At 41.3% G+C, this 127,314-nt stretch overlaps 2 protein-coding genes across 3 annotated transcripts; one reads left to right on the forward strand and one right to left on the reverse strand.

Moving 5' to 3' along the window:
- The first annotated feature begins 4,852 nt into the window (after nucleotides 1-4,852).
- CCDC9B (coiled-coil domain containing 9B) lies at nucleotides 4,853-85,231 on the forward strand. 2 transcript variants are annotated; one of them, XM_060760313.2, is made up of 13 exons: nucleotides 4,853-5,090; nucleotides 14,094-14,207; nucleotides 18,882-18,986; nucleotides 28,171-28,326; nucleotides 32,825-32,977; nucleotides 46,614-46,688; nucleotides 55,551-55,735; nucleotides 57,182-57,237; nucleotides 58,569-58,622; nucleotides 61,831-61,936; nucleotides 66,231-66,288; nucleotides 66,598-67,358; nucleotides 83,116-85,231. In XM_060760313.2, exons 1-12 carry the CDS (start codon nucleotides 5,070-5,072, stop codon nucleotides 67,318-67,320), a joined length of 1,806 nt encoding a protein of 601 aa, XP_060616296.2. In that variant the 5' UTR covers nucleotides 4,853-5,069; the 3' UTR covers nucleotides 67,321-67,358; nucleotides 83,116-85,231. The 2 variants fall into 2 exon arrangements, with proteins under 2 accessions (XP_060616296.2, XP_060616302.2); XM_060760319.2 differs by lacking the exon at nucleotides 18,882-18,986.
- A 10,653-nt stretch (nucleotides 85,232-95,884) lies between these two features.
- INAFM2 (InaF motif containing 2) lies at nucleotides 95,885-105,523 on the reverse strand. The gene has a single exon (XM_067462853.1). The coding sequence runs from the start codon at nucleotides 105,076-105,078 to the stop codon at nucleotides 104,704-104,706; it is 375 nt and encodes a 124-aa protein (XP_067318954.1). The 5' UTR covers nucleotides 105,079-105,523; the 3' UTR covers nucleotides 95,885-104,703.
- Nucleotides 105,524-127,314: the final 21,791 nt, after the last annotated feature.

A 127,314-nucleotide genomic window follows, 5' to 3' on the forward strand; every position in this document is an offset into this window, starting at 1 on the left:
CATTTATTGAAAGGTCTAAATACCCTAATGGCACTAAATCCTGCATAATCTTGGAAGTATTTAGATGGGATACCATCAATGAATACCACCTTCAGAAGAAGGAAGTAGCAAAACTACTACTGGGTCTTCATTGCCTAAAAACCCAATGGAATTCATAAGGTGGTCATAAGTCGACAAACCACCTGAAGCTACCTACACACATATATTTGTCAGTTACTAAGCAGCAGTTTTAGAATTCTGGGTGCCTTGGCAAAGCAGGGGCATACAAGTGATATAAGTAGGCATAGCTGTGCTATATGCTATTTATGATTTCAACTTAGATTTTCTAAGTTGAATTACTCAGTATCTCTTTTGCTTTGACTTGGCTAAAGAGGGAAAGTCAGAGAAGGTATTTAGCACTAGCAACAGTACAGTATCTAGGAACAATATCAGTGGTTTAATTTATCCACATCTGACAAAGTATGTCCTCTCTAGGCTTTTTTCTAGGTCCTCCAGTGTGTCCTTATGGTATTCTTGGGTCTTTTATGCCTATAGGCTTCATAATTATCTGCAGTTTCATGAATCCTAGTGAAGTTTCAGAACATACACCCCACAAATATGGGTCATGTTCATTTGTTCAGTCATTTCCAACTCTTCGTGACCTCATGGACCAGCCCATGCCAGAGCTCCCTGTCGGTTCTTACTGGGCCATACTGTATATAAAAAGAGACAGAATAGTCTGGCTCACAACCTACAAGTGGCTCATGAATAAGGTTCTTAGATCTAAGGACCAGGCTCATCTTTTCTGATGTTCAAAGTATCACACTTGAGGACATCTCCAGGAACTGCCTTTTGCAACATCACTTTTGCAACACTATCAGAACCCAGTTCCTATGACAGAATTACAAGAGCCTTTGCTCCTAAGATCTCATGTTGGCCCAGAAATCCCAAGGCCTTGGATAGTCCCGATCTGGCAATCCGATTCAATAAGAACCTGTGGCCCTCAGTGTCCATCACTGAGGTAGACAGAATAATCCAAACTATAGACAGTTGTGCTTCCAGAAGCCTCCAGAGGGCATGAGTCGCCCATTTAATGATACTGGGAGAGGGGCATTTGTAAACTTCAGTTCCAGATAGTATTCTTTAACCAAATGTAAAGGTACAAGGGCAGTCCATATACATAGTGTAGTGTGAAATGGGGTGGGCACAACTCCTAGTTTTCCTGTAGTTTTCCACTGCTATTTTACAGTAATATAAGTACATATCAAATAATATGAGGCTGATCTGAGTGAAGTCAAGTTAGCAGAATTTGGTGGTGGTCACGGAAGGAGACAGCTGGTTAAGTACTACATGAGAACTCAAGAAGAAACAATGTGGGCCTAAAAGACTAGGGGCCCTTCTGGACAGGCTTTATATCCCAGGATTTGCTCCCAGGATTTCTGCTTTAAACTGGATTATATGAGTCCATACTGCTAGAAAATCTGGGATAAACAGAAAACTTGGGATCAGATCCTGGGATATGGGGCCTGCCTAGAAGGACCCTGAGAACAACACATCCAAAACTAATCACAAGGAGTTATTGACTTGTTTTAGCTGGAGTTTAGTAACCTAAGTCTTAGTCTTAGAAAAAGTAGTCAGTGGATCTGTAAACATATAGATTTTGGGATAGACATCCACAGCTCTCCAGATGTTGCTCGGGAATTATGGGGTTCAATACAAATGGGAAATTGTAAAGGTTTCCAATACTTGATCTAGATTAGGGTTGGGAATCATGCAGCCCTCCATAACATAAAGCTCCTTAACATAAAGAATGCTATGATTTTCAACTCAGCAACATTTGGAGGTTTACATATTTTCTACCCTTGACCCAGACTTTTTGAAGGAGGATGCAGCCAGTGGTTATGATCTATCCCACAGGATGCATTTAATTTTCAAAAGCTGGGAATATTCTTCTCTACCCAGAGTTGACATGACTTCATTTGGGACCATGTGTTCAGACTATTCAATACAACTCAATAAAGCAATTGCTGCTTCAGATAATCATTTGCAAAACAAGCATGTCCTAAGATGCTGAAAAACAATGTTTAATAACTAAAAGAACCAATATGTTTCAATCTGAAGATATATTTAAGGTCTTTAGCAGGAGCCCAAACAAAGAAATATAAAGGGAAATTCAAGTATTTGTGGGTGTTATATGACATATGATAGTTAAACCTCAGTCTACAAAGCTTGTAGGGATGGGATAGAATGCAGTAGAATTCAGAAAGAAGCAAATCAAAGCCCGTCTTAAATTTTCAAAGCACTGGACAAGATGATACAAGTCTTTCTGATCTTTCCCATGGCCAGTTACTGTTGATGCATGAAAGCAATAAATCTACTTACAAAAAGTCAGCTTCCATGAGTTCAAAACTCTCTCTTAAGATTTCTTTTATTATAAAGTATCTGCACATATGACAAGATTGTGGATTTATGGCTACAGCAGCTTATAATTGCCATTTTGAGAGGTTGGGGGAGAATTCTGACCTCTATAGAAAACTCCAAAAAGCTTACTATGGTAAACGTTAATATTCTTTATTTATTTATTTACAGTATTTATATTCCGTCCTTCACATACACGGCAAACATTCAGTGCCGCTTTTGACATACAAGACATACAGACAGACAAAGGTCATTCAGCACTTTCTTCCACTTCGGATCCTGGAGGTTGCTGGATTCAGCCACAGGAGGAGCTGTCGCTTCATCCACTATGAAACTGAGCCTTTAGAGCGTAGTATTTCCTCCTTGCTCTCCGACATTTTTATGGTGTCATAAATTAACCTCCCCACTGCTTTAAGCGGCCCCTATTTTCTCTACTCATAGCACAGCTGTTTTTGAACTCCTTAGGTAAACAATAAGCTTGTATTGTATTGTATGCATGCACACCTTTTTGTTTGTTTTTCTTTGGTGCAAATACAGCCTCATGTAGCGGAGATTTTTCAAAATCACCTTGGAAAAGTTAAATTTTTAGATCTTGGCTCAAAATCTCCCAGGGCCACTGCCACCAACTCCACTCATAGAATCATTGAGTTGGAAGACACCTTGTTGGCCACCCAGTCCAACCCCCTGCCAAGAAGCAGGAAAACTGCATTCAAAGCACCCCCCACAGATGGCCAACCAGCCTCTGTTTAAAAGCCTCCAAAGAAGGAGCCTCCACCACACTCCAGGGCAGAGGGTTCCATTGCTGAACAGCTCTCACAGTCAGGAAGTTCATACTAATGTTCAAGTGGAATCTCCTTTCCTGCAGTTTGAAGCCATTGTTCTGCATTCTAGTCTCCAGGGCAGCAGAAAACAAACTTGTTCCCTCCTTTCTATGACTTCCCCTCACATATTTATACATGGCCATCATGTTTCCTCTCAGCCTTCTCTTCTGAAGGTTAAACATGCACAGCTCTTTAAGCCGCTCCTTATAGGGCTTGTTCTCCAGACCCTTGATCATTTTAATCACCCTCCTCTGGACACATTCCAGCTTGTCAACATCTTTCTTCAATTGCGGTGCCCAGAATTGGACACAGTATTCTAGGGCACCACAATTGAAGGGAGATGTTGACAAGCAAGAATGTGTCCAGAGGAAGGTGACTAAAATGATCAAGGGACTGGAGAACAAGCCCTATGAGGAGTGGCTTAAAGAGCTGGGCACATTTAAACTGCAGGAGGGAAGGCTGAGAGGAGACATGATGGACATGTATAAATAAATAGTTTAAAGAGTACTTCTGAGCTCAGATTTTTTTTGAGAGTATGATACACATGAATGTAATAACATGATAGAAGAAAGCAGATTTAAATAGTTTTTCTTATTTACCATATAGTCAAATTCTTCGATTCGGAATTACTAATCAAATTCTAGGTTTCTCTTCTATGGGCAAAACTAAATGGAGCACAGAGCCAGGGCTTCTTTGAAGTTGTTCCATTCACTGTTTGTACTGCTGAAGAGGACAGCTTCTTTTCAGAATAATTGAAAAAATCGAGAACCTCTTCAGAATGTTGCCAAAAACAAAGCCCTCTGTTTTTCAAATGTCCTCCTTTTTATTGCCCTTTAGTTCTCATCTGAAATTTTGGCAGGACTCCCTCAATAATAAAAACACTTTATTTATATTCCGCCCTTCTCACCCCGAAGGGGACTCAGGGCGGATCACAGTACATATGCTTGGCCACTTTGTATAGACAATAGATAGACAGAACAGGAGGTGGTTTGTTTCAGCTGCTTTTGGTGCCATGGAAGGTTGGGCTCAAGTCCAGGGGGTGCTGTTGCTCTATCCTCCATGACGAAGAGCTGTCAGGACTTCCTCCTTCCTTTTGGTCTCTCAGCATTTTCAGATCTTCTTTCTTTATGGTGTTGTAAAACACCTCTCCTGCTTTTTAGCGGTACCTAATTTCTCTAATTACAGCTAAAGCTGTTTTTGAATTGCTTAGGTAAACAATGAGCTAGGGTGACAGCAGCTCATGCCAACCTGGGGTTTCGAACTTGCAACCTTTTGATTGATAGATCTTATAATTGCTGAAGATTTACCAGGTGTGCTAAACCTCCGGCCCTCAACCATGGAAGAAACACTGCATACATACAGTAGGGATGGAGTAAATTGGTGATTGATTAGCTTAATATCATCCATACCAATGGAGTGATTTGGTCTCAATTTCATCACAGTTTCTGGGCTGCTATGAATTAAAACTAAACTCCTGTGTGTATAACACATGATGCAATTAAACCATCGGAAGGGGCAAATGTGACATCTGATGCCCCCCTGGGTTCCCCTGTTCTGTCATGTAGGTTGTGGGACCACAGCGCCATCGAGTGCATGCCACACAGGGAGCAGCAAAGAGGTGCAACCCTGCAGAAAAGCGAGCGAAGAGTGGAGAGGAGGACACATTGGCGTTCGGATTGCCTGCCTCTGCTTTCGTCTATTAGGCAGCCAGTGCTTTTGGCTGGGAGCCCAGACCGGGTTTTTGTAATCAAAACATGATCTTGTATGCTGTGCAGCCAGTACTGAGAAAGGCCGACTGATGGCTCTCCTCTTTTAACTCTGCTGTGGAATCCGCCGAGCTTCACCTCTCTGATGTCCAAAATGCACCGATCTGTGAGTGCTGCCTTTGTCATAACTGGGAGGGATGTCGGGGAGTCATTCTTGCATTCAGAAAGCCAAGCAATGACTTCTTTCTCTTTCTTGCCTCTGTTAAAAAGATCGCATTGTGGATTGGGGTATCTTGCTTTTGGTCAGCGGTAAGGTATCAGAAGGATGTGGGAGGGCAAAAACAATGTTTTCCCCCACCACAGGTTATATGTTGTATCAGTCATTCAGGAGATGTACAGGTGAGGTTATCCACATGGAGGGCAAGGAGATGGGGGAAGGAAATGAAAAACAAAGCAGAAATCCCACCAAAATGCTGGATAATGTCAGATATTTCCCATCTCAAAACTGGGGAATGTGATGGTCAGTGCAAAGATGGTGAGTGTTCATGGGGGGAGTTTGTGTGGCAACCGGCACAGAGAAACCTTGGCTTTAGGCCCTTTCCTTTTCTTCACTTCCCATCCCCCAGCTTTCCTTTCTCTCATGAGCCTTGCCTTGCTTTTCTCAGAGTCTTTCATATCATAAACAGCTGACTTTGAAAGCATGCAGGGATACGCTCTCGCCAAAGCCAGGAGCGGTTAAAAATTCCCATTCACCCAGTGGGTGGGTGAACTTTAGGGGGTAGGTATATGATATAAACAGTCTCTGTAAAGCTCCTGTTGTTTTGTTCAATCCCTCTTTTTATTGTGCTTTAATAGAGAATGATATTTGTGCCTGTCAGATTCCCCTTCCCCTCCTCCTCTCCTGTTGGCCTCTCTGTTTTTCCAAGCAACCAGGAAGGCTCTCTGATTCACAGGCATGGCACGTTTGCTGGGCCAAAGCCATACCTAACTTACTTGCTCCTGTTGTTGTGTAGCACATGGGTGCTTGGCTCCCTGTGAAAGTTTTAAGTGTGATATGGCATAAAGGAGTATCACTTTCCATCCAGATCAGAAACAGAGGCAACTTTCTTTCCAGTAACTTGGCAGCAGGAATATTATCTTGTCACAGACTGACTGACTGACCAGCTGGCTAGCTGGCTGCAGCACAGCAGCTAAGGCCAGGGAGAAAAATGCTGACCGCGCTTCAATGGGATGGTCAGTGTTCACCAGGGAATCAGCACCCGGCTGCTTTGCATCTTTGGGCCAATTCAGTTGGGTGGTTGCCAGAGGCGGCCCTAGGTAATTTTCAATGGTAAGCAAACAGTATTTTGGCGCCCCCCCCCCCCAACCAATCATTGATATATATTTTCTATTTGTCGTGGGAGTTCTGTGTGCCATATTTGGTTCAATTCCATCATTGGTGGAGTTCAGAATGCTCTTTGATTGTAGGTGAACTATACATCCCAGTAACTACACTTGCCGCATTTGCTCCCTTACCTGGCCCACTTTGGGTCCGAAGGCGTGCCTGATGACCCCGGCGTGTGCACCAAAAGTCACCTTTTCTCCTGACTTTCTCCTCAGCCATTGGGACCAAGAGAGAGAGACAGAGAGACAGAGTTGGAGATGCCCACCTTTCCTGAAGTTAGGCGCAAAAACAAAGGAGGGAGCGGAGGTGGGAGATACCTCCAGCCGGAGGGGCTCTCCCTCTCCCTCTCTCTCTTGGTCCCAATGGCTGAAGAGAAAGTCAGGAGAAGAGGCGACATTTAGTGCGCATGACGGGGTCTTCAGACACGCCTCCGGACCTGAAGTGGGCCAGACGCGGCGGCTCCGCCCCTTGGCCGACCCGCGGATTGAGGAGAGGAGAGGAGGCGGGTGGAACGCTGGGGATCGGGAAAGGGAGCCGGTCATGGGGAAGGGATCGAACGCGGAGAACGATTGAGTGCCGGCTCTGCTCGCGCACCCGGTGGCCGGGTGGAGCAGGAATGAGAGGGGCTAGGCGAGGCTCAAGGGCCCAGCCCCTTTGGGAAGAGGATCTCCTGTCAGCGAGGCAAGAAAGTTGAGACTCCCCCCGGACTGCTAGGGCTGTTGTGAGCTGAGGGGGCGCTCCTCAAGTGGCGGTCGAGGGGCATTTACAGAGGCGCCTCTGCGCCCCTGGCAAAAAAAGTGTTCTGCAACCGCTTACTTCGCGTAATGGACGAGCCGCCCCTGGTGGTTGCTGCTGCTGGATGTGTAAGGGGGGGGGGTGAGTTTTGGGAATACGCCTGGTGGCAAGGCTAATGCTAGACCAAAGGCATTGTCTCTGGGTCTCTATGAAAATACAGACCTCCTATTGGCACTCACCATAACCAGACCCTGCCCTGATAGAAAAGATGACATCATACCCTCCAGCTTTCTTGACTTGGCAATGACAGTCCCAATTAATGCTCTCGTTCCTTTTTCAGCTGCTTTTGAAATGTCCTCCTCCACTTTGTCCTTAAGCCTCCGGTGGCACAGTGGGTTAAACTGCTGAGCTGCTGAACTTACTGAACAAAGGTCGGTGGTTCAAATCAAGGGAGTGGGGTGAGCTCCCAGCTTCTTCCAACCTAGCAGTTCGAAAACATGCAAATGTGAGTAGATCAATAGGTACCACTTCTGCAGGAAGGTAACAGCGCTCCATGCAGCCATGCTGGCCACACGAACTAGGAAGCGTCTGCCGACATTACTGGCTCTTCAGCTTAGAAATGGAGATGAATACCACCCCCTGGAGTTGGACACAACTAGACTTAATGGCAGGGGAAACATTTGCCTTTACCTTTGAAATGTCCTCCTCCACTTTGTCGTTAAGTGGCTATAATTGCCGAAAAATGAGTTCAAAGTGCAAAAGTAGTAATTCAGAAGGAGCAGAAAGGGTAGAATTTACCTTTTTTAGTACGCTCTGACAAAAGCAAACTGCTGGAGTAATGTTTTTTCCTTCTTGTCCACACCCTGGTATTATTTTGCCACATGTGTCCTGTCTTTCATCTGTAAAATGTCAGCAGATATATTCAGTTGAGCAGTATTTCTACTTTTTTGCCTCTAAGACCCTGAGCCATAAGTTACATTCAAAATGGTAGCTGTAGCCATAGAAAATAATAGCATCATGTGAAATCTGCAGCAAAATATTGTAGTATATCTTTTTCCCTATTAACACTGTTGCTCCCAGTGCTGCCCCAAAATATTTTCTTGCTTGAGCTGAAGGATAAGATAGCATCAATTCACCACTACTATTCAATGTAGAGAAACTTATTAGATGAGCAAAGAATCTTATTTAAAAGATTGTGAGAAAACTACCATACGTTCTCTGCCACTCTGGAAGGCAACACAGGTTGTCTTGCAGAGTGTGGGTCAGATCACATTGCATACACTGCTCTATCATCCAAAACTTGGCTCCTTTTCCCGGCTCCTTAGTATTTGCTTTCTGAGGTTTTCCCCTGATTCTGCTTAATAGTAAAGCTAGGTCCAATTGCTTCTGTTCAGGCTTCATGCTGGCAGGTTATTACTTTCTCCAGGGATACCATAAGAGGCTCAAGCAGGCCAGGTCTTGGTTTCCAGCCCCATCCTGTTTTCTGTTCCAATTGATACTTCCAATCCAGTTGAAAGGATTGCCTCCAGAAAAATGTATTTTTCATATGATTTCAACAGTAGAATACGCTGCTTCGGAATATGATAGTCTCCTTTTCTGGAGGTTTTTAAGCAAAGGCTAGATGGCCATCTGTCGGGAGTGCTATTGATTGTCTGTTCATGCATGACAGGTTGGGATGAGGCTAGATGTCTTTTTCCAACTTTATGTTTCTATGATTCTAATTACTGACAAAAGGAATAGGAAACTGCATCCGAATGTACTAAGACAAAGGCCATGAAGATAGTGCTCACAAGGAAATTGTATATATCTTAGCAAAAAGACTGCTACTTTTGGAGTTGTGAGTGTGACCACATATACCCTAGACCCTTGCCCTTATTGGCCAAGTGAATCACAAGGATTGTCAATGTCTCTCTGGGACAGGGGAAAATTTCATTTTGCCTGAAAATGATGGTCATAAGACTAATTCTGGATCCCTCTGCGTTAAACAACTATCTGCCTATTTCCAATCTCTCCTTCTTGGACAAGGTTCTAGAGAGAATGGTCATTACTCAACTCCAGAGATTCTTGGATGAAACCAATCATCTTGACCCATCACAGTCTGGGTTTATGCCTGGTCATGGGATGGAGACAGCATTGATCGCCTTGGTGGATGAACTCCACAGACAACTAGACAGGGGGAAGTGTATCCTTCTTGGTTCTTTTGGATCTCTCAGTGGCTTTCAATACCATCAACCATGGTATCCCTCTGGGCTGTATCTCCAGGATGGGACTTGGAGGCACTGTTTTGCAGTGGTTCCACGCATACCTGGAGAATTGGTCCCAGATGGTGGTGCTGAGGGATAACAATTCTGACCCCTGGCCATTGGCCTGTGGAATTCTGCAAGGTTCGATTCTATCCCCCATACTTTTCAACATCTACATGAAACCCCTGAGTTGTATGTCATCTGCGTAATAGAGTTGTGTACATAGATGACACACAACTCCATTACTCATTTTCACCTAAAGCCAAGGAAGCTGCTCGGGTCATATGCTTTATTGACATATGAACATGTATTTCCAGAAGCCACCTTCAATAGGATAGTTTTGAGATACCCAATCATTTTATATAAATGTGTTTGGTTTGAGTGGTAGATTAGGATTCTGGGAAATATGTATTCAAATACTCACTTGGCCTTGGAGACCCACTGGCTGTCTTCGGGCAAGTCACTCTCTTGGAGCAAAACCCTTCTGAGTAGATCTTGCTAAGAAACCCCAGAATAGGCAAAAATGACTTGAAGGCAAGAGCATGAAGAAGACACCTAATTATATCTAAGAACTTTATTTCCATCACCACCCAAGGTCTGATCTGATGTCAACCACCTTCCTGTGATCCTAATAGATCATGCTGTGTATGACCCCCTCTGCACAGATTTTGAGTGCTTCATGTCCTCACAAAATGTGGTTTGTCTGCTCCATGCTGTTTTTGTAACAAGGAAAATTACAGGTGTGCCTTCAAGAATGCACGTTGCTGTAATTCCAATGTTCATATGTCCATACCAAACCCTAGCTCTCCTATTTAAACATGGAATTCAGGTACATCGAGAGTACATGCAAATCTGTAGCAAGCCTTAACATTCTGGTCAGGTAGGAGCCAAATCTAATATAAACCAGTTCTACAAAATTGACAGGAAAATTCATCAAGTTGCAAAACTCTTTTGTTACGAAGACACAGCTGTGGGAGAAGGCAGACCTTATGAAAAGCTCTTATAGTTATAAACAGCACTTGATGTCACATGTAATGCCAGAAGCTTCATTATCAACCAATTCTGAGAACAGTCTTCTCTAATCTGGTGTCCTAAAGATGGGTGAGACTTTGGCCCCATATTCACTGCATTATATCGTCAATGTTAACTCTTGTCATGCAATTTGATGCAAATCAATTACATTATATGAGTCTACACCAGTGGTTCCGAACCTATGGTCTGTGGACCACCAGTGGTCCACAAGAATGAAAATATGGCCCACTGCCTCACCATTACTACATTGTTGCCTTGAAACCATGCAGCAACAGGCGTGACTGTTCTCGCAAAACCCTCTTAAAGTGCGGAGGCAACAAGGATGCCAGGAGGAGAGAGGCTGAATACCCACGAAAGATTACTACTACCACATGAGCTCTAGATGATTAAATATGGTTTTCTGTGGGAAAGCAGATGGCAACTACTGGATGGTATATGTTAGGTATCAGAAACTAGAGCTGATGTGGTCTATCCAATGCAATTTTCTGAATCAGCACCCCAAATAACCAAACCAAATTTAAAGTTGACCAAAAACTGATACATAACCTTTTTGGTACTAAAGTTGGAGAGTGGTCCCTAGTCAAGTGGCCCTTGGTCAAAAAAAGGTTGGGAACCACTGGTCTACACTATCTGTTTGAAACTGCATTATACAGCAGTGTAGAAGGGGTACACAACTCAGGCCCCTTCCATAATACAAATTGAACTGGATTATATGGTACTGTGGACTCAGATAATCAAGTTCAAAGCACATATTGAGGATTATATGCCTTGATATTCTGGGTTATATGGCTGTGGGGAAGGGCCCTCACACAATTCCTGAACCAGCAATTCATGGGGATTGTATTCAACATATCTGGAAGGCATGACGTATGGTGCATTTGTACTTTAAATACAAATGGAGTATCATTTTTAACGGAGATTTCCTTCAAAACACAATGCTGGTATCTGAATGCTTTTTGAAACTTTAATCCAATTGCTAGCCACAGTTGCTATTGTAGATACATTACTGGGTGGTTATTTAAGACTGGTGAAAATTATTTCAGTACGTCTATCAAAGTTAAAACTAAAAAATGAATGTAAGCATGAAAATTCAGCAATTTTGTGCAATACATCATTTCACAGATGCAACACTTATACATTTCTAGTGTACTTTTTCTCAGTGGGGTGAAAGACAGTCTGCACATTGTAGATAGGCAACACCCTCTGGTTTTGTGTAAATTCAGCATAATTCTTCCAATGATGGGAGATGACAATCGACCAAGTCCCCTTCCACACAGCTGAATAAAACTCCACAATATCTGCTTTGAATTGGGATATATAGTAGGCCTGGGTAACAATGGAAAAATTTGTTTCTAAACTCGTTTCGTTTTTAGGGGCCCACCGCATTTCGTTTTTTTAAAGAATTCCAAAATTTTCCTTTTAAAAATTTCGAAATTTTTGAAATTTCGTATAATTACGAATCAATTCGTTAATGGCGGACGCGATTGTGCAATATGCTAAAAAAACCTCCAAATGGGACAGGGGGAACTTCTGAAGCTTCCCTCTCCCTCTGTTGTTGACTGTTGGTGTGATAAAACAAACAACAACTATAAAACTTGCACCAGACATGCGAAAATAATTACGAAATAATTACGAAATAATTACGAAATAATTACGAAATAATTACGAAATAAATTGATAAAATTGTTTCGAATCTAATTTACTCCTCACACTATTCCTGCATGGCTCAATATTGGATCGTAAGCTAATTTAAATACGAATTAATAACGAATTATGAAATTAACGAACGAAACCGCCCAAGCCTAATATATAGCAATGTGAGCTCAGATATCCCAGTTCAAAGCAGATATTGTGGGTTATTATGCCTTGATATTCTGGGTTATATGCCTGTGTGGAAGGAACCAAAGCAGATGGAATTTGCACTGAATGTATCTGGTTCAGAAGCAGATAAACTTTGAAAAGGGCATTTTTTTGGTACCACACCTCCTAGAAGCCCTCAGTTAGCATAACCACTTACTGGTTTCATCTGATTCATATGTACCCTTGATATATGTGAACACCATGTGACCTAGAAGATAAGGAACCTATAATGGTAACACACCTTCCAATTTTGCATAAAATAAAACCAGGACATGCAAGGCCAAGCGACTTTAGAATGTGTTCAAGATGAGAAAAGTTATTAATGAAGAGAAGCACACAAACTAGGAGCAGCTGCAGTAGTTTGCTTTCCCCCAAGATTTCTGGGAAGTCAAAGATTCTCTTTGGGCAGATCCAGATAGCCTTTTATCCCAGAAGCATCCACATTAAAAAAAAAAGTAGATGTTTCCAGGAGGCTGTCTACACCCACCTCAGAAAGTGCGTGCTTTCTGGGGTGGGTGTCCAGACATTCTCTCGGGACTAGCCGGAGAGAATGTCTGGAGGCCCTACCCCCCTCTCCCCAAGCCCCCAGACCCCTTAGAAAAGTAATGAATACTTACCCTGTCTCTATTACAGTTTCGGCCAGCTATCCCAGTGCGTAGAAATGATGCGCCAGGAGAGTGGGGTGATTTTCATTCTCCCCCCCCCCCCTCACTCTCTTGGTGCATCATTTCTACACACCGGGAGAGCTGGACGAAGCTGTAATGGAGGCTGGGTAAGTATTCATTACTTTTCTAAGGGGTCTGGGGGCTTGGGGGAGGGGGGTATTCCCACAGTTAGCCTGGTAAATTGTGGGGGTACTGTCTGGACTGCAGTATTCTGCAGTCCAGAACCAGAAATAGTGGAATTATTCCCGTGCCTTCCAAGATGGCATGGAACAAATCCATTGTCAAATTAATTCACTACAAACCAGGGTTTCCAAAACGTTGTCTGGACAGTCTCTCCTTTATTGCGGGAGTTATAATAATAAAACTACTGTCTGGATGGGCCTTTCTTTCCTTTCCTCATTTCTTTATTCATATGATGAAAATGGCCATAGCACTTTGAACTCAGTTTATAAGAACTATAGTAAATTGAAGACACAGGGGGAGAGGAGGGAGAAACGGACATTTTAAGGGCAACTGAAAAAGTGGGACAACAGAGAATTAATTGGGATTGCTCATGCTAAAGTGGGATAGTTGGAGAGTATTGGAGCAAAAAATATTTTCCAAGCATGAGGATTTGCCATTCCAAATTAGGAAGTTTTGTAATCCCAGCAAGAGGTTATTTAGTCAGGTGTTCCTGTTAAAATACGGGCAGAGATTTCATGTTCCGATATTTAACACTAAGCTCAGGAAATGGTGACTTTCTCCTGAAACACTTTTCTGGCAAGACAGTTCTTAGTCAAGGGGGATGGGGTTTGATCCAATGCCTAAAAAAGGGCAGGGCAGGCTCCCTCATCCCAGATATTAGTGGGCTGGCTCACCACCAATTCAATGACAAAGAGTGCTCTGAAAGCCACATCAGCTCTTTAGCACAGATAGTTCTTTTGTTCAATAGATTCTTCTTTTGTCCAGGTTTCATTGATTCTTTCTAAAAGAGAACAAATATTTTTTGACTTCAGAAACCAGAAACACATTTTAGAGAAATTGGATTTTAGGTCTAATGTGGAGCATCATATCTTTCTTTTATGTTCGTTCAAAATAAGATGCAGAGCTCGTATCTTAAAACCACATTTCATCATTTTGTCATTGCCAGAAGTGAAAGAGTTCCACTCCCCTCACCTGCCTTTGCTTTGTTTAAATAAAATAAACAGTTTCCTGCATTATCAGCATAGGTGGAAATTCATCAAAGCTATTTTTCCTTCCCGTGATATTAGGATGCTACTGTGGATGATGCCGTGCTGCGGAAAAAAGAACAGAAAGATGTTGAGCTGGATAAGAAAATCATTGCTTTGCGGAAAAAGAATGAAGCTCTTATGAGAAGATACCAAGTAAGTTTTCTCTAGCTTTTTAAATATACACAGTATCTCCTTGGCTTATATTCAGACCCTACTTGGGGCCCTTCTACACTGCCATATAAACCAGATTATGAAAGCAGGTGATTCACATTATCTGCTTTGAACAGAATTATATGAGTCTACACTGTCCTGTAATCCCTATAATCCACTTCAAATCAGATAATCTGGATTTTATATGGCAGTGTAGATGGGGCCCTAGGGCCCTTCCACACAGCCATATAACCCAGAATATCAATGTAGATAATTCACAATATCTGCTTTTAACTGGGTTATCTGAGGGCCCTTCCAGATAGGCCCCATATCACAGGATCTGATCCCTGGTTTTCTTATCTGGCAGTGGGGACTCATATAATCTAGTTTAAAGCAGAAAACATGGGATCAGATCCTAGGATATAGGGCCTGTCTGGAAGGGCCCTAAGTCCACATTGCCACATAATCTAGTTCAATGTGGATTTTATACATCTGTGTGAAAAGGGCCTTAGGCTTTCTGATACTGCCAGTTGACTGATAATTTATAACAAATTTGTTTCCAATTGGTAGGTTTGTTTCATTAATTTGAAACATGGTTGGTTACGCATGCTGTTGTGAACATGATGCAAATATTTGGGTTTTTAAAAACAAACAAACAAACACTGATCTGTATGAAAAATACTGAGAATTAACATGTTAGCATCACATCTCCCGCAGCCTGAGTTTCCATAACACCTACTGCATCTGAGATTTCACATCCATGATCTCTCATCCTTGGGGCCTTCCACACAGTCCTATAGCCCAGAATATCAAGGTAGGAAATCCCACAATATCTGCTTTGAACTGGGTTACCTGAGTCCACACTCAGATAATGTGGGATTTTCTGCCTTGGTATTCTGAGATATAGGGCTGTATGGAAGGGCCCCTTGTTTATATTAGTACTATATTGGTATGGGAATGACATATCAAAGAATAAATTTGGAACCAATTCTGGAATTACCAAACTAAGATTAAAAGACAGGTACAAACTATTCTTCATTCAGTTCAGAACTCAAAAATGAACTGCTTTGGTCCCTTTTCTTGGTACTGGCAAATGTTTGCTAAAATCAGAACTCAGAGAAATTCTTTTGTGGATTACAGCTTCTGCCGGTAAGACACTCAAGCCAAAGGATGAGAATTAGGGAGTTCTAATTTCTTTTTAAAGGAACTTTTCCAAGCTCTGATTGAAATGTCATGAAGAACAAATTCACACCATGTATGCTATTTTAAATTGAGAACACCTAAGGTAATGGTTCCCAAATGGTGGTCCGTGGACCACCAGTCGTCCCCAAGAACTAAAATATGGTACATGGCCTCACCATTACTACACCATTGCAAGAAGAGTGACTGGTTTCAGGAAACCCTCTTATAATGCTGAGGCAATGAGGATGTTGGGAAGGGAGGGAAGAGGCTGACTACCCATGAAAGGCGCGGCAGCAAGCCTCCTGACTGCTGCTTCTCCTCCCCCTCCCTCTCCTTGAGCAGAGCTGTTCCATGTGGCACCTGGAAGTGGGGGCACCTTGGTGTCTTCATTTTTAAGCCTGTTCCTGGGGTTATTTGGGATGCTGATTCAGATAATTGCATTGGATAGACCACATCATCTCTGGATTATTAAATATGGTTTTCTGTGGGTGAGCAGATGGCAACTACTGGATAGCATATGTTCCGTATCAGAAACTAGAACTGATGTGGTCTATCGAATGAAATTTTCTGAATCAGCACCCCAAATAACCAAACTGAATCTAAAGTTGACTAAAAACTGATTCATAACCCTTTTGGTACTAATGTTGGGGAGTGGCCCCTGGTCAAAGTGTGGTTCATGTGGTCCCTGGTAAAAAAAAAAAAAAGGTTGGGAACCACTGACCTAAAGTACAGTTCTTCTAGACAAATGGTGATGAGGAGGAACAGAAAGTAATACCACTTCATCCAAGCCCAGATCTTAGGTAGCCAACATACATCTAAGGAAGTGGGGAAAATAGAATAACTTATTTTTGTATATGTTTATGCACTGAAATTTATATGATATCTACACATATCTTGTCAAAGTTGCTGAGTCCTGTAAAAAGCAGTGTTAGAGTAGAAGGAAAAAAATCAGCTTTCTACCAGCTCAGGTTTTCTTCTAGAAGAGAAAGCATAAGTAGATGTCTGAGGGCTCTTCCAGACAAGCCCTATATCCCAGGATCTTATCCCAGGTTTTCTGGCAGTGCGAACTCATATAATCCAGCAGAAAACCTGGGATCAGATCCTGGGATATAGGGGCTGTCTGAAAGGGCACTGAGATATAGGGCTCATTTACACCAGGCAGTTTAGTGTGGTGTAAATATCCTCCGAAGTAGCCCCAGATCTGGCATAATTATGCCAGTATATTCCAAAGACCTGCTCCTACTCATCTTAGGAGATCTTTTTTTTCTGGAAAATAATTGCAGTAATCACCTTGCCCCTATCTCAGCCTGTTACTGTTTTATATTTAGATTTCAGGTTGTTATACTATGTTGACATTTGAATTCTTATACACTCCATCCTGAAATGCTTTTGAGATAAAAGTGCAACATTTAGGCCAGAATCCTGTGCTGGAGTAACATATGCATAACCACCGTAATTATGTGGATTTGCAGTGGCTCCTAATTTTAATGTCACACTTTTTAGAAAGTCCCATCCACCTTGAACTCCCTTCTCTTTTAGTATTCCTGACCATGGGATAACACCTGGTATTTTGTTAAGTTTACTAAAAGTCTGGAGTGCATGACTATGCTTGGTTTCACCTTTCCACTGCATAACAAACTTCAGGAGAATATGGTCACTTCTACCTAAAGATACTGCCATCTTCATGCCATTAACTAGATCTTCCCTGTTGGTTAGGATCAGATCTATAATAGCTGATCCCTTTATTGTCTCTTCCACCCTCTGGACCAGTGGTTCCCAACCTGTGGTCTGTGGACCGTCAGTGGTCAGCAAGAATTAAAATAGTCCGCACCTTCACCATTACTATATTGTTGCCTCCAAACCACATGGCAACGAGAGCAACTCATCTCGTGAAACCCTCTGATAGTGCTGAGGCAACGGGGATGTCAGGAGGGGAGAGACTGACTACCCACAAAAGATTACTACTACCTTATCAGCTCTAGATTATTACTGTAAATATAGTTTTCTGTGGGTGAGCAGATGGTGACTACTGGATGGCATATATTCTGTAACAGAAACTAGAGTTGATGTGGTCTATTCAATGTAATTTTCTGAATCAAATAACCAAACTGAAACTAAAGTTGACAAAAAACTGATTTGTAACCTTTTGGTACTTATGTTGGAAAGTGGTCCCTGGTCAAAGTGGTCCCTGGTAAAAAAACAAAAAACAAAAAACAAAAACAACAACGTTGGGAACCACTGCTCTCGACCATAAAACTATTTGCAAGAAAAGTGAGGAATTTGTTGGACCTTATATTTTTTTGGGCAGATTTTGACTTCAAACCAATTTTAGGATAGCTGAAATCTCCCACTACTGTGATATTTCTTATTTCTGAAAGTGCTTTCCAGGAAAGGTTCATCCAAATCCTCAGTCTTTCTTGGAGTTCTGTAGTAGACCCACACAACCATCTGTCTCTCCCCGCCCCCTTAATTTTTAAATTGATGCTTTTAACCTGGCTTCCATGATTTAAGTCACAAGTATAAACATCCTTGGCTGCTACGCCTCCTTTTCCCTTTGGTCTATTTCTCTGAAACTGGTTAGAACTTCTTATTACTACAGTCCAATGATGAGACTCATCATATAAGGTTTCAGTTATACCTATTATATCATATTTGCTTTGATGCATTAAGGGTACAAGTTAATATTTCTGATAGTCTGTGTAGCAACATCAAAGACCACGGATCATTCCCTCAAGCTGCTTATTTATATATTCTCCCATATCACTTTTGAGTTCTTGTACAACTTGGCTGATTTTCTCTACACCAATTGAGTGATTGCTTCCAGCACTTGATGAACTTTCATCCTTAAGAATTCCTTCCTCACATAACTCAGTTTAAAGCTGTCCTCTTTAGGTTTGTGAGACTCTTAGCAAAACTGTTCCTGTCATCTGCTAGGAAGTACAACCCATCACTTGCCAGACATCCATCTTCATAAAACAACTGACTGTGGCCCAAGAAGCCAAACTGTTCTCAGCAGAGCTGGTTATTTACTTCTACTATTCTTCCGTCCCTTCCTGGGCTATGTCCTTCCACTGAAAGACAAAAGGATAACCTGTGCATCAAGGTCCTTCAGCTTCCTACTCAGAGCCTTGCAATGCTTCTGAATAGTCTGAAGGCTATGCCTTTGCAGCATCATTGGGTAGGGACTGTCACGACTCCTGTGTGTCCTCCAAATTAGGAAATACATTATGAATTGCATAATTCTAGGTTACTCTCTAACAAGATTCTGGCTATATTTTTTAAAGATAAAAATAAAAATAAGCAAAATATATAAAGGTCCCCTGGATATTGCTATGTTGACATCTAGTGATGGTGACAATGTTCTGCTGATGAATGTACTGTTTCTCCAAGCTTCCCTCTGTCTTTCTCTTTGTTGCAGACAATTTGTTTTGTTTCTAGCTTCTAGCTCATTTTGTTGTTGTAATGTAAGCTGATCTGATAGAGGTACTGTTTCAGGAAATAGAAGAGGACAGGAAGCGAGCAGAGCAGGAGGGAATGGCTGTCACCTCCAGGCGAGCCAGGCCAGATGGGCTCACCATCACCATCACCAAGGCCCATAATGTAAGCACTCATCTCCTTTTAATTCTGAGAAAGTTTTTTGAGGATTCTATTTTTATGAGGTGAGAGAGACTGTAGCTTAGCTAGATCATTTAGATTTTCCCCAACTCAATGCTCTCCTTGAGCCTTGGCTTCCATATATATTTAGCAACAGCTGCTATGATTCAAAGCCACACTGTCCAGTGGCAAGGCTGACTGAGGATTTGTGGTCTAATGCATCTGGATTACCCAAAAAGAGAAGATGGTATTAATAAATAAGATTTCAGGCCTAATAATAATAATAATAATAATAATAATAATAATATTATATTCTGCCCTATCTCACCAGGGAGACTCATAGTGGATTCCAACATACAAAAAGGCAAACATTCAATGCCACAGTAAAACATGCAAGTACCGACATAATCCTGAATAAACCCACATATGAAAACAACATTAGAACCTAACATCAATAAATTAAACAAAACATAATCAAACAAAAATTATATAATGACATAAAATCTGAGCATAAAACATCCTCAATTGATTTACAGGAGCCAACTAAAGTGCATAAAGTTATATGGGTTGATTGTGTGGCTAGTGATTTAATAATAACTTGTTGTTGTTGTTCATTCGTTTAGTCGTCTCCGACTCTTCGTGACCTCATGGACCAGCCCACGCCAGAGCTCCCTGTCGGCCGTTACCACCCTCAGCTCCCTCAAGGTCAGTCCAGTCACTTCAAGGATGCCATCCATCCATCTTGCCCTTGGTCGACCCCTCTTCCTTTTGCCTTCCACTTTCCCCAGCATCATTGTCTTCTCTAGGCTTTCCTGTCTCCTCATGATGTGGCCAAAGTACTTCAACTTTGTCTCTAGTATCCTTCCTTCCAGTGAGCAGCCGGGCTTTATTTCCTGGAGGATGGACTGGTTGGATCTTCTCGCAGTCCAAGGCACTCTCAGCACTTTCCTCCAACACCACAGCTCAAAAGCATCGATCTTCCTTCGCTCAGCCTTCCCTAAGGTCCAGCTCTCACATCCGTAGGTGACTACAGGGAATACCATGGCTTTGACTAGGCGGATCTTTGTTGCCAGTCTGATGTCTCTACTCTTTACTATTTTATCGAGACTGGACATTGCTCTCCTCCCAAGAAGTAAGCGTCTTCTGATTTCCTGGCCACAGTCTGCATCTGCAGTAATCTTTGCACCTAGAAATACAAAGTCTGTCACGGCCTCCACGGTTTCTCCCTCTATTTTCCAGTTGTCAATCATTCTTGTTGCCATAATCTTGGTTTTTTTGACGTTTAGCTGCAACCCGGCTTTTGCGCTTTCTTCTTTCACCTTGATTAGAAGGCTCCTCAGCTCCTCCTCGCTTTCGGCCATCAGAGTGGTGTCATCTGCATATCTGAGGTTGTTAAGGTTTCTTCCAGCAATTTTCACCCCAGCTTTGCATTCATCCAGCCCCGCACATCGCATGATGTGTTCTGCATACAAGTTGAAAAGGTTGGGTGAGAGGATGCAGCCTTGCCGTACGCCTTTCCCAATCTTGAACCAGTCTGTTGTTCCGTGGTCAGTTCTGACTGTTGCTACTTGGTCCTTATACAGATTCCTCAGGAGAGAGACAAGGTGGCTTGGGATGCCCATCCCACCAAGAACTTGCCACAATTTATTATGATCCACACAGTCAAAGGCTTTAGAATAGTCAATGAAGCAGAAGTAGATGTTTTTCTGAAACTCCCTGCCTTTCTCCATTATCCAGCGGATATTGGCAATCTGGTCTCTCGTTCCTCTGCCTTTTCTAAACCCAGCTTGAACATCTGGCAACTCTCGCTCCATGTATTGCTGGAGTCTTCCTTGCAGGATCTTGAGCATTACCTTACTGGCATGAGAAATAAGGGCCACTGTACGGAAGTTTGAGCAGTCTTTCGCATTTCCCTTTTTTGGTATGGGGATATAAGTTGATTTTTTCCAGTCTGATGGCCATTCCTGTGTTTTCCATATTTGCTGGCATATGGCATGCATCACCTTGACAGCATCATCTTTTAAGATTTTAAACAGTTCAGCTGGGATCCCGTCGTCTCCTGCTGCCTTGTTGTTAGCAATGCTTCTTAAGGCCCATTCAACCTCACTCCTCAGGATGTCTGGTTCTAATTCATTCACCACACCGTTAAAACTATCCTCAGTATTATTATCCTTTCTATACAGATCTTCTGTATAGTCTCGCCACCTTCTCTTGATCTCTTCAGCTTCTGTTAGGTCCCTGCCATCTTTGTTTCTTATCATACCAATTTTTGCCTATAATAATAACTTACAGAGGGCTAAATTAAGCAGTGATACATGCTATAGACCAGACCTTCTTAAACTTTTCCACCCACAACCCCTTTCGGCCTGAGAAATTTTTACGTTACTCTGGGTATAGATATATAAAATAGGCATAAAAACCATACATTTACATATAACAAGTCAACATTTGCAAGGCTTGCTAAACTGGCTTATTTTCCTTTTTTATGAAGTACAGCTGAAGCATTGTCTGTAGGGTCCATTGTAAACACTGCACAACAGGTTTGTGTAAATGTCAGAAACAGCCACTAGGTGATGTTCAGAAAACTTTTACTGTTAACAAATTTTTCAGGACTCTCAACATTGAGATAACTGGATCCCATTTGGGGTAGGGACTCACAGTTTAAGAAGCAGTGCTATAGGCTAGAAAGGTCTGCCTTCCTGTTCTCAATCATGTGAGTATAGGGCGGGTCCTCTGTATTCAATTTTCCAGAGTGCCTCCTCCACCCTGTATCTAGAGCTCACTGCCCTCTGTCTAGCATTTTCAAGGAGGTGGATAAAACATCAAGAAGTGTTCTACCATTTGCAAGCACCTAAAATCCGGATACAACTTTCTGGATTAGGAATAGTTTCTTGGGATGCTAGCTCCTTTATGGGAAGGATGGAAACTGGTTTGGTTTAAGAGATAAATTTCTTTAGCAGAATTTGTAGATAAATGCACTGAATCTTTAAATCTCTGCTTAAGTTCTAACTATCTAAAATAAAAGAATAGCTTAACTGAGCTGGAACTCAGCATATTGAGAGGAGAAAGTGTCAGAATAGCATTAGTAGTCCACATAATGTCTCAGCCCCTTTTACTCTCAGTGTGATAAAAACTCAAAAAATACACATGAGTCTGTTGCTTTAAGTAGAAACAAAAATATAGTTCTATTCATTGTAGGTCAAAAACACAAAGCAAAACAGAAGAATTGTTCTCACCAATATACAACAAGCAATATCTCCAGCGAGTCTTCATCTTTACGCAACGATATGCAAACACATAGCAAAATAATACAGTCTCTCTACTGAGTTATCAGCAGAAAGTCCTTATCTTGCCATAAACAAGCAGTTTCCTTGGCTTTCCAAACGGCTTCAGTCTTCAGCTCCAGGACGCTGCGTAACTGCTCCCAGCAACAGCCAAAGGCTTCTTCAGTCAAACGAGTCATCAAGCTAAGCTCAATGCAAAACTCAGAGCTTGCAAACCTAGTGCCTTGTTATATGCTGAAATTGACACACCCAATTAACGTATGGCAGCTGTAACATAAAAGGTTCTGATCCTCCCTGTTACTTAGAAAAAACCTGTTGTAAACTCCTAGTAGCAACAGGAAGACAGGAAGGAGTTTCCATGTGACAAGAGTTACTTGGGATTTCTTAGGGTCATGAAATGTGTTTGGTTGCCTGGATAAGTTGATTATTGATGACCATGCATTACAGTCTATGACTGAGCAAATGGAGAAATATTGAGAGATAAAATGAAGTACAACATGGCATGTAGGAAAAGCCCTCCATTTGTCTAATAGCATAATAACAGGAGAAGAGATGTGAAGATAATGCTTGAGTGTTCCTGCGCTTTCTAATAAGATCAACTATTTTTCATTGAAGGAAATCCACTCTTGGTTTCTGATCTAACAAGTGGGTGCAAAACAACAATCCCTCCTCCTAAGTGGAGATCAGTTGAAAGATAGATCTATTTATAGTAGAGCTTTTGTCACAAAGTAGATCCTAGGTCTAAAATCTGATATGGATGACCTTTCCATTGCTTTTTGTAAAGGAAGGAAATCTTCACTCCATAGCTGAAGGAGAAATCAGTTGTCACCAGCTATAAGGAGGGAAGAAGAAGCAATATGAATTAGTTCAGGACACTCCTCTACAGATTTTTCTACAACAGTTTCTGAGCTTTAAATAGTCTCTTATCTCTAATCAGAGATATGAGATAAAGTCAAAGATGAATATTCTTCATAAAGAAGAATTTCAGAAAACCAAAACTTGGCAGCGTACAACAGCTTCCTTGGCTTTAATTATAGAGTGTTTCAAAATGATGGACCCAATTTCAGAGCAGTATATTTCTTAATAGTAACATGTTACAATTACATAAAAAGTTTAATGAGTTATCAAGTTTTTCACCAAAGTATGTGGTCACTGTGTGCTCTTCCCCTTATATAAACAGCCTATTTTCTCATATTGTTGGCAGCAATAACAAATACTCTTTGGCATTGGCAGATCAATGACTGAGGCTAGGGGCTGCCTGTATGCTTGGAGAAGAATCTAGCAGTAATCATTTGAAACTCTATGCCTCACCCTTTCCAGTAGTAAGAGTTTCATTCATGGGCAGTTTGTGGTTGCAAAGATATAATGATTTCCATCAATTTGAAACACCTTGTAGCATTTGCATAGTAAAAAAAAATGCTACCAAGTGGGGAAGCCCTCTGGGCTGTATACAGCCCATATGGCAGAACTTTTCTATTCATTTTTTCCTTTAGTGAATTGAAGAACCCTGCTGGTTTCCTCCGCTAGATGTCTAAAGTGAAACATGCAGGGCACTAATGACATTCTCCTATGTTTGCTCCACTAGTTTGTATTGGAACACAGTTTAGTGCCTGGAAAGAAGTACAAATGGCTTCTCCCAGCAAAAATGTCAGTACTTCGTTGCAAGGAAAGGACAAGCAGGCAACAGCAGAAGTCTCCCACAATTGGTAGGGGGCACAAGTCCACTCAGTTAACGGCAGATATTCCTTTGGATTCTGTGATCTGGCATAATACTTGTGAGCTGGAACTACCAACCATGGACAGGCTTATCCTCCATGAATTTGTCTAATTTAGAGCTTGGAAAAGTTTTACTTTTGGACTAAAACTTCCCAAATACGCCAACCAGCCTGGGTAGTGGTCTAATTCATGAGTACATCTGCAGAGCAGCATGTTGCTATTCCTATTTTTTATGTAGTAAACCTGTTAAGCAGGGCTGAGAAAAACACACTAAGGACTTCATCATATGGGGAACTCTCCTCTATTTGGTTTTGCCAGCCTCTGTGGCGAAAAGGCAGGGATGGGGGGTGACTGTTACACCGCTTCATCACAGCACTGCTTCCCCCATCACATGGAGCCAACACAGCAAAGGCAGGCTCTCGTGTTTGGAGGGATGTTTCCTAGGACACTTTAACTCAGGTTGTGGGCAAGGCCTCCACTGGAAGTCCAATGGCATTGTGAAATGGGTAGTATGCCCACCCATCACTGGAGTGGTGGGGAAGTGTCCCAGGATGCTAAAAAAAGCCCCATGTGAAGTACTCACTGCAAATGATGCTTATTGCATTGCCCAGAGTGTCATGGAGAAGGTGCAATTAAAATGAGTGAATCATCATGACTGAGTTAGGTGGTAACCAGAATATGGTCATCATAAATCATTGCCCAATTGATAGTTTCTTTTCATCACTTGCAGGACTTGGGAAGAAGTAATATATTGTTTTTTCCCTTATTTTCCAGCTTTGCGACATCTATTAAGTCTTCTGCAAAATGTATGTCCTATGATGACCTAGATGGCAATATGATATAGTGATGACTAGTGACTCCCATTTCAATGGAGTGGTGAATTCCGAGTTTTAGACAGTTTCCAAGGTTCTGAACCTATTTTGGGAATGTGTTCAGCAGCTTGTATAGTTCCATTAAAGTCCAAAAACTCAGAATGGATTTGACATAAGAGACAACAGTTCTCACTGCTTTGGTGTACTGGTTAGAGCATTGGGAAATAGGAATGGTTCAAAGCCTCTCCTGGCCATGAAGTTTACTGGATTTTTGATTATGTTTTCCTCCTGAACACATGGTTTAAAAGAGCAGGGCTTTTTGCAGGTGGAGATAGTAACCACTGGCTCTATATAACTACTGCCTCTGCCTTTTCAATTCAGCCTCTAACCAATAGTGTATATCTTACTTACAGTCATGTCAGTAAGAGTTGAACAGGAGCTCTGTTAACAGGCCAGGCAACCAGGCATGATTTAGTAGGGGAATTATAAGGAGGAGGCCTGTTGTCATGTCTGCTTAAGGCTACTGAATATGGATAATGAGGGAGCTATGGCAGTTGTGCCTGCAGTAGCTATGATATGTTTGTATTCTTTCTAGTGGATGTGGGTAGCTACACCTATAGTAAGTACAAGTTGGTTACCCTGTTAAGAGAAAAGATCTAGTAGCTCGAGACCCAGGTTTCTCTTCAACATATTAGGGAGTATGAGCTTTTCTTATGACTTTATCACACAAGCAAAATCACCCATTCTATCACAGTTTCTCATCACTTCAGGAACGGATCCTGATGGATCCCATCAGACAACATAGGACTACTTCTGGAAGGGCTCTGTCCCTGAAGTGTGGTGAAACTGTCATAAGGGGCAGCAGAGAGAACATGGAACGCTTCCCGTGTTTTCATTGAGAAGAACGAGGGGAAGCTGGGTGGTAACGCCCCCCCCCCCACCCGGAGGAGGTAATGGCCGATGCGGGGCATGGGGTGATGGGTTCCCCATGCCGGATTTGCCATGATCCATGGCAAATCCCCCTGCTATCACCCACAATTTTGACCTCAATGTGACGAGGTCTTTTGACAGAATGAAGTAGGCTGCCATGAGAAGCACATATAGGATGTCTCTGAGGAGGATGCCAGTCTCCAAGCACAGCAGATTGACATTTGGAGGAATGTAACACAGAGAAGTAGGAGAACCAGGGATCATACTGTTAGTTTGATGCTACAGAAACAATTTGAAGTCCTCTTCCTTAGCAGTGATGATGAGGAATAGCAAGAAGAGCAGCAGTGGCAGTCTTCAGAGAACATGAAGGTGGCTCTAGAAGGTTCAGCACTTGGAATAGCCCCTGCCAATCCTCAGAAGAGATGTTTAGTTGTCGTGGGGGAATCCCTGCTGAGGGGAATAGAAGCAGTGGTTTGTGGCCTTCAAGATATCTCAAGAGATTATGAATCTCTGGGTAGGAAGCTGAAGAAATTTAATGCACAGGTTGCCATTTTGTTTTTTCTCCAATTTTCGGATCCAATCACTGAAGGAGAGAAAAAATAATGAAAGTAAATGCTGACAGATGTTTCAGTCGAAATGATGTGGATTCTTAGTCTATGGTCTGTTCAGCTATAGAAACCCCTGGTTGACCTTGATTGAGTCATGCACTCTTGGGCCCCTTCCACACTGCCATATAAAATCCAGATTATCTGCTTTGAGTTGGATTATATGGCAGTGTAGACTCATATAAACCAGTTCAAAGCAGATAATTTGGATTATCTGCTTTGATAATCTGGATTATATGGCAGTGTAGAAGAGGTCTCAGCCTAAGACAAATACAGAATAAGGTCACTTTAGGATCATCTTAAGTTGGGAAAGAAAGGCACAGAACAGCAATGTGCAAGAAATTAGAAAAGGGGGAAATACCACTTAGGAGTTAAAACAAATGGCTAGCACATATAGAGAGATAGTCAGAAAACTAAAGTACAAAATGAGCTCAGGCTTGCTAGAGAAATTAAAAACAACACAAAGAGCTTTTTGGTTATGTCTGCAGCAAAAGAAAGAACAAGGAAATGGAAGGGCCACTGCATGGAGAAGATGGCAAACAGCTAAAAGAGAAAAGACAGAACTCTTCCTTGGTGCTCTTCAAAAGGGAAACAGTACTAAACATGAGGAAAATGGAGTAGAAGATGGAAATGACACCACATTGGGAGCTAAAACCCCAGAGGAGAGGAACAGAATTAATACAAAACCCAGTTTTTTAATCTACAGTCTTTCTTTGGCCTCTTCTATACTGCCATATTAATCCAGTTTATCTGATTTGAACTATATTATATGGCATTGTGGATTCATACAATCCAGTTCAAAGCAAATTATATGAATTATCTGATTTGATAATCTGGATTATATGGCAGTTTAGAAGGGGCCTCAAAATGATCTATCATTTTGAATGGGACTGCAGAAGAAAACAGATATGAGGGACAAAACAGGCTCTGGATTGTTTGTGATAGGTTCATATTCTTGCATGTTTTCATGCATTTGGGGGGCCTTTGTATGGTTTTTGAGGCCTAAAATTGCCCCAAACTCGCTCTGCATTTAAAAAAATAAATTGAGAGATTGAGCTTTGGGGGGATTGATAGATATTAAAGGGCACAAATAAGTGCTATCAATGTCTGTTTAGGAATACTCCACACCTTGGTGACTCCATCCATACCCTAAACCAGTGATGGGCAACCTTTTGTGCTTGGTGTGTCAAAATTTGCCAAAAACCTGAGCATAACTTGGGTGGGGTATCAACTTCGAGGAAAAAAAACCCACATAATTTTGCAATATTTATAGTTTAAATAAGAAAAATGTATATTCCATGCTGAGTTATGGAGTGAACAATGCTCAAACTTGCAGATGTTAAATTTGTAGAGCCTTTTACAAATTTAAGGATGGAATTAGATTGGCTCTTATAAGGTGTACTTCTCTGTATGCGGCCGCATGTGGCCGCGTGTCATCAAAAATAGCCATGCGTGTCAGTTCTGACACGCGTGTCATAGGTTCACCATCACGGCCCTAAACCTTTGACATTTCAGGCAAATGTCAGATGTGGAAATGTGTGTTTCCCCTCCCACCTTCTAATCTATGAGTCGCTTTGCAGTTTAGACAAAAGAGCCAGTTGTTCCTTTGAAAGGAACTTCAGGGAATTTATGTCACTGACCAAGAAAAGTGTATTGCTGTTTGCTGGTCTAAATCCAATTGCAAGTCCCAGTTACAGTGGGTCCTATGAATCAGAGCACTTTAAATAGGAATTGACTCATTGATTCTGTTGGATTTAGGCCACAGTCTCTTCTCTCCAACTATTAAGATTAATATGGAAAATTGCTGGCCATTTTCCTTAAAAAGCTGTCTCATCTTTTACAGGAGAAAAGAGTTGTCAATGAGAAATGGGGAAACTCTCCTGCCTCAGGCTTCACAGTTGGCAGCGAGGAGGAGGAGGATGAAGAAGGTGATCACTTGTTTACATTCAGGATGGGGAAGAGGGTTCAACTGGCAGTTACCATGGATAATAAATCCAAGGTGAGTGTGTCTGTGTGTATATGCGGAGAACCATATCATATTGTAAGGAAAATGAATTAATCAGAATGCTGTCGCTCCATCTTCCATGCTGAGGAGCTTTGTGTTGTCCGTAGACGACCTCCAGATCGAATAGTTGGCATGTCCTTATGGGCGCCTTTTATTACCTTCCCGCTTAAAGTGGTACCTATTTATCTACCCACATTACGGTTTTCAATCTGCTAGGTGAGCAGAAGCTGGGCTGATGGCCAGGAGCTCACCCTGACCCAGGCTTGAACTGTCAACCCTTCAATTGGCAAGATTTTCTGCAACTGGCGGTTAACCCACTGTGCTAAAACAATAACTCGGATGATTCTATTAGATTGAGTCAGGGTAGTTAAAGTGGTGTCAATTATGTAGATGCAGCCTAAGTTTCGAAAGTTCTCCATTTAAACAATCTCCCTGTTCACACTCATCCATTTACCCACCTAGTGCCCATACTTACACACATCTCCCCTTTAGCATAGAAATTAAATCTCCTCTTTCCAGCAAAAAGGGAAAATCATTAGTGGTGCAATTTTTCTTCAGACCTCCTTTATGCGGAAAAAAGCATACTGATCTTCTCAATTTCCTAGTGTTCCTGTTACCATTGACATTTTTGTTAATAAATGAATAAAGATGTATGGGATCAGTTGGTGGGTTCAGGGATGTTGCATATGAACAGTTTTGTGTTGCTCTCTATTTTACTTAGTATTTTATTTTTTGTGCATTTCTTCCTTATTTAATTCCTATACTATACCTTACAACATTTCAAATATGAAAATGGGAAACCTGTGGCCATGCAACATCTTCTAGAAGGAACTCAGAATATGTGTGCACGTGTTTGAAATACTGAAGGTTCTGTGTCATGGAAAGTTTTAACAGATACATCAGCCTGTAAGCGAGTCTGTTTTATTTAATATCCTCTTTCATCTTAAACAAGATCAGGATGAAAATATGAACTTCTATGGAACAAATCAAAATCCAGTGCCACCTCGTTTATAGTGCAAAAAAGAGAGAGAGAGAGAGAGAGAAAGAAAGAACAATACAATACTGAAAATGAAGAACAATTTTAACCAATATAAACTTCATAGTATTTCAGTGGAAGACCCCAGGGGCCATCCAGTCTTTGCAATAATAATAATAATAATAATAATAATAATAATAATAATAATAATAATAATATTTTGTGAGATTTCTTAGACATTTGATAGCTGAACTTTGTTTTTTGTAAGATTGTTGACAGAGGGATCATGGCAATGATGAAAAGTAGTGGGGACAATGAGTCTCCCTGGAAAATTCCTCTCCTGATGTTGACACATCTGTAGTTTTCATTTCCAACATACAGTTCAGTTTTCCAGTGCTTCATCATAATTTCAATAAAAGTGCCAAGATTTTTACAAATCCTGATGGTGTCTAGGCACTTGTTGATCCAACTATAACACAATACACCAGACATCACGATTGTGGAAAAGAAAAAGGTTTGGATTATTGATGTTGCCATACCAGGTGACAATCTAATTGACAAAAAAACAACAGCCGTTATCAAGACCTCAAAATTGAACTGCAAAGGCTCTGGCATAAACCAGTACAGGTGGTCCCAGTGGTAATCAGTACACTGAGCGCTGTTCCAAAGGATTTCAGCCAGCATTAGGAAACAATAAACATTGCTATTCAGGGAATGCTTTGCTCAAAGATACCCCATAATCTCATACGCAAGTAGATATTTGAATGTGATTTACCAGTATTCCAACTCATCAAAATGAATTGAACCATGCAATAAATTTCATGTCTGGACAGGGACCAAATTTGGTCCCCCAATATCTCATCCCAGCACAGTCTACAATGCCACCCAATGAGTTCCTTGAGCAAGCAAGGCTTATTTGGTATTCACACACCATTTCTTCTAGAGTAATTGACCTCCTATTGAAATCCATATTATTATTACTGTTGAGCAAGTGAGCCCTTGGCTGGTAATCTCTGTGAGAATGTTCCTCCTACATAATGTGTAGCTTTTTAGCCAATTAGGGATTATTGTCATGAATATTAAACTCTAGAGTCACAAAGAAGCAGCAGCATGCACTCAGACTAATGTGATCCTTCAGTCTTTTACTGCCAGATTGGATTGCACATTCATTTCAGCCACTTCAGAAAGCGCTCTCCAGGCGTCTTTGGGGACAGCTTGGGGAGGACATCTGCTCAACTCATGGCGGCAATCAAAACAACACATCACATTAGGTTGTGATGGCGTATGTGCTGAGAATTATATGAACTGATTAGAATAATCTTACAAGAAGCAGCAGCAGATACCTTCGCATGTTTAGATTCTGTAATCTAAGAATCAGAAGTCAGAGACAAAGAAAGAAAATAAAACTGAGAAAAGTTGTTGATTTTTTGAGAACTCTTAGAACTTCCCAACCATTTGAGATAGTCTGGAGGTTATTATTTGAAAGATCATGTTGCAAAGCTTTATTAAGAGATCAGAACATTGTGAAAGTATGCTAGAAGGCTCTTAAAATTTACCACTGCTAATCCAAGTTTAGGATGATGTCAGAAGCAACTGGTTCAAAATAATCTGCATTTCTTATTATTTGTACTGGGCTTTTAAATGCTTCAATTTAATGCTGCCCCGAGATCTCATGATATAAGGAAAGACATACCTATTTTTACAAATAGATAAAATACTGGATTTATGAAACTGCATCCTACAATTAGCAGATACTGTAAGCAATGTACAATGCAAATATTACAACTTTAATTAAACTAACAAACAAAGGAACAAATGCTTACAATCTGTACAAATGGCAGTTAAAATGAAGGCTCAGCAAAGAAACATTTTAAAAACTGACAGAACAGGATAGTATTTAGTGCCTAAGGTAAAGGTTTTCCCCAGACATTAAGTCTAGTCATGTCCAACTCTGGGGGTTGGTGCTCATCTCCATTTCTAAGCCAAAGAACCGGTGTTGTCCAGTTCTACCCTTCTACACGGCATATAATCCAGATTATCAAAGCAGATAATCCGCATTATCTGCTTAGTACTGGATTATATGAGTCTACACTGCCATATAATGCAGCTCTAAACAGATAATCTAAATTTTATACGGCAGTATAGAAGGGCCCCAAGAATGGAGCATCATGGGGTTCCAATCCCAATAATGGTTGCTAGCTTCCTCCCACACATGAAAACTAGTTTTAGGGACTCTTGTAACCATATATAAGTCAACTTCGTTTGTTGCTCTTCTTTCCACTCTCAAGATGGATAAAGTAATAAGTGTTAAGTTGTCCTTTCAAACTTTTCAAGTGCATCCTGGATAATTATTCCCGTTTGTGCTATAAGACAATATTTCACTACACCTGCTACATTTTGCTTAATATATTTGTGTCTTCAATTCAAATTCATAGTTTTTTTAAGTCAAGGACTATCAGATTTGGTTTGTCATTGCCTTCCTCTGAAATACAGCCCGCAGCACCCAGAATTCCTTATCAATCCCTCATATAAAAGCCAGATATTTCCATAGAAGAGGAACATTGAACTTCGGGTTGGAGCAGTTGCAAAAAGGGAAGGCAGACTAAACAATGTCCTGTGAGCCACAGCCAGGATTTTAAGAAAGAGAACAAACTAACGAGATGCTCTGGCAAAAATCCCATATTCTGGGAGGTCTAAAAGAGAACTTTCAGCCAAGCCTGGAATGCTAGGCTTCAGTGATTTCATCTAAATAGGAGTTAGGCAAATCTAGCTGGTGATCCCAATAAGAGGCCTCCAAAAGCAGAAGGTAAGGACATTTCTCTCCAGGCCCTTCCACACAGCCATATAACCCAGAATATCAAGGCAGAAAATCCCACAATATCTGCTTTGAACTGGGGTCCCTTCCACACAGCCCTATATCCCAGAATATCAAAGTAGAAAATCCCACATTATCTGAGTGTGGACTCAGATATCCCAGTTCAAAGCAGATATTGTGGGATTTCCTGCCTTGATGCTCTGGGATATAGGGCTGTGTGGAAGGGCCCCAGACAGCTGAATAAAATCCCACATTTTCTGCTTTGAACTGAAATATATGGCAGCGTGGACTCCGATAACCCAGTACAAAGCAGATATTGTGGGATTTTCTGCCTTGATATTCTGGGTTATATGGCTGTGTGGAAGGGCCCTCTGTTATCTGAGTCCACACTGCCATATATTCCAGTTCAAAGCAGATAATGTGGGATTTTATTGAGCTGTGTGGAAGGTCTGTCCGTGAAGGAAGGAATAAGGAGACCCTTTCCAAAAGGTACTTCAGTTCAGGCATGTCTTTTAAAGCAAAGGAAACCCTACAAGAAAGGGTTTCCATCTACCTTTACTTATAGAAATCTTTTATGACTCAAGCCAGAGAAGATTTTCAGTTTCATCCAGAACTTCAGTGTATCAAATTCACACACAGAGAGAGATGTTCTGACAGGGCTGTTGTGCAAAGAGAGATAACTGCCATTTACCTTTTCTCAGGGAAAGCGAGTTGTCAGTGAAAAGCGGGGGCCAGAGTGTCTTGTGAGCCCAGGAGAGGGACCAGACATCAGTGAAGAAGAAATGGACCAACTGGTTTCTTTTCGAAGAGGCAGAAGAATGCAGATTGCAATTACAATGGATAACAAGGGCAGAGTGAGTGACTTCATGATCTGTACTTGCAAAACTTTTATACTGCCTACAGTTAATATTTTTGTTTTGCTTGCTTGTTACATTTGCATTCTGTCTTGTATCTGTTTAGCTCAAAATACTCAATTTTATTCTCACAACAAGCCTGTAAGGTAGGATACAGAGATGGTGCTAGTAACTTTTACACAATCGTCTTCTGTGGCTATGCCGATTAAAATTCTGTTCATCTACTTTAAGTTCTTGAAATGCTAATAGATGCATATTAGAGGATAGTATATTATGAAAATAGGTGCATACTATCTCCAAGGCTGTAACTTTTGGAAAAGCATGACCTTTTAGAGATCATAACTTTTTGGAAAACCAGGAATCTCCATAGTCTTTTAGAAGCGTGACCCTTTTGGAAATTAATTGGCATTCACCCTATTTGGAATAATCATAACCTTTTGTAAAGTATGATCTTTCTGAGAAGAGTTAAATACTTGTTTGAGTGAATCTTCTCCTTAGTGGTTAATATCCACTAGTATTCATGCAAGGCAAATTAGGCTTCTCAGGGACCTTCCACACAGCCCTATATACCAGAATATCAAGTCAGGAAATCCCACATTATCGGTGTGTGGACTCAGATAACTCAGTTCAAAGCAGATATTTTGGAATATTTTTTTTTGCTTTGATATTTTGGGACATAGCGCTGTATGGAAGGGCCCTGAAGCCACACTCAGATAATGTGGATGTTCCTGCCTTGATATTCTGGAATATAGATCTGTGTGAAAGGGCCCTCAGTTGTTAGACTGATATACCTCTCTGACTGAACTGTTAGGAACAAATATATGCCAATGTACAAAAAATATAGTAAATCTTCAGAAGTGCCCAAAAAACATCTACTTTCCCATAAAATATATTTCTTTTAAATCATGCTCTCAAGAGACCAAAAATAAGTAATCATCAAAGATAACATAGTTGATTTACTTACAAACTTAATGTATTCAGCATCCAGGCATATTTCTTATTAGTTGAGCATTCAAACAATCTGTTCTCCAAAACATTCTGTTTTAGACTTATCTTTGTTGTATTCAGACTAACACTCTCTTCAATCTAATACATTACTGAACATTGACTTAATAAAGACTGACTATACACTGCAGCATACTGACACTAACGCTGACAATTGCATACTGTACTGGCTGACTTCTAAACCGTACCGACTTCTGATGCAAAAAAACCCCACTGCCTTCTAAAATGGAGTCTCAGTCTGAATAGTCCCAAATCTGGTCATATGGTCTGCAGTCCCACCCACAACCTCAAACAACATAGAGTTAAGGGAAAACTACATATCAATATATTGCATACAACATAGTAAGCAGTCACAATTATATACATAACAAATAACTAGCATAGGAGGCTTGTAGATGGTTTCTATTTTCAACAGTAACCAATCTAATATAAATAAAGATAAGTTTGAATGCTTGAGAGAAAATGAAAGTAAACAATGAACTTGACAGTGGCAGTGTGCCAACAAAGTGCATGCTCAATTGTCACCAAGATGAGAGGATGCCCAGTAAATTTAACTAAGGTCCCTTCCACACAACTGTATGAAATTCACATTGAATTGGATTATATGGCAGTGTGGACTCAGATAATCCAATTCAAAGCAAATATTGTGGATTATCTGCCTTGATATTTTGGGTCATATGGCTGTGTGGAAGGGCCCTGAGAGAGTAACCCTTCTTACAAGTGCACTGTCTGATGTGATTGGGGTAGTGAAGCAGCCAATATAGCCCAATTATATCTGTTTTAATTTAATGAAATTACCTAGGAGAAATTGAGATCTTTTAGCTGATTACCTAAACAAGTGCTGGAAATAGTATACAACAACAACAACAACAACAATAATAATAATTTCTTATCTGCCTCTCCTTGAGGTGGGACACGACTCAGTTAAAAACACACTATTTAAAAACATTATGTAAAGGAATATGTTAAAATGTATTTCTATGAAATACACATATTAAAATACACAGAACAAAAATTAAAACACAGTAAACACAAGACGTGAGTTTAAAAATCCTAATTAAAAAGAAGCCAGTTGAGGACTGTGGCGGGCAGATGGTTACAGGGGCAACAATAGAATGGGTGCAAGTAGTATGAATCAGAAGTGTCAACCAGGTCATCAGTGCCCAATAATTTTATCCTTCTCTGCCCCCAGTATTTCCTAAAACCTTTCTGTTTCTCCTGGTGCATTTTTTGGTGCCTTGGCTGTAACTTGTCTCTCTCCACCCACCCTGAAGATGAGATAGCCAGTCGGAGATATGAATGGAGGAGGAACTGAAAACTCCTTTGTCTGTTAGTTGGCCAACCAAAGGGTACAAAAACAAGAGCAAACTTTTATGATCTCCATATTGCTTCATTGGGTGAAAGGCAAGGTGTGCTATGAGAAATGGTTGTATATTTTCTGGCAGAGTAATTTTCGGTGGATTGGTTTTTGAAAGTATCACAGTGTCCTGGCACAAGACAGACTTTGATGATGAGGTGTTCTCTTGGCAGCAAATAAACAAGTATTTTACTTGGGTATTCAAAAAATAATTGATTGTTTGCTCATCTCAAAACAAGAAGAAAGTGTTTTTAGCACTGAATCAAATTGAAAATTTGCCATTTTAAAAATTACTGATCAATATATTGAATTGGCCACTGGTGCAATTTCAAACTAAATTAAGAGCTTCACTCTTCAACATATTTTGCATCAGGGCGAACAGGAAACTATTGCTGCCATCGTAGTTTCTTGGAGAAGTTACTATGGTGTGATTTTAACCGCATAGAAAATTAACATGAAAAGTTTTTTCTAGCATGATGGGGAATGCCTCTAGAACATGGCCATATAGCCCAAAAAAACCACAAGAACTGAATGATGGGGAATGATGCCAAACACATCACCTGCTCTGATTTGTTAACTGCACTACAGTAGGTCCAGTTAAAAAAGAAAAGAAAGGAAAAGAGTTTTAGAAACTGAGCAACTAAGTATGTCGGAGGGAAAGTATTTGAAAACTTCAAAGAATGAGAAAAAACCTTAGTTTTTCTCAGTGGCTATTCCAGTTTCTAATTGGGAGACAATATTGTCTCTTTATGATTCAAATCAGTCAGGGAGTGATCTCTTATAGCAAAGTTCTTTTCAATGGCTGTGCTGACCAGGGGATAACAGAAGTTGTAGTAACATTCCTTGATATGGTTAGTATACATTTTGTTGGGGAGATTTCTAGATAGATTTAAGAGCTTGAGCTACAGTAGTGTAAGGTAAAGGTTGTCCCCTGACATTAAGTCCAGTCGTGTCCGACTCTGGGGGTGGTGCTCATCTCCATTTCTAAGCTGAAGAGCCGGCATTGTCCGTAGACACCTGGAAGGTCACGTGGCTAGCATGACTGCATGGAGTGCCATTACCTTCCTGCAGAAGTAGTACCTATTGATCTACTCACACTTGTATGTTTTTGAACTGTCAGGTTGGCAGAAGTTGGGCCTAACAGCAGGAGCTCATCCTGCTCCCCAGATTCGAACCACCAACCTTTCAGTCAGCAAGTTCAGCAGCTCAGCAGTTTAACCTGCTGCACCACCAGTGTAGTCAGATTATAACCTGGAGATGACTTCTGTACATTAAATGATTATGTCGGCAAGTGAATTTCAGAAAGGGTTGCTTGTCATGCCACTAGGCATAAACAATAAAAGTACAAAAGCTCTCTGGAGTGTTCACTGTCAACTTTATATTATCATTCTTAAATGGATAATGCTCAAGTAACAATCCTATAATGAGGATTAACAGGGAAACAACAAGCCATGCAGCATGCCATATCTCAGTGGCCGAGTCTACTCTCTGCCCTGTTAAGGAAATACAATGAAATTCTGGTGTTGGTATGGTGAGTGATGGAGCAAGTGAGACTTTGACAGTTCCAAATTTTTGCTGTCAGCCAGTCTGAGTCCCTCTACGGAGGTAGAGAAGATCGAAATATAAAAGTTTGAAATAAAACAAATAAATAAATAAAATGGGCAAGGGCTGTTTTCTTTGGTAAAATGGATGACAAACCTGCAGGGAACACATGGACAGATACACTGAAAAAGAGAGGGATAGTAAGCTGAATAAACTCATGGTTGCCTCTCGCAGCCGGCATGTTCTTAACAGTGTGCTATTGTTTTTGAGTCCAGGGCTGGCAAAGTTTCCCAATATGAAGTACATGCATATTTCAGCTTAGAGTTTGAAAAGGGTTTCAGCAAGTACGCTTGGCAGCAAAATGTCTTTTTGTGTAGACTTTGGCATGAAGTTGATGTTTATTAGAGAAACATAGACACTGCAAATACTGAAGTACTGAAGGAGATTATTTCCTATTTTGAGTCTGAGTGAGCTCCTGCTGAATATTTGGACAGTGGCTTCCACACTCCCCACCTAATACAAGTCAGCAGAAAGAGTCCCAATTAATCTTCTTTTGTCCCACTGTCCAGATGCTCTTCAAAACATTCCAGGTTTCCTGTCTCCTCTTCCCACTAACCCCTTTGTCCTTAGCTTGTCACAATTGCTGCAAGCTGAATTCAAAGTGCAAAGGCAGTTTGTAGACTGTTAACCCAGAGGCAACAGACGATAGAAGCAGGTGCAATCTTGCCCATCAGGCAAAAGCAAAGCACTGCCACCTCCCCTAGGTTGCATGTTCTTCCTCATTAGTACATTTTCCACCTGATTACACTGATGTTCTTTGGCCATTTAAAAAGCAGTTGAAAACATGGGACAATGCGGGGATTGTCTCTACCAAATTTGGATAGCATAGAAGTTGGGTATGAGTTACTTGCTCAAATTTAAATAGCATTCCTTCTTATTTTGTACACTTGGAAGAAAAGAGAAGAATAATCTCAAACATAAAAATTGGATGTGGGGATTGGGGAACTGTCATTTTCCCCAGCCAACTAATAGTTTGACCTGAACTAACTTGAGGATCCTTGGATTCTCATAACAAGTGAACTGAAGCCAAGTGATTTTCTGAAAAACGAATTCCCTGGAACAGCACAAAAAGTTCTTAGGTAGGTGATTTTGCCATGATATGCAATGTCATGCTGTAACCCCAGAGGGAGCTGAAGCCACAGAGCTGAATCACTTGCTGCAAATATTTCTTCTTTTGTGGCATCATAAAAATAACTAATGCTTAGAGGTATCTTTTAACCTAAGTATACAGTGGGGAGAAATGGGGAAAATGGAAGGACAGGGTATCAGATGATAAGTGCAAGGATATACAGTTTCAAGCGAATGATTTTAGGTAAATGTGGAGTAAGTTTTTGAGTAAAAGTTTCCACATAAACCATGATTTCTGAGAAGTAATATGAAAGAAGAGAGGAAAAGTATTGTCACCCGAAATAATATTGCAGGTAGGATGTTATATTAGATGTATACATTTAATCACTTTATTCCAATATATTGCCTATTAAAATGCTAGGATTTTTGTGTGTGTCAGGAGTGACTTGAGAAACTGCAAGTCGCTTCTGGTGTGAGAGAATTGGCTCTATGCAAGGATGTTGCCGAGGGGATGCCTAGATGTTTTTACCATCCTGTCAGAGGCTTTTCTCATGTTACCGCATGGGAAGCTGGAGCTGACAGACAGGAGCTCACCCCGCTCCCTGGATTCAAACCACCGACCTTTCAGTCAGCAGTCCTGCCATCACAAGGGTTTAACCCATTGCTCCACCAGGGGCTCCTAGGAAAAGTTAAAAGATTACATCTAAAATTATTAAGACAACCATCATACTAAAATGGCATAGAAATAAAAACTGATTTAAATAACAACAATAGAAAGCTTATTGCAGAGGCAATATTGAAACTTGCTGCTGGTACACACACTGTTTTTGCTGTACCTGATAAAGCAACCAGAAATGTTGGACAAGGACAACTTCATCATAGCCTATCATTTGTGTCTGAGTATGATTGTCTTCCCAGCGTGGAGACTTGATGGTAAGTCTACAAATGACCATGGGGCTCATGCATGGAACATAGAAACTAAACATGGAATTTCTCCGCCATACAAATGGCCTTGTCTCTGAAACCCATCTGTTATATCTCAAAGATTAAATAGGGACACCGAACCAGGCATTGGAAAGAAGTCTTGAATGACTTGGCAGATTAATATAAATAGAGGTGGGGAACATGGAATCCTCCAGTTATTAGATTGCTAGTTCCACCATCCCTACTCAGCATATCCATTGGGAACAAATAATGGGAGTTGTAACCCAATGATATCATGGGGAACCCCTTTTCCACATCATGATATACAGAAAGTCATTGGGAGGTACTATTCTATCTTAACAGCAACATTGAGAGGTGTGATAGGCATGCCCAAAGCCATCTAATGATATCAAGCATAACTGAACCAGATTTTGATCCCAGAAAAGTTTCTTAACTCAGCCTAGTTCTTCATTCCTTTATTCCAGCAAACTGTCCTGCTGTGATTTGTAATGTTTCTTTAGCCAACACACATTCCTAGCAGTTATCAGGTGATAAATGAAATCAATGTAAACCAATGAACCATAGAAATGTCCTGATATTTGGCATCATTAGCCTCTCTGTTTCTCTCTCTGCTTCAGTGGAGACCGAAGGAAATTGCTTTCTCATTTTTCTCGCCCCTGAAGGGGAATCAGGCAAATCCCCATGGTCTAAGAAGCAGAAACATTATTACAACCGTATCCTGAACTCCTTCATTGCTTGCCCAAGACTTCTCCCTGGCACCAATATCTTCCTTTGTCAGCAGAGAGTTGAGTAATTCATCTCCTTGTGAGGCTTTTAGTATCATGTTTCCTTGGAGACTTCTCTGTGTGCTGAGATTTTGTAAAAAAATAAATGTGTGCATTTAACAAGCCACAGTTTTATGCAACAGTGCCTCCGAGCTTCAAGCTCTTATATCCAGATCCAGTGAAGCATGATGGTTAATTACTATCCAGCCGAGATTGGACAATTTCTGTGGATTGTAGACTCTTGATTGGCTTTTTATGAATAATGTTTATAGATATTCCCCCGAGTTCTCTCAGGAAGATAGGGAATGCTACAGATAAAGAAGGATGATGATGATATGCAGGAAGACCCCAAGTTATGAACAAGATAGGTTCTGTAGGTTTGTTCAGAAGTTGAATTTGTATGTAAGTCAGAAGAGGGCATTTTTAAGTGTAACTTCAGCCAAATGTGTGTGTGAGTGTAATGTGTGTGTCATATGTGTATGTGTACACACAAAAGCGTTGGATAGCTTAGGTAAGGTTAAATGCCTCCATGGTGTTTGTTTTGTTCTCTATGTCCCTCTTCAGAAAATATTACCTCACTTTCTATCCCTGTGATACAGTAGAGTCTCACTTATCCAACATAAATGGGCTGGCAGAACATTGGATAAGTGAAAATGTTGGATAATAAGGAGGAATTAAGGAAAAGCCTATTAAACATAAAATTACATTATGATTTTATAAATTCAGCAGCAAAACATCATGTTTTACAAGAAATCAGCAGAAAAAGCAGTTCAATACACAGTAACACTATTTAGTAATTACTGTATTTACAAATTTCGCAACAAAACATTGCAATGTATTGAAACATCTGTGGATCCAGGCAGGAGGCAGACTGCATTGGATAATACAGAACCCTGGATGAGCGAAGGTTGGATAAGTGAGACTCTACTGTAATTTTATTTTGAAAAAATTAGCTTGTTGTGGAATGGTGAGAAAGTTTCAGTGGCGACATCTTTTCCCCATGAGAACACTTTTTGGAGCAAATTTGCCTTCTTAGGGGTAGATTTCTCTCAGTTCCTGTTGTCTCAGCCCTGTTCTTAACTATGAGTTGTTTGTAACTTGGGGACTGCCTGTACTATATCATGAGTTAATATGTTTCCTGTCTAAAGAAAGAAGTGCCATGTAATGGCAGAGACACAATGAAGAGGAAAAATAAATTCTAGAGACAAGCCCTTTTAGACCACTCACTTCCAGACACTTCTTGAAACAGAACAGAAGGAGCAATTGAGAAGAACAAATAAGATCACAACACTGTAAGGCACTCCACAGAAGAAACATCTATTTATTAAATTTATATCCCATACTCCATTGAAAATGGCACATTGAGTAACTAACAATAATAAACTCATAAAATATATGTAAAGCATAAAAACAAATTAAAGCAGGTAAACAAATTAAAAACATTGTAAAAAAGAAGTTACAATTCCCATTACCCAGAAGAACTATATAGTCAAAGACCTGACCAAATGCAAACACATTTGCCTGGTGGTGAATGGACTACACAGAGAGAGCTAACTCAGCCTGGGAGGAGTCACAGAGAGGGCTCTTTCTTGTGTCTACATTGAACTGTCTCTGTTAATGATGGAACCTAAAAACAGGCCTGTCCCAAGAGCTTAGCATCTACACAGATTCACTGTGGAGAATATGGGGAGAAGATGCCAAGAGTGGGGGGTAATGGACACCTGAAAGACCAGTGTTACAGAGTCACATCGAGTATCCTTTGTGGAGAGAAAAAGTTGGATAATAATAATAATAATAATAATAATAATAATGGAACTTTGAAAAAGGAGATGGAGGGCTTGATTCTTGCAGCCCAACAACAAGCAATTAGAACAAATGTCATCAAAACCAGAATTGAGAAGTCAATGACACATCCCAAATGTAGACTGTGTAAGGAAGCAGACGAAATGATAGATGATATCCTCAGCTGCTGCAAGAAGATCACATAGACAGGCTACAAGCAGAGGCATAATACCATTGCAGAATGACACCTTGTTAAAAATGTACTCATTGTTATCCTTACTCACTCAGCCAATCCCCATCCTTAGTCATTTTTCTAAGATATGAAGGGCAAGAATTAAGCACATGTGTGATATGTCTCATCTATCCAAAGATCCTCTCCACATCATTGGGCTGTGCAAATTGAAATGTATCCACTATAACTGGATAAGCAGAGGAGTAAATTTGCATAATTTGGATCATGATCAACAATAGCATTGAAGCTGGCACAGACATGAAGAAGTTTTTCTGTAAAATGTCCTGCCCATTGACAACAATTTGCCTAATATTAGAATCCCAGCATCCTACTGATCATAATCTGTCCCTGGGCAAGTTGCCCATTGACCAGGATAAAGCAAGTCACATCTCTTTTTGTACCTTTTATCATCTGTACAGTCAGCAGATTAATCTTTCCACAGCATGTAAATCCTGCACTGTCAGTACCTGCTAATATCTACAGATTACTCTATTATTAAAGCTACCAAAGGAAGAATGGAGAAAAAATTGGCAGCCCGAAACCCTGGACAGAAAGAAAGGTCTCCCCAGCAGATCATAGACCTAGGATATGCTCATATGTGAAGATACAGTCCTTCAGCTACCCTGGACTTGGATATATAGGATTGTATAAATCAAAGCAAGCACTTTGAATTGTGTCCAGAAACAGACTGGCAGCCAGTGGAGCTGTTGCATAAAGGGGATTGTGTGCTCTCTGTAGCCAGCACCCATTAGTAATTTGGCTTCAATTCTTTGGAATAATTGAACTTTTTGAACATTCTTCAAAGGCAGCCCCACATAGGGTACAGTTGTTGATGCTTCATATCCAACTTGAGGCAGCCCTAAGGCTATGTGATTTGCAGAAACAATTGTCCTGGTCCAATGTCATGGAAGTCTCTGGCTGTAACACAGGACTTCTCTGTTCCCTATCAGTTGCCCTGACATCAGCCAGAACGACAGGGTGCCAAGGGAGGGAGGAGGAGGAACTCTTCATCCTCTCTCCCTCCCTTCCCAGTGCTTTCCATCACCCTGCTTAGAATCAGGTGAAGCAATGGGGAAGAGGTAGAACCCTTGTTGTGGCAGATACTGCTGCAAATCGTGGGGCGGGGACTGCCATTCTGTGTTCCCAGGCTGCCTGACCACAGGGAATACAGGATGACAGAGGGACAGTTGTAGTCTGTTCCCTTTGGGAACCAGCCTAACTGACCCCACTGGCATGAAGTGAGGAAGAATTTGGGCTTTCCTCTAATGTTTGGTAACTTGGAGTAAGACCCCATTAAGGTGGCCTTGCCCTGTTTTTTCTGCAGATCAGCTCTATGTGGTATTTGGCTACTGTGGGATGGATCCTAACCTAAACTCATCTAAGTGGTCAGTACAAATGGGGCTCTAGAGATTCCTAGAGAGGTATTCTGCTCTGTTATCACTGCTATAATTGCTGTCGTTAACTGATGTTGTGTTTTTGTTGTCATGTAATGCGGGCATTGAACTGTGCCTTGCTTGTGTAAGCCGCCCTGAGTCCCCCCTGGGGTGAGAAGGGTGGGGTATAAGCAACCATAATAAATAAATAATAAATATTCTCTTGGGTTAAAAATGTGCCTTTTAATTTGCCATATTTTCACTTTCATGGGAGTCCCTAGCAAATGTAGAAGGATGATTGTACTCAATACATGAGTGGCTAGGATAGTAACACCATTGCTTTCTGATGATTCAAGGCACACAAACTTTGTTTCAAACTTTAATTTCATATGAAATATTTGCAAAATTATTACAAATGTTTCATATGAAATTACCTTCAGACTATGTGTATACAGTGTGTATCAAACAGACTTTCATCCCATCTCCAAGATATTACATTATGTACTCATATAAAAATTCACATTTTCCAAAATCCCAAACACTTCTGGTTCCAAGCCTTTTGGATAAAGGTTACTCAATCTGTTAGGAGCCCCTGGTGGTGCAATGGGTTAAACCCTTGTGCTGACAGGACTGCTGACCGACAGGTCAGCGGTTCAAATCTGGGAAGAATGGGTTGAGCTCCCTCTGTCAGCTCCAGCTCCCCATGTAGGATGAAGCATACCACAAGGATGGTAAAACATCAAAACATCTGGGCGTCCCCTAGGCATCCTTGCAGACTACCAATTATCTCACACCAGAAACAACTTGCAGTTTCTCAAGTCGCTCCTCACATAGGGAAAAAACCTCAATCTGTTTAACTCTTCAGTTCTATTTCTATCTTTGCTCTGGCCTTGATGTTCAACTGAATAGGTTCCATAAGCTATTAAAAGAAAAAAGAACATGCTCATTCAAGCTCTGACTTGCTTCCTCAACACCATCTGTTTTTTTAAACAATCCCGGGAATTTGGTTTCTTTGTACTTTAGTCTTCTATTCATGTTTAAAGTTCAAGAGAACTAGGATTTAATACCCAATGTTGTTTTCAGATGTTGTAAAATCAACTCAATAATATCTTTATTCGTGTTGCCTTGAATCAACTGACTATATTAATTCACGAACCATAGGGCAGGAAAAGTGGTGACCCTCTGCCTGCCTCCCCTTGCTGTAAAGTGTGCCATCTGCTCAGCCCAGGAGCACAGCTGTTCAAGGAATACCTCTAACAGAAAATAATCTGAGACATTTCTTTCCTGGAGAATACTGAATTACTCCTATATTGCATCCTTACAGCTTTAGAGGCAAAAATGGAAAGAGGAATAATCCCAATCAAAACTTTCTTTCATTCAGTTAAGTGGAAATAAGAAAATCTTTTTTTCTTGTGTTGAAAAGTTGTCCTGGACATAAAATATTCACCAGAGGATGATCAGGCCTCATTTCCATTTGTGTAAGCAATTTTTTGGCCCATTTGAAATGTTATCCATATTCAACCTATATGAATATTTCTAAACATATACAGGCAGTCTTTCAGTTACAAATATTTGACTTACAACCGACGCATAGTTAAGAACGGGGTGAGACAACAGGAAGATAGAAATCTACCTCTTCGAACAGAAATTTGATCCTGAAGAGTTATCATGAGAAAAATATGTGTCTACTGAAGCTTTATCACCAATCTTTGTTTCTACAACAAGCCACATCTTTCAAAATCCAATTATCACAGGAACAAAAAGTGAGGTGAAATCTTCTGAACAGGGGCACAGATAGCAAAACAAACACAAGGCTGCTATCCAAAGGTAGCTAGCTATCTAGATATGATTAGAACAACACTTAAAAATGTATCTGTTCTGACTTAGGACTCTTCCACACAGCCCTATAGCCCAGAATATAAGGCAGAAAATCCCACAATATCTGCTTTGAACTGGGTTATTTGAATCCACACTGCCATATATCCCAGTTCAAAGCAGATAATGTGGGATTTTATTCAGCTGTGTGGAAGGGGCCCAAGATACAAATTGAACTGAAGAACAAACTTACAGAACCTATCTTGTTCATATGGAGATTGCCTGTATAAATATTTCAACTGGACTTAAGCAAAGCAGTGTGTGACTTTATATGGAAGGATTCACTACTTAATCTGTATTTTGATTTTTCTTTCTCCACACTGCAATTTGGTGCATAGTTAGTGTTAGGAAATTTTCCCAAAAAAAGAAGCGCACCCATAAATACAAACAGGATACTTAATTGAGCAGTCAGCTCACAGCAAGCAGAAGGTGAAGTGTTGTGGCTGCAAAATAATTCTTGAACTTAAGAGACAAAGATCAGAGTTCAATTTTTAAAGTTTCAAAAGGTTTATTTAAAATATATAAAATATATATTTATATATAAAATATATAATAACTATATTGATAGAAAAGAATTGGGTCTAAGATTTTCTCTAACTCCATTTCTTATAAGGTTCAAAAACAAGACGAAAAAAATCTCCAAACACTCAGTTTCTTCAAATACACAGAGAAGAGAGAGGTCTGCATGTAAAGGTGGAGAAAGCAGAAAAAAGGAACACAAGGTTTCAGTTAGAAAATCACCAGTAGGTTTCCATGGCCAAACAGAGATCTGATTGCTGGTCTCCCCCAGTATCTTGATCCAACACTCAAACCACTGTACCACATTATCTTTTAATCCTATGTATACATTTGCACTGTATAATACATAAACGTGTTGTGAAATTTCATTTTTAATCATACAATATATTTATAATATCCATCATATGAAAAAGTGGTGAAAGAGCACTCTGTCATGGTACCCAAGTGGGCTGCATTTAAGGACTTGGCTGGCAGCATGCAGGTGACAGGTTATACACCTCTGCTTCAGCTTAAATAACCAAATAGCAATTCTGTGAGTTAAATATGCTTTACATTAAAGATTACTTTTGGAGTGAACCCATCTGCAATGTTTTATTTTTCAGTAGTGAAAACACTTAGCTTTGCTTGCTGTTATGCCTCTTATCCTATACCCATACTTGTTCAGTGACTACAGGCATGAGCTTAGCAGGAGTAAAATGGCTTTGTTCCCCTCCGTGCCTTGTCTCTTTCTCTCTGCTCTGTTTCTTCTCCCTTGCCTGAATCCCACCTTTGACTGAACATGCTTTTATTGATGGATAAGACACAATTTTTAACTATAGCTCTACTTTTGCTTTCTGGCATCAGGGTGGACTGGAAGGTAATTGGTAAGATGTTTGCTGTTTTCCTTTCCTTTTGCATTGTGTTTCACAACATTTTCCTTCCCTCTGTTCTATTGTAGTTAAATCTGCTTGACACCAACAATGCTCCCAGTCTCAATCCCCCCTCTCTCTTGCCTGTTCCTAAAATTTGATCCTATATTTTTCCTGGCAAGGTCATCTCTGGCCCAGCCCGCATAATTTGAACTGAAGCTGCTTTGATCCTGAATGAATCAATGTCACCTTCTGGATCCTTGCAGGTGGACGAAAAGCGACCAATGGAGAGGAGGTGGTCAGAGGGAGACAAGCATGCTGTGAGTGGAGTCATCAGAAAGGTAAGAATGGTCTTTCAGGCCATGATTTGAATCTGACCTGACGGCAAATAACAACAAGGGTGCTTACATGCACATCCTCTTGATAAAGCATATGCTGCTTCAAACAGTGGGGCATGAATGATGATGATGATGATAATAATAATAATAATAATAATAATAATAATAATAATAATAATGCAATCCTGCATTGTCACACCATAGTGTAAACATCACTGCATGTAATCTATATACTGAGTACTATCAAATGATGCAACATATGAGAATGGATACATGTGTTCTTTCTTTTAAAAATGGATTAAGAACCAAATCTCTTACAGAAAGGAGTTCTGTACAATAATATTTTTGTTTCTTGACAGGAAAGGTTATCAATCAATCAAATAGTTTATTGTACAAGCCTGAGACAAATAAGTAGAGATACAGGGTGAACTGAAAAGGAAAAGTTATCATCCAAATGCCTTTGATGGTTCCTCTTTTGCAGTTGTTTTTCCCTCCCAGCTGAATATGGATGACTTTCATTATTTTTCTGATTTGATGTTCAGGTTGAAAGTAGGCCTTTCAGGGGAAACTGTTTCTCTTTTCAAAACTGAATTGTGATAATATCTACTTTTTTCAACCTTTCTTTTTAAAGGTATCTTGGTTGCTACTTCAGCACTATTCTTTTGTGCCCATTTATTGCACTCTTTCTTCCTTTATGCATAAGAAATAATTCCTGGCCAGTTAGAGGATGAGGAAAAGAATAGGAAGATGGCACTGAGCTATATGGTCAATTAGATTGGGCAGAATGTGATGATCATGTTATGTGGCTAGTTAGACCTGGAGATTTTCTGCCTGTATTTCCAAGAGATTTGCAGGATTTTTTGGAGGCAAAGCTGATGGAATCATTACAGAGGTTGAGAGTGATGTTTTTAGACCAGTGATTCTCAACCTGTGGGTCCCAAGATGTTTTGGCCATCAACTCCCAGAAATCCTAACAGGTGCTAAACTGGCTAGGATTTCTGAGAGTTGTAGAGCCAAACACCTGGGGACCCACAAGTTGAGAACCACTGTTTTAGGTAGTCCTTGTTTTGCAGGCATACAGTAGAGTTGGAAGGACAATAGCTTTATAAACAACATCTTGCAATGCCAAAAATAAAGCTTAATGGTGTAACACTAGAAAATGTTGACCATTTCCGCTACCTGGGCAGCCACCTCTCCACAAAAATTGACATCGACACCAGCTTCTTTTCGAACAAAGCAGAGTGTTTGAGAATGGAGACATTCGTACCTTTTTCTTATCCTGTGTTCAACTCACATTGAAGAGCACTATGGACATGAGTTATACAATCATCCCAGTGCCAGGAGAAAATGGTTAGGGATTGAAGACAGGAAAAACAAGAAGCTGGTCATTGGGCAAATCAGCCCTCAGCCTGGTGCAATGAGAACTACATTCCAGCTGAAAGTTTTCAAGTGTTATTCAGCACACAGAACGCCAGAGGGTGCAGAAAGCACAGCATGACCTTGGGTATCCTTCTGCAAATGAAATGTTTTCACAGAGATAATGAACAAAGTTGATTGCCAGGTCCTATCAAGATAGACTTTTATTTCTAGTTCAGTATCAAAGCACATGATGCTTTGCTCAAGTTCAAAATGTATGGGTTATGTTAGCCACCGTGGCAAAAATCCTCAATCTGTGAAATGTCTGTTCAAGGAAGACTGTTTCCCGTACTTTCAGACCTAGTTGTTGTTGTTGTTATTCTGTGCCTTCTTGTCATTTCTAACTTTCAGGCGAAATAACCATAGAGGGAGTTTGCCTTTCCCTGAAGCTGATGGAGTGTGATTTGTCCAATGGATTTCATAGCTGAGCAAAGATTTGAACCCTTGTCTCTAGAGTTGTAGTGCAATGATCAAACGACCCCATGCTGGCTTTCTTTTAGACCTTCACTATAGTCCAAACTCTTTCACTGTTCTATTAGAACATGTGATGAAAATCGTATGTGACTCATGCTCCTTGGGAAAAACTGGGGAGGATGTGTTCATGAAGACATTCACATATGTTAATGTTAAGAAATAATTATCACAGCTTACACCAGTGACTTTTGTTGGGACTGCAGCTTCCAGAATCCCCAACCTGCTACCTAGGAATCCTGTGCATGGTCGTCTTAGTAGGTCTCTTTTCCATGTTCTCTGAAATACGCATCAGCCTTGGTATGCATTGGGGTGACTTTCCACCAGTGGCCCTGTGCAGAACAGGCTCTGGAAGAAGGAAAGACTGGCTCCCTTGAGCCAACAAACGCTCTTAATTAACAATGCACAAATTAAATCAGCTTTCCCCTCCCACTGAAGTGCTTCATTAGAGAGCTGCTCCACCTGGGTCCCAGCTGCAGCTCCGGCAATGCTGGGAGGCTGGCTCATTCTGCTCCCTTGTGGCCCAGGAGCCCAGCTGTGGGCAGCCCAGCTCAGCAGGAGACTTGGCTCTGAATGGTAAACAGGCTGCCTTCCAGATGATGAATTGCTGCTGTTTGTGGACTTGACCAAAAGCAAAGAAGCCTCCAGTAAGAGTTGGGAGGGCTCCGGACGTCTCCTAGTACACACCAGACACATGATTCAGTGGTTTGTAAGGCTGCTCTCCTCCTTCCAAGCCATGCTTTCAATTAAAATGTTATATTGCACTATGTTCTCTACAAGGGCAGCCAAAAAGGGATCTCATGTATGTGTGTGTGTGTGTGGGGGGGGGGGCACTCCTGTTGTTTATGTGGCCTGTGATCCCTCCCGACTCTTCAGATCCAAAACAACTTGAATTGCTTATTCTTGAAGTCTCCAGGAACTGCAATTCAACTTTTAAATAAGCTGGAATTCCCTCCTCCCCAGCACTGTTTGATATAAAAACTGAAATTTTGTTTAAAAGTCAGGCACTTCCAGTTTTATTTTGTTTTTTTCACTGTCTGACTGGGCCATGGGAAATTTGGGGATTTAGTGTAGTTGCTCAGACTTAGTGTAGTCGCTCATCCCCTCTTCTCCATGTAACTTTCCAGACTAGGAGGCAGAATGGGATTTTAAAAAGCCATCAACCATTTCTGAGAGTTTTCCTTTTGTCCAGCATGCTATTTTACTCAGGATAGTAAAGTGTTGATGGACATTTACAAAACCAATTTCTTTGCCTTCAATGGTTTCTATCTACCTGGACGTTACTCTGAACCGTGCTCTGACCTACAAGAAGCACTGCCTGAATATCAAGCAAAAAGTGGGCGCTAGAAACAATATCATACAAAAGCTGACTGGCACAACCTGGGGATCACAGTCAGATAAAGTGAAAACATCTGCCTTTGTGCTATGTTACTCTGCTGCTGAGTATGCATGCCCAGTGTGGACACACATCTCATCATGCTAAAACAGTGGATGTGGCTTTTAATGAGACATGCCGCATTATCACAGGGTGTCTGTGCCCTACATCACTGGAGAAATTACACTGTTTAGCTGGTATTGCACCACCTGACATCCATAGGGGAGTAGCAACCAATATTGAAACACCAAGGCAGTGACATCTCCAGCCCACCCCCTGTTTGGGTATCAGCCAGCACGCCAACGACTTAAATAAAAAAATGATTTCTAAGATCTACAGAGACACTCGCTGGAACACCTCAGCAAGTGAGAGTCCAAAAGTGGCAGGCTCAAACCCAGAACCTCAATCAATGGCTGGTACCAAATGAGAGACTCCCCCCTGGGCACACAGAAAACTGGGCAACTTGGAAGGCGCTGAACAGATTGCGCTCTGGCACCACAAGATGCAGAGCCAACCTTAAAAAATGAGGCTACAACGTGGAGTCCACGACATGCGAGTGTGGAGAAGAGCAAACCACAGGCCACCTACTGCAATGCAACCTGAGCCCTGCCACATGCACAATGGAGGATCTTCTTGCATCAACACCAGAGGCACTCCAAGCGGCCAGCTACTGGTCAAAGGACATTTAATAGAATACCAAGTCTGAAAACTTTGTGTTTTGTTTGTTTGTTTGTTTTTAATGCAATATAACTGTTTTGGTTCTCTCCTGACACGACAAATAAATAAATCTACCAGTCATGTAGAACAGTCTCCTGTAATCTGGCCCCTTTCCAATGTGTTGTACCACAACTCCTATCTTCTCCAGCAGGCAACCGAGCCAGTTTGGAGGGGATGGATGTTATAGTCCAGTACATTTGAAGGACACTACTTTCAGAAGTTGCTGTCTTTGCATGTCACATTCAAAACATCTATCTGCCCAACAAGAGGACTGGACCTCTCTCTGAAGTTCCCCAGATTTCTCCCCAGTGATTGATACATTACTTGTGCATGGTAGATGAGTTTTTTTCAAAGTTCCTCTGATATAAAAGCCTCTGATATTTCTTCCCCTACTGTCTTGAGCCCTGACCTCCCATATGTAGTATGTGATGTATGTACACCAAGCATGGGCAAACTTTCTAACTTGGGGGCCATATGGTGGAGTGGGGTGGGTGGGCCGGGAGGGAGGGGATTCTCCCCAAGTCCCCTCACTGCCCCTTCCTCCCCTTCCTCTTCTCTTTTGCAGGCAGAAAGTGAAGGAAAGATGCAAAACATTTGGATCTCGAAAGGGTTGGTCTTGGTCAGGATGAGATGGTGGACGGAGGAGAAAAAAGTGTATCCATGAGACCCTGAATTGCCTACTCCTGAGATAGAATCCTAGAAGAGACCCCCAAGGGCCATCAAGTCCAAACCCCTGCCATGCAAGAAGGCACAATTAAAGCACTCCTGATAGACAGCCTCTGTGGGAAGGCCTTCAGAGGAGGAGACTCCACCACACTCCCAAGCTGCCTATGCCACTCTCCAACAGCTTTTACTCTCAGGAAGTTCTTCCTAATCTTTTCACTCAAATCTCTTTCCCTGCCATTTGAAACCATTGCGCCCTTATCTCTAGAGCAGCAGAAAATCAGTTTTCCCCCTCCTCCTCCTCCTCCTCCTCCTCCACCTCAATGGGACACCCTTTTAAATTTTGAAACATGGTTCTCATATTCCTTCTCTATCTCCTTTTCTCTCCACTAAACATCCTTCAGGAGGAAAGGGGGAAAGAAAATGAGAAGGAAAAAATTTCGGATCAGAAGAATGGAAGGAAGGGAAGAAAGAGAGGGAGGGAGGGAATGAAAAGAGAAGGAGGGACAGACAAAAGGGAAGAAAGGAAGGAAGGAAAAAGAGGGAGAGATGGAAGGAGGGAGGAAAGAGGGAAGGAATGAAGGACAAAAGGGTGGAAGGGAAGAAGAGGGGGAGAAAGAGGGAGGGAAGGAGGAAGGAAAGAGAGAAGGAAGGAAGGAAGGATAGGATGGCGTGAGAGAGGGGGGCCTGAGAAAAGAGCCCCCAACCTGGGTTTACCCATACCTGATGTATACAGTCATGGAAAGCAATGAGAGGAGAGCGCAAGCAATGAGAGGAGAGCGCAGAAAGGAAGCTTCTAGAACAGTGGTTCCCAACCTGTGGGTCCCCAGGTGTTTTGGCCTATAACTCCCAGAAATTCCAGCCAGTTTGTCATCTGTTAAGATTTCTGGGAGTTGAAGGCCAAAAGATCTGGGCACCCACAGGCTGAGAATAACTATTCCAGAAGATTGTTTAGATTGTTTAGTCTCTGTGAGGAAGAAAGCATGGAGGCTTGCATCAATAGGAGCATAGTGTCTAGATCCAGGAGAGTCATGCTACCCCTCTATTCTGCCTTGGTTAGATCACACCTGGAATATTGTGTCCAACTCTGGGCACAACAATTGAAGAGAGAGATATTGACAAGCTGGAATGTGTCCAGAGGAGGGTGACTAAAATGATCAAGGGCCTGGAGAACAAGTCCTATGAGGAGCAGTTTAAAGAGCTGGGTATGTTTAGCCTGAAGAAGAGAAGGCTGAGAGGAGACATGATAGCCATGTATAAATACATGAGAGGAAGTCATAGGGAGGAGGGAGCAAGATTGTTTTCTGCTGCCCTGGAGACTAGGACACAGAACAGTTTCCATCTGAACATTAGGAAGAACTTCCTGACTGTGAGAGCCATTCAGCAGTGGAACTCTCTGCCCCAGAGTGTGGTGGAGGCTCCTTCTTTGGAAGTTTTTAAACAGAGGTCGGATGGCCATCTGTGGGGGGTGCTTTGAATGCAATTTTCCTGCTTCTTGGCAGGGGGTTGGACTGGATGGCCCATGAGGTCTCTTCCAACTCTATGATTCTATGATTCTTACAAAGCCCAACAAGCCTCTTCTGCTTTCCCACATTAGGCCCTTCAACCTTCCACTTCCCCATCTTTATGGGGACGGAGTTTGTGGGCCCCCTCAGCTCCCTTTGGAAGCAAAGTAGAAGTCTTGTTGTTCGGTGCCTGCTTTGCCCACCCACACAGGTGGGTCTCCTTGACAACAGGTTCCTCGGGCTCTAATTTTCCTCCAGCCTATTTTGATCGGCAACAAAATGCCAAGGAGATTAATTCTTGTTTGGAGTAAGGCTGGGGGTGGCCGTCTTTGAAGGGGAGAAAATATGGAATATCAAGTTTCCCGCAGGCAATTCACGTCATTGGGCTTGCTGTGCATTCAGCCATCCGCTGTGGGGCCTGACGGTATCAGAGAGCTGGTGGTTGGCTCCTGCTCTTTGTGGGCATGTGCTATATGTTCATTGCATGGTGGGTTTGTTTTGAGGACATCCCCTCCCCAGTTTTTGGTTGTGCGCTAAAGCTTTGAACATGGAAGGAAGGCTGGCATTCAGCTGTTAGAGCACAAAATGGAACAGTAAATCATGAAGTTGCAAGCAGTACAAGCAAACAATTTCCTCCTCAGAGAACATTGTTCTGACTTGTACACTGAATGCTCATTATGCATGCTGTGCCGTTGAGCTCACTATACTTGAGGGACTAACTAGCAACAAAGGAATATAACACACAATTAGGTAGCATAGCTCTGTAGAGTACCTGAGTGGCAAAGGGTCTGAACCAGAAAGTTCCTGACTTGTATTTCTTCTCAGCTAGCTCCTTGTGATGTTGCTTTGCCAACCAACTCTCTCACAGCCTCGGCATTCCCCTCTATTATGGTGTGAGTTTAATTGACTAGCCTTCCTCATAGGTATCCCTGTTAGGGTTCGTGTGAAGTAGCTTTGCCTGAAATCGGGTACTTCCCAGATATTTCAGACTACAACGCCCTTCAACCTTTTCCAGTTTCAGTGGGATGGATACTCAAGCCGAGGTTTCAACCTGAATTTAAAAGGAGCTGTCAAAGGTGCTGAATCCTAACTCCAAACTGGATTCTAAACCTCAGATGCTTCCTTTAAATTCCAAGCAAAAACTCGGAACAGATTGGCCACCCAATGAAATAGAAGACATTGCCTACCACTATTTATTTATTTATTTATTTGTTTGTTTATTTATTTGCCACACTTGTACCCCACTCTTCTCACCCCGAAGGAGACTTAGGATGGCCTCACAAAGGGAAAATTCAATGCTGTATAAAAATATACATATAGGTAAATAAACAAATGCATTCAAATCAACAGAGTTAAAAACATAAACATTAAAACATCAGTTAATGTCACAAAATCCAAATCATATTCCAGGTCCAATCTGAGTAATCATTCCGTTATTTGTAGTCTCTTACTGCGCTGCTTACTGACCGAAAGCTTGTTCCCACAGCCAGGGCTTTAGTTTTTTTCCTGAAGGTCAGGAGGGAGAGTGCTGATCTAATTTCACTAAAGAGGAAGTTCCATAGCCAACAGGCCACCACTGAGTAGGCCCTGTCTCTCATCCCCACCAGTCGCACTTGCGAGGGGGGTGGGACTGAGGGCAGGGCCTCCTCCAACAATCTTAGCCTCTGAGGAGGATTATAGAGGGAGATACATTTGGACAGGTAAACTTCTAACAGAGAAGTTTCTACTCCGCACTTCTGTGACTCACCAAGCCAAAAAATGATTACAGCGTAATGATATGCTGCAGGAAATTTTCATAAAGTGTATGTGAATGCAAATCCAGAAAAAGGATGTAAGGCATCTTTATAAAAGCATATTTGTTTCAGCTGACCTTTTAGAATTGACTGCTGTATTACTTTTTTGCAGTGTTGTTCTTGTTTTGTTTGTTTCCTTCTTTATTGTGTATACTTGTTTTCATGCCCTGTTTGAATTTTGATATCTGCTATTACACCTATGAAAAGTGATACCAAAATATTTTAAAAACAAAACACAATCCACAAAAGAGAGATACCTTTATTTGTCAATACATTTATGATGTGAGTTCTGAAGCTTCTACGTTTTCCAGAATCATTGACCTTCTAGTTGTTCTGGACTACAATTTCTATAATCCTTTTTCATTGACCATGCTGGCTGAGGCTTTTGGAAACTGAAGTCCAAAGCATCTGGAGATCCAAAGGTTTCCTGCCAGTATTCTGTGTGATATGATTTTTACATGATACAACTGTGCTGTGACCACACATACAACCAGCAGGTATGTTTTCTAGTCACAAATAAATAACTATGCTACCCAGGGGTGTAATAAAGAAGAGGGAGCAGACTTGTTTTCTGCTGCCCTTGAAACTAGGACTAGGAGCAATAAGTTCAAATTATAGGAAAGGAAATTCCACCTAAACATTAGGAAGAACTTCCTGACTGTAAGATCTGTTCAACAGTGGAACTCTCTGCCTCAGAGTGTGGTGGAAGCTTTTAAACAGAGGCTGGAAGGCCATCTGTCATGGATACTTTGATTGTGCTTTTCCTGCATGGCAGGGGGTTGGACTAGATAGCTCATGTGGTCTCTTCCAACTATTATTCTATGATTCTATGTGACCACAACACAAGGAAACGAAACATAGACCACTCTGTGCATGCAGTTGGGGGAGAGCTGGTTTTAATTCTCTACCCCTTTGTTTTAATTAGGAGAGAGGGAAATCACCCCAGAAGAGTCCAGGGGACAAGAGTTGCACATTGACCGGAAGGGAGCGATCAGAGTACATGCGATGGAAGAAGGAACGGGAACAAATCGACCTTGAGCGTCTGGCCCGCCACAAGAACGCAAGGGGAGAATGGCGACGGGCTTGGGATGTTGAAAAATCAGATTGCATGTAGGTCGTCTTCACACCCAACACAACACTCTACATGCAGTAGCTTCTGCAAAGAGGTCAATGGTAGAAATAATATTCTGGTGGAAACTTGAAAGTTGGCTAGGAAGTAATATCTCTAATCACACTCTCGGGTTGAGTGTTATCTGCGGCTTTTGATTGCAAGAGAAAGAGGATAGTATATCAATATGTCTCTGTCTCAGTACATGGCTCAGAGTCAGTGACCCACAGGGGATCCATTATAATGTCGGATCTATACAACTGATAAAGCAAGGAGGCATTTGAAGATGTTAAGGAAAGAGCCCCTTAGGAAAAAAGATACCATAACTTCTTTTCATTCTCACAAAAAACCACTCTGATTTGTGGGAGTCCACAACCTCCATTACCGAATAAATTTCAGACCTTCCGGAAAGCATTCTGATGAGATATATGGCTTATGATGCTCACAATAACCTAGTAGAAATACTCACAGAATATTCAGTGAGGCCTTTCCCTAGGATCAAAATGTTGAGTGAGGACTAGCTGACTTCATTTAGACTGAAAGCAATAAACTTGTGAAAGTGATTGTCCCTAGGTTCAAGACTGGCAAGATACTGTTTCCAGAAACCCATAATCTAGCTTTAGTTCAGAAATATGTAGCTTTTTCATGGCTTTTCAGTAGTTTTATTTATAGTAGCTAACTAAAAACCCCTGGTAGCACAATGGGTTAAACCCTTGTGCTGGCAGGACTGAAGACCAATAGGTCAGAGGTTAGAATCTGGGGAGAGTGTGGATGAGCTCCCTCTGTCAGCTCCAGCTCCCCATGATGACATGAGAGAAGCTTCCCACAAGGATGGTAAAACATCAAAACATCAGGGCGTTCCTGGGCAATGGTCTTGCAGATGGCCAGTTCTCTCACACCAGAAGCAACTTGCAGTTTCTCAAGTCGATCCTGACACAAAAAAGCAGCTAACTAGAATCTCTTTGTTCATTATGCCATCTTCTGAAAGAAAAATAGAGAAGCATCTTTCCTTCAGTCTTTCTTTGTTCATTTTCCAGAAGCATCTGATTTGCAACTTTGGGGAAAAAAATATTGGATTCAAATCAAGACTCTCCAACCTTAGTTTCCCTGACCTTTTGTCATGGTTAATGACTGACCATGGTAGGGGTTGTAGTTCAACAAAATCTGGGAACACAAGTTTGGGAATCACTGGATTAAACAGAGTCAAATCTGATCCAGTTTTTTAGAAGAAGAAAAAAGTTTTCCCTACATAGCTTTTTGCAAAGTGGAAGGGTCAAAGATGCAGTAGAATTTGCTATTAAAACAAACAAGATGACTTTGTAAAAATACTTTACTTGTAAAGGGCCAATTCATAGTCAATTTTCAGTGTAAATACAAACATGCACAGATTTTTCAGTATTTTCTCATTAAACTTTAAAGTTGAAATAGTCTTTTATTTTCCTCTGCAGGTTTGAGGATACAAAGGATGGGGGACCAATCCTGGAGGGTGCACACAGCAAGAAAGGTCAGGAAAGTTTTTTTTGATACTTTATTAACCCCAAATATGTTGATGCTGGTGTTAAAAAAAGTTCAGTTTTTTGATATTTCTCTCTCACACACACTTTATTTGATTTCTTAAAAAAAAAAACCTGTTCTCACACCTTTATATCTCTGGCAGTGTGGCTTTGTTTTGAAAAATATTTCTTCGAACACATTCAGATTGTCCAAAATCTCTGGGATTTTGGCTAGAGTTGTACTTGTACTTATACTTATCAGGATTTAAAAAAAATGCGTATGAGAAAGCTTCTGTCCCTGAGCTTGATTTTTGAAACATGTACTCACTTCATAGCTGCAGTCAAAGTACCTACTAGACTTTAATATGATATATCAAACTTCAATTTTTGTGGTGCAGTTTCCAAGAAAATTGAGTCTGTTGTGTTTTTCTAAAATCTAGATCAGGATAGGTTAAGGGTAATTTAAAAGGTTATAATAATTAAGAGGGTGTGGGAACCAGTTAGGAATTATTTAGAGAATGTGCCAAGATGTGTAGTGGAAAAATTAAGATTGAGATTGATATTTCAAATGTAACTTCTGTAGTTTGCTGTATAAATTGCATGTACAAGGAGGGGAGGAGGGGAGTGGGATAAAACAATAAAATAACAATTTTTAAAAAGGTGAAAAAGTGTAGAAGATGGGACAGGTTACTGGGGTAAAAAGCATTGTCATTATTTTTAAATGCCCAGTATTAGTTGCTGGGGCATATGCTTTCTGACATGACAGATCCCTTTTATTTTTTGTGAATACCACAATCCCTACTCAGAATGGGGGATGGATAGTTTACTCCTGAGTAAGTGAATAGAGGAACCATCTCCCTTTCACATTCCCTGGACCACCTCCAATCTCATTCACTGTTACCATTCCTGCTGCTTCCCCTTCGTCTCCGGGTAAGGTCCTATACCTGTCCAGCTTTGGGGACATGCAACTCTCTCCTGTTTCCTTAGCAGCAGGATGGTCACTGTCAATTTCTCATGAATTTCCAAGGCTTGATGTAACTTTTTATACCCAGGGCAGGGTTTAGAGTGTTGCTTTTTCCTGTCCCATGAGATTCCAATATAGGCAATATCCATTGCTTTGGTTCCTTCTGTACTTTTGGACAGTCGCACTCATTACGTGTTATGTGATGTTTGCCAAAAAGGTCAGACTTTCCTCATTACAGTTACCAGGTTAAACATTCCTGAATGCTGGACTATAGCAATACCTATAATTTTGAGTGTTTACATCAGGAAACTGTGCTGTGTTGGGGGATCCAATAGGGAAATTTATTGTCCTATTGTTTTTGTGCTTTGTTCATTCAAGGGGGAAGAAATGCCCGCAAGTCCCAACATCGATCCTTGCCTTCTGAAGGAAAAGGTAAGTTGAAATCAACTGGAATGTGAAACCTGTGAGCCTTTTCAGAGCAATGTCCAAAAACATTAAAGAGAGAAGGATGCTTTAGTCAAAAAACTATTTCTCCCCTAAATACTTATTTTTCCAGGCTTAGAATGTTTCCTTTGTAGTTTTTATCAAGCCTTCAGCTACTGTTTGTTATTTTTCACTTTTAGACCAGTTTTGACTTATGGAAGCTCTGTGAATGAGAAATCTCAGTGAACTCCACCCATGTACACAATAGATCAAGACTTGCAAATTCAGAGCTGTGGCTTCTTTGATTGAATCAATGCATTTGTAATACTGACTACCTCTATTTCTACTACCTTGCACTATTCCATGTTTTATTACCTTTTTCAATGAGCCATGTCATTTCATGATGTGTTTCAAATATAGTAGCATCCATTTAATTTTTTTTTTTTGCTTCTAGTCAGAGTTCAGGTTTGATTTCCTTTCGGACCCTTATATTTGTTATCTATCTATTTATTGGATTTATATCTCACCTTTCTCCTAATCTGGGATTCAAAGTATCTTGCAATAATGTGAAAAAGATCAATTTAAAACATTAATTTAAAAAAGTTAAAAATTGAAAATATTATGGCATGGATGGTTCTGGCTTTGATGTTTAATAATAGCATTACAGATAATGTTTTGGGGTTTTGGGGTTTCTTTTGGAGCTGCTTATGTTGCTTCTGCTGCTTGGGTGGTGGCCTGTGACATTCATGCTTAATGGAGTTGTTTGAGAAACTGAGAAAAGAAACTGAGAAAAGAAAAAGCGATAATTCCACCCACCCGGTATATTTATCAGTCTTATACAGCCTCGGCTCTTTCTCTGTTGGGGATGTATAGCTGGGCTGGCAGCCAAGAAGAAAGCTCATGAACATCACGGCAGAAACCATGGATGCAAGAAGGAATGCTGGGAATGGCACCATAGGAGAGGCTGTGTGGGCATATTGTGGGGATTATAGTTACAAGAACAAGTAAAATTAAGCTGTACTTCCAGGGTGGCACAAGAAGGTTGTACTGCCTGGGCTTTATGGCTAAGGAGTATGAAGGTGTTATTGAATACATTTCAGAGGAAAACTGGCAAAATTACTTCTGAGTATATATATATTTTTACTATGATCACCCTATGAAATTCATGGAGATCACCATATGTCACCATGTAAATTGAAGGCACATGTGTTCACACACACAATGTACAGAAAAATAGTTGAAGGAAAGTGCCCACAAGATATTTGGATGACTATAGACAACACCAGGACACTTGCCTGAATTATTATTATTATTATTATTATTATGTTTATTTATATCCCGCTTTTTCTCTCCATAAGGAAACTCAAAAGTGACTCAGAGGTGCAAGGGAAGTGCCCACAAAAATAATATTTGGATGACTAAAGACAACACCATTAAAAGCATTACAATACAATTTGCATTAAACATCATTAGTATTAAAAACAATTCAGGTTAAATCCATAAAATATTAAAAACCATAGCAGCCCCTGACATGAACCAGTATGAAGAGGACTGAAAAACACACTTTGACTCCTGAAGTTCACTTGTGATACATGTTATATATCCGCCAATTTCCCCATTGCCCTCTTCTCTAGGGACTGTGCAGACTGAAATCTATTCAGAAAGGTTCAGCATTCATAGATCTTGTATTTTTAGATTTCAGCTTCCATTTGTTCGAGGCAATGATCAGAACCATGGGAATTATAGTCCAAAATGCCTCAAGACTGTCAGGTTGAATGAAGCTGATGCACCATATGCCTCAAGGTTATGCAGACAGACATTCTTCATCTTCGTCCCTGGCCGTTGCTAGTAGTACTCTCTAATGAGCTGGAATTTCTAAGTCCCATTGCTATTGGGGCCCACTTCAATCAGGGAAGCCATGTTTGCATGGCAGAACAGAGCAATGTAAAAGCAGTGGGCTACTGGAACCTCAAACACATTTTTTCCCATGTGTACAGAAAGTGTGAGCCATTGTGGCAGGTCTGTGAGCCACTTTTTTCCACCTGGACCTCCAAGCTACATGGACTACTAATATTTTTTTTTTTAAAAAAAAAACAAAGCAATAAGAAAACAGAAGTGCACTTCTGCTTTTGAAATATGATTTTCAAAAGTTACAAAATGCAAGAGATCTCCTACAACATATTTAAAGAGTGAGTTGCCACTCCAGGAGAAATATACAAAGGGATCTTACAGCACCTTTGAGACTGATCCAGAGAAGGAAGTAGGCAGCACAAACGTTTGTACATTCAGGGCATGACAACACTGGCTACTGGCCACTGATGCTTGACTGGTCATGGATTGACTCATGATGGCAGCCACATGCCTGAGGCTGAATCCTGTGCAATGCCACATTGTTCTCCTCACAGAGTAGATGGGCTGGCTCCACATTGGTACCACTGGTCTGTTGGATTTTCTGCATCATTGCCACCACTTCCTCACCAACCTTAGAGCTCCATGGAAAGTCTCTCCAGTGTGATGTTACTTCTGAAAAGGTCTGAAATGGTACCTGAGCATGTGTTTTAAAAGAAAAGGTTACTCCCTCCTCCATGTTGATTGCATGGGGAAGGGAGATGACCTTGAATTCTGCCATTGGACAACTTATTGGGCCAGATGAGGCCTAGTCCAGTTGTCAGTGTGGCAAAAATAAACCTAAGTTACTCTGGAGTTTCTTGGAAACACTAGATTTTCTCAGTCTTTGCTCTGCAATGAACAAAGTCAAGCTAAGACCAAAAAAAGAAAGATGGATCATCCCCAGAAGTAGCTGTACGTCATCTGGAATGCCAGTACCTTCTTTGGGATGAGTCCACCTTTTTGTTGTTATAGATACAGCCTATATCTACTTCATCAAAAACATCTGATGACATAGAATTAGTCTAAAAAAGCTTATGGTAAAAACATTTTTCTCTCAGTCTTAAAGGTGGTATGAGATCCCTTTATATACTGATCCAGATGAACACATCTATGTCACTGAATTTTATCACTCCAGGGGAAGCAATTCATTATTTCCAGAAAGTTGTATACAATCCTTGGACTTCACTTTGCACCTTAGGCATTGATGATGATAATGCTTTATTTACAGGCCACCCTATCTCCCCAGGGGGACTCAGGGCAGCTTCCAGGCATAAAGGCAAACATTCAATGTTGAATGGATTAGCTCTGTATATGGCATCTTTTTCAGGTGGAGGACAACACAGACGGAGCACAAGCGACTCTGCATCCAGAACATTGCCAGTCATGAGCAGTAAGGCCAAGGGGAAGGATAGACTCACTGGCAGAGCCAGAAGGTAGGGAAGCAGCTTTCAGTGGAATTTTGTTGTCTGGACTTGTTCTTTGCCTCACTTTGAGAAAGAAATTGAGTTACAGGACAAAAATAATTTGTCTTTATTAAACATTTATTATTACAGCATCTGCTAATTGACCTAGATTGATATTAAAACTGCATTTCTTAATGAAAACAATATATTTTGATTACAGAGAAATCCCACACATCTTCACTTGCTTTCTCCTCTTAATATAGGAGCAGGGCAAAGGGATTTACTGCTATTATTTCCACAACTAACCTGGCCCATTTGTATTTTCATGGAGAAAATAAGCTAGAACATAAATGGGGAGGGGGGCATTTCCTGCTTTTTTTGTTCTTGTTTCAGGAGCAACTTGAGAAACTGCAAATCACTTCTGGTGTGAGAGAATTGGCCGTCTGCAAGGACGCTGCCCAGGGGACTCCCAGATGTTTTCATATGTTACCATCCTTGTGGGAGGCTTCTTTCATGTCCCCACATGAGGAGCTGGAGCTAATAGAGGGAGCTCATCCATGCTCTCCCTGGATTTGAACCTGCAACCTGTCAGTCTTCAGTCCTGCCAGCACAAGGGTTTAGCCCACTGCACCCCCGGGGCTGCTGGTTATATCAGTAACTTGGCATTACTGTATTTTCTTTTTCCCTACTCATATCTCCCATTCAGCTCTAATTAATGATAACAGATAACAGGGTTATTTTCTGTGCAAAGAGCAAGAAGGGGTGTCAGAAAAGGTGTGTGTGGAGAGGGGGTGATGATGTCAGTTGAAGAGCAACTCTTGGAGTGGAGCCATGCACCCATCACAGCATCCAGCCTATCCGCTTGATCTTTGGTGACCCATTCTGTGATTCTATAGAATTCCTATCCTTATTCCTATCCATTGCTGCCACCTCCTCCACCATATGAATGGTTTAATTCTTTGCTCTCAAAACTTTGAGTGACTGCCTGTTAGCTGGTTCCATGGTTATTCATTAGCAATCTTTAAAAAGATTTTGAGGGCAGAGGGAGTGGTTCATTGAATGCACATTTCCTGCAATCGGAGTTATACTGATGAATGTAAACTATGCATACATTGGTTTGCTCTATTTTGTACTATGTTAATGGAACTTCATTAGATACCTTTTTAAAAAGATGAAAACAATACATGTGTTGCTCCACATATGTGGGTTTGACTTGTTTCCAGATCTGATTACTAGAAAATTTGATCAAAATATTTTTCTAGGAATCTCTAGGTCCTCTAGTGCGACTCTATGGTCAGCTTAGACCAGATGTTGACCATAGAGTCACACTGGAAGATAATACAAGTAATAATAATAATAATAATAATAATAATAATTTATTTATAACCTGCCCTCTCTCCCCAAAGGGACTCAGGAACATTTCCAAAAAATAACAAAAATGGAAAACATTCAATGCCCAAAAACAGACAAACAACAATCAAGGCATAACATGAAATAAAATGAACGCAATATAACTTATAAACAACCAAAAACAGGGGCTTAAACTAAATAAACATAATAAACCTAAGGAGTCAAATCAATTAAAACACAATACGTTAAAATCTAGAGATTCTTAGAGGGATCACCTCTCTAGGTCTTCCAGTGTGATTCTATGAATCATAGAGCCATGCTGGAAGACCTAGAGAGTCATACCACTTCATCACACTGGGATTTTTTCTCCCTTTGAAGCACTTTGGTCCCTGCTGAACACTATCACTTAACACTCGGCAGACCCTGCCCCATTTAACATCAAAGTGCCAAGTAAGTGTTGAAGACGTTTTCTTGGCAACAACGGAGAAATAAATGGGTTTCAGGTAGCTCCAATGGAGCTACCCACATTTTTTAAGTTATTTCCCCTTTGTAATGGGGGAAAGGGCAATATGTGTTGCTACCCTTTCTCTCATCTGATGGGGACAGGGCGCAAACGCATCTTGTTCCATCCCTCACATGTGATGGGGGAAGGAGGGAGGGCACATGGGGCACCACAAGGTGCCCTGTGCACCTGCCATTTTGCCGTCAATTGCCAGTGAAACAGCACACCCCCTCAACATGTGAAGAGGTCTCCAGAGATGCCTTCTTTTAGGTAATAAAAATAGTATTTTTTATTTGTGGCTTTTCCACTTTTAGGGGTATCCTGTGCCCCTAACTCTAGTGAATGTGAAGAGCTGACTTCTAGCTTAGTGGCAAAAGATGTGCTTTCCCTAAAAACTTTCCAACTTCAGTCATCGGCATCTCTCAGTAAATGGTCAGTTAGCAATTGAAGGAAACTGCTACAGTTCTGATATGTGGATAGTCTCTGAGCCATAAAATTTATTTGGTAATGCTGTCAATCATTATCCTAGCCTTACAAATGTCACAGTGTTGACGTAAGAACAAAGGCAATACGGAGTGTGATGCACGACATCTTGAGCATAGATGACAAAAACGGGAACATCGCTAATGAATACATAATTAAATTAGCTGTTTTTTATAAACTTGAAAACAAATGTAGTTAAATAGCATTATTTTACAACTTTTGCCCTCTTTTGTAGTTGCTGGACCTCACTATCATACCAATACAATTGGATAGTTCAACTGTGAAGTATGGGCTAAAAAATCAGATCTGCTCTATAAGTCCCTCAGGCACGTTCCATCTCTGTACATTTAACCTTAGACATGTCCTTGGGTGCACAACAAAACAACTGCAAACTATTTTCATAGCTACAGGAGGAGGGATTTTTCTGCCATTATGACAAGTCATCATCATGCATGGGAAATGGACATTATTCCAGGAAAGAAATGTTGTTGTTACTTGTTTGTGGTCATTAAATGTACTCCATGTGCATATTTACTTATTTAAAACATTTCTGTTTCCTCAGAGGCTTTCCAAAGGAAGTATTTTAACAGTCTACACAAAACAATGAACTATAAAATGCATAACATATTTTAAAATTGAGCTTGAGAACCCTACTATTATTTTGAACTACAGTCCTATGTGTCCCCTAGCCAATGTGATCACTGGTTATGGTTGCTATGAGTTTATTGAAGATGCAGACTAAAATAAATAATTTTCCAAGTTCCAACAAAAACAACAACAGAAAACATTAGACAAAAGTAAAGGCCACATATACGAGATCAATTTGCATGCATTTTCCTGTAGAAAATAGAGGGGGGAAACACTCAGAGAGGAAGAAATGTATAGACTGCAAGATGTAGACTTCTCCATAGAAAAGCCCCCCTCTCTTGTGTCTTCCAACCCAACAGATTTCAGTAACACATATGTTAGTCAGGTCTGATTTTGATTGTATTGCTGTTTGTGCATACTGCACTGTGCTAAGTTCTGTGATATTTTAAAAGAAATACAATAAATTATTAATAATACTGTAAGCACACGAAAATCTGGAAACTGATTTTCCTCCTTTGCTTGTTGGTACATGTCAAATGCAACACATTCTAGAATACACTCTCTTTTTTAGACTTCACTCTCAAGCTTCATCAGACAGTTCCATAAATCACTGGCACATGTTCTTAGTCAAATGACAAATGCCTTGGCACAGAAATTGGGTTTTTATGATTTTATGAATCACAGTCTAAACAATCAGTTTGTTAAAGATTAATGGATTCTGCTGGGTCTCAGAGATTAAGAGAATAACAATATGTATAAGATGAAGTTTGTTCCAGGAAAGATATTGGGATGTCAGCTGGGTCACTGTGCTGAGAGGGAAGAAGGGGAAGGCATGCTGCTTCTCCTCTCTTCTCGACATAGCAACCCAGCTCGGTTCTGTGACAAGAGGAGAGGCCAGGCCAGGTTTGGTCTGGCTGGAAGGTGCGTGGCTGATGAGCCACGCAGCTTCCTCTCCTCCCCTCTCGGCACCATGACCCAGCTGGGTTGCTATGCTGAAAGGGGAAGAAGTGTACAGCTGGTAGAAGCCTGCAAAGGGCTTCTTTCAGCCCCATGCCTTCTCGCCAGGACCCTCACTTAAATATAAGTCGAGGGGGCCTTTTTCAGCATTAAAAATGTGCTGAAAAACTAGGCTTATACTTGAGTATATAAGGTACCTCTTGGTCAGAGCTATCAAAAATACATGAATGACTACAACAGGAGGTCTGCTGAGCCTTACTGATCTTGCTTTGAGCATTTCTTGAACAAAAAAAGTCTGCAAATTTGTAGCTCATGCCATCTTTTTCTGTACGCTCTGAAGTCAAATTCCAACATCTGCATCCTTGTGTTAAGTAGGATATTCCTCAAAAGAAACCAGAGAGGTTAGAATGCTTTTTGACATTGCATATGTCCTTTGTTTTACAGATGGGATGCCAAGGAGGATGAAGAAATGTCCTTTGGAAAGGATGAACTGGATAATCAGGTGAGTATATAGAATATTTGTTCAGATATGGAAAAGCAAAGTGGTATTTTTGAGTCTTGCGCTATGCTTGTACATCTCAAGAATGAATCCCGAAGATCTTCTGGCCCTGATTCTTTATTCACAGAACTAGAACAGAATCTCCTGTTAATTGAAACCAGATTGTTCCCCATTTCATTGACAGGGAAAATCCCCAGCTGTAGTTGGATTGTAGCTCCTTTCAGCAATATGTGGAAGATCTTGTGTTCCACTTATCTGCTGTGAATAAATAGCTTGATAAGCACTACATATTTTTGTCTTCTGAAATTCTAGAAGTCCGGTAGCAGTGAACAACTGAAGAACCAAGTTGAAGCCAGTGAAGGAATAAAGGAACAGCATTGCTTAGAAGCACTGCTGGACAAGAACGAGACACCACAGGAACATAGTGTTTCTGTGCCAGAAGCCAAAAGAAGTGAAGCAAGTCTATCTGGAGGCGAAGAAGGCCAGGGCAACAAGGAAAATGCCAGTAGATATCTTACCCAAGAGGTGTCTGCAGTCAGCACTGATGAGACTGAGGCAGAGCATAACCCCAGGAAGACAGTAATTGTGGCTGATATGTCTCCTGAGGACAACTGTATGCACAACAATTCTTGCCAGGAAGAATACCAACTGAATCAGGCATCTGGAAGTATCGTGGAGGAGATCGGTTCTACTGTTTATGAGGATGGTTTAGACAAAAATACACAGTCTGAAAGGAGCCTTAATGGTGAAGACTGTGCAAAAAATCTTAGTGAGTCAACAGTAAAGACAGATGATGGAGACCAAGGACCGTCAACAGACAAACAGGTGGGAGAGATCCAGATCACTGATCCCAAGAGACAAATAATCGTTGGGATAGAAAATGATGACCTCACTTGCCTTGTGGACAATGAGGAGACTGAGTCTCCAGGTAAAGAAGTGCCAGACAGAACTAATGAATCTTCACAAGAAGGGACAAATGTGAGAAGCAAGACACAAGACCAATCTCTGCCATGCAATCAGGAAGCACAGAATTAATAAAAGGCAGAACATGCTGGGATCCCAAGAGGCTGAAGGTGAGTCCATTTGACACTTAACATGGGTGTGTGTGTGTGTGTGTGTTGATTTGTAGGGTTATAGATTGCCCTATCCTAGTGGTTCTCAACCTGTGGGTCCCCAGATGTTTTGGCCTTCAAATCCCAGAAATCCTAACAGCTGGTAAACTGGCTGGGATTTCTGGGAGTTGTAGGCCAAAACACCTGGGGGCCCACAGGTTGAGAACCACTGCCCTATCCCAAGACCTCAAGGCTTATGACTCACATACACCGAAGAGACACATTTTTTAACCAACTGGGAAGTTATCCTGCCCAAGCACTGTTGAAACTAATCACAACACTGCAAGAGTATATTAGTATTGCTTCTTGCCTCTTTCTTGAGACAGACAGTTCCTGATTTGTTTTTCGTTTTGCAGTAAAAAATGTAACTTTCCCAATCTCTGCATCCCCTATTTCAGTAGGGGCAGAACAGCTATATAGGCAACCATAGCCACCTTAGTACTCTATTCTCTCTCCCAACAGCAACTCACCTCAACCTCTACATACAATCAATGCATCAAAGTATTCAAATACACTAGTTTCCCCTTATCCATAGAAGATGTATTCCAAGACTTCCCCATGGATGCCTGAAAATGCAGATAGTATTAAATCCTTTCCCAAGTTTTTTAGGACCATAACTGACCGGGGGGGGGGGGGGGGGGGGAGTAGTAACAAGCCATGAAAAGGAAAACCATGGATGATGAGGAAATTACTGTATAAATCCATGATATCACAGGTTTCCAGACAAATTCTACTCAGATGTATACCTCAGCCAGCATCTTCCTTGCTCAAGGCAAGGCCAATAGGATGTGGGTTTCCAAAGGTTATAGACTAGAGAAGCAAACAAAGAATATTAAAGTGAGTGAATGTTAGCCATCACTCTACAATAGCAGTAAGAACTGTACAAGCAAGTGAGCCAAAGAAAATAATATCATTCCCTCAGTTATTTCTTAGCTTTCATAACTTTTCCTGTATTTGAAGAAGGGGCTTAACTGTATTGTTTTTAGTTTTTAACATTTTAATTGCTTGTTTTATTTTTTAATATTGTTAATTGTTAAATTCCAGTTTTATTCTGATTTTTTAAAACTATATTATAAATTATAAGCTGACTCAAATATCAGTTTGGGGGAATATTTATTTACCATATTTATACCCCCCCCCCTTTTCAACCCCGAAGGGGACTCAAGGTGGCTTTACACATACGCAATTATTCAATGTCTTAAAATGATGATGATGATGATGATGATAATACCTTCCAAGCTCTGAATGCACTCTATTGTTTAAAACGTTTTGGTCTAAGACAGGTGTTAAACCTTGTTGACACAACAGAAAGTTTGCCATGGCAAATGACAAAGATAGTGAGGGTAGACTGATGACCAAGTCTAATGCAGAAAGGTTGGAGGAGGCATGTATATTTAGCCTGAAGAAGAGGTGGCTAAGAAACAACAAGATAGCCTTCTGTAAACATCTGATATACCTGAAGGGCTGATACAGAGATGATGAAGCATCATTCTAGAGGGCAAGACTTGAATCAGACTAGTTTAAATTACAAGAATTAGAGTTTTGATTAAATCTCAGGAGGAGTGTTCTGGGACTGGAATGGTCTGCCCCTGAAAGTGGTAGGTCTCCTTTATTAGTGATTTTAAAGCAGAGGCTATCTGACAATTTGTAAGGAATGCTGTAATGATGGCTTTACTGCATTGACAGGAGAATTGACTATTATACCTTTCAGGATCCCTCAGATTCTATGATTCTGGAAACAAATAACTTTTAGTGGAGTTCATTAAATCCTATGAGGTAGCTACCTCTACAGATTTATAGTACTACTGTTCTGCAGATGCAAGGAATTACTTCTTGGACAGAAATCCTTTACACATAATTTTAAATCATTACCACAACCTGTCCAACTTCTGCCTGGAATGAGTGTAATTTTTCTATTGCATGATAGGACGCCTTGGTTCCAGTTCCTCACCACCTTTCTTAGCCTTGGCATCCATTAATGGAATTGGTGCACCAGTGATAGGTTTCATGTGGAGAGCTATTAACTGTGAGCTATGTCTACACGAAAGATCTCAGAAACACTTGACTTTCACTCTTCGCTATTAGTATTTAATCCACTAACACATTTTCTGCCAAGGAATGATAAAATGTACTGAGCTGCCCAGCCTGGCGTTGTGAAGTGCTGCTCTTTACGCAAAATAAAAATGGCCCTAGAGGTGCTTAAGGACTTCCTCAAAAACTCAAGAACATAATCTCTGTCCCAGAGTTTGCAGAGGTTAGTGTTTTGAATGAGAATGCCCATAGTTTTACAACTACTATCTGCTCCTTCCCTTCCATTCGTGCATGTATCTGCATAGACTAGTGGGTACTAGTGAAACTGAAATGACTGGAGGAGGTAAAGAGGAGATAGCCTTTCTTTCCATTCATTTGGGCCCATCTTCTCACCACCCACCTCACATGCATCTGCTCTGATGTCCTTGCCAAAAGTGTCTCTCTGTACGGAGCTCTTCAACTCAGCAGTTACACAGACGTGAGGAAATTCCCAAATCTAGACAGGTTGTTTCAGTAGTTACTTACTTACTTAGGTGAACCCTCATAGACTGAGGATGATGATCCCCCAAGTGTAGTGTCTTAGTGGTGGGTCCGTAGGTGGCTGAGGAGCTCTATCTGCATGTTCTCCCACAGTGAGGACATTGGTTTCTAGGTGGAAGGTGGTTCCGGTCAGGGTTGGCTTGGCGCTCCTTCTTCTTGACACATTTCTCCCTTTTGCCCTCCATTCGTGCCTCTTCAAATTCCACAGCACTGCTGGTCACAGCTGACCTCCAGTTAGAGTGCTCAAGGGTCAGGGCTTCCCAGTTCTCAGTGTCAATGCCACAGTTTTAAGGTTGGCTTTAAGTCCATCTTTAAATGTCTTTTCCTATCCAACAACAGTACATTTCCCATTCTTGAGCTGGGAGTATAGTAACTGCTTTGGGAGACGGTGATTGGGCATTCATATGGCATGGCCACTCTAGCAGAGTTGATAGTGTAGGAACATAACTTCAGTACTGGTGGTCCAGCATGCTGACATTTGTCTGCCTGTCTTTCAGTAGTACTGTGTCTCAGAGAACAATGTCTCTTATAGGTAGCATTGTTAGACTAAAATTGGGCAGACCAGAATTCAGATGCTCACATAGTCATGATGCTCAGTCCAGTATCATCATCATCATCATCATCATCCCACCTTTTCACTCTAAAGTCGTTTGTAAGAAAGAGCTGCTTTGGGTCTCTTTTCACATGTAAGAAAGAGCCAAAGTTCTGTAGTACGAAAAACAAGGGTTGCATGCAGAGGGTCCCAAGTTTAACTTCTTCCTTCTTTAAGTGTGGTTGTGGGAAAATTGAATACCTGGAGAACCATCTTCAGACTAGGTAGACAATGGGCTATATTGGGCTGGACAACATGTGGCCCATAAAGACAAATGAAGGCCTCCGTCCACATGGACACTGCGCCCACATTCACACTGATGTCTCTGTTTCTGCTGCTGAATTTGATCTGGTAGCCATGGTAAGAATGCATCACATTTCATTTAAACAAAGCACATGCTTCCTGTGCATCTTATTATAAAGTGAACCATGCTTCCAGAAATAGAGAGTTTTCAAACTCCTGGAGAACCCTGGAAACCACAAGAAGAAGTCTGGGAGTTGCTTTGCTACTTCATTCCATTTGAGAAGGAGAAAACATAGAGATTTTAATTGATAAATATACTGTTTTTGTTGTTTGCTAACATAGGGTGCATCTACATTTTAGAATTAATGCAGTTTGACTGTCATAACTCAGTGATGTGGTATCAAACTGCAATAATTCTACAGTGTTGATTGTATACATTGACACACAGAGGGTACATGTAGGCCATCAATGCCAATGATAGTACATCGTGAAGATATGCTTTAATGCATATTTCATATTTTTGATAGCTGAATTGTATATTAAAGCTAATATTTTGTACTTTAAAAGTCTATATTTTGAAATCTATATTGCATTTTCTTCAGTGTAAGGTGCTTTGACTCCTGGCTCTGGGACTCAAGTAAAGTGAATGATTGATTGAAGGGGTATAATTAATGTTAATGAGCTGTAAACATAACAAGCAAAGTTGCTTGTCCTTGGGAAGATATTGGTAGAACTGTCACTGTAGCCCTTATCTGCCCTTTCAGAAGCTTTTAGTATGAGCTTCACTTAGGTGTTGTGCTTGTCTCTAACACCAAAGGAATCACAGGTATTGGCACTGAGGGATTTGGTTGACAGATCCATCTGCTAATGGACCCAAATGTTTGTGGTTTGAATACAGTGCTGAGGGAGAAACAATGCATTGAAAGCTGTCATATAGAACTGTAGGAGTAGCTGACAGAAAATGAAAGCTGTTAGAATACAGAATGAAATTAAGTGAATCTCCACGTAGCTTTGGTATAAAATCCCACTCCTCCTATAGACCACATTTCCAGCCACCTTTCTTAGTCTGTGGCTCTGTCATGCCCACTTTTTGCTATTGCCTTTGTCTTCCTTCTCCCCATTGAAGTCAGTGGCACCAGATTCTCCTGGGATCTTTTAAGGAAGATGATCTGGGAAATATTTTCCTAAAATGTATCCTAAATCAGCTTTTCAGTTGTTTTATTTCCACTGGTTTTTGTAGAAAGTTTGTCAATATTACTATTTTGGGTATCCAATTCTTGTTTTCTTCTCCCAGTAGTCTTCTTGCCCGTAAATCAAACATTTCTCCTTCTTTCATATGTTTTTTAAAGCTTTGAATCACTGTTATCATACTCCTTTCACTGAGGCATGGATTTTCATAACGTTTTGCTTTCAGGGAATTCTGTTCATATTGATCTGTATGCTGGGAATGTCCACCAATATGGCATCAAGGCCCAACACTTGGAAAAGTTATATTGGGGGCCTACAGCTTGCAAAAATTTCCAGCCAGCATAAACATTGGGGAATTTGGAAACTGGGGGGTGGGGGCGGTGGGTTGTTTTCTTTAAAAGCCTTTTTAAGTCCAAACCTGGTGCCTATTCCATTTTTGCATCCTCAGTTTGTGTGGATCTTTTGCCAGACTGTTTCAGTTTCCCCAATGCCATGCAAAATCAAAAGTGTAACATAAAATATAAGACAGGTTTTGGGATTATTAAATGTTATTTGTTGTTCAGTGTTGAGCTGGCTTCAGTTTATAGCAATCCTATGTATGGGAGACTTCCAAGAGCCTAGTCATTGGGAATGCTTCTTAGGTCATATAGGGATAAGGCATTATTGACTGGGTCAATCAGTTTGTAATGTGGTCATTTTCTTTTCCTATTGCCTTCTATTTTAAGCATTATTGTAACTCTGTTTTTGATTCTCCTTTTCCCAAGACTTTACATGCTTATATCACTGGACATGGCTAGCAGTCTAAATACTCCTTAAGCGAAAGTATAAGATCAATGAGAGGAAGTGTGGTGTAACTGTCTGAGCGTAGGGCTACAACGCTGGAGCCCAGGGTTTGCTTCCCCTTTCAGCCATAGAAACCCCCAGTTTCATCCTGGGGGAGTCACACATTTTCAGCCTCAGAAAAAACCATGATAGGGTCACCATATATCAGACATGATTTGAAGGCATACATTAACAATCAAAAGATCAATAGTCATATTCAAGCTTCATTTTAGTGATGTTTTTTGCCATTATTGCTCATGTCAATGAGAAAAAATGATCAACATTCAGGAAACCCTGATCAATGCTAATCTTGTTTTCCTGGGTTGTACCTGTCCCAATGGGCCTTCTGGTGACACAGTGTATTAAACTGCTGAGCCGCTGAACTTGCTGACTGAAAGTCAGTGGTTTGAATCCAGGGAGCAGGGTGAGCTCTCACTGTTAGCCCCAGCTTCTGCCAACCTAGCAGTTCAAAAACATGCAAATATGAGTAGATCAATAGGTACTGCTTTGGTGGGGAAAGCAACAGCACCCCATGTAGTCATGTTGGCCACATGAACTTAGAGGTGTCTACGGACAATGCTGGCTGTTCAGCTTAGAAGTGGGGATGAGCACCATTCCCCAGAGTCAGACACAACTAGACTTAATGTCAAGGGCAACCTTTACTTTACCTTACCAGTCCCATGCTCCTGCATTCAAAGTGCTAATCTGTTTGAGGAGCAGGTAATCTGTGGGCCCAACCTCCTAACTTTTTGGTAAACAAAGGGATAAGTGGCTTTTTAAATAAATTCTTCATTTTAAATGGTTTCAGACGAGTTCTGTTTCTTCCCAGCTTGATTTAAAATCAAAACAGACTTGTTTTCCAAAACCAGAAATGGACTCCCCATCACTACTGGATGTGGGGAGGGGAGATGTTTTGCCATTTTGAGCAGGAAATTGGTTCCTGGACCCAGCAAGGGTTTCCCATCCCTGCTCTGCTTTAAAATGACTAGAAACAAATATTTACCCAAAACACAAGCCTAGAATCCCCTGCAGATTTTTAGTGGATCACCAGAGAAATTAGCAAAGGAAACAAACCACAAGAAGCATTTCATCGTGTTCTCTTGAGACTATTAATTTCAACATCTCCCAGGAAAATACAGCTGGGATGAATTTACAAAGCACAGTGGGGTGCTGACGTCAACTATTCTCCTGCCATGAAAAAGAACAGTTTCTACACTCCTTGTTAGAGAAGGACGTCAGAAGAGAGGCCACTTTTATAAGGCAAGGCAATGTCAGAGGGTTTAACATGACTCAACCATGCACCAAATGCCACTCATTAACCATTGCATGAGAAATTGTTTTTAATCCCCACTAGCAAATCATCTCTCTCCCTTAGATTCAAAAGGCTTCAGCCAAGAGATTATACAGTCAGGAATACCGGCAGCTGCTTTAACAATTGTCCACTCTCTGATGTTACTTGGTTACAGGTGTCCTAATTTTCATCTGTGAAATGCTGGAGCTTCTGCTATCTATTCAGCTATCTGGGAAGAGGCACTCGCACAGAAACCTTGTGACAATTTTCTAAAGCACGACACAAATGTGGGATTCTATTTTAACAAATTTTAGCCTTTTTTTAAAACAAATGGGAACTATTTTGCTATTTTAAATATGAAACCATATATTTTTGGTAAGGTGTGTGATGCACAGCAGAACTTGGAAAAGAGGGCAAAAGAAATCCAAAGCGCTGACTGGTTTTGGCTCTGTCCATTTTTCAGCAGGGTTTTCCTTCTATTTTGAGTGTGGGTTGAGCTTAGGCATCCGAGCATTTGTTCTGCTATTAAACTACAGACACCCAAATCTGTGGTAGGGGAGAAAAATAGTAAATGTGACCCTGTAATATAAGTAAAAATGTATATTCCCAACTATCCACTTTGACAAGGATCATCCTAATTAATCCTTTGTCGTCCCACTTTTTTTCAGCTGCTTTTGAAATGCCCTAGTTTCTCTCCTCCTCCTGTCAATATTTCCATTGCTGCAAACTGAGTTCAAAATGCACAAGTAGTTTGCACTCATTTAATCTGATTGGGGGCAGGGAACTGCTGATTTTTGCTCTTTTTTGTAGGCTCCTTCCACTCAGCTGAGTAAAATCCCACATTATTGGCTTTGAACTGGATATATAGCAGCATGGACTCAGGGCAGGCATGTAGCCGGGGGGGGGGGGGGGGTCTTGAGCGGCTTCAGCCCCCCCCCCGAAATTCTCACGGTGGTTCGCGAAAAGGCCTTACTGGTGCATTATTTAAACTGTTATGTTTATTCATATCATGATCTGATCACCATACTCAATATATCTCATATGCATGGGGGTATTGGGGTAATGATACAAAAGGTTTGCTAAAGTAGACCCTCTTTCACTCAGACTCAGCCCCCCCCCCGAAACTCAGCCCCCGCCAACCCCCCCCTGAAAAAAACTCAGCCCCCCCCCCTTGAATTGAAATCCTGGCTACGGGCCTGACTCAGGGCATATTCAGACAGAGCACAAAGGGCGCGCCCTCCCGAATATTCACGGGAGACATCCAAACGATGCTTTGTGCTGCTTTGTGCTGAGATAATTTGTTAGTGGGTTTGTTCCACACCTTCTTGAAAGGTGCAGGTTAAACCCACTATGGCCGCCATCTGAACTGCCCCATCAGAAGTCCTGGGCTTCTGGGAGGGCAGTCCATACAGCCATTTCATGTTTTTCTGGGCTGAATCAGCCTGGAAAACTGCGAGGGCACTTGGCCTCTCCCCCAAACCCCTTAAAAAAACCCTTAAAAATAACTTACAGGGCTGGCAGAAAATTGCGAGGGCATTTGCCCCCCTCCCTTCTCCACGTGTGTCATTTTTAAGTGCCAGGAGAGGTCCAGCAGTAGGGAAATGCTGGCCCCATAAGTTATTTATTTTAAATGGGTTTTTAAGGGGTTTGGGGGAGGGGGTTAGGGTGTTTGCATGTTTTCCCGGAAGGTTCCAGGAGTGTATCAAGACACCCAGCGCCAAAAGTGCAGGGTTTTGGACCGGTGTGAGGACAGAAGGCTGCCCTGACATGGGTTTTTTAAACCCGAGTCGGCGTCGACTTCTTCCCTGTCTGGAAGTGCCCTCAGGTAACCCAGTTTAAAGCAGATATTGTGGGTTATTCTGCCTTGATATTCTGGGTTATATGGCTGTGTGGAATGGCCCGTAGTCTACTGCAAAAACAATGTATTTATTTATTTATTTCCTTCATTTCAACCCCGCCCTTCTCACCCCAAGGTGACTCAGGGCAGCTTCACATAAGCATCAAATGATGCTATCAACATATACACCACAGGAATTTCAATTAAAACAGTAAAACTCAATTTAAAACATTATACAAATTCATCAATAAATTCATTTAACAATAATAACAATAACCATCTATTCCTCATTAATACCGTTTGCCTTCTGTACCACATTCCAATGTTGTTTGGCCACATGTATTCTGTTTTTCATCTGTGAAATGTTGGAGAGTATGAAAACGGTTTCCTAAAATAGCTCTTCACACAACTTTGTTTACTCAAAGAATGTTGCTGGTTTTCCAACATGAACACTTGGAAGTGAGATCCATTGCACTGAGTCAGGGCAACACTATTAACATCTGATTATCCTCTTTTCTGCATCTCACTCTTTGTGTCATAGGAAGCCCTTTAAACCTTTGGATCTGCTTGCAGAAGAACATTTTGGGGTTCTTTGGCAGACTTCTTTCCTCAATAGGTCAGGCTTAATCATAGGATCCTCTTCCATACCATATTGTAGCTTTGTATTTATTTTACTTTCGATCCCATCTTCCTTCTCTTATGGGAGTTATTTCTAATGATACCGCTTCAATTGCTGCCTCTATTTCTGAAGTCATTTAATAATGCACCTTTTGAATAAAATGAGTCATATGATGCATGATTTTTTCTGTTTCATGAAAGTGTATGTTTTTACTGTAAACAATGAACAGCTTTCCACTCTCGTGGCTTTTATCAGCAAGTAACAAAGAAAGGAACATTTTATTTTAAAGCTGTTAGCTTTGGAAACATTTCAGAACAGGGTTTTCTAGGTAGACAAATTGGAAGCTGTTTCAGGACATTATCACATGAGGGTCCTACTATTGCAAACCTGTCTTTGTTGTGTGCTGGAGAAGTGCCCAATGGCTACTCTCCCCATCACACTCCCATTTTCCACTGCCCAGACCCCTCCCCCTCTCCCTTTCTTTGCTTCTAAAACCCCATTTCCTCTCGATGGACTGCCACCTTGTCGTGTTGAGGGAGCTTGCGTGTTCCAATGAACCTGCGGGCACAACAACTGGAGTCGTGCACTCCCAGGAGTGGCCGTGAGGGAGTTTCCAGACCATTTCGGCTACCTTGGCAGCCAGCTCTCCACAAAAGTCAACTGAAATACAACACCGCCTGAGCTCTGCGAGTACAGATTTTTTCCGAATGAAGCATAGAATGTTTGAGGACCAGGACATCTGTAGGGATACCAAAGTTCTTGTTTGTAAAGCTATTGCCCTCCCAACCCTGCTATACTAGCCTGTGAGATGTGGACTGTCTACAGATGTCACATGCAACTCCTGGAACAATTCCATCAGCGCTGCCTCTGAAAAATCCTGCAAACCTCTTGGGAAGACAAGCAGACAAATGTCAGCATGCTGAAAGAAGCAAAGACCACCAGCATTGAAGTGATGGTTCTCCGCCATCAACTCCGCTGGACCGGCCACGTTGTCTGGATGCCTGACCACCGTCTCCGAAAGCAGTTGCTCTACTCCGAACTCAAGAACGGAAAACGGAATGTTGGTGGGCAGGAAAAGAGATTTAAAGATGGGCTCAAAGCCAACCTTAAAAACTCTGGCATAGACACTGAGAACTGGGAAGCCCTGGCCCTTGAGCACTCCAGGTGGAGGTCAGCTGTGACCAGCAGTGCTGTAGAATTTGAAGAGGCATGAATGGAGACCGAAAGAGGGAAACGTGCCAAGAGGAACGTGTCACTCCTTCCCACCTGCTACTAAGGAGGCTGTCGAGGTCCTGAACCGGTGCCTGGCCGCTGTAATGGTCTGGATGAGGGCGAACAAACTGAAATTAAATCCAGACAAGACAGAGGTACTCCTGGTCAGTCGCAAGGTCGAGCAGGGTATAGGGTTACAGCCTGTGCTGGATGGGGTCGCACTCCCCTTGAAGGCGCAGGTTCGCAGCTTGGGTGTGATCCTGGATTCATCGTTGAGCCTGGATCCCCAGGTTTCAGCGGTGACCAGGGGAGCATTTACACAGCTTAGGCTCGTGCGCTAGCTGCGCCCGTACCTTGGGAAGTCTGACTTGGCCACGGTGGTACACGCTCTGGTCACATCCCGCCTTGACTACTGCAACGCTCTCTACGTGGGGCTGCCCTTGAAGACGGCCCGGAAGCTTCAGCTAGTCCAGCGCGCGGCAGCCATGTTACTAACAGGAGCAGGACGCAGGGAGCATACAACGCCCTTGTTGTTCCAGCTCCACTGGCTGCCGATCTGCTACCGGGCCCAATTTAAGGTGCTGGTGCTATCCTACAAAGCCCTAAACGGTTCCGGCCCAAAATACCTCTCGGACCGCATCTCGGCCTATGAGCCCACGAGGACCTTGAGATCGTCTGGGGAGGCCCTTCTCTCAATCCCGCCTGCCTCACAGGCACGCTTGGCGGGGACGAGGGATAGGGCCTTCTCAGTGGTGGCCCCCCGGCTGTGGAACACCCTCCCTGTTGACATCAGACAGGCGCCCTCCCTTATGTCCTTCCAGAAGAGCCTGAAGACATGGCTATTCGAGAAGGCATTTAACTAAATGCTACAGTAACTGGAAATGACAACTGGAACGGAATATAGACTACGAGACTGGTTATGATTCTATGATAAGACAAAGCGGATTATTTTAGTGTAATTAGATGATAGTGTATTAGTGATATGTTGTTTTTGTCATTGTAGTTTATTGTAAAATGTGTTTTTATATGTTGTACACCGCCGCGAGTCGCCCTAGGGCTGAGAGCGGCGGTTAACAAATGCAATAAATAAATAAATAAATAAATAAGGAAGGCGCATCAAGCCAATCCCGACTGGGACCGCCTTCCACCTGGAAACCAATGTCCTCACTGTGGGAGAAGATGCAGATCAAGAATAGGGCTCCACGGTCACCTATTGCCAGTACACCGATCTTGGAAGACTAGCCTACTTGGACAATGAGGGATCGCCTAAGTAAAGTAAAGTAAAGTAAAGTAAAACCCTATTTCCCTTCCATCACTCAGGGGGTGCTTTGATTGTGTGTGTCAGAAGGGGGTCGGACTGGATGACTTATGTGGTTTCTGCTATTATTATTATTATTATTATTATTATTATTATTATTATTATTTGAAACTCAACAAGATGAGTCCACAGCAAACAAGATCATTCTGTTGGCTGTTGTATTGGATCACACATCAGTCACTTCTCAAGTGTCTAGGACTGTGTGATATATCGGCAAATAATGTGTGCATATCCCAGTAGGGTGGCCTTTTGCAGCTGGCAGATGGTAATCTTGTCAGCGCCGATTGTGCAGGCCAAGGTCTTTAGGCACTGCACCCAGTGTGCCGATCATCACAGGGACTACCTTTACTGGTTTGTGCTAGAGTCTTTGCAGTTTGATCTTTAAATCCTCATATTGTCAGCTTTTCCAGTTGTTTCTCTTCAATCCTGCTGTCACCTGGGATTGCAACATCGACGATCCACACTCTGTTTTTTAACACAATTGGGAGGCCAGGAGTATTGTGCTCCAAAACTCTGTCAGTCTGAATTCAGAAGTCCCAGAGTAGTTTGACGTGTTCATTTTCTGTAACTTTTTCAGTTATCATCATCATCATCATCATCATCATCATCACTATTATTATGTTTTTCCTGCATGGCAGAAGGGAATTGGACTGGGTGACCGTGGGGGTCTTCCACTGTAATACTGTTAAGTTTAAATTGATTTAAATTGTTCTTCATTTTAAATATTGTATTAATATTTCTTTCTTTCTTTCTGGCCAGGCCCATGCCTGATATATATACATTATACATAATATAATATGTCCCCCTCCCCTGCTGGCTCAGCAGGTTAAACTGCTGAACTTGCTGATCGAAAGGTTGGCGGTTCGAATCCAGGGAGTGGGATGAGCTCCCACTGTTAGGCCCAGCTTCTACCAACCTAGCACTTCAAAAACATGGAAATGTGAGTAGATCAATAGGTACTGCTTTGGCAGGAAAGTAATGGTGCTCCTTGCAGTCATGTTCGTCATATGACCTTAGAGGTGTCTACAGACGCCGCCAGCTCTTCAGCTTAGAAATTGACATGAGCATCACTCCCAAAGTCAGACACAACTAGACTTAATGTCAGGAGAAACCTTTACCTTTACTTTTATAATATAATATATAAACATTTCTTGGGGCTCCATGAGAAACTTTTGCTTCAAAAAGGGCTATGTCACTGAAAAATTCTGAGAACCCCTGATTTATGGTACAGCAGTCAAAGCCATCTTATAATATATATTCAGATTCTAAGATAATAGAAGTTTTATATGCATGCTCCTTGTGAGTATTTCTACTTTTTCTTCATCTCTCTCTCTCTCACACACACACACACACCAACCAGTCTATCTTTGTGATTCGTGGGCACTAAAAATTTATCAGCAAGATGCAAACTCATGCATTTTAAACATAGGTTTCCAAAATGCTAATTCAGCACTTCTGAAAAGCCATTGCCGCCTCCAGAAAAGAAATTATTATTCTCTGTCTTTCTCTGGTTTCAGGCAAGGGTTTAATCAAACCACTGCCACTTTCACTGCATTTTCAAAGTAGATAATCAGATATCATTCTCTTCTATTCTTAACCCTGCTTTCTTGCCCACCCCAACACAGTTTTTTTCTATTTTCATTTATTTATTCATTTATTTTGGTTGCTGTGAAAAATCTCTTTGAGAGAAAGAGCTGGAATAGCCTTGCATCTAGCAACCTTCTGATTGCTAGATGCAAGACCCAGAGAGGATACTTTCTCCAATTTTACTTCAAGGCAAAAAGGCCTTGGGAACAAGGGATGACTTAAGCTGACTCTGCACCATATAATTATAATGCAGTTTGACACAATGTAATGATTATGGCTCAATACTATAGATTGCATCCTGGAATTTGTAGTTTGGTGAGGCACCTGCGTTCTTTGGCAGAGAAGTCTAAAGACCTTGTAAAATGACATCTCAGTGATTCCATATAATTGAGCCATGGCAGTTCAAGTAGTATTGAACTGCATTAATTCTATGGTGTAGAATTAATGCAGTTAATTCCTTTTTGAAGCACATGATATAGGGCATTGCTTAGTGTTGTTCAGTAAGCTACCTCGTGATGCCATTCATAAAATAGTGGGGTAGAAATATGTTAAATAATTAAAATAGGTAATTAGCAATATGCTCATTCTGGTTACAGAAGAGTGAGAAGCAATGCTACAGAAATAGGCTTCTTATCTATGAGTTCTGTGTTTGAGTAAAGCCAGCTCTGGGGACATTCTACACTTTATCCGAGCCTTTCTCCCTAAGATGGCTTTGATCATCCATGGGTCCCTTAAGGGACAAAACAAATATCTTTTCTGCTTCTTCTTTTGAGAGAGACAGATTGAGAGACACACGTAGCTAGAAAGAAAGGCAGATGGCATGATGACACAGATGCCCTCTTTGTAGTTTCTGTGTTGCCCTATATACAGGTGACTGCTTTGCTCATTATTTCAATCGCTGGGCATTAAACACATAGGTGGCAAGTAAATGGAAGATGCTAAGGGAGGTGGGGGGGGGGGTGGGGGGGGGAGGAGGCAAACCATCCAGTTTGAGAACCTGCGAGGATGAAGGAGATTTAACCCTTTACTTCTCATTGGGAGCCCTGTCTAGATCAGGCACTCCATGCCCCTTATTAACATTGGAACAAAATGTCCTATTCACACCATGGGGGGGCGGGGGGGGGGGCTTTTCTACAATGCAATCCAAACCTAAATCATGGGAGGGCAGGTAAAGTCCTAAATCTTCCCCCTCCTCTGTATCTTAATCTACAGTAATCTTCTACACGTTATTGACTTTTTAAAATGTCATTTATGTGAGGTTTTGTGTGTGTCAGGAGCGACTTGAGAAACTGCAAGTCACTTCTGGTGTGAGAGAATTGGCTGTCTGCAAGGATATTGCCTAGGGTATGCCCAAATGTTTTATCATTCCATGAGAGGCTCCTCCCATGTCCCCGCATGAGAAGCTGGAGCTGACATCCAGGTGCTCACCCCACTCCCCAGATTCAAATTTATGTAGTGATTAAGCTTAACTGTTTGACCCCCCAGATGCAGTCCATCACCTGCATACTTGAAATAAATGTAAAACACAAGGAAAATAATGTAGCAAGGCATAGAAAGGTGTTTTAGTCTTTTTTATTTACATGCCACTTCAGTCTGAGTAGAACTTTTGTTTCAGCCAAAGCAGCGAAGCTTGCTGCCAAAGATAAAACAGATCATTCAGGAAGGGCTGATTAGGTAACAAGGTTACTGCAAAGGCATTTGATGGTGAGTTGGCACTGAGCATTGGGAAATGACAGCAGTGGAGGAATAAGACCCAGAGTCATTTGTGGTCCTCGTCCACGAGTGAAAAAAGTGTGTTGGTCTTAAGTGAAATCATGGTGGGGGGAAATGGGGTGTGTCACAGCAGTTTGGAAGGGTTGCTTTTTTTGAACTATATCTCTCAGAATCTTCCAGCCTGCAGGGTCACAGAAAAGAACTGTATTACAAGATACCCACTTTTGACAGGTAGAGCAATGAGTATTGTTCACTCAGCATGAGCATAAAGCCCATGAGTAGAACTGCATGGAGACTACAAAAGAAGGGCCTGGGGAGTAAAGTGTCCAAGGTCACTTAGTGAGTCAGTGGCGAGATGCACTCCCAGACTCAATGTCACCATTCTGTGTGTGTGTCACTAGACTGCAGGAGCTCCCAGAGGTATTCAGTTGCTATAGATAGGATCACAGCAAGAACGTAAACCAAGCCTTTGATGACTGACTTATTTCTGTCAGCTACTGCTAAGGAAAATGATTGTTGGAGGAGGTGGGAGAGGCTTTCATTTCTGTCTGGGCATTTGCAGTGTGTTCATCGCATCTAGATGAAAAGCATCTGGGCTGAATTACTATGGACGGTATCCTGGCTGGGTAAAAAGCTCACCATTAGAACCCAGCTGCCACCTTAATTTACTGCTCAGCAGTCCTTGCAGGTGGACAGTTCTGATGTTGTTTTTGTTTGTTTTCCAGGACAACATGCTAACCAAGCAGAGCTGCTTACAAAAGAAGATGAGCACAATCTCCCCTCTGCCACTGTGTCTGCAGCCAGCTCGGCCTCTACCTTCCAGCTCTCATTTAATACACCACCCACTGCAGGCATTTGCCTGTTTCGGAGCCAGTTTTGTCTTGAAATTGCCTATTCAGTTTTGGCATCACTCCCCCCAGACACATCTTTGTGCCAAAGGACAGGAAAAATGACAGGCAAAGAGCTTCCCTGTTGAAAAAAGGAAGGAAAACACATACTCTTTTATTTCTCATACCCAACTTTGATTTCTTTCTCACCACTCTCTTTTTTTTATCATGGGCATGTGATAAGCCATGGACTATCAACTGTATGCACTTTATTTTATTTAATAGTTTTATTTAAAATGTGGATTTCCTTTGAAGATATCCCTCCTCCCCTTTTTTTCTCTTCTGGACAACAGTCAATGAATACATTTCAGAGCTTGGAAGATAGATAGATAGATAGATAGATAGATAGATAGATAGATAGATAGAGGGGGTGTGTGTGGGTTTTTCGGGGTGTATGGCCATGTTCTAGAGGCATTCTCTCCTGGTTTCACCTACATCTGTGGCAAGCATCCTCAGAGGTTGAAAAAGCTACTTTTGTGTGACAACTCCCAGAATCCCAAGTTGGCCGAGGGATTGTGTGTGAGGATGCTTGCCACAGATGCAGGTGAAACATCAGGAGAATACTTCTAGAACATGGCCATACAACCCGAAAAACCTACAACAACCCAGTGATTCTGACCATGAAAGCCTTTGACTATATTTATATAATACCACACACAATCCCTCGGCCAACTTGGGATTCTGGTTGTGTCAGCACAAAAGTAGTTTCCAAGCTCTGGAAAATTGCTGCTCCATGATAAATTTAGCAGAGCCACATTATGTTTCGGTTTAACTGATTGGCCAGTTAGAAATGCTTATGAAGATGTAGGCATTTATATTAAAGGTGGTTGAGGACATAGTAAGTAAAGGTAAAGGTTTCTCCTTGACATTAAGTCTAGTCATGTCCGACTCTGAGGGGGTGGTGCTCATCTCCATTTCAAAGCCGAAGAGCCGGCGTTGTCCGTAGACACATCCAAGGCCATGTGGCTGGCATGACTGCATGGAGCACAGTTACCTTCCCACTGTAGCGGTACCTATTGATCTACTTACATTTGAATGTTTTCAAATTGCTAGATTGGCAGCAACGGAGCCTAACAACAGGAGCTCACCCTGCTCTCTGGATTCGAACCACCAACCTTTCGGTCAGCAAGTTCAGCAGCTCAGCGGTTTAACCCACTGTGCCACCAGGGGACTAGAGGAGGATATCGTAATTCAGGGGAATTACACCATGACTTAGCATGAGTGTGACAGAATGATATTAAGGGACCAGTGATAGAGCAAATTTAGCCTATTTTCTCAGATCACACTTTTCACTGCAACAGTTTTGCACTGGTGACTATTGTTAACTACCTAGTTCATTACAAGAAACAGTACTAAATATGTATAGAGCTGCTTATTTTCCCAGGTATTTCATTAGAGCATATAGGTGGCTATGTGACTCCAAATGGGATGAATAGACAAATCATCATCCACAAGAGTAAAAGCATTCAAGCTCCTCTCCTCTGGATGTGGCTTCTCTCCTAGATTAAAGAAAACAACAGCTGGGGAACTTGGACATGCTAATATTCTTCTTTGTAGATGATTATGCTGTGCGTGACTGTGATAGCAGAGTGGCAACGTGTGTAAAAGCCAAACTGTGATTTTGGCATTTCTGGTGAAAGTACTCAAAAGTGTTTTTGTGGATTGCAAATGTTAAGTACTGGATGGACCAGACAGGGTTTTGTGTAACAGCATAATTATGATGGTGCAACTGAGTATCTTTATGAACTGCTGGTCTGCAGTGTTCTCTGTAGCTGTAGATATCACTTCCATAAAGTTGAGAAAAGCTTTTGACCAGGTGTTATTCTCTAACTTTGAAGACATTGAAAGGATCACTAACACTTAACCATAAGCAGATGCTAAGAGACAATCCAACTGTGTGTGAGAAATTGATAATATGTTCATAGCAGCAAATAAAACCCTTTATTATGGATTAGCTCATTGGTAATATAATGGGCACCAAGATCATGTTCAACAGCAGCACTTTCCCACTGAAAACAATAGGCCCTCTCCTAAGGCTCCTTTTTGATCTCAAACTCCATAATCTTTTAGCCCTTATAGAGAATTTTGGGAGTTACAATTCAAAAAGAGGACCTTTCCATGCACTACTGCTTGCTCTGTGCAGACAAGGTTGGTTGCCCTCATAAGACAGTAGCAGCATGTTAGTAAGAAAACAGTATCATGTAATTTGCATATGTTTAGCCCGAAATAATAATTTTGTGGGAACCAACATTGAATCCCATTGAAAATAAAATATTCAGGTTTGGTGATCAAAGACTTTCAGGTCTTGGCCTGAGAAATCTCAGCTTTTATATCATGTAACATTCAACACCAATTGATTAGTAAATATGTACAAACAATTGGCCAGCTTACAGACATGACATCTCATGGCCCATTTGAAGTAAGCACAATACTCGCGTTCATCTCCAATAATTTATAGAGGAGTTTAGAACATGTAAACCCTTTCAGACTATTTTCATTGGTAGTATTTTTTTTAATGGAAACGAGGTTGACTACCTTACTGAATTCTGAGCAGGATATCCATTAATTCCTCTTCCACCGTTAGGCATTAATTGCATTTGAACCTATTGAATTTATTATAGAATGGCAGATTACACATAACACTCAGGCTGCATGGAGCCTCAGGACAATTCCTCACCAACTTCTTCCTATTGACTGCAACCTGCCACACACACTCACACACGCACACACACATTCTCAAATTCCTTTATCTTAAGCTAGAAGTTACATCATATCACTTTCTTTCTCTTTTTGAGAATAACAATAAGAATTGGGGTATTTCTTACAGGGAGGGAAGGGGGCATTTATAATTTGGGAGTTTTCTGCATGATTTTGGGGGTGGAAAATACTTGAAAATTCTGCAATTTTTGTAAAAAAAAAAACACAATTGGACTTAGGGAATTGGCAGCAGGTTTCACTGGAGTTAAAAGATCCAAAGGGTGCCCTTTACCCACCCCTGACAATGTAGTTCCCACTGGTTCAGTGGATCTAAGCTTTGTTAAGATCACTAATAGGATCCAGGCCTTAGAATGAAAGTCCTACTAAGAGTGTTGTGTGGAACACTTGACTGTTCTTTCATTTGGAGAAGAGTTATCCCAGTTAGTCACATTGTTCAACATTTGCTTAAGCATAGTTAGGCAAGAGGATTGTTGATCGGCCTATTGTCCCTGAAGACCAAATTATTCTAGAACAGGCATGGGCAAACTTCAGCCCTCCAGGTGTTTTGGACTTCAACTCCTACCTCAAGGAGGGAAGTAAGAATGAAAGCGTGGAAAGGGAGGATGGAAGGAGAAAGAGGGAGGAAAGAGGGAAGAAAGGAAAGAAATGGGAAGGAAGGAAGGATGAAAGGGAAGGACGAAGGAAAAAAGAAAGAAAGGGGGAGAAGGTTGAAAGAAAGGATGGAAGGATGGAAGGAGAAAGAGGGAGAGAGGGAAGAAGGGAAGAAAGAGAGAGGAAAGGAAGGAAAGACAAAAGGAAAGGAGGGAAGGAAGGATGAAAGGGTGGAAAGGAAGGATGGAAGCAGAAAGAAGAGGAAAAGAGGGAGTAAAGCAGGAAGAAAGGAAAGAGAGAATGAAAAAATGATTAATGGGAAGGAGGAAGAAAAAAGAGGACGAAGGAAGAAAAGGATGGAAGAAAGGAGGAAGGATAAAGGAAAGAGAAGGAAGGAAAGACAAAAGGGAAGGAAGGAGAAAGAGAAAAGGAAGGAAGGATGACAGAGTGGAAGGGAAGGAAGGTGAGAGAAATAGAAAGGGAAGGAAGGGAAGAAAGAGGGAGGGAAGGAGGAAGGAAAGAGAGAAAGAAGGAAGGATAGGAGGGTGAGAGAGAGGAGGGCCTGAGAAAAGAGCCCAAGGAGCTGCATTGGCTCCCAGGTCTGGTTTTGCCCATATCTGTGGTAGTGAATAAATACTAATATTTATGTACATGCAGGTCATTACGAGAAGAACCGTTTTATTTCAAATATGTTTCATTTTGAAGTCATAATACTTACACCATATAGTTCAGTACATTTTGTTTGAACTCACGTTTTAAGTTCGATTTAGTAGAGGATTTTGATTTTTCCCACAGTGTACCAAATCTCAAATGTAATGAGCACAAACATGGCAATTGGATGCAATCAAGAGCAGAGGCCATCTGGATAAACCTGATGCCACTAACAGCATGACGCTCCTAATGCCAATGTCATGGAGGCAGCAGTGTTGCCTTAAACAGGCTGACAACTGGCTTGGAAAAACAAATCAATGGAGCAAAGTGAGGGCATAATACACTTCTTATCTGTGCATAAACCAGAGATGAAAATCATGTGGCACTCCAGATATTTTTGAACTGCAACTCCCTCCTTCTTCACCATTGGCCTACTGGAATTGACAATGTAACAACATCTGGCCGCACAATTTCCAGCCCAGACACAAACAAAAATGTTGAAACATTGCAGGAAGAGTTGACCAGAGGCAAATGGCTCATAAATGTGACACTGGACCATCAATCACCATTTTGAGTAGCACTGTTCTAGATGTTTCGAACCACAGTGACCATTAAGAGCCAGCATGCCAGTTTGAGTGTTGCCCTAGGACTCAGAAGACCAAAATTCAAATCCTCATTCACCCACTGGGTGATCTATGCCACAGTCTCCCAGCCTCAAAGCAAACTTCCTCAGAAGAAATCTCGCCAAGAAAATCCATTAATTACCATACATCAGAGTCAACTTGAAGACATATGACACCAATGAAAATTATTCCTTACCACTGGGCGGGGAAGCTGGGAACTGTGGACCAAAACATCTTCAGGGTGAAGGGTCCTCCACCCCAATGAACTGGGAATCATAGGTTTTCTACTGTCAAGCATGGGCCCATTTCATCATTTTTGTTTGGATATGATTGTGGCACATAATTTGAAAGTAACATATAGCAGCACATACGCCTAGTTCTTCAATGCGTCGAAGTAAGCTATCACGCTACAGGAAATGTGTCCCTCAGCATTTCCAGTCTTCTAGATCGTGGGCATCAGCTGACAATTATCATGATCAACAGCAAGTGTGGCCAGTGGTTGGAAAACTCTAATTGACTGGGGATTATGGGGACTTATGGGAGCATATCTAGACAGTGTCTGGTTGGAGAAGGCTGCATTTTTACACTGTAAATTGACAATCCTCAGAAAATTGGACACCTTTATTTCCATTTTTTTTAAAGTGGAGTGGGAAGTCTACAGTTAATAGGAAGGTGATCTGAATCATGGGAACTGGGGACACACAAAAAGAAAAGGCAGAACCAAAAATCTGCCTCACCAGCTACACCAACTATTTGTAAAGCATAGATCAATAAGTTTGGCCATCAAAATGGAAATCATAAGAAAAATGGAGAATAGTGAAAGTCGTTTGAGAAGTTCTTGTTTGTTGGGCCTAATAATTACTTTCTCTCCATCAGAGTTTGGGGAAGTTGTTTATGGATTACAATTCTCAGAACCCACCAGCTAGCACAGTGGTTCCCAATCTTCCTAATGCCACGACCCCTTAATATAGTTCCTCATGTTGTGGTGGCCACCAACCATAAAATTATTTCATTGCTACTTCATAACTGAAATTTATGAATCTGTTATGAATTATAATGTAAATATTTGATGTGCAGGGTGTTTTTTCATTCACTGGACCAGATTTGGCACAAATACCTGATACACCCTAATTTGAATACTGGTGGGGTTGGGGGAGGGGGTTGATTTTGTCATTTGGGAGTTGTAGTTGCTGGGATGCAACCAAAGAGCACTCTGAACTTAACCAACAATGGAACTGAACCAAATTTGGCACACAGAACTCCCACGACCAACAGAAAATACTGGAAGGGCTTGGTGTAGTTCACCTCCAAAACCAGTATTCAGATTAGGGTGTATCAGGTATTTGTGCCAAATTTGGTCCAGTGAATGAAAATACATCCAGAGTGCACTGTGGACTCAAACAATGATGGATTTAGACCAAACTTGGCACAAATACTCAATATTCCCAAATGTGAACACTGGTAGAGTTTGGGGAAAATAGACCTTAACATTTGAGAGTTGTCGTTGCTGGGATTTAGAGTTCACCTACAATCAAAGAGCATTCTGAACCCTACCAAGGATAGAATTGGGCTAAACTTCCCACACAGAACACTTATGAGCAACAGAAAATACTGAGTTTTCTAATGGTCTTTGGTGACCCCTCTGACACCCCCTCACAACCCCCCAAGTGTTGCCAGCTCCCAGGTTGAGAAATGCTGAGCTAGCATGACTACTTTGGTTAGAGATTTGGGGAGCTGTCATTCAAAACTGTATTATTCCCAGCAGAGTTAGGCACTTCACTGCTTCGCTTTTGTGGTAGCTCCTTACTCTCTCTTATATCATAAGCTTTGTTATATTTTGAGTTTTGTATTTTTTTTCAAGTATTCCTTGCATTTCAAGTACTAATTATTTTCCACATGAATTCCCCCCTGGACAAGTTGACAGTAATTGGTTTGCAAGCTTGAAGGAAGTTATAAAGCCTTTTAATTAAAGGAATGCTTCAATATTTAAATGACATAATGTAAAGCTTTAATAAAACACATGGAGAAGCTTTTTGAGGCTAATCACCCAGCATAAAGGTTGTGTAAAGGCCATCCCATACTATTTTTCCTGTTGTGCACTACGTGGTGCAAGAAAAATGCATATGTGACTTTATCAAACACAATGGATGCCTGACAAGTTAGATATATTTTTGAAAAATCTGAAACAGCACATGGGAGAGGATCAAACACCATGTCTGAGCTTTGTTACCTTTACAAATTGATGGAGAATATGTTTATATGGGAACCTGGGCAAAAATAAAGTAAATAAATAAAATAAAACCACCCATCAGATGTCCATGTTATTCAAAACACAACACAAAACATAGATGTCTGTGCTGCTATAAGATAAAATTTCAAAATCCATACTAACATGTGATACCTTTATTCCATTGAGTCAAATGAAATAATAACATGTTCATGCCTTGAAGACTCCTACCATTACGCAAGACAGTTTAAAAAAGAGATTTGGGAGTGGGAAGAGGGCAATTTTTAAAAAGCAAACTGACGTTCTGTTTCATCACAATAGCTGTCCAACTGTCAAGAGTCCAAACAGATATTTAACCATAATTAGGATTGAATAAGCATCTAATAGTTTGAAGGCTTATTTATTTCGTATCAAAAGCATTGCATACATTATTATAAAACTGATAAAAATAGAAGGTGTGCAGGTGGCTAAATATCTTTTGACCAAAAACGGGCAACAACAATGGCATTGTCTTTAGCCTCCAACAATTCCTTCTCTGTGCATGAGACAGGACACAATGGACAAGCGTACAGATGCAGATTTGTCTGTTCTGCTCCACAGTCACACAAGGTATGGGATTTGGCAAGGTCTCACCTGTTACTTTGCTGAGAACATCTATATTCAGTGTCATGTTATCTAATGGTAAGCAATCTTACTATGTATAGCAGGGATCCTCAAACTAAGGCCCGGGGGTCGGATGCGGCCCTCCAAGGTCATTTACCCAGCCCTCGCTCAGGGTCAACCTAAGTCTGAAAGGACTTGAAAGCACACAACAACAACAATCTCATCAGCCAAAAGCAGGTCCACACTTCCCATTGAAATGCTAATAAGTTTATATTTGTTAAAATTGTTCTTCATTTTAATTATTGTATTAAGTATTTTTGCACTAGAAATAAGATATGTACAGTGTGCATAGGAATTCATTCATGTTTTTAACAAATTATAATCTGGCCCTTCAACAGTTTGAGGAACTGTGACCTGGCCCTCTGTTTAAAAAGCTTGAGGATCCCTGACGTAAAGAGTATCGTCCCTGAAACTATTTACATAAGACTATTTAACACACATCAGAAAGATCATGGAAACTGTTAGCAAACAACCACATTTTATAAACTGTAGTTATGTGCCTTCAAGTCAACTTGGACATATCCCATACACAACGCAGGAGCATAGCAGTTTGACACCACTTTAACTGTCATAGCTCCATAGCTCCATCCTATGAAATCTTGGGATGTCTAGTTTGATGTATCACCAGAGCCTTCTGATAAAGAAGGGTGAATAGCTCATTAATGTTTTAAAATGTTTTTAATGTGTATTAATTTTAATTTAAATGTTTATTTTAATTGTGTGTCGTTTTAAGGCATTGAATAGTTGTCGATACGTAAAGCTGCCTTGAGTCCTCTTCAGGGTTGAGAAGGGCAGGGTATAAATATTTTAAATAAATCAATAAATCACAACTCTCAGAATTTCATAGCATGGAGCCATGGCAGGTAAAGTAGCGTCAAACCGCTATAATTCTTCATTGTAAATGTAGTCCCTATCCCAGATTTTTTTTAAAAGAAAAAAGAATATAATTTGTTTTGATGCACTACAAAATAAAAAAGAAATTCACTTGAATGTTGGGAATAAAATTGAAGCAGCCATAAAATAGTCAACAAAATAGTAAAAAAAAAAACCAAACAAACATTGTTTGGATGTTTTAAAAAACCTGAAGCTCCATCTGTACGTTAAATGCATTGAACTGCATTAGGTATGAGTCTACACTAACCATATAAACTGAAGTATATGGCAGTGTTAGGGCCCTTCCACACAGCCCTATATCCAAGAATATCAAGACAAAAAATCCCACAATATCTGCTTTGAACTGGGTTATCTGAGTCCACACTCAGATAATGTGGGACTTCCTACCTTTAAATTCTGGGATATAGGGCTGTGTGGAAGGGATTGTAGATGGGGTCTGAAAAGCTCAGCAAAGAATGACACAGATTTGCCATCTGAGGGAACCCTCTTCCAATGGTCTGTTGTGATAATTGCTGTTGACAAGCAAGTCCTCTAGGCTGGATTATATGTTCTGGTTACTTTCAGGTATTTCACATGTTAGTGGGAAATATGTGGGAATCTATTCTTTTATTGTGGTTTAACTGAGAAGACTAGTTGATTTCTCCATGCCATTCTCTTTTGGTTTTTTCTTTGAGGATTGTGACATGGGGAAAGTCACAACATCCACACAAAGATTACACAAACAGCTTAATGCACCATCTGGACTGACTTAAACTTACCTTCATATTGCAAAACTACCATGCCAGCCGGACCTCAATGATCCTTCATTGGCTCTGGAGGAATGAGGAATATTTACTCAAGGTATTGTCAAAGGAATCTCACATTTTTCCAGCACATAAACCAATTCAGGAGAAAATAGCATTCTTTCTTTGAATTGCGTTTTGCTGGTTGTGATGGCTATTGTTTTGAATTAGCTATACACATACCCACTTATTGATTTCTGTGTGTCATCTATGGATTTCTGCGTGTGTCATCAACAGAAGCAAACATTACTGTTACGTATACAGTGTCAGGACTTTTGTGCTTCTATAAATGTATCACTTGATCAGAAATGTGAACTCCAGTATTTATTGAAAAGCATCATTTTATGTGGGATGAATATCACCAAAGTTTTGCACAGTGATGCCCTACCATTTGGTAAATGTTTTAATGACTGTTTCAGTGCTATTCAGCATAGGGGTGGGCACTATACCCATTATGTCAAGCCAATGGATTAAACCCTTGTGACACCAGGACTGTGGACTGAAAGGTCGGTGGTTCGAATCCAGGGATCAGGGTGAGCTCCTGTCTGTCAGCTCCAACTTCTCATGCGCTGACCTGAGAGAAACTTCCCACATCCGGCCGTCCCCTGGGCAATGTCCTTGCAGACGGCTAATTCTCTCACACCAGAGAAAGTTTCTCAAGTTGGTCGTGACACACAAAAAAAATGTCAAGCCCATGTAACTAATTGTGAATGATAACGAGAGCAGAAGTCCATTGATCTGCGCAGAGATATACATTCTTTACCCCTGCTATTTGTCATCTTGTCTTGTAAAAAAATGGAGAAAAAATCATCTCATCACTTAAAGAGTATTCCAAATATTGGCTACCCTTCGATATTTCAATTATGAATTTGTAACCTTGTGCTACGGATGCATAATTGCTTTGTATTCACTGAGACTACATATTTGCACAGTAAAACTATATAAAAGCCACCCCAGTCCACCCTAAGAGTCAGCAGCTGGATCAGGTAAAGGAAGTCTGTTCAGCTTTCAGTCAGGACACATGGAGGATGGAATTTCCATCCTTCTTCCTCCAGCAAGTGAAGCTATGACAATTAGAAACAGGACTACAGCTGCAAATCTTTGTCACAACTTCACTTGTTGATAGTAAATGGATGAAAACATCATCCACTTTGTGCCCCAACTGGATGCTGAATTGACTTCCTCCACCCAAGCTCTTATGATATGCCAGGGTGACATTTATGCAGTTTTACAGTAAGAAAATGTGGTGCTAGTGAATACAGAGAATTGTAGCTTTTGCTATATGAGATTTGACTTGTCACCACTTGCAAATGATCACTGATATCTTACTTATGTGTGTGTAACTAAGATTTGGCCAGAGCTCCTCCACTTCCAGCCCAGTTCATAGTTGCAGTTATACATTTGATCCATAATTTATCTCTGCACTGCAATTCTCTCTATTATAGTGGGTGGGAATTCGGAACAACTATTAAAGACAAAAGGATCCACATATTATAAATACAAAGGCTAACATGTAGGTGGATAATTGTAAACAACCATATAAGTAATGAGTCAGACATGCATCCAATCCTGACTCCAACAAGGCACACATAGATTTGTGAACCATTAAATTTATGAGCCATTAAATGTGAAGTCCATTTAGTTTATCTAGCCAACCCATCTCCTATGAAGGTGAAACAATGTGAGGTGTGTAAACAATTAATACGCAGAAAGGTTATTTCAGAGCCATTAGTTGTTCTAACATACTCCAAGCTCATTAAAACATTTTGATTAACACCAACCTCTGCCCCCCCTCCAAATGTTGTCACCATTATTATTACTATATAAATGCACTTTCTTTTCTTTTCTTTTTTTTTTTTGCAAAGATAGCATCTTAGATACCAAGTCACTGATTATGTCAGGCAGGAAAAGTCAGTCCACACAACAGATAAGAATGCTTATAAAGAGTCAAGAAAATCTTTAATCAGTTTCATCATCTGAAACAGCCAGGAAATTCATAACAAATATCTCAGGTTATATCTCATATCTGAAACCCAACTGACAGTCTTTAGCTATATTTCTTGTAAAAAAAGTGATCTAGTTCATAGAAACAGATGTCATCAAAATCTGTTCCTTACTAATAAATACCTAAAATGATGGGCAAAGGAGTGCAATCATTTCAGGATTGGAAATCTCTGGGTGACTTTCAGCAAGTCAGACACTCTCAGCCTTGAAGGAAGGCAAAGGCAAACACTCTCTGAGCGAATCTTGGCAAAAAACCCAGTGATAGGTTCATCCAGGGTTGCCATAAATCAGAAACAACTCGGAGGCACACAGTAACAAAATTTGGTGAATCATATCATACTTGGCACTGATACATGTCTTGTGCATCATCCCCCACCACCACATTGGTGTGACCACTGTTCTACTCGATATGAAATTGTCTTATACAAAGTAAGAACAGAGATGTCCCTAAAAGATACTTGGTGACCTGTCTCCCAGGATATTTCCTGGACTCCTTGGTTTTCTGAACGATACCTTGACATTGGTAAGTTGACTTGGGATATGGTCAATCTTGTTCATAATACTAACAGAGATGCGATGAATGTTAGGTTATCAGCCAACATCAGTAACTCAGTTAGACCAGTGGTTCTCAACCTGTGTCCCCAGATGTTTTGGCCTCCAACTCTCAGAAATCCTAACAGCTGGTAAACTGACTGGGATTTCTGGGAGTTGTAGGCCAACACACCTGGGGATCCACAGGTTGAGAATCACTGAGTTAGAGGGAATTGAGTCACTTATGAGGCTAGAAGGGGTGTCCAGGAAAAGGCTGCCAATACAGCTTGAAAAATATTGGGGAAAGAAACAAAGATCATACCACATCACCAGTAATCTTCCTACTCTTCCCTGGTATGGTATGTCTTTCATTATGCTATCATAAGATCTAGCAACCTGAAAGCCAGAAATACATATGCAAACTCCCCATGAACCACCTTTCCATCATCAAGCAGTGTAGAATTATGGGGAAAGAGCGCTGGTATGCACATGGAATTAATTTTTCTCTGGAACATCAAAATAGAAAGCAGTTAATTGATGATGTGTTTACAATGGTTTAGCAGGACTCTCTGGTCAAATTGTCCCAGTGGGACAGGCATCATTTTCTGAGAACTGGCTTGGTTAGAACATGTAGAAAAATATATCTCCCTTTACAGAGTCATGATAAAGTGGGGATGTTACAGAGTGGTGTTCTAATTCAATTCCTTACTCTTCTTCTTTCATTGACTTTAGCAAGTCGTAATTAGAAAGGCACTAATGCTATGAAAAAAGAAAACATTTAAATGTGCCTGAGCACCTGTGCTGAGCCACCATGGTGAAGTGATATGAGAGTTGGACTGAAACTCTGGGAAACCAGGGTTGGAATCTCTGCTGAGCCTGGGAAATAATGTGGGTGCCTTTGGGCAAGTCACACACTTTCAGTCTTAGCAAAAAAAATGCAAATATATATTACATAACATATGTGTATTTTTAACTTATTGTATTTGTATGTGTTTTAAAACTGTTATTTATTATCTTGCATTGAATTTTTGCTGTTAGCCATTCTGAGTCCCTCCACGGAAGTGGAGAAGAACAGGATATAAAAATCTCAAATAAATAAATAAATAAATATCAATTTTTATTGTCTAGGGAAATTATAATGCCAATTATTCTTCCTTCTTGGTCTTTGAAAGCTAGTTGCGCTTGTATTTTTGGGTTGACATACAGTACTACTCCTCTCTTTTTCTCTAAGGCTGAAGCATAACATTCTTTTCTAGTATTTTTCTGATACTTTTCTCCTCTATGCACTTTAAAGAGATGTGTGCCTTTAGTGAATACAAATTGGATATCTAAATAAGATTGGAAGGTTATATGTTTTGGAGAGTAAAATATTTAATCGTTTTAACTGTGAGTTTTGTTTATTGTTGGTTTTTATCGGTATTGAATTCTTGCCGTAGCTATAAGCTGCCTTTAGTTCCCTTGGGTGAGAAAAGTGGGATAAAAATGAAGTAACTAGATAAATAAAGGACAAATTTCCTCTGAATCAATCTGGCAATGAAAACCCTAGGGTTCCTGTATACAACATGACCCTCATATCTATAGGGGATACATTCCAAAATCCCCCATGGATACCTGAAGCCATAGATATGGAACATTACATTTTCACTGCACTTAGTCTAAAAGCATATCATAGAACTGCATTGGAGGATCTAGAGGGGTCCAGAAACGATTCTGCAGACGGGTGTCTCTGAACATGGGTAAGTGAAACCATGGATATTGAATCCAAAATTTGCTGGTTTATATGAGGGCATATAAACCAACAAAGCTCATGCAATCCCTAAAAAACAAACAAATGAAAATTGGGGGAAAAATCACTGTCTCTGTGGAACACCTAATTAAAGAAAGCTCCAGCAAATTCCATTCTAGTCTGGCAAAATAACAAAGCAAACTGCAAGTCAGTAGAATGGTTCCTTGTCACATGGGATCTCAGGAACTCATATTCCCTCAGCCAAATTTCTAGCATCAGAGCTTAGAAAATTGGCTTTTTGAACTGCAATTCTCCGTAGTCCCCAGTTGATGCTAGCCACAATAGCTTAGGGATGCTAGGAGTCGGAAAACATACTGTTTGGGTGACAAGTTCTGCTCCAACTGAATGGAAATTTCTTCGAATTGGATGAATCTGCTTCCTTCCTCCCCTATTCATCCTTTTTTTGCATGCTTCTAGCTTAGACTGTTAATACAGGCAGCATTTCCCAATAGATATGTTACTGCCAACTTCAAAGGATCAAACTGTACAGCAGCCAATCCTACTTCCAACAAAAGCAACTGCCATGATTAGGGCTTTCTTATCTCCTATAGAGGATATTACAGGCAGATAAATAATCTTATGGGATTATCATAGATAAAACAAAAAGTTATACACTTACATGGAAGCAGTAATGTACCACCTTGCAAACGGGCACCTTATGAACCAATTCAGGACTGTACAGCTATTCCTAAACACAAGTACTTTTAATATAGGAATATGTATAGCACATGGAGTTGTTGTGCCTTCGGGATTCTCTCCAGTTATGCCTTCAAAGATAAGGGCCATGCAAAATGTGTGGAAAACCATCTTTAAATATTGGTTCCCAATCTGCAGGAGGCCAGCTATGTTTTATTACAAGATGGGAAAAATTTAACTCTCTGGATTAGGGTTTTTCAATAATAAATCTCAAGAACCTCAGGTTTCTATAAGGTTTGCTAGAGGTTTATGATAAATCATGATCAGAAAAACGTTTTTTTTAAGCTGTTGATATAATTGATTTTATATAGGGGTTTCCCAAGATCTGAAAAATATTTCAAGGATTTCTCCAGGATAAAAAGTTCAAGAAAGGCTGCTCTAGATGTTTTTGTTTAACAATTCAATCACTACCATGCGGTGCTTGGCCAATGCTAAGGAACTCTAAGCGCTGTAGTCTGAAATCTGTTGTCTGGAGATAACGTACCTCTTGGCAGTACATGTGAAAACGATCTTGGAGTCCATGTGAACAACAAGTTAAACATGAGCCAACAATGTCATGCAGCGACAAAAAAGAGGCAATGGGATTTTGGCCTGCATAAATAGTGTCTAGTTTCAGGGAAGTCATGCTACCCCTCTATTCTGCATTGGTCAGACCATACCTGGAATACTGTGTCCAATTCTGGACACTACAATTGAAGGGAGATGTTGGCAAGCTGGTATGTGTCCAGAGGAGGGCGTCTAAAACAATCAAGGGTCTGGAGAACAAGCCGTATGAGGAGTGGCTTAAAGAGCCAGGCATGTTTAGTCTGCAGAAGAGAAGGCTGAGAGGAGACATGGTGAGGGTCATGCATAAATCTGTGTGGGGAAGTCATAGGGAGCAGGGAGCAAGCTTGTTTTCTGCTGCCCTGGAGACTAGGATGTGGAACATGGCCTCAAGCCATGGAATTGGGATTCCATCTGAACATGAGAAAGAACTTCCTAACTGTGAGAGCTGTTCAATAGTGGAACTCTCTGCCCTAGTATGGTGGGGGCTTCTTCTTTAGAGATTTTTTAGCAGAGACTGGATGGCCATCTGTCAGGGGTGCTTTGAATGTGATTTTCCTGCTTCTTGGCAGGGGTTTGGACTGGATGGCCCACAAGGTCTCCAAATCTATGATTCTTCTATGAGATAACTTCACACATTCTTCTCTTGGACAAAATACTACCACACAGCTATTTTGCTCTTTGGATCCCTCTCTGATATATAATAGGTTTAAATTTGCCCACTCTGAGTGCTGCAGTAACATAGAAACCAAAATGCTCATATAAAGAATTAAATGAATTAGCCCAGCTTACCCCCCAGGAATGAAGTTGGCACGTTGTCCCCATTCTCAGCCATCAACAAACGGGAAAGGAGAATATTCTTCAACGAAATGAGGATTAAAATAAACACCAAACAAGCAGAAGTCTAAAACCACATGAGTTTTGGCAGAAATCTTTCAATGTATTTTTTATCACCTTAAAAATATTTTTCTTAAAAAATATACAGAACTTCTGAATACAGACTGAGCTTACATGGCTGATTTAAATATAGACAACATTAGAGCATGTTCACAAGTTTAAATTTAAACCTATTTATCAAGTCTGACATTTGGCGATAATCGTACAGAAGGATCGCTTGATATTAAAGCCATTTTTGCCCATACTTGCTTCCTTCTTTCCAAGACGTTGAGATCCAAGGAAAAGCACCCTTTTGTTTATCCATGTTCAATATGCCCAACCAGCAGTTTAACCATACAGCTTATTTTTTAAAATCCCTTTAAGGCTACATATTGTTGCTATTTACTTGAATGAAAATGAATTGGGGGGGGGGGGGGGAGAGATCATGTATCTTTTGTCAAAGGTTTGTGGCCCTCCCTTCAAACGCCTCAGAGATATCGCTTCATTTGCAAAGTATCTGCTTTTTTGAAATGGTGAGTTCAGTGCTTTGACACAGCGGAGCAGAAGTCAGCAGACTGCCAAAATCACCACAGGAAAGAAAAACCGAAAATAGGTTGCTGAGCTTCTCCTAAGAAGCAAGACGTAGTCCTACTGGCTCCATGTGGTAACATTGCTGTTAGTACTCATGGCTAGAAAGGCTGCAATCCTATATATATATATATATATATATATCTACTAGGAAAGAAGTCTCACTAAAGTCAAGGGGCTTGCTTCTAAGTAATCATGTATAAGATTGTGCTAGGAACCTCCGGCGGTGCAATGGGTTAAAGCCTTGTGCCTGCAGGACTGCTGACCAAACGGTCGGCGGTTCGAATCTGGGGAGCAGGGTGAGCTCCCAACTGTCAGCTCCAGCTTCTCATGCAGGAACAGGAGAGAAGCCTCCCAGGTGTCTCCTGGGCAACATCCTTCCAAATGGCCAATTCTCTTACACCAGAAGCGACTTGCAGTTTCTCATATTGCTCCTGATATGGAAAAAAAATTGTGCTGTGTGTTTCCAGGCTCCCATCTACTGCTGCAGTGTGTACTAAAGGCTACTTCAGAGGGAGAAATATTTTTCATTTCTCCTACAAGTCTGCTGAATAAGGTAGCTGATGCACATCATAGCTAGTGAGCCTAGAATATTCACAGCAGTCAAAAAAGCAGATAAGCAATCCATCACACTACCTACGATCCAAACAGGCAGCCATGTTTAGTCAGTTTCAGCCAAAGCATCAACAAAGTCTTGGGGCACCTTAAAGTCTAAGAAAAAAATGCAGTGCGAGCGTATGTGTCAGCAGAATGAAAATGGAAAGAACTACAGGATTCTCTGCAAAGACCCTTTTCCTCACAGTGAAACTAAAAGGATTGAAGAAAATTGTAGTGCATGGAAAAGCCTTCCTAAGTGTCCACTGCCTTTTTGTGTTGGAAATGGTCAGGCTTTTCTCTTCAGGACGGAGATTTTATGAGTCTGACACAGAAAATAAAATAAGCCAGACCACCACTCTGCCTAGGCTTCAGCCATTCAAACTACATTCTACTCTTCTTTATAGTACATTCTTCAACAGGCATGTCATCAACTGGTAAACCATCATATCTTAAAGTAAAAAGGCAAGATAAAGAAAAATGAAAAGGCATGGTTTTCAGCATAGACCCCAGACAAGTGGTTAGGCTCATTCAAGTGTTGGGAAAACTATTACCTGGTGTGAGGGTGGTAGCAGTACATCTGAACTGCATGACATAATCACTGTGTAGACCAGGCAGAGGCAAACTTCAGCCTTCCGGGTGTTTTGGACTTCAACTCCCACCACTCCTAATCACCTCAGGTCCTTTCCTTTTCCCCCTCAGCCGCTTAAGCAGCTGAGGGGGAAAAGGAAGGGGCCTGAAGCGGTTAGGAATGGTGGGAGTTGAAGTCCAAAACACCCGGAAGGCTGAAGTTTCCGTATGCCTGGCGTATACCCATATAACACCGTTCAAACTGTATTACTGGCAGTGCAGATTCTTGCCTCTGACTCTCCCAAACTGGCACCCTCCACAGATGCTGGATAAGGCTCCCAAACATGTTTGGTGGAATGATGACAGCTATTTTCCCTCACATCTGGAAGACACCAGGTTAGAGAAGGCCACGCTAACTACATTCCCCCCTGATTTAGTGCTGGAACTACTTCTGGAACCGCACGTACAAATCACATTTGCAGTAATTGCGGCCAAGCAGGAAACATCCAATTTATTTCTGGCTGGAAGTTCCAGAGGTCATTCCAAGCATCCAAAAAACGAGGGAGGCTGAAGGATAATTTGGGGACTCCCAGACAATAGGATCCCAAGACAACTGCTTTTGTTATTCCCTGGTGGTTCTGGTGAGGAAACAGACCTGGGCAAAAAATCCCCCAAAATCAGCTAAGTGGGGGGAAAAAAACCCAAACTGGATTAATTCTACAATTTAGATGCCCCCAAGGTTGCTGGCAGGCAACTTTGTTGTTGTTGTTCAATGTATTGTTGAAGGCTTTCCTGTTCAGAATCACTGGGTTGTTGTGTGTTTTCCGGGCTGTATGGCCATGTTCCAGAAGCATTCTCTCCTGACATTTCACCCACATCTATGGCAGGCATCCTCAGAGTTGTGAGGTTTGTTGGAAACTAGACAAGTGGGATTTATATATGTGCAGAAAGAACTCTTGTCTGTTTGAGGCTAATGTGAATGCTGCAATTCATCACATTGATTAACATTGAATAGCCTTGCAGTTTCAAATCTTGGCTGCTTCCTGCCAGGGGAAGACAACGGGTTTTTTCTCCCACCCTGGATATTCCACAGATATAGAAACCCCACTTGCCTAGTTTCCAACAGACCTCACAACCTATGAGAATGCCTGCCATAGATGTGGACCAATCATCAGGAGATAATGCTTGTGGAACATGGCCATACAGCCTGGAAAACTCACAGCAATCCAGTGATTCTAGCCGTGAAAGCCTTTGACAACACATAAAACCCCAAACATTTAAACAGAGGGTGAATCTGTGAAATTAGTGCAGCTTGACACCACTTTGAATCCACTTAAAATCTGGTTGCTGCCTCCCGCAGAATTCTGGGGGTTGTAGTTTAGGGAAGAGACTTTAACAGCCTCACTAAACTACAAATCCCAGAATTCTGCAGGAAGCAGAAACTGGATTCAAAGTGAATTCATTCTCTAGTGTGATGAAGTGGTTTAATTAGCAAGGCTCAATACTATGCAATGGTGGGGGTGTAGTTTTAGAAGGTCTTTAGCCTTCTCTGCCCAAGCGTGCTGGTGCCACACCAAACTACAACTTCCAAGATTCCAGTTCACTGAGCCAGGATAGTTCAAGTGGTGTCAAACTGCATTAATTCTGCATCCATGGTCACAAGGCTTGAAGACTGAGAACCAAATCTTTTGCCAAGGTCCTCAGATGCAGGTTTAGGATCTCATTCTGAAGGTTTAAGCCCAAAGGGGACAGTAGGGAGACATTAAGAAACAGGAGAGTGCTGAAATGATGCAACTTGTCTCAGAAAAGATAAGGGGGAGAAAAGAAACCCAAAGGTTGAAAGCCTAATGAAACACAGTCATAAGGCCAGAGCGTCGTGGGGAACCACTTCTTGCTGGACATGTTTATAGCAGAAGAGAAATCCTTTCAAACAGATGTGCTAAAAACAAGTGATCAAGTATAGCAGGCATGGGCAAACTTTGGCCCTCTCTCCAGGTGTTTTGGACTTCAACTCCCACCATTCCTCACAGCCTCAGGCCCCTTCCTTTCCCCCCTCAGCCGCTTAAGCGGCCTGAGGCTGTGAGGAATGGTGGGAGTTGAAGTCCAAAACACCCGGAGGGAGGGCCAAAGTATTGTTGAAGGCTTTCATGGCCGGAATCACTGGGTTGTTGTGTGTTTTCTGAGAAAGAACTCTTGTCTGTTTGAGGCAAGTGTGAATGTCACCATCTTGGTTAGCATTGAATAGCCTTGCAGCTTCAAAGCTTGGCTTTCTCCCACCCTGGACATCCCACACTCACTTGCCTAGTTTCCAACAAACCTCACAACCTCTGAGGATGCAGTCGATATGTCAGGAGAGAATGCTTCTGGAACATGGCCACACAGGCCGGAAAACACACAACAACCTAGCTACTCTGGCCATGAAACCCTTCGACAATACTTTGGCCCTCTCTCTGGATGTTTTGGACCTCAACTCCTACAATTCCTAACAGCCTCAGGCCCTTTCCTTTCTTTCCTTTCCACTTAAGTGGCTGAGGGGGGAAAGGAAGGCGCCTGAGGCTGTTAGGAATGGTGGGAGTGAATGCTTCTGGAATATGGCCATACAGTCCGGAAAACACACAACAACCCGGAAGGCCAAAGTTTGCCCATGCCTGGTTTAGGCCCAAACTGGACAGGAGGGAGATGTTAAGAAACAGGAGAGTGTTGAAATGATGCAAGTTGCCTTAGAAAAGATAAGGGGGAGAAGAAGAAAAATCCAAAGATTAAAAGCCTAAAGGGAACTACTTCTTTCTGGACATGTTTACAGCAGAAGAGAAATCCTTTCCAAGAGATGTGCTAAAGAAGTGATCAAGTATAGGGTCAAATAGAGACCTTAGCCTTCCTTTCTTGCCCCCTTCCCCTCCAAACCCACCCTATAGTATGGCCTTCCAAGCAAGCCAAGCTGCCCCTTCCCCATAGCCCTTGAGACTTCAATCTCTTCTCTAAAACCCGCGTAATAGGTACATATTATAGAATCTACTGCGCCTTTTTGAGGCCTGGGACTAAGAAGTGCGTCGGAGAAGAGAAAGGTAGGCTTCTGTTCAGCAGTGGAACTCTCTACTCCGAAGTGTGGTGGAGGCTCTTTCTATGGAGGCTTTTCAACAGAGGCTAGATGGGCATCTGTTGGGGGTGCTTTGAACGCGATTGTACTGCTTCTTGGCAGGGGGCTGGACTGGATGGCCCATGAGGTCTCTTCCAATTCTATGATTCTCTTCCAGAAAGGTCAAACAAGAGACCTTAGCCTTCCACCACCCCCCTCCCCACCCTATAGTATGCTCTCCCCACCCTATAGTATGGCCTTCCAAGCAAGCCACACTCCCCCCATAGCCCTTGAGACTTCCATTCCTTCTCTAAAATCCTTGTGATGGGTACATCTTATAGAATCTACTGAGCCTTTTCGAGGCTGGGACTAAGAAGTATGTGGGAGAAGAGAAAGATGGGCTTCTCCTCCAGAAAAGTCAAACAGAGACCGCAGCCTTCCTCCCTCCCCTTCCCCACCCTATAGTATGGCCTTCCAAGCAAGTCATGCTCCCCCTCCCCACCCCATAGCCCTTGAGACTTCCATTCCTTCTCTCCAATCCGTGTGGTGGGTACATCTTATAGAATGTACTGGGCCTTTTCAAGGCCTGGGACTAAGAAGTGCGTGGATGGGCTTCTCCTCCAGGAGGGTCGGTGTCCCCAGAGGCCCACAGACATACCTGAGCCCAAAGAGTAGGTCCTGGGTTCATAAAAACTCAAAGCAAAGGTCCGGTCCCAAAAGAGAGGGATGAAAGGGAGAGGAGAGGGGGAGTTGAAGAGCAGCAGGCCAAGAAGGAAAGCCCTTGTCGTCCCTGGTGCGTCTGGGTCCGAGAGTGCGTGCGCAGCCCAAGGGTCCGAGGCCTGGAGGCGGCTTCCTTCGAGAGGAGTTGAAGAGCAGGAGGCCAAGAAGGGAAGCCCTCCTTGTCCCTGGTGCGCTTGGGTCCGGGAGTGCGGCGGGAGCCCGAGGGTCCGAGGCCTGGAGGCGTCTCCCTTCGAGAGGGTGGTGGGCTTCTGCGGGAGAGGCAAGAGGCGTCCCTAGGGCGTCAAGGTGCTGCCGGGGTCCGGGGCGAGTGGGGTGGCGGTGGCGATGCCTTCTCCTTCCGGGAGGGCGGTGGGGGGCTGGCTGTGGGGGCTGCCCAGGTGCCCTGCTCCTGCTCCGGGCGGGCGGGCCTGTCCGTGGGGCGCCCCCCCTCCGCGCACGGGCTGCCAGATGAGGCTGTAGTAGACGGCCAGGACGATGGCGGCCAGCGAGACGGAGAGGACGTAGGCCAGGACGGTGGCGAGGCGCACCCACTTCTTGTTGGTCTTGGCCGCCATGCGCGCCTTCTTGTCCCCCGTGTAGGTGGCCGGCTTGCCCCGCTCCGAGGCCGCCTCCTTCTCCCTCTCCTTCTCCTTCTCCTTGTTCTTCATGGGGGCGCGGCCCTTGGCCCGATGCTCCGCCGCCCGCTCCGTCGTGAGGCGGCGGCCGATGGGGAGATGCCCCCCTTCCCTCCCCGGCGCCGATCACATCACATCACATCACATCACGGGGGAGAAGGACAGGCAGGCAGGCAGGCAGGCAAGCTGGGACTGATGCTGAACCCGGAGGAGGAGGAGGAGAAGAGGCAGCAGCTGGCGGAGGCTCAACCAAGCCCGAGGGAGCCCGGCGCCTCCTCCCTCCTTCCTTCCTTCCTTCCTTCCTTCCCTCGGCGACGGATGCGGTCCTCTGGAGCAAAAGGCGTCTTCGGCCGGGAGAGGAAGAGGGAGGGATCCAAGGGACGAGCAGCCAAGGAGAGGGGAGGGAGGGAGGAGGGGAGGCCTCGCCTTAAAAAGGCAACGGGAAGGGAGAGGGCCCCGCTCAGCACGCACACACACACGCACACACACAGCAGGGGCATACTCCTCCTCCTCCTCCAATCCAGGGGTTCTACCGCTCCCCCCTCCCCTTCAGTTGCCTTTCGTGTTGGGGGGGGGCACGCGCCCCCTCCCACGCATGCGCAGTCAGAGCCTCTCCATCCCATCCGTCCCTTTCTTCCCTTCCCTTTGGGTACAACTGAATGGAAGGAATTGGACAGCGTTTCACCTGCTATGGCTCACTGTTCCATCCATCTATCCATCTATCTGTCTGTCATCTGTATCTATCTATATGAAAATGCTCTGTTCATTTTCAGTGACATCATAACTCAAAAATCGCTGGACTAATTGCCACTAAATTTGGCCACAAGGCACCTACTAACCCAAGGAGTGACCATCACTCAAAAAATTGTTTTGTCATTTGGGAGTTGTCATTGCTGGGATTTATAGTTCCCCTACAATCATAGAGCATTCTGAACTCCACCAATGATGGAATTGAACTAAACTTGGCAAACAGAAGTCCCATGACCAACGGAAAGTACAGGAAGGGTTTGGTGGACATTGACCTTGAGTTTTGGAGTTGTAGTTCACCTACATTCAGAGAGCACTGTGGACTCAAACAATGATGGATCTGGACCAAACTTGGCACAAATACTCAATATGCCCAAATGTGAACACTGGTGGAGTTTGAGGAAAATAGACCTTGACATAATGTGAAATCCCACATTATTTGCTTTGAACTGGAATATATAGCAGTGTGGACTCAGATATCCCTGTTCACAGCCCTATATCCCAGAATATCAAGGCAAAAAAAAAAATCCCAAATTATCAGAGTGTGGACTCATAAACCAGTTCAAAGCAGATATTGTGGGATTTTCTGCCTTGATATTCTGGGATATAGGGCTGTGTGAAAGGGCCTATAATTTTTTGAAAGCTCTAACTCATTCCAAAGTCACCCAAAGTCACCCACTTCAGGCCTCAAGCAAGGCACACCCTTAGCCCCAGGGGGAAAATATGATAGATTCACCTTAAGGTCACCATAATCTGGAAACACAACAGCAAACAAGTTTTGACTTCATATCATTTAAAAATCCAAAACCATTCCAAAGATGCCTGCCTCAAACCTTAGGGTTTCCAACCTGACTCTCTTTAATGGACACTTTTAATGGTCAGTTAGGCTTACTCCCAGAGAGTCTTTACAGGATTGCAGCCTCTCCGATGGAATTGCCCTTTGATGTACAAATATATTAGATAAGAATATTTGAGAAGATTGACAAACTTTTGCTCGCCTGGGATTTAAGTGCTTCTTTGCACATTGGAGGCACATTTGTCAGGATGGAAGGAGATTTCTCTATAGTTGCTCCCTGACCCTGGGATTCTCTGCCAAATATGGCTAGGCGGAATTAGCCTTTGATGGACTGTGTCACAGGCAGAATATCTGGAAAAAGTTTCAACTAAATGACCTAAATGCCCTAAAGATACCATATTTCCTCTGCACTTGGAAGCAGGGCCAGTCCTGGTTAGTTCATAGATAGTAATAATAATAATAATAAGAAGAAGAAGAAGAAGAAGAAGAAGTATGGATTGTCGGTGTTGCAATCCCAGGTGACAGCAGGATTGAAGCGAAACAGCTGAAAAAGCTGAAAATATGAGGATTTAAAGATTGAACTGTAAAGACTCTAGCACAAACCTGTAAAGGTGGTGCCAGTGGTGATCGGCACACTGGGTGCAGTGTCTAAAGACATTGGCCTGCACTTAAACACAATCGGCGCTGACAAAATTACCATCTGCCAGCTACAGAAGGCCACCTTATTGCGATCTGCATGCATTATTCACTGATACATCACACAGTCCCAGACACTTGGGAAGTGTCCGATGTGTGATCCAATACAACAGACAGCAGAGTGTCTGCTGTGGACTCATCTTGTTGTGTTTCAATAATAATAATAATAATAATAATAATAATAATAATAATATACTTTATTCATATTATGCTCTATCTCCCTGAGGAGACTCAGGGAGGATTACAGAATACTTATATGGCAAATATCTAGAAAAAGTTTCAACTAAATGTCCTAAGGATACCATATTTCCTCTGCACTTGGAAGCAGGGTCAGTCCTGGTTAGTCTTGTCTGCTGTGGACTCATCTTGTTGTGTTTCAATCATCATCATCATCTTTATTTATATTATGCTCTATCTCCCTGAGGAGACTTAAGGAGGATTACAGAATATATATATGGCAAACATTCAATGCCATTATACAATTGACAGTGACAGACAATACATAGACAGAGGCAAGGCTTCCGACACCTGGAGGCTGTGCTCGACTTGGCCATGAGGAGCTGTTTTTACTCCATTTTTCCATGCCAAGGAGCCTATTGTCCATAGACGCTTTCCTGGTCAAATTGCCAACATGTCTTCAGGGGCACCTTTAATCTCCCCACCAAAGCAGTACCTATTTATCTACTCACATTGCTGTTTTTTAAAAGTTAGGTAAGCAGATGATAGGGCTGATGGAGGGAGCTGACTCCAACCCGCGGCTTGAACTGCCAACCTTCCAGTCAGCAAGATTTTCTGTAGCTGGTGGTTTAACTTGTACTAACCATGGTCCTGCAGTAGATGGGATACAATGAGCAACTGCCAAGTGTGATAGGTTCTATTTCAGAAGAAAGAACTGGCAAGCCCACCTCTGAATATACCTTCCCTTTAAAAAAAAACCTATAAAAGTCCATAGGCAACTTGAAAGCAGGTGGCACAATGGATTAAACCCTTGTGCTGGTGAAGACTGACAGGTTGCAGGTTTGAATCCGGGAAGAGCTCCCTCTGTCAGCTCCAGCTCCCCATGCAGGAACATGAGATAAGCCTCCCACAAAACACCCAGGCATCTCTTGGGCAATGTCCTTGCAGATCAGCCAATTCTCTCACACCAGAAGCAACTTGTAGTTTCTCAAGTCACCACTGACAAGAAAAGGAAAAAAAAAACTTGAAAGCACATGCTTTCATTATAATTTTTGTATTGTTTCTTGTCTTTTGCTGTTAAATCACTATAAAGACAATTTTCACTGGAAGGGTGGGTATTCTGCAAAAAATGGATAGATGAACATGAAGTGTATAACTAGATCCTCTGACTTTTTACAACAAGTTATTTGGTGGTCTATGAAATGAACATCAGTCTTTGATCTCTCATCTGCTGACAGCTGCAAAAATAACCATGGAAATGTTATCTGTTAATGACTGGATTATCAAAGTCTGGAATGTTGCACACATGTCAGATTTTAGAGAACTGATGAAACTTATTGGTGGCAGAAAAATGACAGGAAAAAATTTAAATGTGGGGTGTTGATTAAAAAAAATGCCATCCCCACTGTTTTATCTTCCTTGGGCTCCCCTTATTTACATATTTTCTATTCCTACCTCATCTAGGGTTTTATCATTTTATCTCGTCCATTTGGCCTGCCCATCCTGTTCAATTTTATATTGTAATTATTTCTGATGTAATTTTGTTTTATGTATTTTGTATTTTATTGTGTTGTATTGTATTTTGGGGCTTGGCCTCATGTTAGCCGCCCCGAGTCCCCATTGGGGAGATGGTGGCGGGGTATAAATAAAGATTATTATTATTATTATTATTATTATTGCTTGTTTGAGTCTTAAATAGAATTCTCCAAATTTGGTTCCAACATTGGCATATAGTATGTGCTTTCCCTTGTTCTACAACTTTGATTTATTTTATTTGAATGTTCAGAAAGAAATTGTTTTATTTCTGTGTGTGAAATCAGCCTCCTAAAGGGCTGGATTACAATTCCTATCATTTGTAGTCAGTTTGTAGTAGAAGAAGACCAGGATAGGCAGTATGCCTTTCGTACTCATTTGAAAGTGGAAATAAAATGCTGCAGCTGGTGCTGGGAATTGCCAGAAAATGATTGAGGACAATGGAAATGTCATTTGTATTTTTTAAAGAAGAAAAACTACAGCAATGAAGAAGAAGAAAAAGAAGAAGAAGAAGAAGAAGAAGAAGAACAACAACAACAACAACAACAACTCCAGATGCATTTGCCCCACCCGGAGAAGCATTCTGTTTACATATATTAGTCCTCATCTTGGGTGTCAGCAACTGGCTTTCCAAAAACGCCATTCTTTCCTGCTTCTAATTGCAGTCTATTTGCCTCATTGAAACATGGTACTGTCACGTGGTCTAAGGCTGGATCTACACTGCCCTATATCCCAAGATTGTGGTGTAATGTAAAATAAACCATGTGTAGTTCATGTTTGATCAGCCCACACGCTGCCTTGCCAGAGAAAGAAAATATGCAACGCAGATGAACAATAAAGAACATGTACAAAGAACAAGTAGTTAACTCTTCTTAGTTCAGAACAACATATGTACAATGTGATCAGTTGGATCAACTCTCACATAATGTCCTATTTCTTTATCCATATGGATAAATTCCTTCAGCAAATCATGAAGTGAGAACACACTCGAAACTCTGTCTCTCTCTGCTTCTCTCTCCAAACTTCCTCTTTCTAAGTACATGCATAGCTCAAGCCTGAACAAAAATGTAACAGTAACCAAAATTCCCAGGTTCAGCCATCTCCCTGGCCATTGCCCAACCAATCAGCTTCATGCATCTTATTTTACAGTCAACATGCACACAATAACTGATCCCTTGCATGCTCCAACAAGGATGTGATTCCAGATTATCTGCTTTGAACTGAATTATGAGTCTACACTGCCAGATAATCTGGGATAAGCAGACAATCTGGGTTCAGATCCTGAGATATAGGGCAGTGTAGATCCAGCCTGAGCTGTGACCTTGGCTCCCCATAACTTTAACTGCCTCTCTAGCAGTGGTGCAATTGTGTAATATACAGGCCCGTAGCCAGGATTTCGTTTTGGGGGGGGGGGGGGCTAAAAAAAAATTCAGGAGGGGGGCTTGGGGGGACTGAGTTCTGGGGGGGGGGCTGAGTCTGAGTGAAAGAGGGTCTACCCTAGCAAACCTTTTGCATCATTACCCCAATACCCCCATGCATATGGGATATATTGAGTATGGTGATCAGATCATGATATGAATAAACATAACAGTTTAAATAATTCACCAGTAAGGCCTTTTCGCGAACCACCATGAGAATTTCGGGGGGGGGGGGGGCTGAAGCCCCTCAAGCCCCCCCCCCCCCCGGCTACATGCCTGGTAATATAGGGTTCATGAACACCGTATAAAGCAGTATGACACTGCTTTAAATGCCATGGTTCGATGCTATAGAATCATGTCAGCTGCAATCTACAGGGTCTTTAACCTTTTCTACCAAACACTGCTGGTGTCACGACAAACTATAACTTCCATGATTCTGTTGAGCCATAGAAGTTAAAGTGGTATAATATTGCACTAATTCTACAGTATAGATGCCCCTATAGACTCAGGAGTGAATGGCCCTACTGAATGGGAACTCTGTAATGTGTATCATTGCCCTTACTTCCGAATGGGATGTGCCAGTCCTGCTGCATTCGATCCTGGACATGTCCCCTAAAGCCCTATTCAGGTGACAGTGCTGCTCTCTAGTAAAACAAATAGATGAAAGAGGCCTCAAGAGGATTCCCCATCCTGCACAACTGCTTGAGGCCTCTCATTCTGAGCAAAAAGTGCTTCCTATAATGCAATGGGTGTCTTGACTCTATAATTCTTGTTTATGATTATTTTTCCAGGCAGGACAATGAAGTGTCATACCAATGGGTGACATGATCACTCGGGAGTAAAGTAAGTGGGGAGAAACTCTTCCTCATCAGTCAGTTCCAGTTTTTGTTTCTGATTTTTTTCCAGGCAGGAAAAAGACAATATGAAGGACAATGAAATGTCATGCCAATGGGTAACATGATCACTTGGGAATAAAGTAAGTGGACAGAAACTTTTCCTCCTCAGTCAGTTCCAGTGACAGCCAATGTGGAAAGCCAAAAATGTCAAACCTACAGCTGGTGACACTTAACATCTTTTTCCCACTTTAAAAAACACTTCTAGGGATCTGCGTTCTGAAGCAAAACGAAAAGGGGTATGATTTAGAATTTGGATGCATTCTGGGAAAATTAAAATGGCCATTACTTCACTGAGTCCTTTTCTTAAGAAAATGTTGTAGCTGCCACAATTTGTCCCATACTACAACCCTTTTGCTCCTTGGAAGGCTCCCTAGGATGGTGCGGAGGACTCCAAAATGGCCCCCTAATGATAATCACTTTCTTCATCTGTCTCCTGACACTAGATTCACTCAACTATATATTTATGGGAAAAGCAATAAGCCGCTTTTAGCCATTATAGTTCCCGAAGGAGCTTAGAGTGCTGGCTGACTAAAAGAGGCGATCTATATTGCAGTGTGTTAAAATCCACACAAAAGTAAATGCATTGGATTGGAAGATGGTGCAAAATTGTGGGAAATATCGTGAGATTTTCCTTCTATGAATATTGTAATGATTTGGGCAACAATACTCCCCTACACACACACACACACCATATATTCATTCTTCTGTGCTTTCCTTTTTCTCTTCTAAACCTTGTATGTTCCTTTCCCTCCATCCCCAGTGCCTTGACTGGTTACTGTGGAAAGGAAACTCTCATTAAATAGGAATGGTCTTCCGGTTCCCAGGAGCCCAGGAAATTTCTCTTAAGTGGGCAATGCTAAGGGAGATAGAGAGAAAAAGCAGTGTACAGTACAGCGTTTCACATGCACAGCTGCTGTGAGATAATATCTGCTAAAGGGACCCCCAGTGACTAAGAAAAGATTGAAATTAGTGATTGTACCACTCTTTAAGTGCTTTTCGCCCTCTGATTGGAAACCTAAAACAAGAATGAATCATACATATGATGCAAGATTATAAAAGTATAGTTTTAGCAGGGAAAAATTCTAATGATAGAATCCACATTGTAATAGTGTCTGTTCACAATGGGCAACCAAAAATGTTTTCCTGCCACCCACCCAAATCAAGCACATTCATTGATTATTTTGATATATTGAGTACCAAGTCCTTTTAGCTTGCCTTTATCCCTGGCAGTAAAAACACAATAATAACAAGTACAGTAGAGTCTTGCTTATCCAACCTTTGCTCATCCAACGTTCTGTATTATCCAACGCAATCTGCCTCCCACCCAGAATAATGTCCAGGGTGGGAGAAAGAAAGAAACCTTGTCTGTTTTGGTGCTAAGTCTGTAAATAACATTACTGTGTATTGAACTGCTTTTTCTGTCGATTTGTTGTAAAACATGATGTTTTGGTGCTTAATTTATAAAATCATAATGTAATTTGACAGTTAATAGACTTTTCCTAATTCCTCCTTATTATCCAACCTTTTTGCTTGTCCAACCGTCTGCGAGCCTGTTTATGTTGGATAAGCGAGACTCTACTGTAATACCAAGCAACAACAATTATAAACATTGTTACCACTGTTGCCATCTTCACCACAGCATTAGCAACACTCTGCTAAAATGCAGACTGGATTTAAAAATAATAACTATATAAGGATATCTGGCCCTTTATATCAGAATATAAAGAGTATATGAAGACAAACCACATTTCTTAGTGTTTCATTTTCTGTTTCATTTTCAAATTCACTGAAGTTGCATTGGAAGAGAATGAAATATTGCCACTGGTTATCATATATGTGGAGTCCCCGGTGGCGCAATGGGTTAAATCCTTGAGCTGGTAGGACTGAAGATGACAGGTTGGAGGTTCGAATCCAGGGAGAGCATCGATGAGCTCCCTCTGTCAGCTCTGGCTCCCTATGCGGGGACATGAGAGAAGCCTACCACAGGATGGTAAAACATCGATCATCCGGGCATCCCCTGGACTATGTACATGCTAATAGCCAATTCTCTCACACCAGAAGCGACTTGCAGTTTCTCAAGTCACTCATGACACACACACACACACACACACACACACAAATCACATATGTGGGTGGTACCTTAAGCCAGTGGTTCTCAACCTTCCTAATGCCACAACCCCTTAATACAGTTCCTCATGTCGTGGTGGCCCCCAACCCTGTTCTGCGTGCCAAGTTTGGCCCAATTCTATTGGTGGGGTTAAGAATGCTCTTTGATTGTAGGTGAACTATAAATCCCAGCAACTACAACTCCCATATGTCAAGGTCTATTTTCCTCAAACTCCACCAGTGTTCACATTATTTTCATTGCTGCTTCACAACTGTAATTTTGCTACTGTTATGAATTGTAATGTAAATATCTGATATGCAGGATGTATTTTCATTCACTAGACCAAATTTGACACAAATACCCATTAAGCCCAAATTTGAATATTGGTGGGGTTGGGGGGAAGGATTGATTTTGTCATTTGGGAGTTGTAGTTTCTGGGATTTATAGTTAACCTACAATCAAAGAGCATTCTGAACTCCACCAATGATGGAATGAACCAAACTTGGCACACAGAACTCCCATTAACAACAAAAAAAATACTGGAAGGGTTTAGTGGGCATTGACCTTGAGTTTTGGAGTTGTAGGTGAACTATAAAACCGAGCAACTACAACTCCCAAATGTCACGGTCTAATTTCCCCAAACTCTACCAGTGTTCACATTTGAGTATATTGAGTATTTGTGCCAAGTTTGGTCCTGATCCATCATTGTTTGAGTCCGCAGTGCCCTCTGGATATAGATGAACTACAACACCCATGGCCAACAGAAAATACTGAGTTTTCTGTTGGTCTTTGGCAACCCATCTGACACCCCCTCATGACCCCCCAGGGGTCCTGACCCCTAGGTTGAGAAACACTGACTTAAGTTGTCGAGAAGTACACTTCTATCTCTTGTTTACAAAATATTATTTTTCAGGGATAGAGCAGTTGAATCTGTCTACTGTGGTAAAGAAGACAACAAGCATTCAAAAAACCATTTCTGTCTGGGGAGCAATGTTATTGTTTTCTCTAGAACAAATTTCTCCATCAGTTATTAGGATGGACTGCTTATAGCCATACGTTATATCTGCTTCCTGTTTTTTAAAAGATTCTTAGTTGTGGCAGTATTCAGAGAGCATGTGCAAAACTCTGAGCTTGGGAACTGTTACTCTTCTGGGATTTCAACATGCAGAAGGGCACAGATGGCATAGCCAGTGATCATGCTGGCTTTTGGGAGTTGTAGTCACCAAAATAAGATTTCCCATGCTTGACAGTTCCTTCACTGAATGCTGAGACAAGGTGGAGAAGTTGATCCAAAGCATTTTCTATCATTATCTACCCAATGGAATCTTATATACATTCTTCTGAAAAGCCAAGAACTGGTTATCATCACTGACAGAACATTAGCTCAGCAAAAGATTTAAATATTTTTCTCACTCCTAGGATACATCAGGTAAACAAGGCACAGTTTTGCCTATATATTTCTATACCACTCTTCCTCTTAACCAACCAGATAAGAGATGAATCCAATAACTTTGCAAAGCATGTTGCATTTTAGTGATTGGCTCAATTTTGTGACAGCCCAGATTTCAATCCCACATCCAACATGTGGTGGAACATGTGTTTTGAGTTGCTGAAAAACGTCCTTTCTACACAAACAAAACCAAATTTTTATTTTCTAAAAATACTACTGCTGTTATTTTCCAACTGAAAACAAAAACAACAAAAGTATTTTGTAAAGCCAAAAACTTAAGAGACATAAATTCCAAAGCAAAACAGCTGCTTTTGCTCATATCCAGGAAGATATAGCTTCATGGCATCATGGCAATTTTCTTGACCAATACCAAATAGTCTCTGCTCTGGGAAAGGTTTTATGTGAAGACCTGTTCTTTGTCCTGGCTACTCTACAGACCTTCAGAGACTCATTGAAATTACAGAATTATAGCACTATGGGAAATCCTGGGACTTGCAGTTTGGTGAGTGATGAGCCACTCTCTGTGAATTCTTAAAGCCTCTCCATAGGCTGAAAATCCTAAGATTCCATGGAACAAAATCATGGAAGTTAAAGTGGAATTGCAAGGTTACAACTGCACAGTGTGGAAGGGATCCTGGTTTACATTGTGCTCTTCAAAAGCTAGTTACTTGCACATTCACAACCTGCTATAGTTGCTAGGTTTTTTCTAAGCTGTTGCCCTACTAAAGAAGTAACAACATATGTGAAAAGGGATATGGTTTATTTTGTGCCAAAGTATGTTAAAGTGTAGGAGCCCCCAGTGGCACAATGGGTTAAACCCTTATGCCAACAGGACTGAAGACTGACAAGTCGGAGATTCGAATCTGGGGAGAGCGCAGACGGCCAATTCTCTCACACCAGAAGTGACTTGCAGTTTCTCAAGTCACTCCTGACATGAGGGGAAAAAAGTTAAAGTGTGAAAGTATGAATACCACCATATTTCATATAATGTGAAATGCTATCTACTCAGAGGTTTAATGGATCTTGATACAAAGTTTGTCCCAGTTCTGTTTGTTCCATCTACCCCACTGTTCATCCTTTTCAGGCTCCTCTCAATTACACTTTTTTTATTCCTACCTCAAACAGGGTTTTATCATTTTATCATCCATTTGGTCTGCCCATTATGTTTGATTTTATATATGTCAATCTGCTTTGTGTATTTTATTTTGCTTCTTTATGTATTTTATGTATTTTATTCTGATGAAATTTTGTTGCCTGCATTTTGTTTTTTTGGTTTTTTTTTTTTGGTTTTTTTTTTTTTTTGCTGTATTGTATCTTTGGGCTTGCCCTCATGTTAGCCGGACTGGAGTCACCTTTGGGGAGATGGTAGTGGGGTACAAATAAAGATTATTATTATTATTATTATTATTATTATTATTATTATTAGACACAAAAGCACAGTATGTCACAGCAAACGATTTTGTATCACAAAATCATAAGTCGAACACTTCCCAAGCATCTAGGACTGTGTGATGTATTTTCGAATGATGCGTGTAGATCCAAATAAGGTGGCCTTTTGCAGTTGACAGATCGTGATTTTGTCAATGTTTATTTTTTCCAAATGCCGGCTGAGATCTTTTGGCACGGCACCCAATGCGCCAATGACCACTGGGACCACCTGTACTGGTTTATGCCAGAGCCTTTGCAGTTCAATTTTGAGGTCTTGATAGCGGCTGAGTTTTTCCTGTTATTTTTCCTCAATGCGACTGTCACCTGGTATGGCAACATCAATAATCCAGACTTTTTTCTTTACCACAATCGTGACGTCTGGTGTATTGTGTTCCAAAACTTTGTCATTATTATTATTATTATTATTATTATTATTATTGCCTTTGAGTATTTGTATGTATCAACTTTAAACTGTTGTATCTTTCAAAGTTGTATTTAACTGTTTTTAAAAATATTTTTATGTTTATCTCATTTAAGTTATTTATGGTTTTTAATCTAGAAGTGTTAATTGTTTATATTATACACCTCCTTGAGATCCCACAATAAAGGGTAGCTATAAATATGTCATTCTATAAATAAATAATGTGGAGACATAGGTCAATTAGTTTTGTCACCATATTATAACTCAGCTAGACTAGGTGTACTAGGGTACCTTCTCAGGAAAGTGTCTTCTCGCAGATGATAAGTCTTAGCATCACCTGTACATCATATTTTCTTGGTTTACTTTACAGATACTGCCAGAAGGAGCATTTACTTCTGAACTCAACCAATTAGCCCTCATTGTTTACAGCTTCACTTTGAATGAATCACATTCAAAGTTGTTCAACACAATCAGTTTGTCGATGACTCCATGTACAACTCTTGTTTGCCTGGTGTTGAACCTGAAGAACTTTGTGACTTCACAAAACATTTTCAGAATCATCTATGAGCTGAAGAGGCAGTGCTCTGAAATCAAATGAAATAGTTCCTCCAAGGATTCATTTGTTCATGACATAACCCCCACCAGGATTGATAGGCCAATGTATTCTTTTCATTTCAGTGATATTAAGGGACTTGCAGCCTATCCTCAACTCGACACCTTCTGGAAGAGTTGGGCAACATCTTCCATCACCCCCAGTTACCTGACCATATGTTACTAGCCACGTGACTTGGGGATTATGGGGGAATTTGGCCAAGATCTCTGGAAGGCATCAAGTTAGAAAGTTCCAAAACAGTGCTGTTTTTGTCATATTTTATTTTCACTTTGCTAAATGTGTTGTTATTTGCCATTATGATGACTTCAACTTATGGCAATTCTATGAAAGAGAGACTTTCCAGACATCTTGCTGAGCTCCTTCAAACTCGCAGCATGACATTTAGGATTGGATCAATCCTTCTGTAATGTGTTCTCCTTTTTTCCTTCTACTTTCCCTAGCAATATCATCTTTTCCATTGAGTCATATAACCTCATGACCAAAATATGATAGCCTCAGTTTAGTTTCTTTGACTACTAGTGAGAGTTCAAACCTGACTAGCTGTATTTGTCTTTTTATCCATCCATGTTATCCATGGTTCTGTCCTCTGGCACCACATTTAAAAACAAGTTATCTTCCTGTCAGCTTTCTTCCATTACAAAATGGACTAAATCTCCGAAAGCCCCAGGGGCCACAAGCCTCTGGAGGGTTGCTCATGGCCCATAGGCTGCTCTTAGATGGCAATGTGTGATGTTTCATTTACTTCGGCATGTTTTAATTCAGCCTTGCTGCGTCTGTGGGCCCTCCAGCTTATTCTGCCAAGTGGAATTCATGTCTTCAGCCAAAGTGCCACAAATTTTATTACCCAGACAATGATACCCAAGGCACAGAATTAAACATTCCAACAAAAAAAATCTCCCAAATGGCTGCAAATATAAGTAAACTCACCTGGACTTTGGCTTTGTGTTGATCCTAGGTGCTAACAGCAAAGGCACATAGAATAGGTTACCATGGTACAAGAGTTTGCAGAGCCTTAGTCAAACAGAAAATTCAGCATCTCCCAGCAGCAGCTTCCTATATTTCTCATACTTGTGTAAACTATTGGCTGTCCAGCTAAGCCAAATCAAAGACAACACCTTTAAACTTCTTCTGTTTCAAAAACCACAACACAGGTAGGAGGAAGTGACAATACAACTCCCGACATCTCTCAGGTTCTTCTTGGGACATCCAGAAGCCAATTAAAAGCTCTTACGCTGCTGAACAATGGTGGGATTTTGAGACTAAAGCAACAAAACACAAAAAAAAATAGTCTGCTTGAATGCCTTGAGTCTGAGCTTGAGCTGAAGTTGCCCTCATTTGAAAACCTATAAAAGAGATTGCTTGTGATCAAATTATTATGCTCTCATAGAAATTCAGCCCTAAGTCTCAGCCTACTCGCCCCTGGCAGTGGATAATTATAGTTTTGAGGAGTGAATCGTTCATTTCTCTGAGTTACAAATGCTCTGCCTTTACATTTCATAGAATTACATTCTTTTATTATGAGGGGATTTAAGAAGTCCCATGGTGTGACTTCTCATTGGAAACCCATGATCCCTTGAACAGCAGAATTGGGACTTACACCCCAGTGCCTCATTTCAAGCACTTTCCCTTGTCGCTCCTGGTTCTTCTGCTCATAACTGCACTTTTAAGTACACGATAGTTTTGCATTTCCTCAACTCAGCCTAGGCCCCTGGTAATTGCTTCTCAAAAGAAATGTCTCTTACAGACTTCAATTCCCCAATGTCTCACATAGAAAAGTGCAATTTCAGTGTCCCACAAAGCTTCTGTTAAGCTGGGGGTTGGGTGGAAAGAAAAACACTCTGTTTCCTCACTTCCCACTTACTACATACATAAAAGAACTTTCTTTTGATCAACATGGAGGTGGTGTAACTTCGGTAAAATATATACAACAGTATATGGAGATGGTGTAACTTTGGTAGAATATTTACAACAGCATATCTGAGCCACTTCTGAAACTTGAGTTTATTTTTCTTTTTTAAAACCCCCTAGTTCAGCTCTTGGTGTGGCAGAACAGGTCTTGTGAGATACCTTCCAACATTGAATTGGTCTTGTGGTTCGGGTCCAGCCTATCTTCATGACCGCATCTCCCCCTATGAACTGGTGTGGGCTCTAAGATCTACTGCGGAGGTCCTCATCTTGGTCCCGCCTTCATCTTTAGTGCGGTCGCTGGGGACAAGGGAGAGGCCCCTCTCGGTGGTGGCCCCCTGGCTCTGAAACACCCTTCCCAGTGAACTTAGACAAGCCCCTACACTACAACACTTTAGGAAAGAGTTAAAAACTTTGTTTTCCAGCAGGCATTTGATAATGTTTAGACAGTAACCAGAACTTATTGCTAATCCCTTAGCACTTTATATCTTGTGCATTCAACTAGACTGCTATATTGATAACATGGACCTTTTAATTGATTCTATGTTAATAGAGGTTGTTTTAGCCAATTTATATACCTGGTTTATGTAATGTATTATTGTTTTCATGTTGATTTATTTTATTTTATGTATTACGTATTTCATGTATGGCATCTTTGTGTGCTATTTCATAAGTTGCACTGAGTCCCTCTGGGAGATGGTGGTGGGTTATAAATAACATTTTTTTAAATTTAAAAAAACCCTTAACAAGGGTTAAAGCCTTGTGTTGGCTGGACTGCAGAGTGACAGGCCAGTGATTCAAATCCAGGGGGAGCAGGTTGAGCTCCCTCTGTCAGCTCCAGCTCCCCATGCAGGGACATGAGAGAAGCCATCTATAGCGAAATTAAAGGCTGACCCTACGTTATATATACAAGTGACCGAATGTTCTTGGTAGTATTTGCCGCCACCACCTCAGAATTATTGGCCTGAGGGACCAAAGGGTGTGAATGTGTTATAGGTAAGGGGTGTTTGTGACCTTGTTCTTCTATGGCTTCCTCCCTGGCTGACTGGACTTTAAAATGGGTTTGGCAGAGTGAGTTCTGAGGAAATAGATAGATTGAGGCATGCACCAGTTAAAAGTTAACTAGAAAGAGTTTATTGAACTTTATACTAACAACAACTCATAGAAATGAGTGGTACATAATCGTGATTCAGTTGCGGAAACTTGGTTACTAAAACAAATAGTTCCCCTGACGGAAAAGCTTTTAACAACTGTGAGACTCCTTAAACATACTGTTCTATCTTTAGACACAGTATCTCTTGGAGAACAGACTCCTATCTGTTTCCACCACAGGGCAGTAAGCTCCCTTATACTGTCCCAAGTACGAGGAGACAAATCTTTCTTTTACTGGCCCTAACAACACAGTAAAAATCCTAGCCTTGTCTCAGCTTACTCCCTAAACTTAAGGCTCACTAAAAGCTCTTCCTTTTCTGTCAGATCTCTGCTCTATCTAGCTTCCTCTCCTCAAAATCACTTCTTTCCCTGTCTGATCTCAAGACACTTTGTCTGGTGTTAAGAGACTTCTCCCTCTCTGTCAAGAGCTGACAGCTTATTTCCCTCTCTCTACCGACTCCTCCCCCAATTGCTATACCCAATCAGGAGTCGGCTTGACTCCTCCTCCTGTCCTGCCTGCCTTCCAAGATGACAGCCACTGTCATGCAGGCTTCGGCCCTGTCGTCTCAAAGGTAGATTTCATGACACCATCCCACAAAGATGGTAAAACATCAAACATCCGGGCATCCCCTGGACAACATCCTTGCAGATGGCCAATTCTCTCACACCAGAAGCAACCTGAAGTTTCTCAAGTCACTCCTGACACAAATTATTATTATTATTATTATTATTATTATTATTATTATTATGGAGCCACATGGAAGTGTAAAATCAGAGTAAACTGGCAGCATGTATGCTGGTGGGAGAGCCACTATTTATTTAAGTTATTTATATGGCACCTTTCCCGTGGGTTATGGCCCAAGGCAACTCATTAAAAATGATACAATTATATAACTCAATGAAAATAATTGTATTAAAATAATATGTTTAAAAAACCAAGATAATGCTTAATTGATGCTGAACCCGAGGCCTAGAAAGTGTGAAAAAAATCTGAATGTATACAACTGTTATTGTGTATGAAGAGCTTTGAATCCCCAAGTTCAATCTAGTTATGCCTCCACATTTGCGGGTCTGACTTTTGCAGATTTGATTATTCATGGATTTTATTAAATCTCTTTATAAATTGGGTTGTTGTAGGTTTTTTTGGGCTATATGGCCATGTTCTAGTGGCATTCTCTCCTGACATTTCGCCTGCATCTATGGCAAGCATCCTCAGAGGTAGTGAGGTCTTTCTTTATAAATCTTTAGGTTCCCAAGTGTGACTTTACTGTCAGCTTCCTCCAGTCATTTTGGAAGATTTCTAGAGAGAACACCTCTCTAGGAACCTCTACATTTTCCAATGCAATTCTGTGGCTATCTTCCACTGGGCATTGGCCAGTCATACTGGTAAATCTCGAGATTCCTACATAGGTGTAAGAAATCAGCAATATCTAGTTTTTCACTTTCATGGAGGTCCTATGTCTCTAATCCCAGCAAATGTGGAAGCCTGAGTGTAGATACTAGATTCCTCTGTTATTTTAATCTGGGCCTGATGATTCTTTCCAGATACTTGTTTTTCAACCCACACTGGTCCTTCTTGGCCCATAAGACTGACATATACAAACAAGCGCTAATTCTCCAAGCATTAAAAAGGGCACAGAGACTACATACTGTCCTCAATAAAGAATGGATATTCTAGACAGGATATTCCAGCAGAGTTCCTGAGAGGAAGTTCAACTTCTGAAGAGACAGAAAGTAGATGGATCAGGATCATCTCTCAGAGTTCTTGGCAGCGTGAAAAACAGTGTCCCCGTATAACTGGCATTTTGGCGTTGTTTCCAGAAGCATCAGACTGAGTGACAACTTCAATAAGGTAAGCTTTCACAGAGATTCAGAAAGGACTGCCATTGATAGACAGAAATTCACTCCCATGTACAGGCACAGTATCAGTTAACAAAGTTTCTGACCGTGAGCTTCATTTTCAAAGGCTTTCTACACTCACCTGCACAGCCCCTTATCCTTCTCTATGTCTAGCTGGAAGTTCTTCAGCACATGTTAGTGTTAGCAGGGTGGTGAAGCAGGGGTGGAGAAGTAGACTTTTAGTGTTGGGTTGCAGCCACATATCTGCAGGAAACAATGAACAAAAATTGAACTGTGAAAGAATGGGATTCTTCTGTATCCAATTCTACCATGTTTTCCCGAAAATAAGACACTGCCTTATTTTCGGTTCCGACCCAACTTACCTATCTGAACATGACTCCCCTTACGAACCTTCCAGGAATTTGAGATCATCTGGGGATCATCTCAAACCCGCCTGCCTCACAGGTGCACTTGGCTGGGACAAGGGACAGGGCCTTCTCAGTGGTGGCCCCTTGGCTGTGGAACACCCTCCCTAGGAATATTAGATTGGCCCTTTTCCTGACCTTTAGGAAAAGAGTAAAAACATGGCTCTTCAAGCAAGCTTTTGGAACCTCATTGTAACCAGATAAACTGTATTGTTAATGAATATGGAATGGCTTAATGATGCAAATGGACATGGATTTAAACCCAAAACTCATTGATTTTAATAGTCTTAAAATTTTTATATGAATTTTATTATGTGATTTAACCTTTTTAAAACAATGTATTTATGTGTGTTCGACATCTAATTGATGTCAGTCTGTACGTTGCCCTGAGTTGCCTTCGGGTTGAAAAGGGTGGGATAAAAGTGTGGTAAATAAATAAATAAATAAAATATTTATTTTTCCTCAAGAAGACACACTATGGCTTATTTTCAGGGGATGCCTTATTAAGTAGGGTACAACAATTTGCATTTATGGGACGATCTCTCTGGGCTCAGTAGCAGACTGCTTGTTGAAGCTTTCCCCTTATCCCCTGGTTTTTGTGTGGGTTGAGAGAGACCCACAGACTGCTTCTGGTTGGTGCTGGGGGAGAGAGATCCAGTGCTGAGTAAGGCAGCTATAGCTTTACTTCTTCCCCCTGAAGATACACAATACTTAAAGCAGAGCTTTCTGCTCCTCACTTGACTGAGGAGACTCTTACTTTCACTTTCTGTGTCTCCCTCTATGCCTCAGCTTGCAGCACGCACAGAATGACCAGAACCTAACATGGGGAGCTGACCCTGCACGTTGCATGGCCACACCTATCACTATGTCTTATTTTTGAAGTATGGGTTATATTGCGTAAATGTTTAGAAATCCTGCTAGGGCTTATTTTGTGGGGATGTCTTATTTTCGGGGAAACAGGATACTATAGCCTTGCCTGCCTGCCTGCCTGCCTGCCTACAAATGGTAAGGTAAACATCAGCTGCCACCTTAATCTTTTGTTCTACATGGACACAGAGAAGAACAGAAAGAAAAGGGCATTTAAGTCCATTCTCCAGAACGGTAAAAGAAAACAGAGATCCAGAAGCCACCAAAAGAAGAAAAGGCATCATTTTGGAAGAAGCCTTCCAGTGGTCTCTAAGGGTTAATATGTTTTTGTTTACTAATGCTAGGCTTATTTTAATTGGTTGCTTCATTTCACGTGTGTATATTATTAATTTTGAACAAAACATTTACTAAAAAATCTTGAACGGCCCTCATGTTTCCCCAGTGTAGGAAACTATTTTCTCTATTTTCTCCACAATATTTTTACTTTGGCTCCCAATTTTCCTGTTAAAGAAGTACTATGCAGGAACACATCTATTTTCCTACCTGAGGTATATCTGTATACTGGTTTCTACTCTTGGAAGAAATAACATCTATTGAAACAGAGCAAGTGAAACCCAATAAATAATGTAGATTTGCAATACAAAAATACTTATATAATATCAAAACACGTGGAAGCAACAGAGCATCAAAACGTAACATGAAAGAGGAACTATGGATATTAGTCCTCAAAGAAGAGATTTAAGATTACCTGAGTGGAAAAAGAAAAAGTGTTCCTTAATGTGACAAGAAAAAAGCTTCTTTGTGATCCCTGGGGCTTCACAAACTTTTAGCAGCTGTGTACTTCACACACACCAATATATGAAAAGTGAAGTATATGGAGTCCATTTTGCAAAGTGTTTTCACTGGGAAGGCATGCAACTAAATTCAAAATATTTTTACACTCAATTCCTACACATTTTATTAGGACTAAGCCCAATGGGACTTTCTCCTGACTCAACACATAATGGATTGTGCTACATGGAAAACTCTAGCTTGAATCTTGTTCATTTGGTAGAATTTAGAAATGAAATAACTTATCTAATAGAACTATTGTATGTGCATGTTTCTCTCTCAGGTGGGCTACTGGGTTACTCAGCAGACTTTACTCACTATGTCTTTAGGCATTGGCTCATCAAAGTTTCATAGGCATCTTTGCCAGCCCTGTCTGGAGATGAACCTGGAATGATTTGCATTCATTTCGTGCAGTCTTCTTATTGAGTTTTATCCCTTTTAGGACTAGAGAATACTACCAACTCAATTGGTTCAAGTTGAATGTGATGGGCCACACTGTTGGAAATAGCAACCTTCTTCAGGCCTCCACTAGTTAGTTATTATGTATATAATTCAAATTGCTTTCTGTATTGTATGTGTGTATTGGTTTGAAGTTTTTCTTTAACTCTTTGTTGTGGGAGGGGCTGCAGACCATGAGATCAGGTCTGGGCTTGTTCAGGACTCAGACTCCATTTTAGAAACTGTATGCTTTAGATTTCAGTAGGAACTGTATGCCTTCAGACTTCAATAGGAACAATATGCTTAGAGACTTCAGGAGGAACTGTATGATTTAGACTTCAGTAGGAACAGTATGCTATACAGAAGCCATTAGACTCCATTGGATTAGACAGAGACTCTGTTAGACTCTCAAAATAGAAAGATGCTTTGGACTGTGGACTATTGATTCTAAGAAAGATGCCCTGTGTTACCTACACCAAGAAACTACTTCAAATCTTCTTGTAAGTGGATTGATAAGCAAAGTACCTATATGCTAAATACATGAAGTCTATGAGTAAAACAACGATGTTACTTTTAAAGAGGTCTACTTAATTTTTTGTCTCTTGAGAGCACGATTTAAAGGCAAATATATTTTAAGGGAGAGTAGATTATTTGGGCAACTAAAAAGAACACTTCTGAAACTGCTGTATGTGTGCGTGCAATGGCATATCTTTGTCTCTAACAGTTCAAAGACATACCTAGGTACATCATTATTGCAGACACAGATAGAATAGTATCACAATCCATCACCATTTCAAAATACATATCAAATATTATTTTCCTAGTGTTCTTAACCTTTCCTATTCCACCTTTATTTTTATCTCCCACTTGTGCATGGAATTAATGTGACCCATCGTATGTTTTTTTGACTGCAATTCCCAGCATTTCCTATCATTGGCTATATTGGCTGGGCCTGTAAAAACATTAAAAAAACTTTCTGGGTGTGACTGCATGGTTCTGATCCGTATTACCAATTATGGAAGAAGCCTTTCAGTAGTCCCAGAGACCATTTTGCTACAAAGACACTTGGTTAGTTCCTAGTAGATCAGTTCTGCGTATGCTTTTCTTTATAACTTTGTATTTACAAGTATATTTGGAAGTGATACACAGAAATCATCCTGTGGATTTGCAAAGCAATCCTATGAGAACCAATGGAAATTATTATGGACAGTGTACTAAAAAGTGCAGGCAATACTTGAGTTACAAACATCCAACTTACAAATGACTCATAGTTAAGAACTGGGGCAAGACAACAGGAAGTGAGTGAAATCTACCCCTTGGAAGGGAAACCCTCTCATGGAAGAATTATCATGGAGAAAAGGGGTCTCCATTGAAGCTTTATCAGCAATCCTTGTTTCCACAACAAGCCATTTTTTTTCCAAAATCCAATTATTAAAGGGACGGAAAGTGAGGTGAAATCTTCTGAACAGGGGCACAGGCAGCAAAACAAACTCCACAGGCGTGTTAACCCTTTCCTCTACTATTCAAAGTTAATATATATTTGGCTGGAGTTATACTAAAAAAAAGGTACCCGTTCCTACTTACAAACAAATTCAGCTTAAGAACAAACCTGCAGAACCTATCTTGTTTGTAGCTTGGGGACTACCCGTACAATTTCTGTGTTGTTTGAATTTGTAGCCTATATTTCAGAAGATGAAACTGGCAAAACCATGTCTGAGCATTCCTTGTCTAACAAAACCATAAGTTAGTTGAAAGCACGTACACAGAGAGAATTTCACAGTCTTTTGTTCATTCGTTTAGTCGTCTCCGACTCTTCGTGACCTCATGGACCAGCCCACGCCAGAGCTCCCTGTCGGCCGTTACCACCCCCAGCTCCTTCAAGGTCAGTCCAGTCACTTCAAGGATGCCATCCATCCATCTTGCCCTTGGTCGGCCCCTCTTCCTTTTGCCTTCCACTTTCCCCAGCATAATTGTCTTCTCTAGGCTTTCCTGTCTCCTCATGATGTGGCCAAAGTACTTCAACTTTGTCTCTAGTATCTTTCCCTCCAGTGAGCAGTCGGGCTTTATTTCCTGGAGGATGGACTGGTTGGATCTTCTCGCAGTCCAAGGCACTCTCAGAACTTTCCTCCAACACCACAGCTCAAAAGCATCGATCTTCCTTCGCTCAGCCTTCCCTAAGGTCCAGCTCTCACATCCGTAGGTGACTACAGGGAATACCATGGCTTTTACTAGGCGGATCTTTGTTGGCAGTCTGATGTCTCTACTTTTCACTATTTTATCGAGACTGAACATTGCTCTCCTCCCAAGAAGTAAGCGTCTTCTGATTTCCTGGCTACAGTCTGCATCTGCAGTAATCTTTGCACCTAGAAATACAAAGTCTGTCACAGCCTCCACGGTTTCTCCCTCTATTTTCCAGTTGTCAATCATTCTTGTTGCCATAATCTTGGTTTTTTTGACGTTTAGCTGCAACCCAGCTTTTGCGCTTTCTTCTTTCACCTTGATTAGAAGGCTCCTCAGCTCCTCCTCGCTT

The sequence above is a fragment of the Anolis sagrei genome, chromosome 1, assembly GCF_037176765.1.
Source record: "Anolis sagrei isolate rAnoSag1 chromosome 1, rAnoSag1.mat, whole genome shotgun sequence".
NCBI lineage: Eukaryota > Metazoa > Chordata > Lepidosauria > Squamata > Dactyloidae > Anolis > Anolis sagrei.

What these genes read in the sequence shown, in the direction of transcription:
- CCDC9B (XM_060760313.2), top strand. Translation starts at nt 5,070, where the DNA reads ATGTCCAAAATGCACCGATCT. An exon ending in CCATGGATAATAAATCCAAG is followed by an intron (nt 28,327 to 32,824) that starts GTGAGTGTGTCT and finishes ACCTTTTCTCAG; the next exon opens with GGAAAGCGAGTTGTCAGTGA. An exon ending in GTTGAAAAATCAGATTGCAT is followed by an intron (nt 55,736 to 57,181) that starts GTAGGTCGTCTT and finishes TTTCCTCTGCAG; the next exon opens with GTTTGAGGATACAAAGGATG.
- INAFM2 (XM_067462853.1), bottom strand. Translation starts at nt 105,078, where the DNA reads ATGAAGAACAAGGAGAAGGAGAAGGAGAGGGAGAAGGAGGCGGCCTCG.